This window comes from Ananas comosus, linkage group 5 (assembly GCF_001540865.1).
Source record: "Ananas comosus cultivar F153 linkage group 5, ASM154086v1, whole genome shotgun sequence".
Lineage (NCBI taxonomy): Eukaryota > Viridiplantae > Streptophyta > Magnoliopsida > Poales > Bromeliaceae > Ananas > Ananas comosus.
Genome location: NC_033625.1, coordinates 2,863,200 through 3,005,754, shown reverse-complemented (window position 1 = coordinate 3,005,754; position 142,555 = coordinate 2,863,200). Strand labels below are relative to the sequence as shown.

The 142,555-nt window shown below is 36.2% G+C and overlaps 15 protein-coding genes across 22 annotated transcripts; 7 read left to right on the top strand and 8 right to left on the bottom strand.

Annotated features, from left to right (window-relative positions):
* LOC109711085 lies at positions 295-1,358 on the top strand. The gene has a single exon (XM_020233984.1). The coding sequence runs from the start codon at positions 479-481 to the stop codon at positions 1,166-1,168; it is 690 nt and encodes a 229-aa protein (XP_020089573.1). The 5' UTR covers positions 295-478; the 3' UTR covers positions 1,169-1,358.
* Positions 6,224-8,802, top strand: LOC109711079 (ABC transporter G family member 4-like). The gene has a single exon (XM_020233977.1). It carries the CDS (start codon positions 6,381-6,383, stop codon positions 8,196-8,198), a length of 1,818 nt encoding a protein of 605 aa, XP_020089566.1. The 5' UTR covers positions 6,224-6,380; the 3' UTR covers positions 8,199-8,802.
* LOC109710278 (anthocyanidin 5,3-O-glucosyltransferase-like) lies at positions 11,512-12,815 on the bottom strand. Its single transcript, XM_020232787.1, has 2 exons — positions 12,350-12,815; positions 11,512-12,248 (listed from the first exon to the last, which is right to left on the bottom strand). The coding sequence occupies exons 1-2, from the start codon at positions 12,792-12,794 to the stop codon at positions 11,512-11,514; spliced, it is 1,182 nt and encodes a 393-aa protein (XP_020088376.1). The 5' UTR covers positions 12,795-12,815.
* On the top strand, positions 16,643-20,952 carry LOC109711082 (serine/threonine-protein phosphatase PP1). Its single transcript, XM_020233981.1, has 4 exons — positions 16,643-17,014; positions 17,989-18,548; positions 18,782-18,994; positions 20,664-20,952. Exons 1-4 carry the CDS (start codon positions 16,831-16,833, stop codon positions 20,676-20,678), a joined length of 972 nt encoding a protein of 323 aa, XP_020089570.1. The 5' UTR covers positions 16,643-16,830; the 3' UTR covers positions 20,679-20,952.
* Positions 21,054-22,794, bottom strand: LOC109711086 (late embryogenesis abundant protein Lea14-A-like). Its single transcript, XM_020233985.1, is given in 3 exon segments — positions 21,054-21,912; positions 22,111-22,197; positions 22,199-22,794. Coding segments are annotated over 3 exon segments (432 nt in total). The 5' UTR covers positions 22,294-22,794; the 3' UTR covers positions 21,054-21,662.
* Positions 23,141-31,275, top strand: LOC109711075. Its single transcript, XM_020233973.1, has 9 exons — positions 23,141-25,913; positions 25,997-26,100; positions 26,286-26,355; positions 26,872-27,678; positions 28,216-28,418; positions 28,560-28,683; positions 29,233-29,442; positions 29,806-30,159; positions 30,589-31,275. The coding sequence occupies exons 1-8, from the start codon at positions 23,271-23,273 to the stop codon at positions 29,947-29,949; spliced, it is 4,305 nt and encodes a 1,434-aa protein (XP_020089562.1). The 5' UTR covers positions 23,141-23,270; the 3' UTR covers positions 29,950-30,159; positions 30,589-31,275.
* On the bottom strand, positions 39,980-40,913 carry LOC109710277 (WRKY transcription factor 22-like). Its single transcript, XM_020232786.1, has 2 exons — positions 40,528-40,913; positions 39,980-40,109 (listed from the first exon to the last, which is right to left on the bottom strand). Exons 1-2 carry the CDS (start codon positions 40,911-40,913, stop codon positions 39,980-39,982), a joined length of 516 nt encoding a protein of 171 aa, XP_020088375.1.
* LOC109710520 lies at positions 49,532-57,183 on the bottom strand. Its single transcript, XM_020233173.1, has 9 exons — positions 56,591-57,183; positions 54,318-54,412; positions 54,074-54,153; positions 53,628-53,669; positions 53,425-53,552; positions 52,540-52,720; positions 52,194-52,372; positions 50,879-51,139; positions 49,532-50,498 (listed from the first exon to the last, which is right to left on the bottom strand). Exons 1-9 carry the CDS (start codon positions 57,082-57,084, stop codon positions 50,252-50,254), a joined length of 1,707 nt encoding a protein of 568 aa, XP_020088762.1. The 5' UTR covers positions 57,085-57,183; the 3' UTR covers positions 49,532-50,251.
* On the top strand, positions 59,683-61,846 carry LOC109710631 (mitochondrial arginine transporter BAC2). Its single transcript, XM_020233352.1, has 2 exons — positions 59,683-60,232; positions 60,891-61,846. The coding sequence occupies exons 1-2, from the start codon at positions 59,978-59,980 to the stop codon at positions 61,521-61,523; spliced, it is 888 nt and encodes a 295-aa protein (XP_020088941.1). The 5' UTR covers positions 59,683-59,977; the 3' UTR covers positions 61,524-61,846.
* LOC109710629 (HEAT repeat-containing protein 5B) lies at positions 62,097-88,496 on the bottom strand. Of its 5 annotated transcripts, none has more exons than XM_020233348.1 (48): positions 88,241-88,496; positions 87,499-87,706; positions 86,150-86,256; positions 85,653-85,889; positions 85,120-85,209; positions 84,950-85,037; positions 84,613-84,677; positions 83,937-84,041; positions 83,155-83,244; positions 82,982-83,062; positions 82,144-82,212; positions 81,125-81,250; positions 79,866-79,969; positions 79,637-79,769; positions 79,450-79,556; positions 79,079-79,195; positions 78,800-78,967; positions 78,550-78,636; positions 78,287-78,380; positions 78,093-78,161; positions 77,866-77,988; positions 77,699-77,767; positions 77,481-77,585; positions 76,715-76,803; positions 75,956-76,112; positions 74,650-74,799; positions 74,412-74,461; positions 74,139-74,238; positions 74,001-74,057; positions 72,590-72,657; positions 71,714-71,807; positions 70,762-70,976; positions 69,452-69,599; positions 69,280-69,348; positions 68,389-68,445; positions 68,085-68,171; positions 67,865-67,993; positions 67,548-67,748; positions 67,001-67,447; positions 66,545-66,598; positions 65,858-65,955; positions 65,600-65,684; positions 65,290-65,428; positions 64,737-65,044; positions 64,505-64,648; positions 64,281-64,442; positions 64,068-64,193; positions 62,097-63,495 (listed from the first exon to the last, which is right to left on the bottom strand). In XM_020233348.1, the coding sequence occupies exons 1-48, from the start codon at positions 88,400-88,402 to the stop codon at positions 62,368-62,370; spliced, it is 6,966 nt and encodes a 2,321-aa protein (XP_020088937.1). In that variant the 5' UTR covers positions 88,403-88,496; the 3' UTR covers positions 62,097-62,367. The 5 variants fall into 5 exon arrangements, 4 of the variants coding, with proteins under 4 accessions (XP_020088937.1, XP_020088938.1, XP_020088939.1 ...); XM_020233349.1 differs by having other exon boundaries at positions 65,290-65,425; positions 88,241-88,402; XR_002216411.1 differs by lacking the exon at positions 62,097-63,495 and having other exon boundaries at positions 64,281-64,431; positions 88,241-88,402.
* Positions 89,611-95,244, bottom strand: LOC109710276 (indole-3-pyruvate monooxygenase YUCCA2-like). The gene is made up of 4 exons (XM_020232785.1): positions 94,582-95,244; positions 90,524-90,772; positions 90,039-90,161; positions 89,611-89,881 (listed from the first exon to the last, which is right to left on the bottom strand). Exons 1-4 carry the CDS (start codon positions 95,242-95,244, stop codon positions 89,705-89,707), a joined length of 1,212 nt encoding a protein of 403 aa, XP_020088374.1. The 3' UTR covers positions 89,611-89,704.
* Positions 110,258-111,966, top strand: LOC109710754 (arabinogalactan peptide 16-like). The gene is made up of 2 exons (XM_020233499.1): positions 110,258-110,609; positions 111,600-111,966. Exons 1-2 carry the CDS (start codon positions 110,492-110,494, stop codon positions 111,704-111,706), a joined length of 225 nt encoding a protein of 74 aa, XP_020089088.1. The 5' UTR covers positions 110,258-110,491; the 3' UTR covers positions 111,707-111,966.
* Positions 112,350-114,891, bottom strand: LOC109710753. Of its 4 annotated transcripts, none has more exons than XM_020233498.1 (2): positions 114,475-114,807; positions 112,350-112,682 (listed from the first exon to the last, which is right to left on the bottom strand). In XM_020233498.1, exons 1-2 carry the CDS (start codon positions 114,610-114,612, stop codon positions 112,611-112,613), a joined length of 210 nt encoding a protein of 69 aa, XP_020089087.1. In that variant the 5' UTR covers positions 114,613-114,807; the 3' UTR covers positions 112,350-112,610. The 4 variants fall into 4 exon arrangements, 2 of the variants coding, with proteins under 2 accessions (XP_020089087.1, XP_020089086.1); XR_002216419.1 differs by lacking the exon at positions 112,350-112,682 and adding an exon at positions 113,156-113,763 and having other exon boundaries at positions 114,475-114,891; XR_002216418.1 differs by lacking the exon at positions 112,350-112,682 and adding an exon at positions 113,156-113,793 and having other exon boundaries at positions 114,475-114,889.
* Positions 116,623-119,069, top strand: LOC109709920 (plastid division protein PDV1). The gene is made up of 2 exons (XM_020232298.1): positions 116,623-117,141; positions 118,085-119,069. Exons 1-2 carry the CDS (start codon positions 116,782-116,784, stop codon positions 118,601-118,603), a joined length of 879 nt encoding a protein of 292 aa, XP_020087887.1. The 5' UTR covers positions 116,623-116,781; the 3' UTR covers positions 118,604-119,069.
* Positions 119,564-124,022, bottom strand: LOC109709776 (BTB/POZ domain-containing protein POB1-like). The gene is made up of 6 exons (XM_020232094.1): positions 123,592-124,022; positions 123,047-123,154; positions 122,565-122,668; positions 122,401-122,464; positions 121,394-121,673; positions 119,564-120,669 (listed from the first exon to the last, which is right to left on the bottom strand). Exons 1-6 carry the CDS (start codon positions 123,854-123,856, stop codon positions 119,853-119,855), a joined length of 1,638 nt encoding a protein of 545 aa, XP_020087683.1. The 5' UTR covers positions 123,857-124,022; the 3' UTR covers positions 119,564-119,852.

The window sequence follows — 142,555 nt, the reverse complement described above, 5'->3', positions numbered from 1 at the left end:
ACAAAAAACTCTAACAATTTCGACCAACCAAATAAAACCCCAAAAAACGCCCAACCACATAAACCACCAATCCAATAGTGTGTGTGTATATATATATTCGAATAAAAGGATGTGCGGTAAGAATAATAGTGGTCCTCTAAGATTGAGTGGGTAGTTGATTGAATAATATAATCTAACGGATGAAAATAATCCATTATGTGTACAAAAGGACATATACTCATCTCTCTCTCTCTCTCTCTCTCTCTCTCTATATATATATATATATATATATAAACACCAAAAACAAATAAGAATTCCTGTTCGAACTAAACTACTGCTAATAAGTAATTAATAACACCACATTACCACCACCAACACCTTACCCTTCCACCACCACCACCCTCTCATTTACAAGTTTCAAGTTACAACCCCAACCCCCCGAATCCCGTACTCTCGTCCCCCTTCTTAACAGTTAAACACCCACCACCACACAACCACCATGTCTTTTTCCCCCGACGCCGCCCCTTTAGCCATGGCAGCTGCCGCCGCCGCCAACGGCGTCGACAAAGAATTCTCCTCCGAATTCCAAGCTTCTTCTCCGAACCGCCTTCGCCTTCGCCTTCGCCGCCGCTGCCTCGTCTGCTGCGGCGCATGCGCCGCCGTGGCAGCGGCGGCTGCGGTGGTGATTATCATCATCGCGCTCACCGTGTACAAGGTGCGGGAGCCCGTCATGACCATGAACTCCGTCGCCGTGCGGAACCTCGACCTGCAGGCGTCGTCCTCCGCCGGGATTCTGGCGGCCAACATAACGGTGGCGGCCGACGTGTCCGTCAAGAACCCGAACGCCGCCACGTTCGAGTTCGGGCCGAGCGCGACGGCGGTGTACTACCGCGGCCGGGCGGTCGGCGAGGCGCGGGGCCCGCCGGGCACGGCTCTGGCGCGGCGGACGGTGCGGATGAACGTGTCGGTGGACGTCATGGCCGGCCGGGTGGCGTCCGACCCGGCGTTCGTGGCCGACCTGGCGGCCGGGTCGGTCGGGGTGAGCACGTCGACCAGCGTCGGCGGCAGGGTGCGCGTCTTCGGGCTCCTGCGCCACTACGTCGACCTCGTCATGAACTGCTCCTTCGCCGTCGCCGTCCCCGCCATGGCCATCCTGAATCAGACCTGCCGGCAGCACGTCTCCCTCTAGATGATCTTTTCCGTTGTTACAAACTTACAATACACTGGGGTTCACCAAATACATATATAATTTTTCTTTGAAATAGTTTGTAGTTTGGTGTATACTACTCTCCCTACATAAGAATTTTTATCTTCTGCGTACATGGTTTATTTGAATTAGCGGCATCCTTCCATAACTATGAAAAGTTTCTCAGGCAGAAGAGTATTTGGATACAGCAGCAATTTATACCTTTGAGAAGTATGCATATACGTACATATGAAATATCTTGGAGGATGTGGAAATAAATAAATGTGTTTGTTGGGAATGCATACGCAAGATTCCTTTTAGAATATGAGCAATGTGAGTGGAGGGACGTTTACAGGCATATATTACCCGTATGCACAAACTCTTTCCTTTCTTTTAATTTAATGAAAATAAAAATAATACTCTTTATAAGATAGTGGTGACAGCTGTATACACAGTACTTTAGAAATTAATTATAAGAGGTTTTCACTGCGTCCACAACGCACATTAAAAAGCTTTAATGAAGGGGCCCAAAATTAAACAAATGTCTTTTTCTCGTGTAAAAGTCAAAATAAAGCCAATCACTCTGTACCACAAAATATCTTTGTACGGGATGTGGCCGGTGGCTTCCAAGAATTGCACCGAATGCTGTATCAATAGCATTAGGTTGCACAAATGTCAATTTCAAGTTTCATCCCCCCCTTGCTGAGCAGTTATTTTTGTACACAATATTAATAAATGTAAAGTAGTCTAAATAACACTTTTAGTCCACCGACCGTCCATAGAGCAAGTAGCAAAGGGCTTGGTGGTTGATATCCGAGACCCAAGTTCGAATCCTAGTTGATTCACATTTTCAGCTAAGTTTATTTCTAAATGAAATAGACGAAGTGGGTAGCGTGCTACCTATCTCTCTCAAAAAAAGAAAAAAAAAATCTGCCAAACAGATAATATTCTAACTCTCATATTTTAACAGTCTGGGTACTACGATATTTTAAAAACATCAAATACTTATACTTATAAATTTCACTATTAAATTTAGCTTTTTTGAATACTTTTATTCTTTAGATAATACTATTAAAGCAGCCATTCATTCAACTATAGAGAATCACTATCATCTTAACTACACATTTCTTAATTTAAGGGCCGAAAACCTAAAGTACAAATGATCTTGATACTTAATTTTAAAAGTATAGGAGTTCAATTTTATATTTTAGTCTATATTAACTCCCGACTGAATATTTTAGATTATTGTAATTAAGTATAATTTCATTGAAGTAAATAAGGATGTTCTAATGATATAGTCATCTTAATTATGATGGATGATGTGATAATAATCAGAATTCATATTATTATTATGTTAACGATCCATTATTCTATAGCCAGCAAAATTGGACAATAAAACTTAATTACAGTAATTTAGAAATTTTGAATTAGAAGTTGCTAAAATTAGAGTTTGAGGAATAAATTGTCAAAAACTAGTTAAACCAATAGAACATGTACTTGAATCATTGGTCTGTTCAGAGACACTGTTGAGCTTAATTCGATCAGGAGGAGGTGACTTGTGTGTTCATAATTACAGCCTCTTCCATGTGCAACTACATAAGGAATGCTTGGTCCAACTTGTCTAGTCCAATTAAATTCTCCAAACAATAGTTAGAAACATACAACTAAATAATACATGCTTTTCCACTCGGCATGTAATTAGAGAAGGTTAGAATAACATAATAAGGTGTAGGCTCATCAAGAGAAGTTAGAATACAGTGAAAAATAAATAAATAATTCATCTGGGTACGTGTAGTCATGTGAAAGGCATGACAAAGCAAGAATTGGTTTAATTAGTAAAAATAGGTTGAGGTGAGATGAAGAGTATTTTAGATTTCAGCATTTTTTTTATTATAAGAATTTTTCAGAAAATGAACTTGGCTATAAATGAAAAGTAATTAACACTACAATAAAAACGGTCTATAGCGACACTTTTAAATATAGGTACATGTCAAAAAAGTGCTGCTAGCTAAAATTACCGACACTTTTAAAAAGTGTTGTTATATGTGGGGTCGGTAGGTATATAGTGACAGTTAAAAAGTGTCGTTATAACCTAAAAGAGTGCTGCTAATTTACCAACACTTATTTAAGCATTTAGCAACCGCCGAAACTCTATCTCGTTGACTGCGGTGGCGGAGGAGGACGACAGGAAAGGCTCTTCGTCTACAATTTCAGTAGATTGAGTGAAGAGAAAAGAAAAGATGGTAATTGATTTTTCTTTTTTTTTCCTTTTCTGTTTATAATCGGGTCAAATGGACTGGGTGTGGTGGGTTGAGTAGAGTAATCTTTTATTTTTTGTTAGATTGGGCTTTATATTTAGGCATAAGTAGATGTTTTTTTAAGTTTTAGCATAAATGGGAGGATTAGCTATAACTACTCTTTTTTTGAGAGAGAGAGAGAGAAAGGTAGTATGCTATCAGCTTCGTTTATTTCATTTAGAAATAAACTCAGCTGGAAATGCGAATCAAGTAGGATTCGAACTTGGGTCTCGGGTACCAACCACCAAGCCCTTTTGCTACTTTATTTTTGATTACTTTAGTTACACTTTATTTATGATTACTATATCTAATCACCCAACTTCTTCTGGAAACCCGCGTCCGGCACTTGGTCCACACTTTTAGCTGCTAAGCCCGCGTCCTGCAGCCACAATTTTTGGGCCGAAACTTAGAGCCCAGAGGGTGATTGAGGCCTGTTATCAAAATTATTTTGGATAAACTGGAGTGTTGAATTTTCAACTGAAATCGACCTCAATATTTAACATTCTGAATTTTTTTAAATGTTTCACTTTACGTTTACCTTTGTTTTTTATTAAAGGAAAAAATGATTATCCACATCCAATGCCTCCCTATTTTTAGACATTATAGCATCTATTTCCCCATCATTTTTGATGTTTTAACTCTGATACCTGAGTTCCCAAGTTCGAAACTTAGTTACTTCATATTTTTAGTTAAATTTATTTCTAAAAAAAATAAACGAAAAGTATAATATGTTATTTTTCTATCAAAAAAAAAAAAAAACTCCATCATCCATGAAGTTCCAATACTTTTTTTATATATTTTAAAATTGGGTTGCAGTATGCGAAGTATCAGACAAAAGATGAGAAGCCCAATCATGCATTCATGCATGGTGCATAAAGCAGTAGATTAGTTTTACTAAATATGGCCAAATCTACCGACCGTCCCTAGAGTAAATGGTAAAGTGCTTGATGGTTGGTATTCGAGACCCAAGTTCGAATCTTAGTTGATTCACATTTCCAGCTAAGTTTATTTCTAAATGAAATAAACGAAACGGAAAGCGTGTTACCTATTTCTCAAAAGGAATATGGCCAAATCTAGTCAATTAATTAATTGCGATCGCATCTTATGTATCTATTTGTTAATTTCGACTTCAGCTTCACCTGTATCTATTTATTTATCTCATCAATTGTAATACCTCTTATACATTGAAACTTCCATTTACTCCGCACATTTTCAAAACACAAAAATAGTGGGCACATATGAAGGAAATAATAATCTTCTTTATAACAGTTATAACACAAAAAATGTTTCATACCAATCATAGAATGTCAAGAGAGATTGAGAAGGTCTAATTAGGGACATTATTATAATTTTAACATTAAAAATGATGTTTTACATTTTTATTTTATGTAATATGAAAGCATTAAATCAAATATTATTAATTTTATGCGAAATAACCATAGCGAAGTGCATACATCTAATGCATATATCTTAATATGCAAAATAAGGCTGAAATAAAATTGTTTTATTAAAAGTATATGACATATTTTTGGCCATAATTTACCTGCTTATAATACAATCGCCTTTCTATGCATTTCAACAGCTATTGTCCATATCAGTCAACAGCGGTACACCGAGACGTACCAAAGTGACTCCTCTGGGCCGTCAATATCCATCAACATCAATGGTGCCACGTGTCATCTCACAGTCACGTTTCCCCGAAACTCTTCTCCTCCGAAAGAATTTTCGTGCATTTCAGGGGGGGTACTAAAACGACCAACGGCTACAGTGGACTCGTGACTCCTCCCACTCCGCCGCGTACGTTGCTTCAGAAAAAGGCGAAGTCTACGTATATAACACTTAAACTATGTCATTTAGTTTTAATTAAATTATATACTTTGTAAAAATAAATATAATAATAATATTTTTAAAAAATTATGATAAAATTAGTGAATTTTAAATTTTTTTTGATTAATTAAAAATACTATATGAGTAATGTAACTGTTACATTCTGAAAAANGAGGTGGGATCCACCTCCTCCTCTCTTTCTCTCTCTCTCTCTCTCTCTCTCTCTCTCTCTCTCTCTCTCTCTCTCTCTTCATGGATGGACTCACGGGAGGCGATAATGTAGTGATCGGGGCTCACACTCACATGCCTCATACTCATGCATGGCTTTTGGTGGTGGCCACTAATAGGGAGAATGGACTCGGGTCTTTGTTTTAAGACAAGGAAGAGCACGTAGAGTGGTCCTCCACGACACGCCCATGGCCCCAACGTTAATCAATTACTTGTTCCCTTATTACGTTAGTTAATCACTGAGCTTTTACCAATTAATAGACACTCACTACATATTTTCTGGGTTAAAAAAAATGTCTGTAACAAAATAAAATCGTAATCTTTATAATTAAACCTTTAAACCTGCTTTCAAGTGGTCCAGTACTTACTAATCTTTTTTTACTTTTTTCTAAATGAAAATAATAAGGCCCGTTGGGATATATTAAAAGAGCTGTAGAATTACAAACTAAAATAGATTATAGACCTAGCGCGCGTTTATCGTGTACAAAATTTTCTCACTTTGTTTGAATATATAAATATTTTATTTAATATTTTATTACGGAAAATATTGTTACTTCTATATTCAAATGGAGGATGCAAATATTAGAACTATTCGTACAGGAATTTAATTTTTTTATTTAATATTAATAAAAAATTTGATAAAATTAGTCGTCTTTGTTCATCATTCGGCCCACATGTGTCGAATGGCGCATACCTACCATGCAATTATAAAAACCATGCAGTTATATGTTCTCTCCCTATATTATCCCTCCCTTCCATAATACCCTACCATTAATTCCACCATCCTCATCTTTCCAACCCACCGTTTCCTTCCCCCATTCCGAGACTACCGTCACCGCCACCACCATTCCACTCTCAAATTAATGGCCGCCGCCACCACCGCCGACGACGATCAAACCCCATCGCCGCAATCACCGCTGTCGCCGTCGCCGTCGTCACTGCCGCCGTCGCGTAAAACCTACGAGCTGACGGCGTGCTCCATCTACTACGCGAAGCCGGCCGCGCCGTCTCTGAGCGGGTTCCTCCTGACGAGGCCGTGCTGCCGGCCGGCCCCGCCCCCGGACTACATCCTCCGCGATGTGTCCCTGACGGCCCGGCCGGGGGAGCTGCTGGCCGTGGTGGGCCCCAGCGGCGCCGGCAAGTCCACCCTCCTCGACATCCTGTCGGCCCGCACCCTCCCCTCCCACGGCCTCCTCCTCCTCAACTCCCTCCCCCTCCACCCCGCCTCCTTCCGCAAGCTCTCCGCCCACGTCCCCCAGCTCGACTCCTCCCTCCCGCTCCTCACCGTCTCCGAGACCTTCGCCTTCGCCTCCTCCCTCCTCTCGCCCCGCAACAAATCCACCACCGCGGCTGACGCGGTCGCCTCCCTCCTCTGCGACCTCCGCCTCTCCCACGCCGCCCACACCCGCGTCTCCGGCGGGCTCTCGGGGGGGGAGCGGCGCCGCGTCTCCATCGGGCTCGCGCTGCTCCGCGACCCCGGGGTGCTCCTCCTCGACGAGCCCACCTCGGGGCTCGACTCCTCCTCCGCCCACCTCGTCCTCCAGACCCTCCGCGCCGCCGCCGCAGCGCGCGCCGCCGCCGTGGTGCTCTCCATCCACCAGCCCAGCTCCCGCCTCCTCTCCTCCGTCGACTCCCTCCTCCTCCTCTCCAAGGGCTCCGTCGTCCACTTCGGCTCCCTCGCCTCCCTCGACGCCCACCTCCTCTCCCTCGGCCTCTCCGTCCCCGCCCAGCTCAACCCCCTCGAGTACGCCATGGAGCTGCTCCACCAGCTCCCCCACCCCAAGCCCACTACCCCTTCCGTCTCCCTCCCCCGCAAGCAGGAGGAGACCAAACCGGCCTCGCCGTCGTCGACGTGGGAGACCCCGGCCTACTCGAGCTCCCGCGCCGGCGAGATCGGGGCCCTCTACGGCCGCTCGTGGAAGGTGGTGTACCGCACGAAGCAGCTCCTCCTCACCAACTTCCTGGAGGCGCTCCTCGTGGGCCTCCTCCTCGGCACCCTCTACATCAACGCGGGCTACGGCGAGGACGGCGCGCGCAAGCGCCTCGGCCTCTTCGCCTTCACCCTCACCTTCCTCCTCTCCGCCACCACGGAGACCCTCCCCATCTTCGTGTGCGAGCGCCCCATCCTCATCCGCGAGGCCTCCTCGACCCTCGTCTTCCTCCCCTACCTCCTCGCCGTCGCCCTCCTCTACTCCGCCACCGTCTACTTCCTCGCCGGCCTCTGCGCCGCCCCCGCCGCGTTCGCCACCTTCGTCCTCATCGTCTGGGCCGTCGTTCTCACCGCCAACTCCTTCGTCCTCTTCGTGAGCTCCTTCGCCCCCGACTACATAGCGGGCACCTCGCTGGTCACGGTGTCCCTCGCGGGGTTCTTCCTCTTCTCCGGGTACTTCCTCACGAAGGAGAGCATGCCCGCGTACTGGGTGTTCATGCACTACATGTCGCCGTACAAGTACGCCCTGGACGCCATGCTCGCGAACGAGTACGCTTGCGCGGGGGAGAGGTGCTTCGGGTGGGGGGACGACGGGGAGTGCGCGGTGAAGGGGAGGGACGTGCTGGAGCACAGGGGCCTCAGGGCGGAGGAGAGATGGACGGGGTTGCAGGTGCTCGTGGGCTTCTTCGTGCTTTATCGGGTGCTCTACTGGGCGGTGCTTAGCCGGAGAGCCTCCATGTCCAAGAAGTGAAACCATGCATGAATCTTTTCCCCTACGTACGAATACGTGAGCGCGTACGTACTCTCGCCTACGTACGTAGCTTGTAGGAGTGGACCTAGTCCACCACGTCATCCGTGGACTTCCAATCAAATGTCTTGACTGGAATGTGTGCGAGAGATTGCATGGGGAGTCCTCATCCTACTTGGTGAACGAGGTCCACACATTCCTATCAATTCCACCGTATGATCATGTATGGCTAATTGCATTGCGGATCACCTCTGCATGAATCATACGCCGTATATTGTGCATGCAGGGCTCTCTCCTTTCCCCTGCGTCTCTCGTTTTCAATCGCATTCCATGCTTGTGTTAATCCCTGTCGAGAATGTCGCCAACAATCACAAAACATAATAATTTGTATTATTAATTGCTGTTGCGTACGTACCAAAACAGGAAAAAAAAAATCGAAATTTGATCTCACGCTGAGATGCGAAATTTCGAGCTCTAAATGTAAACTAATATGAGATCTAAAACCTCTCAAACTCAGCATTTGGGAAGTGACAATCTGAGGTGTCATTTGTCGTCGCGGAGTGCATGAGGTCGTGGTAAGATAATAGAAAAGAATTAGCTAACTAAATCTTGTACTTCTCTTATAAATTTTCTTATGGATAATTGCATGTGGCTCTCTACAAAAGAGTCAAGTAGTAAATATGTTCATTCAAAATTTAAGTTATCAAATTTATCTTTTCAAAAGTACTCTCGTTTTCAAATATATTCTTCTTTTACTACAATTTATTTAAATAACCGTGAAATAAAAAATTTTACAACAGTTAGCTAATAAGTAAAATGATTCTTTTTATCTCTTATATATATAATTTTCATTTGAATATTGAGTTCCGTTATCTTTGTCACCCACTTATTTTTATTCATTGCGACAGCAAGACTTAGCAAAAATCAGGTACGCCGTACATGCCACGGAAAAGGCGAGGAGAGAGAAAAAAAAAAAAAGAGAGATGACAAACGGTAAGGATAATTTTGTAAGGATAAAATAGTTATTTTATACGTTCACCCAACGTTAAGAAAAAGTTGGTGGTAAGAATTCGGTGGTTGGTACCCGAGGTCCGATGTTCGAATCATAGTTAAATTCACATTTTCAACTAAATTTATTTCTAAAAAGAATAAACGAAGCGGGTATCTTTCTCTCTAAAAAAAAGTTAAAAAATGAATGATAGCAAACTAGACGAACAAAAAAGAATGTTAATGAATTTTAAAAAAATAAATTTAATAATCTAAATTTTATAAAAATATATTTGTTATTTGATATGTTCATGTGTTACTATATGAAATTAAATTTTTTTTAATTTTTATAGCATTGGAAGCATGCATGTTATACATATATATATACATATATATATATATATATATATAATTGAGCTAGTATATTTTTAAAAGTATCACTCCATTGGTGCTTTTAGGTTTCTAGCCCTTGGATCTACTCCTTGATTACTAATAGCCATTGGATCAAATACTATTCCACCTACCACCATCACAACTTTACATTTCTTCATCCAATAGTTAAAAACTCAAAAGCATTACCTTATTGGTGCTTTTGAGAGTATTCTAACTCAACTCTCTCTCTCTCTCTCTCTCTCTCTGTATATATATATATATATATATATCTTTTGACGTACGTACGTAATGTCGTCCTTAATTTAGTTGGGGGGTGCCCCATCTCCTTCACGGGTTTTTGGTCCTTATCTGTCTCACGTGAACTCTCCTTGTCTTTCTCCGTCAAAGAGAATGCTACATGGTTCATGTACAGGACTAAAAGCCAATAGAATAGCTTCCATCGTTCTCGGTGCGGAATTATCCGAAAAATTAAAAGTTAAAAAAAAGATAAAAACTTTGTGCCGCGTGGATGCGTCATGACATGCATGTGCAGATTCATGAGGTGAAAGGTGGCAAAAAGGCACGGGTCCCACCGCCAAATTAACTTGCTTCAATTCCAGAGAATTTTATCACGTTAATTATATGCTAATTATTATTATGAATCATTTTGTTTCTAAGAAGAAAAAAATTATAAATTGCACCGCTGAGAAATGATCGCCAAAAGTTCGTAAAAATGATGTGGTACTAATCTAACTATCAAATTATTATGAATCATTTTGTTATAATAACGATGTGGTTCTAATCTAACTATCAAATTTATTAGTAAAGATACTTTTTATATTATATTATATATAGATTGAGCGTTTATTTTATATTAAACATGTAATTATTACATTTTTATAGAGGAACAGCGAGTGAGCTATCACATTATAATTGTATTGAGATGATATATACCACGGCAATAATTCTTTATTAGAAAAATCAAAGAAAATTTGAGAATATATGCATCGTGATTGAAACAAAATTTGGATAAATAAGATTTACAAGTACATTAAATTAAGATTCACGAACCAAAATGAAACTTTATGAGTAGAACAGCCCTTTTTGGCGGAGCTCACCCCAGTCCAATTAATCAAGCTTTCTCCAAACAAAAGAACTCTCAATTTTACTAGTACCCTCCGTTCGGGATTGAAGAAAAAAGAAAAAAAAAAAATCTATTTGCTGCTACAAATGATGATGCGCTGTGTAGGTCGTAATTGTTCGATTAAGCTACGATTATTTATACAATTTCACCGAAAAGAAGAAAAATATATCTCTACGTACTACCAAATAGTCCAACTTCTTTTGGCCCAACATAATCCGTGAAAACAAATATTGAGAGAAGATAAAAAGGAATAGATCTTCTCACTTTATCTGGGCCATTAAAAAAAAAAAAAAAAACAAAAGTAGGGGAGGTAGGATAATACTGGGCCTCTGAGAAGCTTATATTAGCCCTCAATTGTGAGCACCGAGCAAGCACACGTTGAGCTAACATCCAAGTTTACGATTGCTGACCCAGTTCTGCTCAAGCCCACACAACCCACGTAGCCCACATATGGATCTATTAGTTTCAATCAGGCCGCCGCACGATGTGAAAATGCTATGGAACTACAGATGTTTCTATTTTTTCCTACTAAACAAAAACTTTCTAAGAATACTAAATCCGTACAGTTTTCAAACTGAAACTCCAAACAAAAGACGGGTTCTTATTAATTAATTTCAGTCATTATTTTAGCACATGGTTCACAATTCGCAAAATCTAATGATTGGGACGGTAACAGAAGTAAAGAGTCCCTGTAATTCAACAACTGTTAAGACAAAGTATACAACCATCGGTACAAAAAGAAAGAACAAATAATAGTAGTAATAAGAATTATTTTCTTATTATATTATTTAAACGGATGTGAGCAGCTGATCATCAGGGGGATACTTCTCCGGCGATCCACGTCCGGAGCAGCACCTTCCTCTCCACCTCCGCCGCCCCGACCACCCCCTCCTCCCTGTCGTAGCCCTCGATCCCCAGCCCCAGCCCCCACTCCTCAACCATCACCACCTTGTTCATGCGCTGCTCCGCGTACAGCGGCCACGCGATCATCGCCGCCCCCGCGCAGATCCCCTCCAGCACCGAGTTCCACCCGCAGTGCGTCACGAACCCGCCCGTCGCCGCGTGCCGCAGCACCTCCACCTGCGGGGCCCACGTCTTCACCACCAGGCCCCGCTCCTTGGTTCGCTCCACGAACCCCTCCGGGAGGACCCGGCCCAGGTCCGGCTCGGCCGGCCTCGTGAAAAGCCGGTGCGGGTCCTCGCTCGCCCGCACCACCCATAGGAACCGGTGCCCGCTCCGCTCCAGCCCCGTCGCGATCTCCCTGAGCTGCTCCGCGGTGAACACGCCGAGGCTCCCGAAGCAGAGGAACACGACGCTGCCGCGGGGCTGCGCGTCCAGCCACCGTAGGCACTCGTGCCCGGTGCTCTTACCGCCGCGCGTCAGCGGCCCGACGCAGTAGACCGGGGGCACGGGCCGGCCCGGGACGCAGAGCCCGGCCCGGAGGGGGCGTATGAAGCCCTTGTACGCGTCGTCCGCGCGGTCGAGCATGGGGAGGGGCATGTGCGAGGCGGGGATGTCGGGGTGGCCAGGAAAAGCGACAGGAGTGTCGCCTGTAAGAATATACCAACCAGCTCGACCGATTATATTATTATTCAAACGCAAAGTAAATAAAATCTTAATATTGATTGAATTAATGTTAGTATATAGTTACCCATGTCCTTGAAGCTGGAGGGGAGGTGGGAGTGGAGGAAGGGGAGGTGGAGGAACACGGCGAGGGCGGAGGCGCCGGAGGTGAAGAAGAAGTAGGCGGGGAGGGCGAGCTCGGCGGCGACGTCGAGGGCGTCCGTGCAGAAGAAGTCGAGGACGAGGGCGCGGGGCGAGGGGGAGAGAGAGCGGAGGAAGGAGAGGAGGGCGGGGTTGGAGCGGCGGAGGAGGTCGAAGGCGAGGACTTCGGGGTGGGGTGAAGGGCTCGGGGCGAGCTGGGCAGGGGGGAGGCGGTGGAAGGAGACGGAGGGGTCGGTGGAGGAGGAGGCGGAGGAGAGGAAGGGGGCGGTGGCGCCGGTGTTGTAGGGGGAGTCGACGATGACGACGGTGGCGGAGAGGCCGTGGCGGGCGAAGAGCTTGGCGAGCTCGATCATGGAGACGAGGTGGCCCATTCCCGGGGATGGGTAGAGCACCAAAGAACTCTTCTTCTCCGTCTCCTTCAAATCGCCATTAATGGCGGCCTCTTCCATGACCATGTGGGGNAGAGAGAGAGAGAGAGAGAGAGAGAGAGAGAGAGAGAGAGAGTTTGACTGGGCTACTATCGGTAGTAAATTGCTCGGTTTACTACCGATTTGTTTTTTATGATAGAGCTTCCAAATCGATGATCGGTATCGTTGAACATGATTTAGACCATTTAAATTATCTAGAAATCAAATTTCATGATTTTTTGGCATTACTAACTGAACGATTAAAGGGTCACAAAATCTATAATTTAAATGGCCGATATGATGCGTTTACTCGTTTAACGGTATAGAAGAGTTCAAATCAATTAAATTTTTGTTAAAAAATTCTTTAAACTATTTAAAATAAGATCTAGACTCTAAATCTCAAATATAAAAATTGTATCGTCACTTTTTGAAGGATATTTATTTTCAGCCATTCATTTTTCTGTTCACCTAATGGACAAAAGAACAATATCGAAAATGTGTGAAATTTGATTTTTAGATAGTTTAAATAGTTTAGATCATGTTTAATGGTGCCGATCATCAATTTGGAAGCTCTATCATCGAAAACAAATCGGTAGTAGACCGAGCCGTTTACTCCCGATAGTATTCTAGCAAAACTCTCTCTCTCTCTCTCTCTCTCTCTCTCTCTCTCTCTCTCTCTCTCTCTCTCTCTATATATATATATATATATATATATGAGTGAGGCTATTATGCTATCGGAGAGCGAAAAACCTCGTGCTTCGAGCGTGCTTGTTCGCGATGTTGCGACTTATGCGAATCGTCGATCGCTGCCGTTAAGCGTTGGTCTGACCGCGAGTAATTGTCAGTAGCAACTAGAAAATAAATTTTATTATTTTTCGATATCATTTGCCTAGTGATCGAATGGGCTCAAAATCAACAAATTTCAATGGCTGTAGTGAGCCGTTTGCTTGTTTAACGGTGTAGAAATATCAAAATCACGTGAAATTTTGATAGAAAATTTTTTATACTGTATAAAACAAGATCAATATCTTTGATTTAAAATTTTAATGTCATATTATTACATTTTGTAAGATTTTTATTTTCAGCCGTTGATTTTGAGCCCCTTCGATCACCAGGCAAATGATATCGTAAATCATAAAATTTATTTTCTAGGTACTTCAAATACTCTAGATCAAGTTTAACGGAACCGATCGATCGATGATTCGAAAGTCGCAACATCGAAAATGAGCTAGAAGTACGGAAGGCTTCGTGCTTTCAATAACATAGTAGTTTGAGTGAACGTGGACAATAAAGTTGGGAAAATAAGTTTGACAAAACAGCTCCAATTAGCTTTCTCTAATTGTGCTTGATTACGTTGCACATTGCCTGCTCGAACGAATGCAGTGACGTTTAACGTTGACAGATATTTGTACGGGTGATGAGGAACGGATCAGGAGTCAGAATTGCACTGCGCCCAAGTTATCTTTTGACAAGAATCTACGAAAATGTCAAACTTAGACCTTTTTTTTTTTTTCCAAAAAAACATACTGATATCACTTTATTTTACTTTTTTTTTTTAAAGAAAACCAGCAAACTATTTGCTTTATTTTTTAAAAAATAAATAAATTGATATAAAAAAACAAAATAATCAGGCTTTGAATTTATAATCTCGAGTACCGCTATTAAATTTTTAGTCAACTACATTAGATACGGATGGTAGTTATATTTTTGAGAAAGAAATAGCGAGTTATTTGTTTCATTTATTAAGCAAAATAAACTAAGCGTATAGGAGGAAGTAACTAGAGCCTCCGAAATAAAACAAAAACGAAACAAGAACAAAGCAGAAAAGAGGTGAAGGGAGAAAGGATAAAAGAGAGAAAATAGTGAAAAAAAGGAAAATAAATTAAAATCCGTTTACGGTGGACCTCCAATCAATGTAGCCTACTAGCCCTAGCACCGGCCTGGACTTGCTCAAATGACAGTGGACCTCCAATCATCTGTTTACGGTCAAATTCTTTTACAAGTTCATCTCTAACGCAGGACAAAGAGACCCGACGAACCTGCACATATGGAGATTAAAAATTTCAGTCAAAATCAAAATCTTCATTTGACTACTACGTCGTAAAAGACTACTCACTCCCGATATACTGTTCAACCGTGGGATGTTGGTAGATCAACATCGACTATTAAATTTTTAGCCAACTACGTTAGATACGGACCGTAGTTATCATAGTAAAAGTTTTAAAGTATTGTACGCGAGGTTGGAAGGTCAGAACTTGAGCTTCTTCATTGTGTGAGAAGGAAAATAAAATAAAAAAGAGAGTCCCTAAAACCACAGTGCATGTACAAATTGCAACGCTTTGGTTTTGCCTAATGGGCTTGCTATTTGGGCTTGGACTGGGTTCATACTGTAAATCGTGGGAAATCAGCAGGCCCAAAAAAGCCGCACCTGAATGTCATTATTTGGGGGTTTACTCTGTTTTCCAAGCAGCCCATATTCAACCTGCGCCCACTTCTAACTTATTATATCTTATTAAAAAATAAAATTTAACAATTGTCCCCAGAATAAGTGGCAAAGAAATTGATGATCGGTACCTGAAGTCCCAAGTTTAAATCCTAGTTGATTCACATTTTCAGCTAAGTTTATTTCTAAATGAAATAAACGAAACGGATAGTATATTATAATTAAAAAATAAAATTTAAAAACACCAGCAAAATGATATGTCCTGTCACTAGGTCTGTGTAGCAAAAAAAAAGAATAAAAGAATAAAAAAAGAAAAGGCTTTTTTATGGAATACCACGTACGTAATACCATTTGAAATTTTATTTAGTGAAATAATTGTATAATAAAGCAATAATCTGTTACCCTTTTTTATCCTTAGAAAAATAATTTACTGATTTGTAATTATATTCTCCTCAATTAAATAAAAATCCCAAGTACCCACATGCAATCCTAAATAATTCTGTAAAAATTATAATAAATCACATATATATCTCACAAATTGAAGTAATAAATTAAAATTTTTTAAAGATAGAGAATGATTTATTGTTTTTAAAGTCCACTTCTCTTTTGACCGTACTTCTAAGTTGAACAAAATGGAATTAGTTGCTAGTTAAAATTTTGATAGTAAATTATAAATTTTTAATGATCAGTTTTAAAGAAAAGTCAATATTAGAAGCACACATGTATATGGGTGAATAATTCGAGAGAGAATTACATGATAATGAAACAAAGAGATAAAATCGTATATGATTTTGATTTGAGCCAGTAAAAAACATTTTAACATCAAAACTTGCAAGTTTTATTAATATATATTTTATATAATTTTCACAACTCTTTATTAAAATAAATAAATAATTTAAATTTTAAAGTTAAAATATCATGGATCAATTCAAATCAAATAATTTGAATGATTGAGTAACATAATCAATATTTTTTAAAAATTAAATAATCAATTCTAGATGGTCCATATTTTAGTAGATTCAATACATTTTTATCTAAAATAAAGTGATTTTATTATGCTTGTTCTATCTTCGCTGGCTTTGGATTGGTCTTTGATTTCTTGTTATCTATTTGTAGAGAATAGAAGAAAATTCTAAATTTTAGTACAAAAGTATATATTAGCATTAAAACTTAGAAATTCATATGAAAAATTGATTCTATAATCTTCTTGATCAATCAAATGTAAGATAAGAGATTACCAATATCCAATCGAATTGTTTGTTTTCGACGACGACTCGCGAGTCAATAACTCACTACACCCGCACGTGCGCCGCTCCCGCTTCGCTCATCTCCTCTCCTCTCCTCTCCTCTCCTCTCCCTCTTTGTTGACCCACCGCCCCCGACCCATAATCCTCCCCAATAGGCCAAACCACAAAACCAAAAAAACGCAATAACAAATATCTCAGTGCGCCTCCCTTTCCCCGCTCTCCCCTCTCCTCGAGCCTCCTTTTTGTTCTCTTCTAGCGAAACCTAGGGTTAGGGTTAGGGTTTTGGGGCGGCAGCGGCGAGGCGGCGACGATGCCGATGGACGAGGTGCTGTTGGACGACATCATACGGCGGCTCCTCGACGCGCGCAGCGGGAGGACGGTGCGGCAGGTGCAGCTCGCCGACGCGGAGATACGGCAACTGTGCCTCGCGTCGAAGGAGATCTTCGTCGCGCAACCCAATCTCCTCGAGCTCGAGGCCCCAATTAAGATTTGCGGTAAAAAAAATTCGGTCTTGGATTCGATATTTTGCCCTAGTTTTGCTTGATCTGTTTGTTGATCACAAGGATCGTCGTTGATCGAGGGTTTGGTGAGAGTTTGATTCGGTTGTTTGGTTCCGAGGAGCGTTCTTGATCGAGAGATTCGGATTTGTGGACGTGCTTTGGCTCCTAGTGGGGATCGATTAGGTTAGATTGGAGAAATTTGTCCTGATTGCTATTTTTATGTCGTTTTCTTATGATTGGGCGTGTTTGCTGTGATGAAGCTAAATCTAAACTTATAATTGATGTCTATATATTTGCAAAGACAAGGGATAAGAAGATCAGAGACATGTATTCTTGTAAGCTGTCTCAACGACGGTCTTGAAATGGCATTAGTTGTATTAGTCAGAAGTTTTCTTGCAGGGAGCTCAAGAAAACTTACTATTTTTGTTGTATAATTGAAGTTTTTATAGGTGAATTAGGAGTGGCACGGTAAAGTTGGTTCTAAGGAAGATTGAATAAGATTAGTCACTTCCCTTTTGAGTTATGGAAATGCTTTGGGGTTCAATCTCTTACTTAGCATCAAGGTTGCATCATTCTCCTCTTGTTTGCAGTCTTTGTTCATGGTTAAAAGGATTTTCCTAGTAGATGAAAAGATACCAAAAGATATAACTGTATTAGCTCTATTGTCATGTACACTGAACACGTCATAAAAGGCAAGTGAAAGTAGAAACTAGTTTTTCCCCGGCTATGAAACAGCAATTTTGGCATTAACATTTTTAAAAAGTGGAAGAAGGCTTAGATATTCTTCCATCTAGTTTTGGCAGGTGTTCCTTTACGTTTTTCTTTGTCAGATATGTTGGAGTGCTGTACTAATTAAACATTTTGGATGGAACGTGTGTTATTGGCTGACATAAGATTGTCGTACCTGTCTTTTAGTGCTTCATATATTTATAATATTAAGATTATCTGGCATTTATTTCAACAAACAGGAGATATTCACGGCCAGTATTCAGATCTGCTTCGACTGTTCGAATATGGTGGGTTCCCACCAGAAGCTAACTATTTGTTCCTTGGTGATTATGTTGATCGTGGAAAGCAAAGCATTGAAACGATATGCCTTCTGCTTGCTTATAAGATTAAGTATCCTGAAAACTTCTTTCTTTTGAGAGGGAACCACGAATGTGCTTCTATCAACCGTATCTATGGGTTCTATGATGAATGCAAGAGGAGGTTTAATGTTCGCCTATGGAAGGTTTTCACTGATTGTTTCAACTGCCTTCCTGTGGCCGCTTTTATTGATGAGAAGATCCTTTGCATGCACGGGGGTCTATCTCCAGATTTGAAGAACTTGGATCAGATAAGGAATATTGCTCGTCCTGTTGATGTTCCTGACCAAGGTCTACTCTGCGATCTGCTGTGGTCTGACCCTGATAAAGATATCGAAGGGTGGGGAGAAAATGATAGAGGTGTTTCCTATACCTTTGGGCCTGATAAAGTTGCTGAGTTCCTTCAGAAGCATGACATTGACCTCATCTGCAGAGCTCATCAGGTAGCAGCTGGTTCGTTAAAACCTCTGTTTTGAACGAAATAATATGGTTATAATTCTGCTTTAATTGTGATGACTCTGCAAGCAATAGGAGATGTCATGCTATATTAACATTCTGCCAAGTAATAAGTATGACTTGCTGATGGAATTGTGTTTTCTCATACTCTCCAGTGGTACTGCTAATTTTCTAGCAAGGTGCTTTCCAGTGATTTTCATTGAATTTTATATTTGGACAGGTTGTCGAAGATGGTTATGAATTTTTTGCTAAACGGCAACTGGTGACAATATTTTCTGCCCCTAACTACTGCGGCGAGTTTGATAATGCTGGTGCTATGATGAGTGTGGATGATACTCTAACATGTTCATTTCAAATCCTTAAACCAGCGGATAAGAAAGGGAAGATGGGCTTTGGGAATAGTATGTTGAAACCAGGAACACCTCCCAGAAAGGTAAGAAGTTAATCAAATCTTTTCATAAATGGTTGTATAAGGTGTAAGAACATTCACTCATTTTACTTTATTGAAATTGCACATATGGTTCTTAGTTTGTGTAGCCTTTGAAAACTATTTAATCCCTATTCATTGTCTATGGATTATTGCCCTCCTATAGTGCTGCCTTCCACAGCCAGTTTAATGGAGTTTCTTATGTTTTCCAACTTGCAAAAATGAAAATGCATCTCGCTATATCTATGGTCCATAATCCATATTATTTCTTCAAACTATAGATGGAGATGCCGACTCTGATTCTAGCAGCCTATAGTGCGTAGTGTTTCTTATGTGTACTAACTAATTAGTAGTCTAAACTAATCCCTTATGCAGTGTTTAAATCAATAGTTAAGAAAGCAATTGCTGGGATTAAGCCAACGGATCGTACTTGCATAAGTTATGCTCCCCCCTTGATCCAAGTTGTGCACAACCCAAGTTTAGCTGTGTTTTATGTGCGACTTTCTTGTTTTTACGAGCCCAAATTTGTCTTCCTATTTGTTAACGGCTGCTCTTACCGGTTCTGTTTATTTCAGCTTATGTTTAATGTGGGACTAGCATTCTTTTCCATGTCACAATTGTCATGGTCATCTTTTCTACTTTGCGCTTTCTGTTTTCATTTTCTTTCTTTGCTTTTTTTTTCTTCTTCTTCTTTTTCCTGCTATTTGAGGGAGACAGAAAAACCCTTTATTAGTATGAGGGATCAAACCCATATTCACTTTCGTGATGACCAAGCAATTTAGCATTCTTTGAGGCTTTGATCACAATGTTATTACTGCTTGTTTTATCTCCAACCACAATTTTATGTAAATTTACTGCTTGATGTTTATGCTCGTCTTTCTCTCCTTACAGTAAGCCGTTGAAGGTCTTTAGAATTATGCAAGTGCCATATTCTGTTTAGACAACAGAATTTGGAATGCCATTTATTATGGCGAACATCAACCAGAATTATTATGTCCCCCCAACATGAATCACCTCTATTCAGTTTCATTTGTTCTTTGAGTGATTGCTCTCAAAGATGAGTTCTACTCTACTCTTTATTCTAGCAACTATCAAAGGTTCTACAGCAATCTAGTTATCGATGATCATTCCATCCACTCGTGTCCCATCACTTCAATGGTACCAAAATTTATTCAGATAAGAGTGACATTGTTTTAGAAGATTCGGAGTTTTTGGACTATTTGGTCGAGACTTCTTTTTTTCCATTCACCTTTACGTGGGTTCAACGATATCTTAGCTGCTTCATTAGCAATTTTGTTATGCAGGATTCACACATTCCTTTAACATCCACCTTGTCATATCTTTTAACATGCTTTATTTATTTTCACCCTTATCTGTTCGTCCTGTAGATCAGCTTCCTATTGGACATTATTTTGGACTTACTATTTAAATCACGGCAATAAAAATTTAACCACTCCGACCACTCTAAAACAGCCATAAAAGGACGTATAGTCACATAACTGCATCTTCTTTCTAATTTTCTACGCTTTTTTCCTTTTAAACCATTGTTCTATGCGTAATCTTTTTCTGTGTTTTCATGTTATTAGAATCCATTTGAAAGTGTATTTGTGCTACATATTATGTATATTTATACGCTAGACTATGTTGATGTTGGGTAAATTGTTGGCTTTATCAGGGTGGGAAGGGCTAACAAGAAGGATGAACTACATCGATATTTTCATTCTCTCTTGGAGCTCACCTTCAGAAGGTGGTGGAGGTGAGGTTCCAACTCTTCTAACTACATTAGCTGGAGTCCAGGCCATGGGATTAAGGAGGAAGTTGCAGGGTCTTGTGTATCTTTTCTATATTTTGTCAACAAACTTAAACTACGGCCTGAGTATTTGTAAAGTTATTTCCAAATGGTAACTTTTTCATGGTCATATTTTGGTTGTATTGGTGCTTATAAAATTCGTTCGATCTTGGTATTGAGCACGACTAAGTAAATGGTTGTTACAAAATTTGGTAAATTACACCACTGCGTGAATTGCACTAGTGGCCAAACTTTTCACTGCGTTTCACTTTATCGGTCAAATTTTTAGGACCCAATAAGCCTCAAAAATATTTTGATACTTATGCTTGGAAAGAAAATTGTTCTCTGGATGGCTATCGACCTCGCATCTTGTGGCCATTAATTTCATCTTGAAAATAGAAAGATTTTTTAAACGTTTTAGGATTCCTTAGGTTGAATTTGAAAATTTGATAACCAGAAAGGGTGAAACTTCGAGTGGAACGTTCAGGTTCTTGTAGTACAATTTACACGCACCTATTATTGGGCACAATGCACGACTTACCAATTGTTTCTTAGGAAATTTGTATGTTTGAGGGAGCATCGCGTTGACAATGCTCTTTCACATAGTTCTCAGCTTGTTGTAAAGAGAGAGCATCGTTGAGTTATCGAGTTGTTGTCTCTGCTGTATAGTAAGTGATGGTTCATCTGCAGTCCCCCGGAGGATTCAATTGGATCGTACGCTACTTCCACGTATTTTTAGTTTTCAAGCGTGACCCATAATAATAATAATAATTAACTTTTATTTCTTTCTTATTATTGTTTACACGGCACTTATTATCCTACACGTGTGACAAACACACACGCCACATCGGGAGCAACACAGAACTAGCTAGCTAGTAGATTCAGTTAGAAGACGTCGGAGAGAGTGGGAAGCTTGAGCTCGCCCTTCTTGGAGACGGGGATGGTGAAGTTGCCGATGATGGGGAGGTCGACGGTGAGGCCGACGCGGAGCTCATAGTCGATGTCCCAATCCCTCCTCGCGTCCTTCATGATGCTGATCAGGAAGTCGTACGGCACCTTCAGCGGTATCTCCATCCTCGTCGTCTCCTTCCCCTTCAGCGACCCCGGATCCGGCATCGTCCCCGACACGATCTCCCTGCAAATTATCGCGCAGGTGCGCGTTACGTACGATGAATGTCTTCTGACTGGTTCTGATATTATCTATATATATATATATATATATATATATATACATATATCTATTATTTTGAGATTATGTACGTCGTTCACCGTAGAAATGAAACAGTTCAGAAAAAGTTTTAACTGCAGTACGTGTATATTAATTATATATTACCTGCCGGCGCTCCTGAAGGAATATGAGATCTCGCAGATGGGAATGCCGTGGCTGTAGGGGTTGTAGACGTTGAGTTGGCCGGAGAAGCTTCACCGACAGGTCGGTGAGATCCGCCTCCGGCTTCTGCACGTTGGCCACCTTGTCGGCCACGAAATCCTTCGCCTTGTTCACCAGCTGAGCCATGGTCGATATGTAGTGCTACGAACCTGTGTATATATATATATATTCCTTCGCTATCGATCGCTCTGTTCCGGTGCTGATTTGGGAACTCGATCGATCTATGTAGGAACACCGGTGCCTGGTGATGCGCCATAATTTATAGTGTGGATCGATGCTCGATTTTTTCGTTCATTAATTTGCGCGAGGAGCGGCATCACACTTCTCTCCAGTAAAAGAAAATAAATTTACGAGCGACACGCACCAGGAGAGAGGAGTGGACATCTGTAGCCGTGGGGGGCCGAAGCCCATGGACACGTGCCGCGGCTGCCGTGCTGCAGTTCGGGTGCGTTGCTAGATGAGAGCCGCGGGGGCCACGCCAGTGACCGTGCGCACGCGATTGATCCAGCGAGACCTCATGCATTACCAACCTACCTGTGTGGTGGCGCTGTGTATATATATATATATCTATAGTCCAGAGGTAAAATAATCAAAATTTCAACCCTTTTCGAAATTTACGCTTTTTTGAAACGGTCAATAACTGCATTGTATGAGACAGAATATGGTGCACCACCTGCAAGAACTTTTGGGTAAAATGATACCTACTGTAGTTTGTAATAATAGCTAAAATAAAATATAAGTTTTTAAATAATATTCTTTGTTTGCTAAAATCCGACTCTTAATTAGAGGGAATGACCCTCCGATCGGGCACTTGAATCCAATTCGGACACGAACAGCAATCGCCTTTACCGGACCCGAATCCGAAACGTTGGCTCGGCGATACGCGCGATTGCGGGGTGAATCGCTCGTCGCCGGCGCCTTCGAATTCGACCCATACCCCACCAGCGTAGCCCATCTCACCCATCATCGATCGTACTCGTCTCCTAAAACTCTCATTCTTCTTCGTCCACTTCCCCACCCCATCGCCCCTCACTCCCTCTCGCGATCATCCTAAACCCTTCTTCGCCGGAGCTCGCGGCGGCGTGGGTGGCGGCGAGGGGCGAATGAAGTGCCCCTCCGTCGCGTGCCTCTGGCCCTCCGCCCCTCCGCCGCACCGCGTCACCGCCGCCGCCTCCGCCTCCGCCTCCGCCTCCGCCTCCGCCGCCGCGGCGCTCTACACCGGTGGATCGGACGGATCCCTCGTGTGGTGGGACCTTTCCGATCCGGAGATCCGGCCCATCGGGCTCCTCTGCGGCCACGCCGCCCCCATCGCCGACCTCGCCCCCTGCTCCCCCTCCGCCGCCGCGCCCTCCATCCTCAGCGCCTGCTCCGACGGCGTCCTCTGCGTCTGGAGCGGCGGAGGGCGTTGTCGGCGGCGGCGAAAGCTCCCGCCGTGGGCCGGGGCGCCCTCCCTCCTCGCGCCGCTCCCCCTCACGCCGCGCCGCGTCTGCGTCGTCTGCAGCTCCGCTGACGCGGCCGCTCCCCACCCCAACGAGGACGGCGAGGAGGCTTCTACGAAGAGATCGACCAAGTGTAACGTTCTGATCGTTGACTCGTGCACCCTCAACGTAGTCCAAACAGTGTTCCACTCGTACCTGTCGATCGGGTCGCCTACGGCAGTGGCGGTGGTCCCGGCGGTGGAGGGCAATGTGAACAAGAAGCATGATGTAGTGTTGGTCGATGGGCAAGGGCGTATCCAGCTCTTGGCGATATCAGAATCCGACCATGATGGCCAAAGTGAGATTTTTTCCTATTGTAGCTCTTCTTCCGATCTCGGTTCATCTCTTTTGGGGGAGAATTCGTTCGATGGGGCTCAGGCAGTGGCGCTCGCTGGCGATGGAAAGCTCGTGGCGTTGGTTTTCGGATCTCGGTGTTTGTTTAAGTCCGTAGCGGATGGAGCCATCATTGGGGAGATCTCTTTGGTTGGTACTTCCCTTTACAATGAGGACTCTTCATCAAAGGTTCGGCTCATCGGCGGCATTTTTCTTCAGGACGATGATTCAGAAACTGGGAATTCATCTAATGGCGTCATAAAAACCGTTGCTTTATGGAATACTAATGGTGCAGCAGTGGTGTTTAGAATTTCCTTTTCTGGTGTTGCATTTGACTTCAAGCCTCTGTGTGAGATTCCATCAATTCCTTCTAGTTCCGAAGGGAAATCGTCGATTCATTTTTGTCAGTTAAAAGGTGATCTTATCCAGATCGTATCGAACTGTGTCACGGTCGGCAAATCTTCCGTGTGGGAACCACATGTCTCGAGATGGTCAATTCAACAATTAGAATCTACTGCTTTTAGCAAGCTGCTTGCGGAAGGGAGCTTTTCAGGTGAATGGCCAATAAAAGGAAGAAAAAACACAGATTTATGTAAAAGGACTGTATCTTCTTCAATGGTGCTCTCCGAAGATTTCTATGCTCCTTATTCTGTAGTTTATGGCTTCTATAGCGGTGAAATAGAAGTTATTCGGTTCATAAATCTGTTTCCGGAGGTAAAATCTGGTATTGGAGGCATCTATCCTCACATCTCCGAGCAGTTCTTTTCAGGACACTCGGGTGCAATTCTATGTTTGGCGACACATCGAATGCATGCACAATCCAACGAACAGAACTTCAGTCGAGTTCTAATATCAGGTAGCCTCGACTGTACAATCCGTGTATGGGATTTTGACACGGGTAATCCCCTTTCATCGTTCCACCATCACGTGGCTCCTGTTAGGCAAATTATACTGCCGCCACCTTGGACTAATAAACCCTGGAATGACTGTTTCCTCTCCGTTGGAGATGATGGCTGTGTGGCTCTTGTTTCTCTTGAAACTATGAGGGTGGAGAGAATGTTTCCTGGTCATCCTAGTTACCCATCCATGGTAGCATGGGATAGCAAAAAAGGCTACATAGCTTGTTTGTGTAGAAATCTTCTGTCTTCGCATAATGCCGTTAGTGTTCTATATCTGTGGGATGTGAAATCTGGTGCTAGAGAACGGATTATTCGAGGGGCAGCTTCCCATTTGGTTTTCGACCATTTCTGTAGGGGAATAAATAAGAACTCTATTACGGGTGGTATTTTGGGAGGCACGACCTCGGCTTCATCACTGCTTCTTCCTGTTTTCAAAGATAAGAACAATTCACAGTTGAAAAATAGTTCAGTAAGGAATGAGAAGGGTACAACTGGCAATTTTCACAGGGGTAAAATGGATACTATTGAGTTCACTTCTCTTGCTCAGAGCAGTAAGGAGAAGGAACCAGCTCGTGATGATTTCTTTCGGAATAGTTCTACGAAGATTCCTTCTCACAAAATTCTTCAAAAGAAAAAGCTACCCATAAAATGTTCTTGCCCTTTTCCTGGCGTTGCAAGTATTAAGTTCGATCTTTCGGCTCTTATGTCCCCCCTCATTGCCATGCCAAACTGTGATGTTAAGCAGCTAAAAGCCCATCATTCTGACCATGAATCGCAAGAAATACCTTTTGAAGCTGGAACTTCTAATGATAATTCAAATGTAATCGACAGTCCTTCAAAAGAAACACTAGAAGGACGTCTACTTCGGTTCAGCTTATGCTTTTTACACTTATGGGGTGTTGATGGTGAGCTAGATAAATTGCTTGTTGATGAGATGAATATATGCAAGCCAGAAGGCTTCCATATAGCTCCTGGTGTGGTGGGGGATAGAGGTTCTATTACGTTAATGTTTCCTGGCATGTGGGCTACTCTTGAGGTGAGTTTATATCAACTATATCTCCTTTTTGAGTTTATTGTTTAAGGCTCAATATAAATTCCAATATTCACTTTATGGTACAGCTTTGGAAGTCTTCATCTGAATTCTGTGCAATGAGATCCCTCACCATTGTTTCTCTCGCTCAACATATCATCACTTTGTCCCATTCCTGTACAACTGCTAGCAGGTACATTTTCTTCAATTGTCAATCAGCTGTTCTATTTACATTGTTCCATAATTGTTAATAAGAATTTTTGTAATAATTGGGGAACTAGTTTTTGATGCCAAAAAGACTCTGGCATGAGGTTTTTTTTCCGACTATATTTCTCATTTTTGCTTTTTTTTTATTTTTATTTTTTATTTTAATTGCAGTGCCTTGGCAGCATTTTATACGCGGAATTTTGCCGAGAAAGTTCCACACATAAAGCCTCCTTTGCTCCAGGTTGTCCAACTGCTTATTCTCTGTTTGTGTTTTCTATATTATTGTTGATAATATGTATCATAAATTATATGAGTTTATTCGGTGTGCAGATAATTGTCTCACTTGGCAAATACTTTAGCTTTTATTTAAAAAGAAGCATCATGCAGCATTGTCTAAATATATTGTCATCAATGTTATTTGCATTTTCAACTGCAATTAGTTGTACTTTTTACTGTTAGAAAGAATTTAAGGTTATGGTTGACTAGAGTATTTGTTAGAAAAGAAAAAAAAAAAACTATTTTATGAATACTGGCTCGCCAATAGTGCAACTTGGGTAAATTTCTTCACATATTTAAGTATGTTAGTGCCTTCATATATTTGATCAATGGTCTTCAATCGTCTCCTGTGTTGTACATCCATCAACGATGTCCGTCTCTACTCAAGAACTAAACTATGAGTTTGTTTAGAAACTGAAATATAATATACTCTTTCCTTTGTTGGGGTTTTGGAACTAATACACGCATACCATGTGTTCAGCTCTTGGTGAGTTTTTGGCAGCATCCTTGTGAGCATGTCCGCATGGCTGCACGCTCTTTATTCCATTGTGCAGCTCCACGTGCTGTTCCATGTCCCCTGTATAAACAAAAGATCAAATCTTCTGAATTCCCTTCAAGCCCGTTGAACCATGTGGAGAATCTCCTTCCAGATATGAAGAATGCATCTTTAACTGACTATTTAGAATCCGAGAGAAATACGGAAAATCTCAATCGGCATGAATCTGAATCATCTCCCATACTTTCATGGCTGGACTCATTTGAGAATCAAGAATGGGTTTCTTGGATTGGTGCAACAAGTCAGGATGCAAAAGCCTCTAATATCATCGTTGCAGCTGCTTTAGCTGCTTGGTACCCTAGCATTGTGAAGGATGAACTTCCAAATTTAGTTGTTAATCAGCTAATCAAGTTACTTATGTCCATGAATGATCGATACAGCTCGACAGCAGCTGAGCTCTTAGCTGAGGGAATGGAAAGTACGTGGAAAGACTGTTTAGGTGCTGATATTCCTAAACTTACTGGAGATATATTTTTCCAAATCGAATGCCTTAGTGGTTCCCCTGCTAGCTGTGTGATATGGAATCCAGTAGTTGCTGTTACTATTCGGGAAGCTTTGGTTGATATTCTTCTACCGACCTTAGCTATGGCTGATATAGTAGGATTTTTTGGTGTTATTGAAGGTCAAATTTGGGCAACTTCATCTGATTCACCTGTTCATTTGGTATCAGTGAAAACTCTTATCAGAGTAGTCCGCGGTTCTCCCAAGACCTTGGCACCATATCTTGACAAGGTATGTGTTGCTATTTACTTCATGCTATGCGGATAGTAATTTTCTTGACATAACATCTTAATTGTGTTCAGTTCCGGATGATTGGTAGTTTCTATTTCTTTTCTTTTTGTTTGCTTTTAGGTAATTGTCTGTCCAACATTATGAAGTCCTATAAGCCATCCATTTTCAGTGTTTTATTTGTGCATCATATGTCTTAATTCATCCATATATGTGATGCAGCTGGGAAATATAAATATAAATAACAGGGGTGATAGCACATGAATGTTGTTATCTTAGTCACAATGTCACAATTCAACATCATATCGTAATTTCCTACAAGATGGCATTTAAACAAGAAACTTTCTTAGAATTGCATGCATCTAATGTCCAAGTTTTCTGTCTCTATGTAGAAATGAATCACCAACTCGGTCCCCCACGATACCCCTCCACCCCCACCCCCCACCCCCCTCTTTCAAGTGTATCCAATTCTTTGGGAAACAAATTCTCTGGCATCTCCCCCTCGTTGCTTATAGCTCTGATGAAAGGTGAATTTTGCAGGTAATAAACTATGTTTTACAGACGATGGACCCTAGCAATTTGGTCATGCGTAAGGCTTGCCTTAGTGGCTCTATGGTTGCATTAAGAGAAATTGCACGTGTATTTCCAATGGTTGCTCTTAATGAATCTTTAACACGGTTGGCTGTTGGAGATGCTATTGGAGATATTCATACTGCTACAATACGCGTCTATGACATAGAAAGGTATGTAGTTTAATATTTAACATGGTTGCAAACTCATGCGGTTTACTAGGTGCAAATTTGAACTTGAACTGTAATCTGTACTCTTTCATTCCTTTTGTTGATTAAACAGTTATTTTAATATATTTTCTTTCTTTTTCGTAGTGTGACCAAAATAAAGATATTGGATGCAAGTGGACCACTGGGTCTTCCAAGTTTACTTGAAGGAGCATCGAGTACAAAGATTGCTATAGCAATATCAGCTTTGAGCTTTTCTCCAGATGGAGAGGTGAGCTAAATCTGGTATTTTCCAATAAAGAAATGCAAGAAGCAAATCAGCATTGTGCAATGGTCCGACGAACCAAATTCTAGATTTGACATGCATTGGCATTACACCTCAAGGCCAACTTTGCAGTAATTATTGCAAGCAAATTGTTTTTTTTTTCGAATTTGGGTTTATTCTTTTGCAGAGTTTGATTTTGAATATTTTTGCCTATTGAGTATGAAGACCAGATACATTATATAGTTCTTAAATATATTCTGACTACTTTGATCAAATTCCTCAATTATAATTTGGTGTCATTTTGGTAATTGCATGTATCTTCTTATTTGTTGAGTATAAACATGAAAAAGCATAAAGCGAGTTACCAATTATTAAAATATCATATAAATCCTTGCTATTTTTCCTTTTTAATTTTTAGATGATCTTTTTCTCTTTGTGGTTTCATGCATGAATGATTTCCTTTACTGTCTATGGTGCATCTGTGAAACTTTGATCAGTGTAGCTGGAATGTCTATATTCTCTGGTGCTCATTTCGTCGTGTATTTACTGTATCAGGGGCTCGTTGCTTTCTCTGAGAATGGGTTGATGATCAGATGGTGGTCATTGGGAACTGCATGGTGGGAGAGGATCAGCAGAAATAGTCTTGTTCCTGTCCAATGCACCAAGCTCATTTTTGTTCCTCCATGGGAGGGCTTTTCACCTAACTCTTCTCGTCTGAGTATAATGGCAAGCATTATAGGGAATGGAAAACAAGCAAATTCTCCGGTAGTACATTTGTCTACTTTTCTCTTTTTTCCCTCAAAATGTCCTCTTACATATTATTTAGCCACTCTTAACATGTTAATTAGCAAGGGCTTAATCAACATTAATCTATTAGTAACTTGCGTTGCTATCATTTCTCTTCTATTAACTTGTTTTCTTCTGAAAGAGATTAAACATTTTAGCATTTCTGTAATCTCATTTCTTGTATAATCTACAATTTTGAGTATGCTGATTTCCCGAAGAGCTGATTCTTGTCTCCTATATTGTTATTGGTCATCCTCAAACTTATTCTTATTCTTTGTACAAAGCGGATAATTAAGATCAGGGGCTTTATTTTCCAGTCTCAAGAGCTTTCTGTCTGTACAGGATAAGCTGAGGGAACTCAATGATGCTGATAATCTGAAACTGTTAATTCACAATCTTGATCTTTCTTATCGGCTTCAATGGATTGGAGGAAGGACTATTAAACTCACAAGGCATGGCCAGGAGTTGGGCACATTTCAGTTGTGATCTCATCAATGCTAGCTGAATTGGTGACTTATCTTGAGGAGATTGTGCAATTAGTTCACTCGTTTACGCACCAGGTGTAAGTGCACGTTTCAGTTGTGATCTCATCAATGCTAGCTGAATTGGTCAGTTTTCATAAAGAGGTTGTGCAATGAGTTCACTCGTTTACGCACCAGGTGTATGCGCAGTTGATGATTCTGGTCGCTATATAAGGTATGAACTCCTCTTATATGTCTAATTCTAACACTATGCTAATATGTGAAGAAAACTAATCTTGTGAATGTTTTTAAATTACATAATTAGACCTCTACCTTCACTGTTTCAATGAAGGTTTTACTTACCCCTCATTTTCTTGCTTTAGAAGCCCTTTCTATGAGCTTGTAAATATAACATAAGCAACCAGCTGCAGTGCTTCTAATTCGCTTATGGTTAATGCTGCTGAACTGGTCTTATGTTTGTACTAACCTCCATGTGTCAATCATATTGCATGGCTCAAGCTGCCTCTCATGCTTTTCAAATTTAACTATGTGAACTTTGAAGTCAACCAACCTAGCAAAAAATGTTCACTGCAGCTAAACTAATTCTAATCATTAATACCTTATAAAGCACTGCAAACTCACTTATTACGATTTTGCTTTTCAGCTTTTTTCTACTTGGAAGACGATGATTTCTGAAGAAGAATCAATCTTTCTGTTTATTCCTGGTTTACTGTGTGCACTGAACTGAGCAAGGAATTCATTTGATTGAGGAGAGAGAGATTCATCTCTCTGATCATTCCTCGTTAACTGATGGTGTGATCTGAACTGAGAGGAATTCATTTTATTGAGGTAGAGCTCGTAAGTTGTCTGGGTTGTGGTGCAATGATGGATGACTCCCTCATCCAGTGCCTATGACGACAGAAAGGCGTGAAACAAATGCAGGAAAAGGGATGAAATAATAAACGAGCAAAAGCAAATACATCATGCATTTTGTACAAAGTTTTCTCCAGCATTGCACATGGATCTCTCTGCTTCGACAACTCTGGCTCCAGTGTGTTTTAAGCCAACAACTATCTATATAAGTACGTACATAAGAGGGACAAATATCAATGCCCCCTGATAATTAAGTTATGTCGCATGTATATAAAGGTTGGCATCAGTATTCTTTTGGTTGTAGATAAGCAGTTTGAGGGGGTCTGACCGTATTTATGTACAATTGTAGTGGCAGGAGTTATGTTAGTTTGATTGATGAAAGGATGTTCTTTTTGCTTATTTATTCATTTTCATGAAAGTTTCTGTATCTAACATTTCTCAATCCCCTTAAAATTGTGGATTCAACACTTGTGATGTTTCTTTTTGTTATTTATGGATAGGCCACATTCCAGTGAAATGTACAGCCCAGAAGTCTGGGTAAATGGTGAGGATCTGTTTGACCTTAATGGAGTTTTCATGGAACTCCCATTTGATTAGAGTTGTTTGAAGAAACACAGGTAGATATTTTTGTATAATATCATTTGCAACTTATTGTTGCAACAAATTTAGATTGTTTAAATTGTAGTTCCTGCTTTTGTGCTTCAAAAGCTTAGTTTGGTTTATTCACAGCAAAGGCTTAAACACGTTGTTTGCTAATTAATTGGCTGTCACTTCTCTGCATAGAAAAGTTGTTTCAAAAGCCATTCCATGTAGGAATATTGCAGTAGATTTTCCACTACTGCTCCAGCTTCTTTTGTTGACTACGTATGAATGGGATCGTTTGACTTCTCCGTGTAAGGATGGAGTACTATCATAAGTTGGAAAATTAAGCCCACGAATTCCAAATGCATTGAACATGGAGCTGTGTTCAACTCATATGATCTTCATTTAATTAGATATTAAAAATAGATTTTTTTTCAGTAATTTTATATTAATGGTCTAATATGTACGGCAACATTATTAACAAAGACTGACTAAGAGTGCCCAGTACTGGTGATGTCAACGGTTCTGACTTTTGCAGCCGTTGGATCGGAAAACAAACAACTGTAGTAAAAGCACTAATCCGGACTGCGCAACTTGTCGTCCTCTTCTCAAAATTTGGGCAGGTGTAGAATCAACGGGTGCCGCAATTTATCTATCTATTACTTGTTCAAAATGCAATAAGTGTTATGAATGAAAACTATTCCTATACAGTTTTTAGTTCCATGGATCCTTCCGATAATACGGTGTTGAAGGTAAGGGTGTGTTTAGTTTCCTCAAAAACTACTTCGAAAATTAATTTTCAGTTGAAAGACAATTATTTGATGTTTGGTTGTCTGTAAAAAAAAATTCGGAAAATTTTTTCTACAAATACACTGAAAATTTTGGATTTTTAGAGCAGAAAACGAAAATCTACGGTAAAAAACACAGGGCGGCTACTTGACTTTTTGCACGCGGTCCACGAGGACCGCGGTGGGCTTCACCTCTTGGACTGCCAGAGAGAGAGAGAGAGAGAGAGAAGGGCTTCGATTATATATAGAGAGAGAGAGAGCAGGGCTATTGTGATACTAGGAGCTTATGGTCTTAACTTTCTAACCATATCATTAATTTCTTTTCAATTTCTCTTTTTTCTTTTATTCTAACTATCCATCAAAATTGATGAATATTTAGAAAGTTAAGAAAATAAGAACTGCTTTACTTTTAATAGTACAATAGCATATATATATATAGAGAGAGAGAGAGAGAGAGAGAGAGAGAGAGAGAGAGAGAGAGAGAGTAGGGTTATTATACTTTTTGGTATCGTTTGGTTCGGGGATAAGCAAAAAGTGGGTATTCCAGGGATAGGTATAAATTGAGGTATAAGCGGGGATTAGATCAATTTTATGTTTGGATAAAAATTGGATTATTCCTATGAATAAGAAAAATAACGTTTGGTTAGATAAGATGGAGTAAGATTTAAAGTGGATAATTATAAATAAAAATTAATAATATTATCACTTTTTTATTTATATTAGAATTTAAATTTTTATATTTTATATTTATATTTTAAAATTTAAAATTTTAACTTTTAAATTTCAAATTTTGAAATTAAAATTTAAAATTTAAAATCTCAAATTTTAAATTCAAAATTTAAATTTTAAATTTCTAACTTTAAATTTAAGATCAAATTTAAATTTGAAAAAAAATAAAATTCAAATTTAAAATTTCAAAAATTTAAAATTTCAAAATTTAAATTTAAAATTTAAAATGTGGAATTTAAAATTATAAACTTTAATTTTGAGATTACAAATTTTAAATTTTAAATATAATTTATTATAATATTTTAAATTTTAAATTTATTTAAATTTTAAATTTTAATTTATTTTAATATTTAAATATAATTTATTATAAAATTTATTATAATATTTAAATATAAATAATATGTATTAATATAGCACAATTAATAATTTTATAATAAAAATAATGTATTATAATATATAATATATTATATTTATATAATTTAGTTTTAATTTATTTTATAATTTTAATTAAGTTTGAAATTAAGCATGGGAATAGCACTATTCCGCCAAAATGGTGGAATAGTAAAAAGCTTGCTATTCCGGAATAACCGGGAATAGCAAGCTTTGACCGGAATAAAATATCCCGGTAAAAAATGACTCCGTTTGGCGGAATAGCGGGGATAACTTTCGTTATCCCCGCTTATCCCCCGAACCAAACGGGGCCTTTGAGTATTGGGCCCTTCGTAATAATAAGTTGTTTTTTATGATGGGATTTCCGAATCGACGATTCACTCCGTTAAATATTGATCTAGAGTATTTGAAACTTCTAGAAAATAAATTTCGTAATTTTTCGAAATCATAATAAAGTCCATCAAGGCATAAAATGAATGATCGAAATTGAACGACATCCTAAAAATGGATGATTGGATCCTTCAATTTAAGATCGGAGTTATTGATCTTTATCTAGGTAGTGAATAAAATTTTCTATCAAAAATTCAACTGATTCCGATTCTTTTACACCGTTAAACTAGCAAATATCTCATACTGGCTGTTAAAAATTATCAGTTTTGTGACCTTTTGATCGTAAGATAAATGATGTTCAAAAATTATAAATTTGATTTCTAAAAGTTTTAAATGCTCTAGATAACGTTTAACGATATGAATTGTCGATTCGGAAGCTCTATTATCGAAAACGACTTATGAGTACGAAGGCGATCGTACTCACTCATAAGAGTATAGTAGCTGGATATATATATATATATATATATATATATATATATATATATATATATAGTATATATATATATATATAATATAGTCAGCGCTATATTATCGTAGCCGGGGCCTCCCGTCTACCAAGTTGTTTTTGATGATGCGGCTTCCAAATCGCACGATCGGCTCCGTTAGACTTGATCTACACTATTAAAAATATTTGAAAATTAAATTCATAATTGTTCGACATCATTTTGACTAGTGATCAAAAGCTCAAAAATTGACCATTTAATGGCCGATGTGGCGTGTTTGTGAGTTTAAGCGTGTAAAACAATCCAAATCCGATGAAAATTTTTATAGAAAATTCTTTTCACTATTTAGAATAAGATCAGTATATCTGATCTTGAATTTAAATCTTTTATCATCATTTTTTATGAGATTTTATTTTGAGCGTTCAATTTTAGACTATTTGTTTTAATAGATAAATGATATCGAAAAATTATGAAATTTAGTTTCCAAAGTACTTTTAATAGTGTAGATTCAAGTCTACGGAGCCGATCGTCGATTTGGAAGCCGCATCATCGAAAACAATTTGGTAGCACGGAGGCTCCGTGCTACGATAGTACGTAGCCGGACTCTCTCTCTCTCCTGCTCTCTCTCTCTCTCTCTCTCTCTCTCTCTCTCTCTCTCTCTCTTATATATATATATTATATATATATATATATATATGTATATGCAGATTTCGTTACCATCGATTTGCTTTCAATAATGAAATCTCTAAATTACCACTTAAAATGTCTCGAAATCAAAATTGCTATTTTTGTTAGAGAAATCAAATTTCATGATCTAGACGCGCCAAGTTGGACGGATGGTGTACAACAAATATATTAATTGAAGAATAGCATAAAGGTATCTCTGGATGTGTTTGTATGTATAGCAATTCTCACCTAACCCATCCGTTCATCTTTTAAATTACGCAACCAAATTATATCATTAGGGAACAATATGTGCATCGTGTGTACTTATGATCACGCTTTACATTTTCAATGAAAGTCTATGAACAAATTTTGAAAAATTAAAAGATGTGATTTCATCGTGGGCTTGATAAATTTAGATATATCTCGAGTAAAAATATTTGCACGAAACTTCCAATTATTGTTATAATCCACAATTGAATCTCAAAAAATCATATACTCTGAAGCACATGAGAAAAAGATCTCTATAGTATGATTTATATTATTAAAAAAGAAGTTATACAAATTAATAGGATATATAATGGATTTCTTATACAATTCGAATTAAAGAAAAGAGCCGCAATCGCTTCAACACACATTCTTTTTCCATCTAAAAAGCAAGCATTATATTATATGTTCATCAAATTTATACCTTAACTTATAATAGGATTTTTCACTAAATATTTTCTGCAAATGCTTTTTTGAAAGAAAGGTAACATACTATCCGTTTCGTTTATTTTTTTAAAAAATAAACTTAGTTGAAAATATGAATCAATTAGAATTCAAACTTGAAATCTCGAATATTAACTATTAAATTTTTTACTACTTGCGCGAAGAACGATTAGTTACATTTTCTGCAAATGCTACCTACATATGTTACTGTGTTAGGTCCAATCGGTCATGCACGTAAGCACGGATATATAGTACAATGATTTGAGTGGACCTATCAATTATTATATTTGCCCATTGGTGCTCAAATAGCCTAACAAAAAACAATCAATGGAGCTACAAACAAATTTCTATTGCAGTAAAATTTTAAGACCTTCTTTTTCTTAAATATTCTACTAAAATAGCTAGCTGTAAAAGAATAAAAAAGTGTAAATTGAGCCCAAACAGGCTCTAATACTTTTGCTTGCTTGAATCAATTTTTCATTGTGTAGCTAGAGTTGTTTGGACCTGCCCGATCCAACTGCTGATGATGCATGAAAAGGCACAGATAATGCATATAAGGGGTCGTTTGGTTGGATGTAATTATAAATACACAGTGTAGTTAAAAATGTATGCAGTTGAAAATGTAACAGTTGTATATAATTACATATAGTTTGTTTAATTTTGTGTAGATGCAACTGTTGCAGCTGTATTTCTTCTGTTTGATAATTTGAAATTGATAGTTACATTTGTGAATCTTATCACCTCTTTAGATAGAGTGGTGAGATTACCTTCACTATACATAAAATAATTATATAATTTTATGAATCATTCAAATTTACTATTTATAAATAAATAAGTGGATATATNATAAAATAATTATATAATTTTATGAATCATTCAAATTTACTATTTATAAATAAATAAGTGGATATATATAATTTTTTTTATATTTTTTAATAATTCTTTGACTTATCAATCGAAACATTTAAAATTTTTAATTATTTAATTTTAATATGTAAATCAAATTTTAAAAATTTAAACAATTCTCTCATTTTTTTTAATCAAATTTAAAATTATAATTAATTAAAACTTATTAAGTTGACATACACAATCATATTCTATGAAAATTTAGAAAACAAAAATATTTTTTATATTTTGAATAAAATAAATTTAAAAATATTTAATTTTTTGCTCAAAACTTGTGTCGCCTAAAAGATTTTATTAGTATGAGTTTATTTACAAATATTTTTATTTATCTATATATATTATTTATTTATTTATTTATTATTGTTAATTTGTGGGTGATCCTATTCCTCGTCAATTGCTGCAGTTGGAACTGCAGCCAATTTGGATGTAGTTCTAACTACAACATATGGACCTTCTTGTGCAGTTGTAACTATAGCAGTTGTATTCAACTGCATTAAACCAAACACAGAAATTGAGATTGCATGCATTTGTAACTGCAGCGCAATTGTAAATGCGTTCAACCAAACATCCCCTAAAAGCCAAACTCGAATCATAAATAAAATTCTATTCAGGCTCAGAGCTCCGTTTACAACCGTAATAAAAGAGATTGTATTATATGCTATGCGAAACTACAAGAAAAAAATAATTTATTTACTTACATAAGGAATATTACATTATGCATAATAATATAGTAATGATGCCGTTAATGGAAGTATATTTTTATATTAATTAAAATTGCTACTACTAAAAGCAGAAGCAAAATTCCCAAAACCTTAGGCTAACAAATAAAAAGGTCCTAACAACACTCTATAATATATTATTTATGTACAGTGCGCTGTCAAAATGGAGAGGGGTGAGAGCGTGTCTTCGCGCTTTTGCGCATCCGCTCCGTCCTTGTCCATTCGCTTGCTGTGTCGTCGACGCATACGTTGAGGCTGGGCCACGCGCGGTCCCCCTCGCGTAAAACTGCCGAGACCTACTACGTCCATGCCGACAACAACTGTCACCCCCACCCTTCCAGTAATTACACACCATTTTATTTTTATTTTAGTTAGAGCTTCAAATAGTAAATAAATTTTTTTTTTCTGATATTTATTTTTATTTTTCTGATTTGTTACCGTTAGAGTGCTATTTATTTTTTAACAGAAGATAACTAAAATAATATTTTTATCATCACAAATATTATATTTTTTTAAAAAATCCTGCAGCTGTTAGAATTATACAGAAATGTTCTCTAAAAATCTCCAATTGTGATACTCTTTTTTTCTACCCTAAATAATAATATAAGAGAACAAAAAAGTCAATTTATTTCTTTCACTAACCGAGGTTAAGTGTTTTACTTATGGTTCGTTATATTTTTCTAACAGATCCTATAGTGGTACATTTAAAAAAGTTAGGACGGGTGAGGGAATCTTCATATATTTTTACCCTAATATGTGATTTGTAAATTGTAATATCAGTAAATTAAAATAATCGTTCAAGGATTAAAAAAAAAAAAAAGTCACGAGGATGGGGAGCTCACTTAACTCGCAAACAAACAAACGAGGAGTCTTATAAACGGTTTTAATTAATTAATTAATTAATTAATTAATCTCCTCTCCACCAAACCGCGTTGACTCTCCCTCTCTACACAACCACCCATGCGGTCCACAACCAAAGCGCGTTGACTTTCTCTCTCTACATTGTTCTCTCTCTAGACCCTCTCATGGGATCCATGCAGAGCATCCCAAAAAGAAGTGAGAAGGGATTGAACCGGTGAAATATTATTATTTAATATTTAAATTAAAGTTGGACATATTTATCAAATATTATTATTATTAAATATTTAATAAAGCCGAACATTGGTTAAGAATTTGATGATTTGAACCTTATTGCTTTATATTTTTAAGTAAACTTAATTTTGAAAAAATAAGCGAAGTAAATAGTTTAGTAAAATTGAATGTAAAATATAAAAAAAAATTTACATATTTTTAAATTTGTAAATAGAAATAAATAATTATTTTATATTAACTTACACGTAAGATGTATTTGAGCTGGAAAGCTAACGGACTACGACGGTCAATCTTGTATCATTACAAGGCCACATTTGTATGATCTTAATAATTTTATTATTCTTCTAAAGAATAAAAAAATAATTAAGGAAACTTGATAAGGAAAGCACTAGAAAAAATAAATAAATAAACGGAATCACCGCAATACAGAGAAATCATTCACATTGCAACTCTCAACATTAGCATACAAGAAAAGATAAAAGGAAAAACCTCGAAAGGTCAAGAAAATTACATCAGTATCTTTCCTTTTTCTTTTCCTTTTTCTTTTATAGAACAGTAGTACATCACCATCCCTTAATTTTAGTTTTTAAGGAGGAAAAGAAAAAAAAAAAGAAGCATCCAAATCATGCAGTTCAAATTTCGGCTTAAATACCTTTTCTTCTAATTACTTTTTTTTTTCTTTTTCTTTTTTTGCCATTTCTGTACACACGGCATTTCGATTCTATACCAAAACCGAAGACAAAAGTTAGGTGAGGAGCGAAGGGTGGAGATTCTTTTTTCAAATAAAATAAACGGACGGATCAGATGCTCTCTTCCACTTCCGCTTCCACTCTCTCTTCTCTAATCCAATCCCCTCCTCTTCTCTTTCTCTCTCTCTCTCTCTCTCTCTCTCTCTCGTTCGCTTTCTCTGGTGTGTGTGTGTGTGTGTATGTGTTGTTGATTCNAATAAAATAAACGGACGGATCAGATGCTCTCTTCCACTTCCGCTTCCACTCTCTGTTCTCTAATCCAATCCCCTCCTCTTCTCTCTCTCTCTCTCTCTCTCTCTCTCTCGTTCGCTTTCTCTGGTGTGTGTGTGTGTATGTGTTGTTGCTTCATGTCGGAAACGGAAGGAACAGAGGAGCGCGCGCGCGAGGGGGGGGATGGTCAACTCCCGCCCGCTGCGGTGGTCGTGTTGTTGACGGCCCACGTCGGGTTAAAGAACGGCGGCCCCAACCCGCCCTCGCCGTCGTCGTCGTCGAAGAACGCCGCGAGGGAGGCGGCGGAGGGGCCGCCATTGTTGTTGGAGGAGGGGCTCACGAAGAGGAGCTCGTCCTCGCCCACCACCTCCATGTCCTCCACAAGCAGCATCCCCTCCTCGCCGTCGTCTTCCTCCTCCTCCTCCTCTTCCTCCTCCTCCGCGTCCTCCTCCTCCTCGTCCTCCGCCTTGCGCCGCCGCGCGCGGCGGCGGAGGCGGCGGGGGACGAGCTCGTCCTCCATGGAGGCGGTGAGCGGGGTGGTGGGGGAGAGCCCCGCGGCGGCGGCGGCGGCGGAGGAGGGAGGAGTTGGCGGCGGAGGAGGGCCGCNAAAGAAAAAAGAAAAATCCGAAAGCAGTTCGATGTTTTTGCTTGCGCCTCTGCAGCACTACAAAGTAATTGAATTTTTTTTTTCAAATTTTTTTTTTTTTCCCCTACAATACAATAGATATACAACAGTTGAAATGCGTACTTTGGATATTAAAATTGAAAACAGGAGAGTTCTTTTTTTTTTTTTTGATAAATGAATAACAATTAATTAATAACATACCGAGGGTAGGGAGAGCCCTTGATGGGTTTCTGGCCGTACTTGCGCCAAGCCCACATGTCGGACGAAACCCCGTCCGCCGGGACGTGGCACACCACCCGCTTCTGCTGGTTCTTCCTGCAGCCACCCAAGCCAACCAATCAACCAATTAATCCAAAACCCTTATTTACTTAACATGGCCGCTGGCCCTAAATAGTGATTCCTAATTTCCTAAAACAAGGTTAAAAAAAAAAAGTAAAANCACCCCTAATTAAAACCCCCAAAAACTATCAACTATGCCCTAAATTGAACAAAAGAGGAAATTTCTAGTAGAAACCCTAGTAAAGGCAACATCAACTTTCTCTTTTGCCACGTTTTAACTTTTTCTTTTGCTGCTGCTTCTTCCTTTACATATGGTACACCTGTGCCAGCCATCAACAATTACTCAACCTACCTCTACCTATCCACTACTGCTTACTGCTGCTGCTGCCGCTGCTGCTGCTGCTGCTGCTGCTGCTGCAGGGGGTGGTGGGCCCCACCCGATGCCACAGCTGACACGCCCACGGCGGCGCCAGATGAGGAGGAGGGGGACGAGGGGAGAGGCGGAGGGTGAGGTTGGTGAAGGGTCCCACCGCCACCACCGCCCTTCTGCTGCTGCTGCTGCTGTTGTTGGGATTGTTTGGGGAAGAAGGCCATATAGAGCTCCTGGAGCTCCTCGAGCCCACTCCGACTCCTCCCCGCCAACAACAGATCCGGAGAAAGAAACCCATCTCCTCCTCCTCCTCCTCCCCCGACCATCGCCTCCTCCCCCAACTTCACCTCCGCCGCCGCCGGCGCAGGGAACGACGAGAACGGATCCGCCGCCGCAGCAGCAGCCCCGCCGGAGAACCTGCACCCTCTCACCACCGCTTGTAGATCCCAGTTGTTCCCGTCCTCCTCCATGTCCATGAAAAACGCCAGGTTTTTTGAAGTCGCCAGAGGCTCGCCGCGGTGGGGCTTACCTACGCATGATCTCTTCTCCCTTCTTCTTCTACTACTACTACTACTACGACGGAGAAGGTGAGAGAGGAGGAGGAGGAGGAGGAGGGAGAGAAAAGGGAGCGGCGCTGACTTTTTTTAAGAGGGAGACAGAGAGAGAGAGAGAGAGAGGAAAAGGAAAAGGAGGATGAGAGAGAGAGAGAGAGGGGGGAGGAGAGAGAGGGTCTGGTGGGTAATGGTGGTGGGGGTGGGCATTGGATCCTCCTCTAAAAAAAAGGCTATAAAAAGAGTTGGAGCGAGGAGAGAGAGATTTAAAAAACCGCCCGGTTTTGGGTATCCCACTTGACTTTGGAGAAATGTCAAAGGGGCGAGAAGAGATAGAGGAAGAAGCAGGCCAATTGCGTGCGTTACTCTCGGCGCGTTCTCTCGCTTTACGCCGTGATAAGCGGTCAAAACTGCGGATAAATTATATATTATTATTATTAATTTTTATTTATTTATTAGGAATTATTAATTAATAATTAGTAAAAAGTAAAAAGAGGAAAGTTGAGGGGGTGTGAGCAAGAGAGCGAGAGCGAGAGCAAGAGCAAGAGATATTCAGCAGACCGGATGGTGGTCACAAAAGAGAGAATCGAATTGAATAAGGTGGAGACACGGCGCAGCGGCATCTGCTGCAGACACTGACAGATGGTGGGCGCGAGCTCGGACGGTGGGGACTCGGGACTCGGGACTCGGGACTCGGGACTCGGGGTGGGGGCAGCCCTCCCTCGCTGTGGGGCCCGGAGAAGCGGAACACGTGCACTCCACGTGGGATGCGGTGGGGCACGGTGGGATCGTGGGGCCCACCTCACTGACTAAGCATTTTTAATTTTTTTATTTTTTGAGGTTTGGTTTTTTATTTTTTTATTTTTTATTTTTCAAAAAAACCGAGATGAACCTGGCGGTGAGACAAGAATCACTGCCATGGATTGTTCTCCTCTGTTGGAATCTTATTAGAGTTCATTTCGTTCGGGTCTATTTAAGATTCAACAGAAGCCAAAAATATTAAATCGTTCTCTATTACCCCTTTTTTTTTTCCGAAAAATATAGTATACTATCAACTTTGTTTATTTATTTATTTAAGAAGTTATTATAATTCCATAGATTGATTTCAACTATTGAAAATATAAATCATATTTATCTCACCGTAATTTATATTTTTCGACCAACTAAATATCCCCGTCTGTGCTAATTTATAATTAATATAGTTTTGCTAGGCTATAAAATATAGCAGTTAGAAACAAATAATTCTATCTTACAGTGAAATTATCTATCCTCTTATCTTTTGAACAAAAAATAAAAATTTATCTTCTTTGAGAGTCATCTCACTTACTGTATATAAAATAACAAAATATATAACAGAGTCTTTAGTAGCAAGTAATTATTAACCAGGCAAAAATTTACGATTATAGTGTTGCCAGCTCCATGCAGTCAAACGAGCTTTATGCAAACACAGCTGCCACGTTTTCAACCATATAATTAATAATGTTTTTAATTGGATTGTATTTATAGTTACAGTATCAGAGATGATAAGATTATGTCTCACACTTGTAAGAAGGCGTTTGGGTCCTAAAGCACAGACCTTATCTGAATTTGTAGCACTTTTACCTTCAAAAGATAATGATCTTCTAATAAAATCACAACTTTAATTGTAAATCTCTGCTTATCAGAGCCAAAACAAGTACTGTTCTTGTTGTGGGAGATGCATTAGAATCACAAGTTGTAATTTTTAAATGTCCACTTACCAGAGCCAAAGTAATTAAGTACTGTTCTTGTTGTGGGAGATGCTCACAAGCAGGACATGCACATGACACAATTCTATGGACCTGTCAAGTGGTGATGTCATCTATTTTGAATGATTAAATTTTAAATACAGAGAGAATCTTTTCAAATTAAATAAGAATTTAAAGTTTATAATAACATAATAGATCTCCAAATTCGTTAGAATGATGAGTTGGATATAAACGTGGTGATTAATTAAGTACTCGATCCAAAGACATCTTGATGGATCCAATCTGTCCATTTTTCGCTTTTTTAAGTCGTGGTCTTTCCTTCTTTGGCTTAGATAATATTCCATTTTTGACAATTTGTATTTAGGATGAAGGTTTATAAAATAAAAATTATAATTTGGAGATAGAAACGGAGCATGTAAAACCTCTCTTTTCATTATAATAAAAACACGGATGATGAATATTAAGCAGATGCGGATGTTTACAACCGCATTTGCTTGCCTAAGAACAAAGTGAAGCATGTATTTATTATTCGCTGTACCTCTATAAATCACATGCTTTAGTCCAGCGTAAAGTATGGCATATAACACATACTGCAACTTAGATATAAAAAAAAAAGGCTCTTGTACCCTAACTTTTGATAGTTTAATGGACAATTTATTTATAGAATTTTCGTTGAATATGGTCATTGCTATTCACTAACTCGATCAGTTTTATAAAATTTTACGTCTGAATTCAATCATCATTCCAAATTTTCAAACAAAATTTGAGATATTGCACTACAACAAAAACGGTCTATAGCGACACTTTTAAATATAGGTACATGTCAAAAAAGTGCTGCTAGCTAAAATTACCGACACTTTTAAAAAGTATTGCTATATGTGGGGTCGCTAGGTATATAGTGACAGTTAAAGAGTGTCGCTATAACCTAAAAGAGTGCTACTAATTTACCAACACTTATTTAAGCATTTAGCAACCGCCAAAACTCTATCTCGTTGGCTGCGGTGGCGGAGGAGGACGACAGGAAAGGCTCTTCGTCTAGAATTTCAGTGGATTGAGTGAAGAGAGAAGAAAAGATGGTAATTGATTTTTTTTTTTTTTTTTTCTTTTCTGTTTGTAATCGGGCCAAATGGACTGGGTGTGGTGGGTTGAGTAGAGTAATCTTTTATTTTTGGTTGGATTGGGCTTTATATTTAGGCATTAGTAGATGTTTTTTTAAGTTTTAGGATAAATGGGACACTTACTCAAAAGTGTCCCAAACATATGTCTCTATAACCTAATTCTGTTGTAGTGTTGCTAGCGTGTAGAATAATAAGTAAACTAACAATGCTTTTGATAACCACACACAATATATAAACTCGAAGACAACGATTCACCGAATATTCCATAAATAAGCATATCTTAATTAACTATTAATCTCTTTTGAATTATGCTGATATACTATCGACAGTGCCAAGTGCTTGGTGCTATCGAGTTTTCAGTCGTTGAATGAAAAGATATGTAATTAGGATGATATTAGTCTCTAGGGTTCAGTAGGTGGTTGGTTGAATAGTATAATCTAACGGGTGAAAATGATTAAAGAATAGATCCAACGATAGAAAATTCGATAGTATCAAGAGCCTTGTACTATTGATAAGCCGGACTCTCTTCTTTTTGTCTATATTACATCAATGTAATATTATTACCAATATGATTTTAGGCTAAAGTATGACCATTCTATACAACCCCCTAGGCGGCTAACCATCCCTCTCATTCTCTCCCCATTCTCATTCTCATTCTCTTTATGATGAGTAGTTATCTATCAAATTTGGAGATTTTGTTGGTATTATTATTATTAATATTATTATTTTAAAGAAGGAAATTGTCCCTCCTTATTTGGAGATGTGGGTAGCCATCAAGAATTTGATTGATAAACTAGAGTCTACACTCAGTCCGCTTCATAGCCTACCCCCTATTAGATATATTAGGAAATTGGATTTTTTTTTTCTGTTTTTATTTTACAAGTAAAAAGCAAAAAACACAAGCTCTAATTTAAATTTATATAAGAACATACTCGAACTCCTAGCCTCATGGTCGGCATCAGAACACCGAATCGACTGGCAGATAACTGGTGATCTGGCAATTTAGTTTTTTTAGTATTCGTTCTTAGAAACTTTGGACTCTACTTAAGCAAATGTAAGCATGCAGTTGAATACAAACACGCTGAATCAAGCTCAAACTCTTGATCATTAGAAACTATTTGAGAAGATTTTAATCAAACATTTATATTAGATTATAACTTAATGGTTTATATTTAGATTTTAGCTCGTAGTCATTGGAGAGTTTGGTCTATCGAATGTGGTCCATGAAATAAATCTTTTTGAGTGCTGAGAAAGTGAGATGAATGGGACCCGCCCATAGATGTATTTGGTTGTAACTAAAGCAGGGGCCAAGATGGTCTTTATCCACACCCATCTTGTGGGCCCCTCAAAATCTCTCCTCATCCTCCTCTGCAAAGGATCAAATAACAAGATTATCTAATACTTAACACTCCAACTAACTAGTAGGTTATAGTGGGGAAGGGACTTCCACATATAGGTTCTCATTAACCCACCAACTTAAATCCGTATTAGGTTTAATTAATCAAATCATAATCCTAACATTTTGGATCGCCTCGATTTGGCTTCAAATCGTAATTTTAGTTAGATTCACTGTAGTACGTATCCCTAAAATCGGACCTTATATCTCGTATTTGATTTTGAATAACATTTTGGACGGACGTATTGCACCAGAATTAGAAATGTTCAATTCAAACTTCTTTACTTAGATATCAAAATTATTATTATTATCTTTTCTCTTACCACAGCGTAAAGTTTAAAATAATACAGGCGAAAATAGGATCAAACACATTAGTTTTGAACAGTTCAAACCAATAATAACAGTGCCTTGGAAACCATTCCACTTATCTCCATCTCTTTCTTAATTAATAAATCATCACGCCACACTTATGTTTGGGAGAACACATCAAACATTTATTTATTTATTTATTTATTTTTCTTATATTGTTTGAGATAAGATTCAATTTGAATTTAGTACACGTAGATATGTCACCACGTCTTTCATTTTGAAAACTATTTCATCATCTACAGTTGCGTCTTAGCCAAACCCTCTTGAAAGCTTCCAACAAGCAAGCTGTCAAAAATATCCCCACAAAATAATTAACAAACGAAATGCATTAAAAAAAAAAAGATAAATATCATGTATGAAGAGAAAGTGTGCATTAGTAAATTAATAAAAGGTGTCACACATGAATTAGAGATGATTTAATTATGCAAATGTACAATGGAGCAGTTGTATAAAATATATGGAACTCAATCCGAATGGGACGGGTCACCACTTACCTAAATATCTTTATATCAACATGGGCTCAAGTTAATGCCATTTTAGCAATTTTATATTTTTAATTTAGGAATAAAAAAAACATACACGCGTGCATTTGCCGTACTTTTGGCACGTCTCCACGGGAATTGAGTTCTCTGCAGATACTGTACAAAATACTTAAATACAGGTGTATTTTTTTACTTATTTATTTAAATAAATATATGGGTGTGATACAACGTAACTTACTATCTTTCTCTTTCTAAAAAAAATAAAATAATATAAACCTACCACGATTTGAGATTTTTATGTGCGCTCAGAAGCATAGCTTTGATTTAAGTAAATAATATTAAGCGAGCTCGAACTATAATATTAATTATCATATTTTATATTTGAAAGCAAGTTTATTTAATTCGTGTAGTATCATTGTTTTAACAATGAAAACTCATTGAAATTTCTGGCCCACTATTTTGACATAATTACTATTACATGCTAGTGATTTATTTAAGTTTGTACATTTTTGACATGATATGTGTTAGAATATTAACCCCTCGAAATTGATAATCGACTTCAATTTTTGGACTTCAACTCGTCGATAGTAATTTTGCGGTGTGACTAATTTGGAAAATAAATTGTGAAGAAAAAATGAATGTCTGTGGTTGGTAGCGGAGGATTCAGACCGATAGATCCGAGCTCGTAGCCCATCATTGATATTCGCCGAGGGGTGTGGGGGGCTCCGTCGTATGGATCGGATCGGATTCGAAATACGTTAAAGATTTTTTTTTTTTTTTTCATTTTGCTCTAGAGGCGACAGATTGATTGTACTTTGAACTTTGTATTCTCTCTTTCGTTCGGATTGATTGTACTTTGAACTTTGTATTCTCTTTTTCGTTCGGATTGATTGTATTTTGAACTTTGTATTATCTTTTTTGTTCGATAGTGAAGCTCTCTTTTCTCACCGATAGTCTTTTTTTCTGCAAAGAATTTTTACTTAAATTTGTGTGTTGTTTTTGCATTTGACGTACCATTACTAATTATCTTACGGTATTGACTTTCTGATAATTTTTTAAATTTTTTTTATGGTACATTTATTAATACTATCCATTGAATTTGGTCCCTAATTAGATAAGACAAAAGAGCAATATTACGAGATGTTGACATTATTAACTCAAATCAGATAGTTTTATCGGGGTAGGATCATAAAATCCGACCATAGAGGTTAGGTTTAACATTACTAGATTTGAAGATTTCGATTATGCTCAACCAAAAATCTACTCCCAATCCATCTTAACGTTCATGAGGTTTTTACATTCGTCTTTTGCATGGACTTAATTAATTAGCTGGAACCAATGAACCAAAAGAGGCCTACAAAATTGCTTTGATATTCGGATTATTCTCCTACTACGGAATATCCCCTGAGCAAAAAAAATCGCACAATTCCAATGTCGTATTTCCCCTTTTTAGGCAGAAAACGAGGGTGGCGCATATGTAGTACCTTTTCTGAGAGAGAGAGAGAGAGAGAGAGAGAGATACTCTTTCAATGTTACACTGACATGTGGGGCCTACAAGAATCTGGGCCCACATGCATCTACACTGCATGTTTATTGGGTACATGCATCTACAGATGTAGTCTCGCTGAAATGTTGTGTACGTGTTTGCGTGTTGGGGTGAAGCTAAGATCACAATAGGCAGATGCTGTACACAGAAACCATCTTTATTAGGAACTAGGAAGCAGAAGATAGGGAAGTACTTGGAATTCAACTAGTATTTTTAATTCCAGTTGATAGATTAATTTTGTTTAAAGCTAAAAGAATCGTTTTAGGTCTCTCTTTTCTCAACTAGATGAAGAGTCTCTGATCATCACTTTTGTACCTTCAATATTGGGATGGTTTCAGGTAGAATTTTGTTTCCCATGGATGTTAATATTAGCGCGTTTCAGTTTACTTCTATGAAATTATTTTTTAATGTAAATTTGTTCTGTTCCTAACAAAATAAGACGGTCACTTCGGCTCACATTTTCTTGCGTGGCGCGTCTGAGACGGACAGCTCTTATCTAATCAACTCCCACGGGGTTGTCTCCACACTGTTACTGGGTATGGAGAAGCACAGAGCACTCTAGTCCTAGTCTAGTGGCTTAGCTAGGACAGCAACTTGGTTGGCTTGGAGTTGGTGTGGATAGTGAGTGATTTGTTGATCTTTGGCTTGTGCTTGGAATGATTATGTTATGATTTAGAATAGAGCAATGCGCAGGAATATATTATAAAGAGTGATAATACATATACACTACTACAAGGTTACTTTCAAATACTGTTAATGAAGCAAAGATTTTATAGGTCAACAAATCAGTAATTTTATCTTTTAGTTTGGCAACTAAGACCGGTAACTTGTCAGTAATATCGGACTGGAACTTCTACCGTGTCCAAGACATTACTCGTATGTAAAAGAGCAAAGTTTTGTGTAATTGAGAAGTATTGAAAATGCAGTTAATAAGTCAGATTTATATTTGGTAGATAGCAAGTAGTTTAGCCTTTGGAGGTTGAGATATCAATTTGGCACATGATCTGATCAACTTGTAACGTGTACCTTATATTGGACAGGTTTGAGTAGAATGTTTTATGTTGTCACTGTTGGTGAATACAACTATAGCACAAGATATGCAGTGCGAGGATGCCAATTAAGCTACTAAGAATATATTACTTCTTCACATGAACTTATTTGATGTTCTTTAGATCTCGAAATTTCTAGGTCGACGGCCTTTAACAATAGTACTTCTCCAGTTTCATAGTACCAGTTTATTCTCTACGATTAGCTTTCATAGTTGCAATGTTGCACCTAGATCTGGGTTAAACTCGATCATCTATCAACATTCTTTTACTTATTCAAAATCGATAGCGAGTTCAATTTTAGGGAACAACAAAAGATATATTATCTCATTCAATTGGAGTTGGGAATTAATCATGCAACAGAGATAAAGGGCAGCGAGAAAACTACTGCACAGAACAATAGCAATGGAAAGAGATGGTCCTCTACTCATTCATGGAGTGAGTGTGCACAATAAAGAGGCTCTCCTCTTCCTCTCAATGTGATGCATGTACAACCAACCCAATCACAATTCCAATCCATTCCCCCACCAAAGGTGCTGCTACACCACACCACTTTCTAGTGGGATTCTGGTGGGCTAAAAGGAGAGAGGGAGAGGGGATCCACTCCAGCAGTAATAGGATCAGAAACATGTGTAGGTGAACCCCACACTCGATGAATTGCCCCCAACTAGGTTTTGATGATCTCTTCACCCCCCAGAACCCCTTTTTGTGGAGGGCCAATGAAACCATAGATCTCCTAAGAATCCAACTATTATTACCTGCAAACAAATCCATGCTGTCTCGATAGCAGCTTAACAACAACATAAAGAGCAGAATTGGAATAATTGTGTTACAAGATAAAGAGATATAAATGAAAAATAACAAAAAGGCATGGCATACGACGTTAGTGCAACAAACTGTTAAAGCGCTCTCGAACGATCATCAAAAGTCCCAGACATACTCATATGACACCTCTATAATTTACAGAAAAGAGAGCAAAAGGCAGATTCCACACATAATGTCTTCTAGAAGAATGAAAACCCTATGATCATGGAAGGGCCAAGTAACCATTACGATGTTTTAAGAGTTAATAAATACATTCTATTCCTGGAAGCAAAGCATCTGAAATATTTATAATTTATGCGATGGCCCGGAATCGATCTGAGCTCAAACACCACCCACTTGCAGCATTGATTCCACCATGTATGCGCTGACTAGTGTCTCCAAGCACAGAAAACGACATGCCCGCTGTTTGCAGTATCAAATTACATCAGTTGATAACACCAGAAACCCTTTAACATGTTCTGGCTGCCTTGGTGATTCCATTTAGATAAAAAAAAAAGGATAAAATATACGATCTCTATGATTTTGATAGATCGACATGTTCGGGCAGTATCAGCCACTGTACATAATACAACATTTGGGCAACTTCCAAGTCATTGAATTGGAGGGCTCATCTAACTGTTGTCGAAGATTAGGTTCAGGTCATCGCACAACAAGGGCATCTAGATAAAGCATCCTGTGAAGAATACTACCTCTCTATTGGATGAGGATCATATGGTGACATCTTAGTTTAGTGATATGATTCTGGTTGTCATGAAGAGCTAATCCTTGTTATACTGGAGTAATCACCCACATTGGCAACAAAAAGAGGGTCCTTGTCTTCATTAAGTTTTGTTGAACTATGACCTGATTGCTCCAATTCCTTTGTCAGGTCCTCCATTGTCTTCTTCAAGCTGGCTTTGTTCACCTGTCCCCCTTCACCCATTGCCATGCCAACCATTGTAATCTTGGGGAGCAGAGGATTCAGCGGTATCCCATTAATGGCATGTTTATTCACTCTGGGCATGAAATAAAAACAAATAAATAATGCATCAATCAGACACGAGTTAATTACAAGTTCAGTCCTCAAGTTCACTATTTAGTGCCTTAAGTTTATTCTGCAAAAAAAACTTGGTCCTATTATTGTACGGACCGGAATCATTAGACAGAGAATACAAGCTGGGAATGAAATTAAAAGTTGCAGTCAATCTTCAGAGATTAAATTGGAGCTGAAATGGGATCCAACCTTCAGGGCTGTTACGGTTGAAACTTTGAGAGTGAAATCAAAATTCTGGTGAAACTTTAGAGAGTAAATTTCTAATTAACCGATAAAACAAAAAAGCAAACAAAGAAGAGAAGAAAAAAGTTTCAAATCAAGAACAAGATAAGAGATACAAACCGTGTACTTGACTTGCATTGGGTTTCTTGGTTTCGGAACTTCCCATGCCTGGGCCACAAATTTGGAAGCCAATTACTAAAAGGAAACGGGAAATTATTGTAACGTGCTAACTGGTCATTATCTCTGCGAGCATTGTCTTTAATCTTTGTATCTGAAGCACCAGAAGCACCAAATTGAAGACTCTGCTCGCTGAAACTGGTGCCATCCAAATTAGAAGCAATGCTTGTTAACGCTTCTAGCTTTGAAAATGAAGCAGCGGTCCTGAAACCATCATCATATACTATAAAATTGTAATTAAGAAAGATTCCAACCATATTGAACTACAATAGCAGGGTATATAATTTTGATCATCACATCAAACGAAGATCATTTTTGGAGAGAGATGATATTTGGGTAGCAAAGTAGGCATATTCTAGGGATACCAGAGTTTGGAGCTAATATTTCAGAGTGTAAGAACTAAAAATTTCACCTAGTCAATAAGATAAAAACCCTTGGATCAAAAAGGAATTATAAGGTCATGGTCCGACTCATAGGGGTAGCACCTAAGTCCAGCTTATTCCTCGCATTCTTCACAACTTGAAGATTTGAACAATGACCAGAAAAGCTAAATCCATTTGACCAATATTTGCTATCAAACTGCTAAAGAGAAGCGTTTAAAAACCAGCATCATTTCTGAATTCTGACTTCTGAACCGTTTCTGAACAGATTTGAACAACACATTTTTAAGCTAAAAGTGTAAGCCATGGAATTTTTTGATTTTCGAGTAGGGAAAAGAAACATTTCCTACTATAGACGATAAGTATTAAAAGAAAGGCTAAAATGAATCTCATGTTAATCGAGGTGATTCACACACTTGTTCATGAGATTTTCGACAGTAACACTAGTCAATACACCAGGTACTCCTGGTGTACTTTAGTCAAATGACTCAAATCATAAAACCTTCCCACAACAGTTAGTTAGAGGTTAGGCCTTGGAAAAAATTATATAATTATGAGTTTTGATCCATTTTGATCTTGCGCCAAATTATTCAACTCAACTAGGTTTCTCCCTTAATTTTCCTATTTCTCTTTTTTTATGGAAAGAAATCCTATTTAAGGTCCAACTAAGCACAGATCTGATAAATCTTAATTAATCAAGGTCAGGATAATTCCAGAAGAATCTAGCTTGGTAAATTACACAACTTTGAAATGATAAAGATGAGGATAGATCTTTCCTCAATTAATTATATAAATGCAGTCATATATTCAGCAAGATTTCACATTCATTCAACAAAAAATTGAGATGATGCTAACAAGGCATGGCATAGTAGTTGTACCTCTCTTCAAATGAGTCAACCAAGTAGGGAAACTTTGGTTGTATACCAGTAGCTTTTCTCAACCACTTGTTTCCTAGAAGCACCTTATCAACAACATCAAGGAACTGAATCTCAGCAGCTTTTGATAAGACATTAAGAGGAATGCCTGTATGGCCCATCTCATCCAGTACTTCTTGAACCTGGATAGGTGTATGTATAAGATAGGTAAAGTGTAGAAAGAAGCATACCTATATGATATATGTTAAATAGAGATAAGAAAAAAATTGTTACGCACTATAAAAATTGATGTTTGAGCAGAGGCACAAAGTACACCTAAATTCTTTCTGAAAAAGATAAGATGAGATACCTCTGGAGGCTCAAATAAGCTGTCTCCACTTTCCTCTACAATTTCTGCTGTTAGACTATCATCAATCACATCCCTCCTTCGTTGCATATGCCGATTTTGGATCATTGTGCGAAAATGCTGATCAATTGAAGCTTCAAGAATATTGTCCAACAAGTTTTTATCAAAGAAGTAAGGTGTATACCTGAATTGAGACACAAATAAGCCACCAAAAGTTTACATGACTTTTCAGGGATGTAAATTTGAGGGAAAAGACTAACTGTTGTCTCTCACTAAAGTTCAGATAATGTTTGCAAGTGTTCAGAAGGAAGCGCAGACAGCAATTCCGCACGGTAGCAGAAAATGAGGAAAATACATAGGCACAAGAAGGATGAATGAGTAAAATCATAGTAGGTCTAAATTATCTAGCTTACAGGTACTTGTCAAATCCCTAACAACTAACTACAAACAAATACATAATTTCCAATATCTTAAACTTTTCAAGAAAATTGAAAAGATTGTTAAGATATAGAGGGGCCAACTAAACATCTTGGCTCACTTAGTCACTTAAATTGGCTGTTCAAGATTCAGAAAGTTGGAATACCTCATACCCACATCCCAAGAAAAGATGGTTGGCCTGAGAATTTGCACAGCTGATGAAATTTAAAAGTTGAGACACAATAATGACAATAAGCAACAATAAGAGAGCGTACTTACATATGTTAAGGTTCTTGTTATTTGTTGGCCAAATAGAAGATAATGGAATGAGGCATAAGCAACAATAATGAGATAAGATGATGAAGAAAGATGGACTTGACAGCAAAGACAAATAAAGAATATTACTTCATCCATAAGATGACACGTTCAATAGAAAGAAACAATAGATAGGAAGATAACATAGGCACCGACCATTTTATTCCGTCATTTGTAGCTATCGCAATATTCAAATTTTGAGCAGTAAATACAGGAACACCATCGATCTTTCTTTTCCCACCCTTACGTGAGATCACCTTCAGGAGCTTATTGGCCGCCTTGACCTGCATAAGTCTCGTATTATTGCAATTATAATTTTATGTTATGGAAAAATGGGAAAAAAATTCTTTTATGCATACCTGTTTCTCATTTGGAACGAATTGGAACATGTGCGGCTTCTCCTGCAAAATAAATTGCACAGTTCATAGAATCCAGTGTAAAGGACTACTAATTGACGATTTAATCATGTAAACAGGCTAAACAATGGGTCCAGCAGCAACTTATGAGCTACTTTCAAGTTTGATGAGTTCAAGAACATAGGGGGAGATGTGTTCGAGACGTGTTGATGAGTTCAAGAACATAGGGGGAGATGTGTTCGAGACGTGTTGATGAGTTCAAGAACATAGGGGGAGATGTGTTCGAGACGTGTTGATGAGTTCAAGAACATATGAGATTAACCTCTTTCTACACTTTTCCTTTTGCAAGAGCTACTGGATTTTTAAAGAGAATTAACAGCATATTGCAAACTTCCAGGGAAATACACCAATATACAAGCTCTTGACATGTAGTTGCAGTATAATTTTACCTTGAAATGTTCATATGCTACATCGAGACGGCAAGCCCCCACCATACCAGTTGGAACATTTAACCTTTTCACATAGGAAACTGAGGGAGTAAAGATGAGCTAAGTTATAATTCTCCACCAATACACAGGGAAACACAAGCAAGCCACTTCGACAGTGCAGATAGATATATGACTTAGGAGGTATTTAAGCATGCAGTTCCTCAACAAAAAAAGGAAAGAAATTGCCCAAGATCAAAAGGCAAACCTGCATCACTCAAATCCATGAAAAAGCGAAACACAGGGCCATTTTGTTCGCCCTTTGTAACCAATGCGAACATCTTTTTTAACCATGCAGGAGTCCTAAAAATAGAATAAAATATTATTATTGAAAAAAAACTCTGATAAACAAACAATTATTGTACAACACAAATGTTGCATGCAGGTATGACAACTTTCTGCAGATCAATTTATCACTAACAAAATTTGAAGTCAAGTCATCAGAACTCATTCACATCCAGAGTGTGTTTGGTTCGCCCCCTTTTCACCTTAGAATCTGAATTGGAATGGAGAATCCCTTTATCCGTGTTTGGTATGCAGGATTCTCATTCCGATTCCGATTTCTGGATGAATGGGGATCCCCCCAATTACCCCTTTTACCAATCCGGCCTAGGAGGCCGGATTGAAAATTAAATATGGGCGGAACAGATTTATTCGGATTAAATTTAACTTTTTTAAACTTATTTTTTAATTAAAATATAAGTTTAAGTTTAAAAATTATATTAATAAATTTTAATTTTAGGGCGTGTTTGGTTTGCTTCTTTTTCACCCTGGAATCGAAATCGGAATGAATAAATCCGTTTGTGGGTGTTTGGTACGCGGGAGTTTCATTCCGATTCCGATTTCCGAGTGGAATGGGAATCCCCCAATCACCTCTTTTTTCAATCCGGCCTAGGAGGCCGGATTGAAAGTTGAATCCGGACGGAATGGATATTTATTCGGATTAAATTTATTTTTTCAACTTTTTTAATTAAAATATGAGTTAAAATTTAAAAATTAAATATATAATTTTTAATTTTAATTTAAACTTAAATTAAAAATTAAAATTTAATCAACTATTTCGAATCTAACTTATGAATTTGAATTTAAATTAAATTTTAATTTATATAAAATGTTATTCAAATTTTATTTCAAACTTAAATTAAATTTATGGATTCAAATTAAAATTTAAATTGTAATTTTAAATTTGAATTTGAATAAATCAAAATTTAGTTTCATATTTTGAATTATCCACTCAATTTCAAAGTTTAATTTTTTTAAAAAAAAATAGATTTAAAATTTTGACATTATTTCAAAATTTTGATGTAAATTTTTAATATTTAATTTTTAATTTGAATTTAAATTAATATATTATAAAGATAATGTTAGTATATTAATTTGATTACATTTTTTATATCCACCTGAACCAAACACCGACAATGAAAATGATTTATTCCGATTCCGATTCAGGTGATGACCAAACAGAATTAGGTAATAAGTCATTCCGATTACGATTCCAGCTTATTTTGATTCCGATTCCGATTTCGATTCCGACTTCGAACCAAACACGCCTTAATTTCAACTTAAATTAAAAATTAAATTTCAATCAAGCATTTCGAATCATATTTATAAATTTGAATTTAAATTTAAATTTAATTTAAAATCTAAAGTTTTATTCAAATTTTATTTAACATTTAAATAAAATTTATGGATTCAAATTAAAATTTATATTATAATTTTAAGTTTGAATTTGAATAAATAAAAATTTAGTTTTATATTTTGAATTATGGTGGCGAACCAAATAGAATGAGCTAATGAATTATTTTGATTCTGTTTCCAGTTTATTCTCATTCCGATTTGATTCCGACTTCGATCCAAACACACCCTCAACTCCTTAAAACTGTGGAATAATAGAGATAGTGTCTATTTTTGTACTCTAGCAAACCACATTCATATAAAAGTGCATCTAGAAAAATTACCATGAAGCTTGAAGTCAAACTAGAACTCCTCTTATTTGCTTAGATACAAACTAGAAGCCCACAATCAAGAACTAAATGTGGCATAAAAAATCAAGATGTAGCATCAGTATCAATAGTGTTAGGAAAAGATAATAAAATATTGCAATAACAAAGTGAATATTCATGCTCTAACTACTATGACTGAAATTCAAATGATAGAACTTAACAAACAGAAGAATTAGCATTCAGCATAACAACCTATTGTTTTGATCCCGTCGACTATTAACAGACCAGATCTTCAAACAATATATTGATCACTTGAATCAATTTTTAACATTCATCACCAGCGCAACTTCTGAAAGATACCAAAAATTTTCTCCATTTACACATAGAATCAAAAGGAGCACCATAAGATATAATTCAAAGCAAAACTGAATCTTCCAATAATAGCATTAAAAACTTAAATTTCACCAGTAACACAAATGTATTCAAGCATAGATTGAGGAATTAAGAGAGATGGGAGAAAGGGGAAACAGCAAAATACCTTTTTGAGAGGAAGGGGATGTCGAAGTGAGTGGTGACGGCCATGAGGCCATTGCCGGAGGGGTCGAGCATGCTGAATACTTGCCCGACGAAGGCGGGGCCCCTTGCGCCCTTAGAGCTTGAGTTGAGCGCCTCTATCCTCACCCCCGGCGACACGCTCCCCACCGCCGACCCCGCCCCCACCCCCGAGGTCGCGTTAGGGTTCCGGTGATCGGAGTAGTAGGAGGACGACGAGGAGAAGGGGAGGAGGAGCGGCATCGTCATGGCGGAGGACCTCGCCGCCGCCGCCGCCGCTGCCGAAGGCGGAGGATCTTTGCGGTTGGTGGTGGTGCGATGTGGTGGCGCGAAGGGGGAGAAGGGGAGGCGCGAGAGGACACCGGAGGTGAGGGAGTGGATGGGTTGAGCGGCAGTGAGGAGGAAGGTGAGAGGCTTCTCCCATGGCGGAGGAAGGGAGGAGGAGGACGACGACGACGACGGAGGAGACGGGGAGGACATCGTAGCCGCAGGCGAGGCAATCAACGGTGGGGATTGATCCGTTCGCCGATGGATTTTGTGCCCGAAACCGGGGGTAGGAAGAACAGATTTTTATCGGGTTTTTGTGAGGATTATATATTGTTATTTTTGAGCGACGAGGGAGCAAAGAATACGGGTGATTACGGGTCGAGTACTGGATCTGATCCGATAACTCACTGGATTCAATGATCCATGGAGTCAACTCAACGGGCTTAGTGATCCACTTACCGGAGTCCAATTACACCATGGACTCTTAAAGTAAATGTAGCCCAATAAATGCCCAGTCTCAACAAGGCCCAAAAAACCAAGGCCGAAGCGTGGGCCCAAGCCTATACTAAACTGGCCTATGGCGTAATATATTTTTTAAAGCGCCAATTCTTTTTTTTTCTTATTTTTTGTTCGGTCTCTTTGCTGGGTTTGGATCAGCTAGGAATGGAAACGTAGCACATCCGGCGGCGGGAAGGGTCTCCTACTTTCTGCCTCATTCCTTTGGTGGATCGAAATAGTTTCAAATTATATTAAACAATTTCTTATCCCTATTTACTGTTCTATTTAGGACAGATCAGAATAAGAGTAAGTTTTTGACAAATTTTTAGAAGATCGGAATGGATCAGAAAAAGCAAAACTTGCCCTATATGGCGCTCTATTTTTTTAGATTATTGGAACGGATTCAGAATGAATTATTTTTATTACTTTTTTTATTTTTAGCCTCCACTTAATTCCACATTGGAATGGACTGTGGAGGAAGTTCCATCAATCTAGATCTCTAGATAAGTAGAACCATCAAATTAATGTGATTTAAAAAATAATCAATTTCTGTGTACAAATTTGTAAAATAATATGCTTTCCAGCATTATAAATTTGCATGCAGGTGCATCTTTCGCTCGAAGTGGCCATTCAACAAAAGCCTCTATTTTTTCTTTTTTTTTCTTTCTTTTTTTTTTATTTTTTTAACATTGGTGAAGCATCAAATACCCTTGCAACATTATCAACAATCGTATATGATAACACTGACACATTAATTAGTTCGAATTTTACTTATCGAAACAATAATTATATAATAGAACTAATAATAATTAGTCCCATTGCGTGAAGCTCGAGATTGCCAATGTAATAGGACTCTACGGGAGATCATACAATGCACGTAATTGCAACACCTCCTAGTCAATTTTTTGGACTCGTCCATGCGAACATCTTTTGAGAATGAACATTACTTATCAACAACAACAACCAAAAAATACCCTCGTCATAAAATTTTTTGCTTTGCGGATTTTTGAAATCAGTGGTAGACCTAAATTTTATTACGCGATATCAAAGCAAGAACCTACTGAATTAATTTTGTTTGGCAATGTTTACTTACTTGAATTTGATGTTTCATTGATCCAAACGCGACACACTAAATTTGATCAGATTTATTGAATCTAATATTATTCTATTAAAGATGGTTCTTTTTATATCATTTTTCTTATATAAGAAACGCATAATTGGAACATAGTTTTCAACATAAATTCATTACATCGCTAAATTTCTATTATATAAATACTAATTCCTTACTAGATTCAATACATACACAGTGAAAACAAAACAGTGCAATCAATGCCATACAACCAATGGAGATCACTACACGAACAAATTGATTGAGCTCTATCAGATGGAGGTTTCGGTACCGAAAAATTTATATTTTCGGTACTGCATGAAATTTGTTCTAGATCAATCTTATCATGTTGTAGACCATAGCCAAGAGTCTCATAAAAAAAATGATTTACTAATTTTATATAAAAAAATATAATTTTAAAAATTACTATTATTATTATTATAATTTAGAGACAATTGCTTTTATATTTTTGAAAATTTTTTGACTTTTTTATTTATTCTTCTTAAAAGTTTAATATTAAAAATATCTTTTTAAAATTTTAAAATATTTCAAATATATTTCTAAAGTTAAATTTCGTAGTGCACAGTTAGATGCAGTTATTATTTTAATAAAATTGTTATTTTTTTTCAAATATATTATTTTACTGTCATTAATTTTTTTATTTTAAAAAATATTTTAATATTTTATCTTTTTAAATATAATTTAAAGAATCTGAGTGACGTGGCATGCAGGGAGTGGTCAACCGACGCGAGCAGGGCCAGGGCCAAGACCATCACTACCACCACCTCGCCCGCCGCCCTCGGGAAACGCAAGTTTGGCCGTTTCTGTTCCCGCCCTCTGCGGGTCCCACTCCCACCCGCAACTCCCCACCACTTCGCAACAAATTTGCATCTGTGGCCCCAACCTTTCCTCTCTTTTTTTTATTCTATTTTTTATTTTTCGTTTTTTTTTATCCTCCCAAAAATGCAAAAACTTTTTTTTTTTTTCTTTTTAGTGATTTTGTAATTTTAGAGTAAATTCTTTCCTTCCAAAATTAAACTTAGCCACTACATTTCGAAACAAAAATTACCACTCTCTAGTCTCTTCCCACCACGCATTCCTGCCCACGTTCATAGCCAGGAACCGTCTACTCTCTGTTTTGGTGTTGTTTTTTTTTTACTTCTTTTTCTGTTACTGCTGCTCTTTTACTTCCTTGCCCGTACCTACCGAGCTACAACTGTTCTACAACACTTTCCAATTTGTTTCTAAAAAATTTACTCAACATACGTGTCTGAACCGGTGTCGTGCTAGATTAATTGTCTTTCATCTGGTCATCAGGCTCGGTCGACATTTTTGGTAACAGATAAACCAACCCTTCCTGCGTATCCCCTTTCGTTCCGTATTATTAGATCGACGAACAAGAAGAAGAACCCTCCACGACAACATAAGAAGCTGGATTACGCATTTGGAGAGAGAGAGAGAGGGATTTGAGTTTTGTTGGCGGCGAATGGTGGTGGGGGGATGGAGTTCTGGCCGGAGTTCTTGGCGAGCAGCTGGGGGAGGGAGTTCGTGGCGGGAGGGGTCGGGGGGATGGCGGGAGTCATCTCCGGCCACCCCCTCGACACCCTCCGAATCCGCCTGCAGCAGCCCCCCCCCAGCACCGGCGGCATCGGCCGTGCCTCTGCGGTCCGGCTGCTCCGTAGCATCGTCGCGGCGGAGGGCCCTTCCGCCCTCTACCGCGGCATGGGGGCGCCGCTCGCATCCGTCACCTTCCAGGTGCACTGTAATTATTATTATTATTATTATTATTAAGACTATTTCTCACTCGTTTCCTATCTAATACAAGTTTTGACTAACACGGTGTCCAAATTTACGAGTTTACTCGTGATCTGTGAACGACGGTGTTAAGCAAACGCATGAAAGCAGGAAATAAAGCAAAACAATGGTGAAAGGATCGGTCCAGATGATCAGTAAATTGGTATAGGTTGAGGTATATTTGATGCCGATTATGACTTACGAGGAAGGAGATTCTAACTTAATTAAATAAGGTTTTTTTTTCCCACCCTTCTCTCAAAAGAAAAAGAGGGGGAGAGGACTCGAATTCTGTACATGTGGGTCTGATGTCATGTGAGATAATGTTATAGATTCGTTTAGTTTTAAAAATTCGAGTTATTAGTATTTTCGATATTTGTATTCAGCCATCGTATCCCTCAAATCTTCCGAGGACTTCAAGTTCATGCTTAGGGAACAAACCAACACAGGATAGAAACTCAATAATTTTTCTCTATCTATAGAATAAATGTAGTTTAGATCTTGTTTGTTTGTTTGTTTTTTTTTTTTTTTCAAGTAAATACTCTGCATTGGTGATCTACGCATCAATTTACTCTCTCGCCTTTTGCTAAACAATTCACCTACCGGCTATGTTTCAATGCAGAACGCAATGGCGTTCCAGGTGTATGCAATCCTCTCCCGATCATTCGACTCGTCTGACGATCCGACAGAACCGCCTTCTTACAAGAGCGTGGCGCTGGGCGGGGTCGGGACAGGTGCACTTCAAAGTCTAATGCTAAGCCCCGTTGAGCTCGTCAAGATCCGCCTCCAGCTCGGCGGCGACCGCTTGGGTCCGCTGGGCACGGCCAAGCACATTCTAAAACACGAAGGGCTGCGGGGCATATACCGCGGGCTCTCCATTACGATCCTCCGTGATGCTCCGTCCCACGGTGTCTACTTCTGGACTTACGAATTTTCTCGCGAAAAGCTTCATCCAGGGTGTAGGAAAACCGGGCAGGAGAGTCTCGGGACGATGCTCGTGGCCGGGGGGTTGGCCGGAGTGGCGAGCTGGGTGTGTTGCTACCCGTTGGACGTGGTGAAATCGAGGATTCAGGCGCAGGTGGGGTTCAAGAGGTATAATGGCATTGTGGATTGCTTTCAGAGGAGTGTGAGAGAAGAGGGGGTGTCGGTGCTGTGGCGCGGCCTGGGAACGGCAGTTGCGCGCGCATTCGTCGTGAATGGGGCTATCTTCTCGGCGTATGAATTGGCTTTGAGATTTTTGGCTAATGGCAATTGACGGATTGTGATCGAGGAGAATTGACGCTTGTGGATCAGAAGTATCAAGAATCCCAATATGATGACTTTATTATACATGAAAGCTCATTCGTAACAACTTGTTCATTTTTTAGTGAGGCGCATTATACTGTAGTTGGGCGATCTTATTGTAAATATGAAACAGAATAGACCATTCTTTGAAGCTCCTGCAAATATAGTAAATTGAGGAACGATACGGTGAAAATAGTTGATTAATGGAATACATATAGTGGTGCGAATTGAAAATGTGTGAACCTTTTCTCAACTATAAAGGAATGATGAATCTGTCCATGGGATCGATCTTTAGCAACAGTGTTTTCGTGTTTTGATAGTTATGTTGCTGTCTCTAACGATATTTAACTGCTGCAATCCACATTTGGATGATGATCACTTAATACCAAAACCCTGAATTATCTAGTGAGTTTTCTCTTCTCATTTGAAACAAGAATTTAGAGGGAAATAAGGCCTCCTGTATCCAATAATCCCATTCGGTAACGAAATGCAGCATGGTGCAGTCTCTGACATTGATATGTTCACCATCGAGCACAAAAACAGCTTGGCAAAGTATCAATGCATTTCTCATTGACGAGCTTTAATCTTCCCCTGACTTGATGTTCAGGTTCCGAAATTTCCTGAGCTTTAATATACACAAGTGCAATGCCAAAATTGTGGAGCAGCAAAGTGGGAGCCTGCTCAGTGTACGTTAGTTTCTATTACACAAACTTACCCACTTGGAAAAAACGTATTCACAAAGAGAGTCACTAGGTTCAGTAGTAACAAAAAGATATTTAGTTACAAATCTTAATCTATCATAAGCAAAACGCCGGCTATTGAGATTCGTGTTCATATTTTGATTCTTTATTTTCTACTAGCTGAGCACCACCGGCGTCTACAACTTCCGTAGGAGATCTCGGTGAATTGCTAGGTCCTTTTGAGATGTCATTAGGAGAGCTTGGTGAATTACTAGAAGGTCCTGAGATATCACCTTCACATTTGCTTTCTGGTTCATCGCCATTCCCTTGGTTGAGAAAATGATCATTTGTACAATCCTCCTGATCCTTAGAAGACACAATTTCATTAGAAAATTGCCCACCAAATTCACCTTCATCACATTTTCTTTCTAATTCACCTCCAATAAGGTCATCAGTTTCTTCATTAAGCTTGACATTCGGATCTAAGACCGATTCCTCACTACCCATATTAGATGGGAGAGGGTCATTACTCTCCTCCTCATTATCCTTAGCAGATGCTAGTATATCATTAGATTGGCTCTCAGCACCGTCTCCACCACACTTGCTTATTAGTGAAACATCATCATGAGTTTCTTGTTCTTCCTCGAGCGGCTCTTCATCATCTGGTTTTAAAGCAGCATCATCATGAATTTCTTGTTTAACCTCGAACTGCTGTTCATCATCCTGTAATAACTGATCGAATGACTCTGTAGCATCATCCACATGATGACTAGCCGTTGTTCTATCTTTACTTTCAGAACACACATTTACATTAGATATCTCTTGAATGTTGCCACCACTTTCCAAAATTTCATTACTATCAGAATACTTGGGCGGTGAGGGTTCCTTGAGGTCAGTTTTATCAACACTTGTCGCTATAGCAGCCTTTTCATCTACACCTGTAGCTGTTTCCTTTGCATCAGCAACCTCTTCATAGTCACCAAAATATGACATATTACTGTGATAAGGACTACTACTAGAGTTATCATCCACAGGTGAAGAATCAGCAATTGTAGCAGAATCAGCTGTAGGTGTATTATCAGCAGGCAAAGATTGAAAAGCATCCCAATCATCATCCTCATCATTATCATCATTCTCGTCCTTTTCTTCCTTCCTTCCTTGGATCTCTTGTGGTTTTTCACCAACAGCTTTTGTTTCTGATTGCACACCAAAATTTGCCTGCATTGTCGTCTGACCCTGAGTTACTGAAGCTCGAATCATATCCTGAGAGTGCAGGAAAAAGCATCAGGTTAGCCTCAATACGAGAAGGGGCTTTACAGATATACCCCTGCACATTAACTATTCATAAATATTGCCCTTGTAAGACCTGAAATTTAGCATGTACACCCATCAAAAGTGAACTTTATCTGATCTTGAGTTACAAAGTTGAGCAATTTGTAGAGGGAAGTCGGTTTTGCATCAGGACTAACTGTAATGAGGGACACTTTTCTAAGTGTTAGGACAAATATGTAAAAAAGTAAGTTTGTAGCTCCTGTACGAAAAATCGTATTTTGCAGGATTATATATGTAAATCAAAGATGAAGATTTTTAGGGGAGACTATATGTAATTATACACAATTTGTTTGCAAGTTGTAAAATGTTATTTGGTTCTGCAACCGGAAATGATCGATTTATACTGGTTGTAGCATTTTTTGCGAGGCCAAAGACCAAAAAGATAATTAAAAGTTCTCTATGATATTTAGCCTTAAAAAAGGAAATATTCTGAGAAGTATTAAGTATTTTTAAGACAAGGCAAATTTTGATCTAGGAAAATATGGCTTATTACGAATTCACACCTGAAGTTGCTGCCTTCTTGTAACTGGAACAGATAACATCACATCTTTGATTTGTGTTGCTGCTGAAGGAATCTGAACAAGGTGAGAGACTAGTCTCCTAGTGATGGTGTTAACCTCAATTAGATCCTAAAAAGCCGAACAAGGAGAGAGACAGGATCAGAAAACAGAGTCTATTTCAAAGGGAAATAATCTTATAAGTGAACCTTAAGCTACCTTTGAATTACTCTCCCTGGAAAGAGAGAAAGCCATAAGCAAAGCATCTAAAAGAAGCATGGCAACAGCTTGTTGGCATTTGGTCTCTTGGCCGAGTGTGTGAATAAGGAAAAGCAGTCTCAAGCATTCATCGATAATTGTGATGGATTCCCTGCTTGTACTCTGTATAGAATTAAAATGAGTTTGTCTATTGACTGGTGCAAGAATCTAAAATAGAAGAGTACCTTCAATGTGTTCTGGGTTAACAAAAAGACATCTTCCAGTATTTCACCAGCGAAAAAGAGAAAAGAACTATTCTTTTTATGTGAGCCTTCAGCTAGTTCTTTCTGAGCAACAGTTTTCAGCACATGAAGCCCAATTTTCTGCACCTGCTTATGAACAAATTCAGTCAGTTGATTACATCGTAAACTAAATATAACTGTAGAGCAATATAGAGAACGATAAACCTGTTTCCACCTCTATGTTTGTCTCGTGAATAGTATTATGAACACACTCTGTGCATTGATTGAATATGGCGAACATGAACGAGTTCCCAGTTGTTTCCTTCCGTCTAAGATTCTCAGCTTCATGAATTAGTTTGGAAAGGGAAATGGCTTCTTCAAGACAAAAAACAAGGATCTTTGCCAAAAGCTTGTAGGAGCTGCTCATCTTATTCTCCAGGCTGCAGAGCTTTCTAATGCAGTCTTTGGAAACAAATGCGAGCATGCTAGTCCAAGCTTCTAGGACTGCTTTCTGATGAGTATGCTCGTCATTAAGCTCAGATTCTGGAAATCCCAAAAGAAAAAAAAAAAAAGGGCTTTCATTTAAAACTTGCTGCTAGATACTATATTTATCCTATTATCTAACTCAAACCACAACTACTTGTCTCTTTATGAGAAAACTTGAAAACCAAATTTGGTACCTATGCGAAGGAACTTTTCTTTTCTTCTTTATTAGCAAAAGCAAATGAATAACTGGAAAAAACAAATAGCCCATTTCCACAATGAAAACAATGGTGCAGTATAATTACCTTTGAAACATTTCCTTAGAAAAGGCGCTATATTCTGGAGGAAAGAGATCAATTTCAACAAGCACAAATCAGTTGAAGCTTCTTTGAATGTATGGTAAGAGATTGATATGAATGATGCTGCCAATTTCCATTGGTACTGCTGTAGAGGAGGACCATTAAGTTTGTTAAAACAGGAAGATAAGTTCCAGAATGACTAACATCTGAAAATATGATCCTTGAATTAAAACATAAGAACATCAGGATTTCAAATTTGGCACAAAATTCTAGGCCAGAAGCATTTAGGAAAAATCTGATATCTTCCGATATGCACCTTATATTTTGTTCGATACGCCATCTTCTCAGCTGCCATAGATAATTCAGAAAGCAAAGATCCATTCGAAATATCTTGAGAGTTTCTGCAGAGATAGTCATAACAAGCAGCTGAGGATACACTTAAGAAGGCATAAACAATAAACAATAGCCTTGCTACAGGATTGATCACTATATAGTGTGGCAAGGCCGTTCTTACAATATTGTAAAGTTGCAAAATCTGGAGGTTTTAACACACACAGAATGCAGAGGAACCGACCTTAGAAATGTGATGATAAGGTAATGGGAAAGCAGTTCCATTGCTGCAAGCACGAACGCTTCTACCTCAAAAAAGTCATCAGGGCATGACTGTATAATCTGTAAAAGAAAGCAGAAATTAGCCACAAAAATCTTGTAATAGGCAATCAAGGTTACAAGATTTTAGTAGAATTGGGAGTCGAGTATGAAAAAACTACTACATAAATTGCATAATCATGTACTTAAGTCTTGTGGTGCTTTCAACATATGACATCTGTTTGAGTATAACTAGCAGTTTCAGTAGTTATTTGCGAAAACATTAGAATAAAATGATAAAAACAAAAAAACAAAAGATTGAGAGAAAAACGATCTTCTTTCATTCATGTTTTTGCTAACTGCCACTTGTAAGGTTGAAAATAAAATGCTTCTCCAACTCAGATTCTGGGGGTTCTTTTGCGCCTAAAACAGCACATGGTTGGCAAGAATATTAACTGATCTTATGATATACTTAAAAGTCTCCCGGATTACGTGAATGGAGTAGAATTTTTTGCATTATCCTGGTTAACGCTAACATCATCTAAAGACTAAAAGGCATTTTGTAGGTAAAAAACTCCCCAACTTTAACTGCTAGAAATGCTACTAGCTTAAACATTAATTAAAACATTCTTCCAAAATCTTAAACCTTTTTAGAGCATCAATATAAACTTACTTGCACTAGTAAACTTATCCCTATGCTGCTTGAGCAATCTGCATAAATAAGAACCTGCATTCAGGGGAATATTTCAAATTAGGACGTGAAACTGGAAAAGATAGAAAATGCCCTCCAAATGTGGATGGTACAAGATATTTGCTTTTACATATTCTTTGAGGACGTAAGAGAAATGATAAGAATCTCAACATCTATGCTTCACATCATGTTGCATATGTTTAAAGAATAAACTCATTTGCAATGCAATTTGTGAAGAATATCAAGTTTGAAATACACATGATGTCCAAAACTTTATAATTTTTTTAGAAACTAAAACAACTAAACACTCATGTTGATTTTGATGAAGCCCTGGACATGAATATTTTTAATATCTTCCCCTATTCCTGAAGTAGCCAAATAGAACTGGACTTTCTTGACAATTAGGAGAAGAAAAAGTGACGCTTAATCTGATCTTACCTCAAGGAGTTCTCTGCAGATTTCAGGTGAAAGAAATTCCTGGCTGAAAAATACTTCTTTTGTGAGAGAGAGAAAAACCGGTAACACAATTTCACATGGTTTTAGATCATTGTTTCCAGCGATTAATATATCTCGACATTGTTGGAACTTGTTGTGAGCAAGAAGCATATTTACTGGCTTATTCACTGTTGTTTCCTGTTCTTGAAATAGAACGAGCAGTGATAACCCCCAAAGAAGCTGAAATTCACTGCGTTCCAATTTGACCATGCTACGACCAGATAAAAACAAAGTCTCAGCATCATATACCACAGAGTTGTCCATCTCAAATTCCACGGGAACTGCATCCAGAGCAGTTGCTTGAAGGATTAGTGGCCATGATTCATCTAGACATTTCTGCACCTTGGAAGAAACTAACAGGGATTGAATCCCATCAAGAAATGGTTTGTACTGCAAAATAAGAGGGGACGTGAGCCATAAGAAAGTGTTATAAATTTCATAATGGACTCTTCCTGGGGAATGGAACTTAAAATTTTGCAGCTCTTCTTACATTATATTTTGAATTCAAGCCAAAGCATATGTAGCTATAGTCTTTGAGGATGCCAATCCAGAATTTGCCCAAGGTGGTTGAACTATTCGCAAGTAGAGGCGTTAGCTGTAGATACTCATCTGGAACATTGTTCTGTTTCCTCAATAATTGAAACACATAGCATTTTATCGAGGCATGGGCAGTCATAAGCCTTATTTTGATCTATAATAGCATTCACATGTCAATATCTAAATATAACTAAACATAAACTTAGAAATATGGATCTGTCTATATATAAAAATTCAAGAAACTTTTGCAAAGAAAGTAAAAAATATTACCTTGCATGCTACCCACTCAGCGAAAGAAGGATAATACAAGTCTTTAATGTCACTTAGTGGACGTGAAATTAATGTGAATAGGCGATTAAGAGCAACCCGATCCCCTCCAACTATGCTGCTCGTCAGAATCTAAATTTTCCAGCAAAGGGGTTCAGAGATTAGCCATCCAGCAAACTGCAAAATATGCCTTATGAGAAGTACGAAGAGATGCATTTTGAACCTTTGTAGCCAGCTCAAGACCAGCATCCAGGAGAAGAGGGCCAGATGCGGTGCTTATAGCAGATCGAACAGCAGAAACAAGCTGAGCCTGCATTTTCAAAGAAACTAAAAATAAATGTATAAAGTACAGCCAAGAAAAATATCCTGTTTTTAAATTGAGTTCATACTTCATATTAATTCATAAGCACTTATTTCATAAAAGCATGAAACATATGGAACTTGATCAGACATGCAAAAATGTATAATCTGCAAATCTTCAGTTTCTAACTTTGACTCATATAAAGATGAAGAAAAAATGGACTGACCTGATACTGTTCCAACAAGATATGCCCAGGAAATTCTGGATCTGGGGTTTTACCAAACTGAAATATGCAAGTAATTAGAGTAAAAATAAATTAAATATATAAATTATCCACAAGTAGATATTGACATCAAATTCCAACATGTAACTATAACAATAGAAAGATGGCACTTCCTATTGTGACTGGATACATTAGCTTCTACTAGAAAGCATAACATAGTTTGATATGCTTAAAAAGCTGTCTTGTATAAACAAATACCTGATCCAAGACCAAAAATTAATAAGCTACAAACAGTGAGATGCAACTTGCGATTATAAATATTATGCTATACTGCATTCGTATAATCAAATAAGCCATCAACGGCTAGAATTTCTATTCTCCTTTGCTAACTTATAAATGGGTACATCAGAAATAAGAAACGAAGAAACCATATTGCAACACAAACATGCTAAAGTGCTTCCTGTTGACAAATTTAAATCATACATTCAAAATTATACACCCAGAGCTGTATCTAATTACAAAGACTACTTGTTAACAGAGTAGTTTTGTACGACTTCTACAGGGAGACTTTGATGGGAGGAATATTGATGAAATATTTGACAAATACATCTGTTAATAGGGAGACCTGGTTGGCAGGAGAAAATCTCTATTAGAGCCAATTCATCTGTAACAAGGTATTACTTATTTAAAATGTATGGAACTAGGATACTTCTTTTGACGCTTACTCTAAAAGAATTCATTTCTTATTCAAATTTAAACATCATAGGTATGCCTATTTCACCACATTTTATGTGATGATGCTTCCATGAATACATGAGCCATATTTACAAACTTAGAAAAGTGTACAAACAAGATGCTAGAGCATGAAAAATGTTAGATTTCTTTTTGCAATACCTTGTCCATTATAATACTAAGAAGCTTTACACCAATTGGCTGCATGCCTTCAAATTGTCCAGTGCTTATCTGTTTCAAAGAAACACTCGTAAACTATCTATTACACAATAAATAAACATTTTTTTTTAACTATGAACTGTTGATTGTTAAAATACCAATTTAAGACCAGGACCTGATAAGAAAGTGATACTAGCTCTTGTAGGTTAAGAACAAGCCAATCATTAGATGTATTATGCCCCTTCACTATCCGGCTCCTTGCCAAGGAGAGATCAAAATGTGCAGGATCTGTTCCAACAGCAGTTGGTAGATGGCTCAAACACCTATGCTTCACATAAATTTCGTCATGATAGCCAGACAACAGACCGAAGAAACCAGCAAAATTAACTTAACGTAAGATTAGCACAAGTAGGAATTAAGGACAAGTCTTAGAATCTCATACTAAAATAAAAGAAGGTATAAGCAAACAACATGCAGGTCATTAAGATACAGAATATATTATCTGAATTGTGAAAAGTAAACTACTTTGTTAAGCGAGATCTCTAAGATTGAAGTTGCAATATAGGAGAAACAAATAAGTGAAAATCATACAAACAGAAAAAAAAAAAACATCATAATAGCAAATGTACCAGGTTTGACCATAGTGAATGAATTGTTGTACAAGACAATCAACGACTGATTCTAGAATGGTTCTCAACAGGCCATCTTTACTTTGTTATTTAACCATCAAGAGATATCATCTGGCTACATGAATGGTGCCTATTATCTGAAGTTGTTGAACTCAAATATGCGAGTGTAATTTAAAGGCATGTGAACCCACCCTAGATCAGCTAGCCACCACAAATTATAGACAACTCTGCCCCCTCTAATTCTTTGTAGTTAATTTTTTAAACTAACAATTTATCATAGATCAGAAACTCCATTTGCCAGAGTTGCAATTCACTAACACTACTACATTTTTCAGCTGCTTATATAGTTCGTTATAAACATTTCGAATACTTAGCTGACTGATGCAAGATCTGATGCACAGATCAAAAACAGAAGACAGACTCTCTATCAAGGACTTTTAAAATGATTTTCCATTTGTATAATTTTGATTATGGAAATTTGCAGAAAATTCTGGCACATGGTTGTTACAACTCAGGTACTGTCATTTCCGTAACACAATTCACCATGTTTATCTCGAAGGGAAGAGAGAAGAAAGAACAAACAAAAAAGAAAATACAGATATAGTCAAGCAGGAACTCTTTTCCATCTAATATGCTGAATTAAAGATGTTCGAACAGATGACATCTCTTTTTTTTTACAGTACAGAGGAGCGCAAGTATTGAATTTTATAAAATGGTCTTAGGCGACCTTTTATAGCAATCAATAAATTGTTGATATTAATTCCTAGTAATATCTCTCCGATCAAACATGGATAAAAAGGAATAAGCTTGTAAAAGAAATATATGAAAGAACTTGAGAAAAGCTAAAATGACATACTCTGCAGCAAAAACCCTGGTACGATATCTGAGATGTTTGCTTCTTCTAAGAAAATCACTGATTTTAAAAGCTGGCCCCTGTTTTTGCTCTCCGCTCGAGCTAGCAATCATGTTTTCATCATCTTCTCCATAATATAATGTCGTATCATTTTCAGAGCCAGCATTGAGGTGTTCATTCCCTGAACTTGAAAGACTTCTAACTGAAGTTGCAATAACCTGGATAGCAACATCTGGGATAACTGTACCCGCTAATAATTTAATTCTTCGATCAAAAGCCAGCCAGGCTTATAAAATGTGTGGATTTTGTAAGAACATAAGTTGTTGTCAGGCAAAAAAGTTGAGTACAAGCTAAAGAATATGTTCAAAGAAGATAAGACATCAGCAAGAGAATCAACTACCAGATGGCAGCAGCAGGGGAGAATGATCAGAGTAAACACTAGCAACCCTGGTGCTGCTTTTGCAGTGAAGCACTTAGCAACCGAGTGTCATGCAGCTCGTGTTGAGCATCAGGGCAGTTTCTTTAATCATAAATGAAAGAATTGAAATGCACTACTAGATTCAAGCCATCGACATTGCCTCCTTCGTCACACCAATTACTCATTGCGTTTTTGCACGTGCATATGTTTCCTCATGGGTGGGCGGATTGTCAAATTAGCCGTAGAGGATTAAAGACTATTGGCACACAACTCAACAAACAAATGCCATAAGTTTTAAAAAATAATAAAAAAAAAATCATTGTTTGGTATGCAAAACATAAATGCCATTAGCTAGTCTTATTTCATAGAGCAAAATAAGAAGGCAGCTGGCATCAAACAAAAGAAGCTACAACTATAGCGTAATTCTAGATAATACTTCCCCATCCTAAGTTCTTAAGATTGACTTCTACGTGCAATCAAAAGAACTACTAGAGAGAGAATTTTTGGGATTTAAAATAAAGAAAAATATGAACGTACCATGTTTCGCAATGTTGCTAACCATCGTGATGGACATAAAGGAGATGATGCATATAGCAAACGATCAATGGTTGTACGAACCAAACTTGCAATCCTAACAACAACAAAAAAAAAAAACCCATGTATGAGATACAAGTAATTGATATCATAAAATTATCCATGGCAAATCATGTAGTACTCTCGGTACTATCCAAGCTCGATACTATCAACTCATTTTCAATTATAAGGCATCCAAATAGATGATCCACTTTGTCAAAGATGATAAGATGTTTGAAGTTTCTAGGAACTGAATGTCATTACTTTTCAACATCATCTATCTCATGATCTAAATATCTAATAGTCCAAAAATTGACAATTTTCAACCGCCAGGATAAGGTACTTATTCATTTAACAGTTTAAAAAGATCCCATATATTTTGAGAATTACAAAATAATCTTTTTGCGGTTTGAGGAATTACAAACAGTTTAAAAAGATCCAAACAGATGATCCACTTGGAAAGATTCATGCACGACACAGTACCATAGAGAGGTTTGAGCAGCACAACATCATTTTTATATACTTTCTAAGAGTACAATCCTAAAATAAAAATGACACCTAATTTTACAGGAGATTTTGGATAATCTCAAAACTTTCAATAGCAGGAATGAAAACACATTAATCACAATAAGTGTTCTGAAGACCTCTATGCAGGAAATAAGGAAACAATGATAATCAGCTGATAATTCTTAAAATTCAATTCCAGATTAATTTTACGGATTTTTTAATTCTCTAGACCTGATTGGTGATACACTGAAATGGAAGAGTGCACAGGTAACATTAAAACCAAGTACACATACGAAAAGTATGTCCATGTTGAGAATTACAAAAGTAACATACTCTGAGTCAGTTTCTTCGTCAAGCATGGCAAACAAGTTCTCTTCAATCTTCTCATCAATCAGAGCAACCTGTAAAAGCAATATGAAGCCTTGTGAGCAAATGGAGAAAATTAGGTGCCGTTAGTTTTGATGTACGATGTCTAACAGAAAGCTGAAAAAGTTTTGATGTCCTCAAAGATAAAAAGCTTTAGAGTTTACATTTAACTTCTGCCGGAATCTTTATTAACAAAGCAAGATTACCACAATGATATTGATTTATTTCAAGAGAAACCTTTAGTCAATATAATCTATTTTTTCTTCCAGTATGCATGTACCATCTAGCAGAGAGGATAGAATGATGAGTTATTAAGTGGTTCAGCTTATTCATAACAATAAATTTTAACCTAGTCTTTTTAAATGCTTAATGAGTGCATAGAATAATATTTCATCGAGAGGGAACAGCAGACCTGCCCATTTATGAGAAAAATCTGGAAATGAAAACTTTTCAATAACAAAAAGGGAAATAAACAGTCCAAAGAACAAGATGAAGTAACCTTAATAGTAAAATCCTTTGAGAGAGTGAAGCACCAGATGAAAATATCCGACACAAAGAAATAGCAGGCACAACAGAAACTTGAAGGGGAGCCGGTTAAAACATATGAGTAGATCTTAGTAGAATGCCATGCATAGCAAAATCTCTCGTCATTGTCATTGTCATCTGAATATTCTTGATTGATGTTTATGATAGAGAACAATTCAAGATCAGAAGGTTGTAGAAAACAATGGAAAAGCTCCTACAAACATCTGTCACCTTGACATCAACCTTCTACAAATTAGTGGCTAGCACACAAAGATAAAAAGGTAAGCCAAGTTCATCTGAAGCCAGCCAGATAAGATTGTTCATTGCTGGAAGGATCTTCGAATAACACAGAGAACCTTAAATAGGGCAGTTGTAAGCCAAGGGCCAAAAGCAACAAACTCAGTACTATGCCCATAATTCAAGGTTGTACTAAGTACATTACAATAATCACTACAGATAAATTACTACCTCATAACATCAACCTTTTAGAGACTAATTGCCCATTCCGCTAACAGAAGTTGCGGCACATTTCGTTGTTTGACACTTCAAACAGTCCTATAGGAATGCTTGTAGCAGAAAAAGATAGGCGTATTCAGTTGGTTGACAAGACTCGTTAATCAGAATATTCCCAAGTCCAAGCATCGTTTGCATAGCAGTGACTGTAAATTAGTAGAATATTGAATCTTTCCGGGCAGGCTACAACCAAGTGAGACAAGATAGAACCCAACTGACTAGGGAATATACACAGATAAGACATGATTTTGCAAGGGCACATGTACAATATTTCTAGAAAGAGAAGGTTTATAATAAAAGTTGATAGCATATTATTTAAAGATCATCAAGCATTTCTTACCGGATCCTTTTCAATCAGATGACGCAGCGTTGATACAGCAAGATGCCTCAGGCTTGGCTGTTTCAGATAAATAATAGAATGAAATGAAAATAGTATCACATCACTAGCAAATAATTTCCTGTGGACTTAAAACATCACCTGTCTTGAGCTCAGTGTTGGAAGAAGACTTTCAACGTGAGAATGCACAGGGACAGCTTGGGGAGCAAAAAGAACAAGTTGCTGGGTGAACCGAACAGATCTGCAAGAATAACAATAAACGTTACTGTTTACTGTATAGTTATTGACCTATTCTCCAAAATATAAACATCCTACAACAGCTAAATGAAATTATATTGAAAACTGGAAAATTTTAGACTCCATATCCAACTGATTATTTAAAATAAAAAAGACACAATTTAGGTAGTGACATACTCAACAAGTGTTGCTGTCTCCTTGCAAGAGCTTATTTCTGCAATAGCGGACTAAATAAAACAAAAAGAACTGAGTTAATATAACCAAAATTTTTTCTAGAAATTTCTGTAGTCAAAAACTTAGTAGCCAAGTAGCTCTTTTTTATACAGAGAATAAAGTATAAACATAAAAAAATAGTCAAGGCACCAAAGGGATAAAAAAGATTTAGGATAAAATTACTACTAGCACATAAACAAACCTTGCAACGTGAAAAGAATGTACTTCCAGGAGAAAGCTCAGGGCCAAGGACAGCAACTATTGCATTTATAAGATGTCCTATCTCCTGTCTAAGATCCAAATATCCATTTTCATCTGATAAAAGAATTTCCATTGCAAGGAAGAGTGTTGCCTATGTACCACAAAAGGAAGCAAAGAATATAGTCAGATTAAACTCTATGCATAGAATACATATACCATAATTTTTATGTGCAAAGACCCTTCAAAATCACTGCATGTAAAGCAAAAGAAGTGATAACCGATACTGTTGCAAAAAGACTTAACTGGTTGAAAATAAATGTTTAATTCTATAACTTGTGATGTCAAATTTTGGCCTCTGAGATTGGTATAGAAAATTACCAGTTCAGCCTCTGAAAATGGGAAGATGTATTGGGAAATTTCACTCTTACCAACAAAAATCTGGTCATGTGACTCTCACTCATTTCAGTTATGGAAAACAGGAAAGCAAGTTTCAGTTATATGGTTAAAAATGGTACGGATATGTGCACTGTACAGGATTAGTAAAAAAATATAGCAAAAAAGAAGTTAATCTAGAAGACTAGCTTAGCTAGGTATTGAAGGCAAGTATAACTTAGGGCCTACGAGGGCTATCCAATGCTCGTAGGCCAAAAGGATTTGGGGAAAAAGCATATAGAGATATGCTTCTCTGTTTGACCATGGAACCGCAAAAATTATATGGTAACTGAATCATTGGGGTCTTATACCAATGTGATATCTTTTACGAGAACAAACAGGATACTTTTCCATCGCTCTTTCTCACTATGCGTAATGCATTCTCTCCACAATTCTAAATGGAGCCTAAATCTAACAGAAATGGGCCAATAGGATGAATTTCCATAGACTGAATATCGGTTTGATCAACTGCTACTTCTGTTCGTTAACAGAATGGTTTCAGTCCGAGCAGAGCAGCACCCATGGCACATGTCAAACTAAAGAAAGACCAACCCAATTTCTCCCTCTTTCTCACAGGCAGGCACTAAGTCTAAAGACTCTAAACATTTTAGGAGCATAGAGATCAATAAAATATGCACTTTTGCTTGCTACTAGTGCTGCTACAATATTCCCCACCCTCCTCCCCTCTCTCTGTAGGATGTGATGCTCACTGTAGAATCGCTTAAATTATTAGAAGAAAATTTCATAATTTGAAATATAATATCTGAAACAAGGCCCAATTAGCACAAGCAACATAAAAAAATCCTAATAACAAACATAAGATCCATCACTGATGGAAAGAATTTACACAAGTAACATAAACAAACATGAAGTACCTGAACTTGGGAGACAAATGATAAGCCAGCAGCTTCAATGGTCAAAAGAAGAGCATGCAATGACCACAACTGTATCCCAGAATTTGTACTCTTACACAACTGAGAAACGGAGTTCACGGTTGCAGGAACGAGAGTAGACAATGCCATTCCCCCTGCGCTGCATACCAAAAGCCACAAATAAGACTTCTAGGGTTGGAACAAAAAGGAAAGCTAAAATAATCTACAAATGAATACCAGGGTAGTTCAGTCAACAATATTGATGGAGGCATAATACTGTTATCAGGCCACTGTTCCAAAAAGAGCATGATACCAAGATTGATTGATAGCAACTAAGATGATTCATGATGACCAGTGATAGATGGCACTTTCAAGCCAATGATGGTCTTCAAACATTTGGTACTAGCCTATGTCTCTGATTATCTAATAATTTCTACAATTCAATCTTTTAAAATGCAACCAATTATATCTCATTTGAAGTTCATTTAAGGAATGAAGGAATAGAGCCTAGGATCTAGAAACTGTACAAGTCAATAGTTAAAGCACATGCAAATGAAGTATAAAAGATAGGATTTAAGTTTGACCTATCCTGAATATACAATTAATATCACCCAAAATTTGGTGATCATTGCCAATATTTAATGGCATTGGAAGAACCATATAAATTATAATCCAGCCAGATGAGAAATCGAAACCAACCATGAATACCCAAAACCAAACTAGAAAGCTCTAATATAAAGTACTAATACATGAAGGCCATACCTCCGATGGATGCAACCCAATGTCAGTGCAATGCCTCCAATATAGTTTGGATCTATTGCTGCTACTAGCTCCCCAAGAAGAGACCGTGTCTACAGAAACAAAAAGGAGAACAATCTAAGTCCAGATAATAATAGCAAAACAGAGAACAAATATGGTAGGAATATTGAACGTATTTAGTATAAAAGTACCAATAATATGAAATAAATGAGGGGTTCATAAAGGTATCTCATTATGTTTACCTTCTCTTCTTCTTTTCTTTTTTTTTTCTCTTTTTTTTTATTTTGGGGTGAGAGGGGAGGGAATCATTGGTTATCAAACTTTACGTAAAGTGCAAAAGACATGATTGATATACACATAGTTCTCTGTTAATCTTAACATAAAATTGTTCAATCTAGTGAATGTGAAACCGTAGGGAAATAGTTGACGATTAAAAGCAATACATGAAAGACGACGAAAAACATAGCTAATGGTACATACGATGTCCCAAGAAGAAGATACAGGCAAATAAGGCAGCCAATAGAGTATATAAATGACATGGGTAGTAGCAGAACCAATGGAATATCGTATGAAAATTTTAATGTTGTGGAAGAATCTATAATTGAACCTGACTTGCTTAAAGAAGATGTTCTTCATGTCTAGAAAACATGCTATTCAAGAAAATGCTCCAAAGGTGAGTACAGGAGAAAGAGTGTGAGAGAGAACTAATAATATCTGTTATATCACAAAATGGCAAATAAAACTGAAGAGAGTTATTTGCACAACAAACCATCCTTGCAGTGAAAACATCATTCCCAACCCTAGCTAATAAACCAAGACCTTCAGATGCTGCTCTTCGTTGTGCTCCCGAAATATCAGTCTCCGCCAATACACACTTTAATATGGAAAAGATGATAAAATAGATATAATAACGATATCAGTTTCCAATCAAATGATTAAACAATCTTAAAGAAACTAGGCAACAACTTTGAGGTAATAAAGAGTCACCTGAAACATAGACTGAATAGAACTTAATATCTCGGTCGACAACGATTGGGGACGTAATGAAAGAACAGCCTAAGCATGAAAATACAACAGAATCGAATTACACCTTCACGAAAAATCTAATTGTGCGTTGCTGAATTTCAGGTAAGGCCAGAAGATGTAAAAAGTACCTTTAAACCTGACAAGAGTCCCACACATGCATTTGTAATACAATTCCTATACCAAGACTGCTTCTTCACAGCCTTGAGACACTGATCAATCTGCTTGAGAAGTAACAACTTCCCATCATTATCCTGCAGATAAACAATTTCCAGACAAAAGATGACACATATAATAATTAATAAGTAAAAAATAATTATTACATAAGGTAAAGAAATCCTTCCAATCGAGCCCACACCTGACAGGCAAAAATGGTACCAAAGGACAGGAGCATCTGGTTGACCAACATTTTGCTGATGGACTCCGGCTGCATTATAGAAGTAAGGTTCATAAGTCCAATACATAACCAATTATTATAGATGCATAATAGGTAAAAGTTTCTTATCGAGAAGTCGTGCAGGAATTTGTGTAAATAATTGAAAATCTAATTACCTGAGGAAAGCTGCAAACTTCTTTATCCCAAACACATGGTAGAATCCCATCTTTACTGCCATCAAAAGCTCGGAGCTCATCTTCAAACCAATCCCTGAGCATTTGCAACAAAAAAAGAGATCAAAACAGTTGACCTAAGAGTAAAATCAGTAGACATACGTCACTCAGTGAATTAATGTAACTATCCTGCAAGCTATCAGCACCAGAGTATTGATAAACTATACTTGAGCAATCAAAGAAGTATATCAGCAAAACATTGGTACCTTCCAGGTTTCCAAGGGCCCAAGCATGCATCCCTCTTATCTAACAAGAACCTAAGACATGAGCTTTCTTCAAATCCAGAAGGATCACTTCTCATGTGCAAACCACCATTAGGAAAAAGACAAAGCAAAATGAAGATACAGATGAGACAAACTATACCTCCAAAAAGCAAAACTAATATTCTGATGTGCAATTCCGGACTTTCAAAGTCCAAATACAAGAATAAGCATAGCTAATGAATGTGGAAGATACCTGAATGGGCTGCTGCATATCTGGAGAATTTGCGCATGTTCTGATATATATGCCATTGGATCAAAAATGGATTGGTATGCCATTAATATTCTGGTGGTGAAGAGGTCTAATGCAGGCTTTATATTTGGAAGTTGCTTGGAAGACAAGGAAGATCTAATGGACAAAGCTCTGCAAAATATAATCAAGTTTCATCGCCATAAGACAAATTTATAGGTAAAAAATTGCAAAGACTGAAACTGACTCCAGAACTAGCAATTAAAGTTCGAATGTTGTACTGACCCACTAAGGTAAGCCAGCACAGGGTGGAGCAAGATACCACCATTCACAGAGGGTACTGTTGACGATATAAAACTTCTTATGAAGGCAGTAAGCGCCTCAAGTGCAACAGACAGAACACTAGAAGAAATAGCAAAGAGATTAAAGCAATCAACAAGACATACTGAAACAAAACCACAAGTTGTTTAGAAGAACAAACAAATCAAAAGAAATTAACATACAAATACATGCAGGCTAAAGTTATTAATATTAAAATGAGAGCTGTGGATGGATTATTAAGAGCATCTGTTATATTTAAGTGATTCTTGACTTCTAATAATAAAGAGAAAGAAACAGCAACCTTATCCAGTAAGAGCATTATCAATCAGACCCACCGTAATTCTGATATCCAATCCTGTATATGACGGAGGTATGACTCAACAGTTCCGGCAAAAGGACCAGCCCAAAGTAAAAGAACATCAAAAACCTGGTCTTCAAGCTCCTGCAAGTATCATAAAGGAAGGTATGAGAAAGAAAGAAAGAAAGGAAAAAGGGAATTGTTTAAAAAGATAATTCAAGTACCTCTTTTGGCATGGATGCTATAAGAGAAGCTAAAAGTAACCAACTAGCTTCCCTCTCTACAATAGCAGCCACTGGATTCCGACTGAATACACTCAACATTTTCTTCGAAACTTCAAAAACAGATTTGGGCAGCCTGCACAAATTATTTGATCGTTAACATTTTCAGACTATATAGGAGTACCAAAGTTTCCGGAACGGACAAGATAACTTTGAAGGTGTCTAGCATAACCTTGAAGGATAACCAAGAAGCAGCTTTGGTGAGATTGCAACTAGGGCTGCTAGAATTGTAGCTTGCCCATGAAGGGAGTTGAGCTCAAGCTGCAAATTGTTTCCCTGTTTCCAATAATGATGCTAATATCAGTGAACATGATGCTCACTTATAAACTCCCCAGAGAAAAGTTACTAACAATTTATGTCAAGTTCAATAAACCACAAGACAAAAAGATGTAACAATTTACATATGAGGTTAACTGCACATATCCTGATTCCTGACATCACTATTATCTATGACTTCTACACAAAGAGGCAAAGGGGAAGATTATGTCTGTCAAACCTGACAACACACAACTAGTAATTATAGTTCCATATGAGAGATTGCAAGTTGCTAACAAAAACTATCAAGAAAAATAAAGAAAACATGATTAACTCAGAAGACTAGCAGGTAGTTTACAAAAACTACCTTACCTCCTTGAACATGAACATGACCCCCAAATTTTTCTGTTTTACATAATCAAAGTTAAGAAGAAAAATGAAAACTTCAGACGAGCTAAAAAGATAAAAATCTTTTGAGTACTTCCTTTCATAAGACTGACTAAGGTTAGCACTCTGTTAATTACACTAATCAGATGCTGCAAGAAGCTAATTAAAGTATGGGATGATCAAGACAACTAAAGACAGAAAAGCTCATTCAAAGCAGTACAAACTTGTGTCACCTAGCTGAAATGAAGAGCTACTTCATGCTATTCAAGAGATAAGAGGTTTCTGAAGAAGAAAGCAGAAACCGGTAGGNAATACAGCTGTTGTGCACAGCATATTCATGCATCCAAGTGGGCTTTTGTGATTACAACCTAGGAGTTTGATTTTTAGCTATGGTAATTTCAATTTCACAATGGCAGATTCCACCAAACAGTGATTTGCCAGACTCCTAGAAAAATTACTTGTGCAGTACTCCCTATCAACCAACTACCATGTGCCACTGAGTAAACAAGAAAGATGATACAGAACAGAATATTCATGCATCCAAAGAGCCCCTGGAATAAATGAGCCATCACATCTGTTATCATCTTGAGCACCCCTAAATATACCAAATATATAAAGTGCAGTAGATCAGCTCAATATGGGCAACTGACTAAACCATGACAGTACAAATGAACTAAATTTAGTCCCAGGAGATCAATGGGTACATCCAAACATTCATATGAAACCTAAGAAAGCCAACAAGATAACGTGAATTCACAATTTTTTTTTCATTTTAGTGTATGTCAGTACCTTATCAAAAGATACACTTTCTCTTAGAGCTTGTAATGTTGCCACACCATATGATATTAAGCCACCAACACAAGTTGGATCAACCTCAGCCAGCGCACGCAGTGTCAGAGCAGCTTCGACACGTACCTATAACATGGAGATTTTATATGCAATATATACAGCAAAAGAAAATACTGATTATTGAACTCGGTAAAGAAGTGGGAGGTTGAAGCATAACTCAATAGATATCCAACTCAGATATATTAACGTGCATAGCATAAGTGCTATTTTGGTCGCACACAATCAAGTAAAGGCACATTTCTTCTTCCAAATTCCATAAAATCAATTTAAAAGTTGCAGGAACAATGCACTTTCCTTCAATAGATACAACTCCGTGCAAAGAGCTTAATATTCTCCAAACAAGAAAAGGGGCTTCCCCAAAATGGAATACTATCAGTCATGTTTACATTATTACATTGAATGGAAAAATGAGGATAAGAACACCATATTATTGCTTCAGATCTAGTTAAGTCCAAAAGGTACTGCAGGTGTTAAATGCATGGGCAGAGCCAAATAGAACTGTTTTCGAGGGGTAGGGAAGTGGGGTCATGGCTGCTCCCAGAGTCCAGAAATTTCCTATTACCCATGCATCACCACATTGTACCATACCAAGGAAAATATAATGCATTCCCCCCTCAAATGCATGAAACTGTCTCAACAGACAATATAGAATAAAAGATTCATGCGTCTGCATTTTGATTAATTTACAATCAATCATATGAGGGTGCTATGAAGAGCCTTCATGTGGCTGCTTGTTTAAGATCCTTCTCTTAGCTGCTAATCTAATATATCAGTCAGGGTTTGCTGAAACATATGAGGTACATGCTGCAATATGAACCACGGCATGCCCCGGCATAGTATCGGCTTTCACAGAATACTAGTCATAGCACAAACTTGATTATTAATACAGCCAACCAACTAAAAACGTTACAATTACAATATTAAAAAGAAAAATACTGAGTGAGTTTAGCATAGCATACGTGCAATGAAGAATGGGATAACGATGAGACAATTGTGTCATCAAGAATAACCTTGAATTCAGCAGGCACCTGGAAGATGAAAAATCATAAGTTGCATGGCACACACTTCACAGGTACAAAAAGAATAGTTCAATAGGGAATATCAAAATCAAGTCATACATTAAAAGGTAACATTTACATTCAACTACAAATACTTATATTTTATATTTATAGGGGATATAGAAATTGAGAAGTGCAACCAGGCAAATCTGCATTAGGCACCATTAACACATCACGAGATGCACTGACTTTGTTTCTCTCAATAACTTATACTTTCCCAACCAGAAGCTAGTCGCTAAATTTCATCAGAATAAGAAAATGAGAAACATGATGCCAAACTAATGAAATTTGACCCTCATCTTTACTTTAGCTAAACAATGACAAAAAGCGAATAAACATACGAAACACTGTATCATAAATAAGAAGAAGAATAAAGCCATATGTTGCTTAGCATCAGCAAATGAACCTTCTCCACCATAAGCAGCTCTTACTTCTCTACCACAACCTAAGGGCCTCTTTTGTTCTAAATGCAATAGATCAATTAAAATGCAATAAATAAGATTTTCATACTAACAGTGCAATACCTATTACAAAACACATGAACTCCAACTTTTAAAAATAATATTTTCATATTACCTTAGTGAATAGGTACCTGGACAAGACAATCCAGAAAGCATGCTCTTTTAGTAAAATACATGCTCAAGGCATGATAGCAAAAAATTCAAAGAACTAGACAGACAGAAAAATCTTCAGGGAAATAAAACAAAATGCACAAGGAAAACAAATATAATGCCAATACCTCTCCCAAGCTTGTTAAAAGGTATGAGAGGACACGTAGAATTGCCACCATCATAGGAGGACTACAATCAGAAGATTCAAGCTGCACAAAAAAAAAAGGAAGAAAAGATTAAAACATCAAAACATTGAAAAGAAAAACTTCAATAGCTTTTAGCCTAGCAGAACGTAGTAAACCTTTTGTCCAAGAAGAACTAAAAAGTTACGCTTTGTTGGCTCAATCATCTGGTCAGCAACTCCAACCCGAAGAATGTACAGAACACAAGCCTTCAGATGAAAAAAGAATAGTGCATTCAGACGAAAAAAGAATAGTGCATAAGGTTCTTCAAAAGGTTAGGAGAAAATGTTAATTCTACTGAACAGTCAGTTTTCCACACTGGTATCTAACATTGAAAGAAATAAGAAGAGCTAATTAATGTGGAACACTAATGAAGATGTTTACCCATTATTGCTAATCAAGTCCTGTTATTCTTCAACTCTCTCTTGATGTGCCTTCCGCCTTAACCAATCATTTGTCCGTAGGTGCATAAAGCATAATATGGTTTCGATTAGACATGTCCATAAACATGTCTTGGGTTCATAGCCTGCTATGATGCTTAATTCTACCATTCACCTTGAATCCTTAAACCTGCCTTGGGTTCATAGGAACTGTAATTATGCCTAAATCTACCATTTATGTTGACTAATAGTAGGGGTATACCTACTGTCTGCTTTTTGAGGCATTAATCGAATAGCAATGTTTACTTCCTCGGGCTCGATTGACAAAACATTAAGCAATAAGGTATAACAAAATCATCTTTTTAAGTAAGCAATCAGATTATCTTAATACAGCATAACACTTGCCACTAAGCAAGTCCATGAATGTGAACATAAATATGCTGAACAGCTATAATAAATGAATTATACCAAAGTTCAAGTAAAAATACAAAATTCAAGCACAAACAAACAGAAAGCAGTACCAATGTGTGGGGATCAGGAGAACCATTCCCTTGAAGGATCTCCATGGCTTGTAAGGCATAGTTTTGAAGTTCACCATCTGGAAAATGATACTTCAGATGAATCACCTGTAACACATAACTATATAAAATTGAAGATACAAATGATACAAATAACACTAAGCATCCAAAAGGTCAATTATTAAGCAAGATTTTCCAAAACAAACACTTGCAGTACTTATTCAAACAAGTTGTGATTGAAAAAGTGGAACCTTAAACAAGCAAAATGGTGCAAAATGTAGATTATGAAAATGCAACACAGATGATATTTGCCAATGATAAATTGTTTGGATTGCAAGATATTTGAAGACAAGAAAAGACGAAGAGCTGAAATAGTTATTTACAATGGCCGGGGAGAAGGAAGCTTGTGTATTGTTTTAACCAAAGGAGATCACACGAAGGCTGAACATTCTATTGAAATATGTAGGAAGATAAGAAGATACAGGTGATTTCACTAGGAAGTGAAAATGCAGGAGATTGCATACCAGTACTTTAAGATGATTCTGTGCTTATTAATTGTAAATAACTAGTTTAGCTGGTACAAGTACAGCAGATGATTGAAGCTGTATAACCAGCCATACAGAAAAAAAATGGATGATAAACAATGTAAAACGTAAGTTTTCAACTATGATTTTCATACCTGTAGAAAAAATACCCATGATAAAGCTAATCCAACACGCAGGTTCTTTGCATTAGCTCCACTTGCTGCAATAACAATTATTGCAAAGATAAAGGTTAATGCAGCAAAAAATAAGATATTTTACAGCAATTATCCATTACCCTATAGCAGGCCAACAATACAGTGGATAAAGAGTACATAGTTGTAATATTGCAAAACAACTCTAAGCTTTAAATACTTAAGTTTGTAAGTTTAAAATTTAGTTCCTGTGGTGAAAGTATAATTCTAAGACACATGATGTGAGACATCACAATGACAGCTAAATGTGTTTGTTCTCCTTTCAGACTTGTTGCTTTACCTTTTATAAATGGTAAGATCAAATGTTTCTGTAAACCATCCTCCATTTTCTTTGCAGGAATCTGTTGACCTTTCCCTCTCCTTTTCACCTTAAAGTAGAATAAGCCATTCAAAGTAACTCTGAAAATATGTAAAATGGAAAAATTAAAGCAGTCATATGAAGCTGAATACCTGTGCATCAGGGTTCATTGCAAGAGCAAGTAAGGCACCAAGGGCTTCAGCAAAGGCATCCCTAACAGATGAAACATTATCTTCCAGCCCCTGAATATCGCTAAGAATGAGAGAAGAATAATATATTTCCACATATACGGTCACAAAATTATCTACTTACAGATACACCCTGTAAAACCAGAATTTCCATTTGTGCCATTTGAAGACTTACTTTCTTACTTATTTACCCTTTTACTAAACAAATGCCTCTCTTGCGAAGTCTCTTTAGTATTAAACCCATGAATTGAATAACTTCCAAAGTTAAGGGTATTTTTACAAGAAACTGCACTTTTGAGAGGAATATCTCGAAAAACAGATTCTACACAGGTATCTGTGTAAGTAGATGACTTCATATGGATGTAAGTGTGTGCTTGCATGTGTAAAAGCCCTACAAGCCCAATAGAAGAGCTGCACAGCAATTGAGTCGAAAGACAAGAAAACAAAATAAAAGAAAAAAAAAAAATGCTATAATGACGAGAGAAAGACAGGCTTACCTTGACACAGCAATAGATCGAATTTTCAAGTTCAGTAATTCCTAATCCAGGTCCACCAATGCTAGCGAAGGTCTTCAAACATCTAGCTGCTGCTAATCTAACGATGAACGACTTATCACTTACACCTACTCGCACGATAATGCGAAAAGCTTCTGAATAAGCTGCAAAAGCACCACTACCACCAGATCCTTCCAGTGCATTCACAAGTAATAACAATGCTTCTTGTCTGACAAACTCCTAAACATTTGGTTTGCAAAAATCAAGAGTATCAGGACTCCATGTGGAGAAAGCGCAAGTATTGCAAGAAGGAGAAGAGCAAGGAGGTAAAAAATAGGCATTACCCACCCACCACCACACCCCCCCCCCCGAAATNAGTTACAAGTGTTAATGAAAACAGGACAATCCTGTAGGGATGATATATATGATAGAGTATGTAGGGAAAAGTAGTAATAGTAAGAAAAGAGAAGGAAACAGTTCAAAAAGAACGTCTATATCACCTCATGAAACTTCATAAGTTTTGCTGCAATGTTTGTTGTCTCTATTAATCCAGAAGTAATCCTATGCCCAAATAAGCGATATAGCTCTCCCAAACATTGCGCTGCACCTATTTTACAATTTGAACGAGAACAAAGTAACATAAGAGTATGAAGTATTAAAATATACATTATATTCCATAAAACTGAACTACACAACAGTGACTACAACAATAACAGAAATCTTTTCCTATTAAATTCAGGTAGGAAGAAAAGCTAAATTGAAGCAAGCACCACTAATCAGGACAAAATAGTTTTATGCATTATAGACAGGAGGATCTGGTCTTTCTATGGTTATTAAGTTGACTAACAAAACTTCTCCGCCTACTCTGAATTGACAAGCAAACTAACAAAGACTCCTCTAGTAGCAAGTTCTTTTCTTTTTTCAACACAAGTCTACTCAAACACTCCATTTCCACTTTTGATGCACTCTCTCTAATTAATCCAGGTCATGCAAGGGTTTCAACTGACACAGTTATATATGAAAAAACAATTGCTTTCTGAAAATAAAAGAATAATGAAAACAAACAAATTTATATAAATATATAATGTTCAATCTTTCAAAAAGAATTATAGGGAAGAAATCAAATAGTTGAATTTTGACAAAACACAGTGCTTTGAACACATAAGAGAATGGAAAATCATATATCATTCCTCATCTCTCCATAATATTATCCTGATTCTCTCAGAGTTATAAAGTCCTCATGTCAGGAGGTATACGGCATCCTAATATTTTGTGTCCTGCAATATAGACAATCTATCAGCTGCTACAACCGTTGTATTCATGAATGAGTGAAATCAATACAGCAAATTCTTACAATGGATTCTCTAATTATTGAATAGAGAATTATAAGTAGGTCAAAAGTCCTACCAGGACAGATTTTTTGTTCTTAAGAAACTCTTTTACCCAAGAGCAAGCTAAATCTGAAACCATATTACATCAGAGCAACTTATAGACACAGCAGCCCCACATGGCACCTATGCCAAGCACAGTGACTATTCCTTGTCTAGCATTTTAGTCTTAATAAGCAAATAAATGTGTCATTTCATGCAATTAGGCAGTCTAACGTACTAGACTTTGCAAACAGTGATCCAGGCCCCTATTTATCTTAATTAGATGGGCTGAACAGAAAACAAGTAACTAGAATTTATGCCGAATTATCAAAGCTGTCTTTTATCTTCTTTTTGTGACAGGAGCTAGGCCTACTAGTAATTACCACCCTCTCTGTTGAGGTTGCAGGTACCACCCAATAGTGAGACATAAGATCCAAGTCGGAGGAATGAAAGAGCAAAAGCAAGACTTTCGTTCTAACCTGCGCATGAGAGCGGCTCACTTCTTTTGCTATCAGCCAGCCACCCCTGCAGGCTGCTCGCTCTCGAGTATATGGATATTCCATCCCCTTTCGCAATAATCATACCCATTGCTAAAGATGCTAGGCGCCGCACAGGGCGGCGTGCCCCAAGAATTAGCAAGGAGTACAAAGCATCCTCGCACTTCCTTTGCGACAATTGTATTGATTCCTGCAGCAGAAGAAAAACAAATGGATCTAATTAACAATCTTACCGTTATAGAACAGATCAGAATCCCAATCAAGTTCATGTCAGTCGAGTCGAAAGAGTTCCAGAATATGCAATCAGTATCAAATTAAAGCGTCCGGAGGCATCTAAAATTCCTTCAGCACGTTCTCTCTAAAGCAGAAGTAAAAGCGCCAAATCTGCTTCTGGACGACATAACTTCTGATTCCCGCTGCAGCAGGAGCACCACAGTTTTCGGTTTGTCAAACTCTCTGTTGGAGTTAATTGTTGCTGAAAGCACAAGCGAGAGATCTAATTTTTCTACTCCCAGCATTCCTATCAAATTGCAACTTTGGAGTGAGCTCCTCGCTATAGAGCAAATAGCAACTCTGCACATCAAGTTGCCCAGAAAAAGAGATCCCATGAACTCTTTTCTCCCAATTTATTTAAGCAGTGATTCAGCATCCAAAGATCTCAAACCGAAGCTCAGAAGATCCTAGGTTAAGAAACCGATCAAAAGGTAGGGGGGAATAGAGAGACCTTGGGCTCCTCGTCAATGGCGGCGACGAGCGCGGAGAGGAGATCGAAGCAGAGGAGGGGGTCGGGGGGCTGCTGCGCCGCGGAGGCGACGATGGACTCGAGCTGGGCGACCAGGACGCCGAAGCGGGAGAGCGGGATCGCGTCGGCGCCGCGCTTCGCCATGGGAGCAGACGAGCGAGGCGGAAATGTATCGCCTCCGATCTACGAGAGCGGCGTTTGGATCGCGAGCGGAGTAGCGGCGTTTCCGAGCTCGAATGTTTTTTGTGGCATTTTTGTTTTTTATTTTTATTTATTTAGTTTGGTAAAGCTCGGATCTGGAATGTGGGCCGCGCTTCACAAAATCACGTGACCCGCGCGACCAAAACGGTCCACTGAAGTGAATTGCTCTTTCGCCCTTCTGAATTTTTACACTGGGCCTCTTATACTACAATGGCCTCGCCCATCAGTGAGTCATGGCCTTTCGGCTTCATTTTACGGGCCGTTTGGTTGCATATAGTTATAACTATACTGCAGTTGTAATTATATATAAATACAAATTTAATATTTTGTTTAATATATTTAATTCCAACTGCTGTAATAGGAACTGCAGCAGTTCAAACTACGCCCAAATTGGCCGTAGTTCCAACTGCAGCAGTTGGAGAGAGTAATTTGAAACAAAAAGTATACTTATCTCCTCAATATTTTTTTAAACAAAAATTATTTTTCTTCTTTACATTGGAGGTAATCTCACCATCATATATATAAAATAATAAAATTTTAAAAATTATCTCTCAACTATATATAACCAAACAAATTATTTATACTCGCAGCGCTTTCTACTACATTCAATCAAACAGGATTCATGTAATTATAACTGCTATATTTCTAACTGCATGCATTTTTAATTATACTGTATTTATAATTACATCTAACCAAATGGCTTACTGTTTTTACTTTACAACTGCTTTGGTGTTATTAGTTATTAAGCACTGCAGCCACAAAAGGCCAAACATCTTTGTTCTATACACGCGGTGATTTAAAACCATAACACGAGGCCGAACTATCCCATAAGAGCCTTTTGGATCGCATGTAAAAAGCTGAGTATCTAGGCCATACTATTTTCTGATACTTTTAAAATGACCGTGGAAATTATCACCGGAGTATAATCATGCTTTATGGTAACTCCCAAATCTTCTTGAGCAATTTTCTAGCCTTATATTTTTGTTATCTTTATAATATAATATTTTTATTTTTATACATTAATTATCAAGCCAACATAGTTAAAAAGGTCACGGCTGAATAGAAAAAGCTTCGCTTCCCTTCCGCATCTATGTTAATAAGTACATTGATTACCAAATATTGACAAAATCATAACAAACATGAGTCAAATCGTAAATTCCTACCAAAACTATATAGAACACTCTACATCTAATTAACTAAGTCCAAAATTTGTCACGTCGAGGACCAAGAGAGCACCATGCATGTTTAATGTTGAGTTTTCCAAATTCTTTCGATATCGTTAGCAATCCTTGTAGCATCAATCGACGCACCCAACAAGCCGCGTTTAGTGAACCCGACCGCATAGAGTCCGTTTTCTCCTTTCCAACCGTTGGGAAAGGGTCTCTTCGGTAGCCCATCATTCTCTGAGAACAACCCTTGCTCCTGCCAAACCGTTGGAAAATTAACGATCGAATTATTAATGAAAATAACTAACTAACCAAATCGAATAATATGACTCAGCTTGATTCAATGATTATACTCGGACCAAAAATCGCACACCCCTAAATCAAATAATTATCGCGATAATTCTATGCTGTACCTTTAACCAAGCAGGCACATTGCTCTTGTAGCCTGTGGCGAGAACGACTGCGTCAAAATCCTCCAACCTTCCGTCGACAAACTCAGCTCCATTCTTCGTAAACCGTCTTATTGCAGGGAACACCTTTAACACACGAGTTAATACTGCATCAATAGAATTGTCGCATGCACCAAAATAGTTTCGTTAATATCAATAATTTGGAGTTTAGCATTATATATAGCAACTTAAGACATGTTTCGTCCAGTTGCAAATGGATTCCTTGCACGTGATAATTGTCCTAATTTTGACATGACAATGATTCGCGGAATGCGTCCCGAGTATAACTTTTTGTCCGATAATGGCGGCAGAAACCACAGTAAGATCCTATTTTTCTATGCTTGTAGGAATATATGAATCGAATGCGTTGAATCATCTGAAGAGAAGATTCGATAGAAAAATAAATCAATCGTTGAAAAGTTCGATCAATTATATATGTTGGTGCAAACCTTAATGTGGCCGGATCTGATCTTGGCAAGGGTCCCGATATCGAGGACCGGGGTCTTCCCAGTGAGGGACTTGAGCTCCAACGGGCCGAGCCAGGGTCGGTTGAGGCCGAGCCGTGCGGTGTCGCCGAGCGCGAGTCGAGCGAGTAGGAGGAGGAGGCGGTCCACCGCCCGAATGGGGAACCACTTGAGCAACCACATCGACAGCCCGAAAGTGGAGATCCCAAGCATCTCCCGGGGTAGGACATGCACCTATCAATAATGCAAGATTATTATATATAACTAAAAATAACATAAAAAAAATTGTAACTAGTACAACTATGAGATGGAATGGAAGAGATGCATTGGAATTTAAATTAAAGCATATATATATAGAGAGAGAGAGAGAGTAAGGCTACTGTGCTATTTGGAGCACAGCAGTCTTTGCGCTCCTAATTTTCTAATCACCCATCAAATTTGATGGATGGTTAGAATAAGAGAGGGAGGAAATATTAAAGTGAAATTCAAGAATAAGAGAAATTGAAACCTTAACTTTTTCCCCAATATCTCCTCCCTCTCTCATTCTAACCATTCATCAAATTTGATGGATGATTAGAAAGTTAGGAATACAAGGACTGCTGTGCTCCTAATAATACAGTAGTCCTACTCGCTCTCTCTCTCTCTCTCTATATATATATAGCACCACAATATATTGCAGGATGGTTCGGTCACTGTTTTTTTTTTTTTATTTGTAGTAATCTAATAGGAATAAAAAAAATATGACAATATTTAGCTAAACGCACTAAGTAATTTAATTGGTAATATTGAATTTACTTGGGAATGAGATTCATCTCAAAATACTAATGTCATTTTTTTTAGAGAGAATAGGTATTTTTATATTAATGGATTAGGGTAATCATAATATTTATAATCTCCTTCTTTCTCCCCACCTGCCGGTTAGTTGGTATAGTTTTTCTTTACATTCTAATTTCATATCTCTCTTTAAACTTATCTTTTTCTTTCTAAACTTCAACTCTTTTTCTCTTTCTAAACTAAGCTCCCGCCCCTTCTCTTTTTCTAAAATCTCAACTCTCTCACTCCTAACCTCGAATCTATTTCTCTTTTTTTTTTTTTAATTATGCCCTCTCTCTTTAACCTATGATCACTTTTATTTTTTTCAAAAAAGATATTGAAAATTTTGATAGTATTATCTAAAATTAATTAACGAAACAAATAAATTAATTGTATACTTTCCGTAATCTTAAATAACATAGCTAAATAATATGACCATACAAACAAACAGCGGAATGCCACGTTCTTAGTAATAGAATGAATAAAAATAAGATTCTCGGACATATTTTTATTCCTAATAATCTTGCACAGTGCGAATGCGTTTGGTTCGAACTATGTAATATTATAAAATATTTCGATATATTGAGGTATTTTAGATTTCTAAATAAGATTACTACTAATGTTGCATTAGCGCATTTGATTTAATGCAGTAATGTAATTTTAAATTACAGTGTTTATAGTATTCATATATTTGGTTCAGTCTATAAAATTCAGTAATTTTGACAACAAAATATAATCTATTCTAAAATTGCCCTTAGACATATTTGGCAAACTTTTTTTTTATTATTTACAAATAATATTTGTTTACTAAATTGTATTTTAAGTAATTTAAATTTTAAAAAATTTAAATTTGAACAAAAAAATAAATTTTAATATTTTAATTTAAAATTTAAATATGAAATTTAAAAATTTAAAATTTAAATATAAATATAAATTTACAATTTAGTATTTAAAATAGAATTTTGATTTTTAAAATTTAAAATTTAAAATTTAAAATTTAAAATTTAAATTTGAAATTTAAAATTTGAAATTAAAATTAAAAATCAAAATTTAAAATTTAAAATTAANATTAAAATTTTAAAAATAATATATTGAAAGGGTTTTGAGAGTTGGAAGGATAAACTTGTAATTTTATATAATAATATGCAAGATTGGCCGTCTTAAGTAATCCAAGATACACACTTCTCTCACGTAATATTTTTGGTATAATCTTACACTTTTTATAATACTGTAATACCGAACAAATTATATATCATATGAACCAAATGCAATAATTTTAACAGTATTATCTGTCAGCAGGATAACCGGAACCGAATGCACCTAATTCATGCGTTGAGAAATATATATCACGAGATATTGCGTAGCTTAATTTTAAAGCGAAAGATAAAGAACCTATTTGTAGGAAAAAAGAGTGATGTGATAAAATATCATAAAATATTAATTGTGAGATCACTGGGATTCTGGGAAAGGCAAGGTCGTATATATACTCCCCGAGTGCGGATGAAACCCGAGAAATCAGAGAGAATATCCGTAGGACTTAATTAGTGACGTGTACACCTAGCACCGAATCCATCTTTGATCGAAAAAGAAAGAAAAAAAAATCTAATAATTAAATCAAATTAATGATGGGAGGGAAGAGGATCTAGTAAATTTGTCTTTGTAATTATTTTGTTGTGTAATTGCTTATGGCCATAATATTACGCACTATCAAGAAAAAAGAAAAAGAAAAACTAAGTTCAAAACTCCTGTTACACGGAAGAGGGTTACTTTGATTTCAGGCACATGCATTTATTTGTGAGATAATATATAATATATATTATTATTAAGGAAATCAATTTTATTATCCACAAATTATATTTATTGAATTCGGCTAATATAAATCCGACCATTAATTAAATAGTAATCAAACTTTATAAATTTACATACTAACAGTAAAGTCAACTTTATATAGGAGCATGGTTAGTTGCCCAAAATTAGCAGAAGTGAGAACAGTCACTTTTATACAGTTCAATTGTTTGATTAATTATAAGGTGAAATATAAAAACTATAGTTTTATAATTTTGATTCTTTAATTATGTTTAAAGAGATGCAAATATAAACAGATAACTTATACTCGCAATTTAAATTAAGAATTTAAATATAAATTTAAATTTAGAATTCAAAATTATATTTTTAAAACTTAATTTAAACTTAAACTGAGTTGAATTTATAAGTAAAATTTAAGGCATAAATTAAATTTGTAATTTGAATTCAAAGTTTAAGTTATAACTCATAGCTGAAATTGAAATTTAAAATAAAAGTTCAACATAGAAATTAGAATATTTATTTAAATTTGAATTCGTACTTTGAATTTTTAATTTGAATCATATTTTAATTTAGTTTTTGATCTAAAAATTCTAAATTCAAATATAAATTCACAATTTAAATTAATTTTTAAATTTAAATTTGAGTTTAAATTACAATTTGAACTGAAAATTTGAATTCATATTTTGAATTCAAGGTTCAAATTGAAACTCATTATTAAAATTAAATATAAATAGTAAATTTGAATTTGAACTTGAATTTCAACTTAGAAATATATTTTTCAATTTTAAATTTCAGCCAATAATTTGAGTTTATAGTTAGAACAATTTGAATTCAAAGTTCAAATTGAGATTCGTAGCTAAAAATAATATGATTAAAATTTAAATTTTAAATTAAATTTAAATTTTAGAATTCAAATTTAAATATAAAGTCATAAATTTGAATTTAAAAATTTTTTGTTAAATAAAATTCAGAACATGATCATGATTTTTTTTTCAAATTTAAAGTGAAATTCAAATTTAAAATAAAATTCAAAAAGTAAATTTAAGACGAAATATAGTCTATTAGCTAAGCTATCTACTTTCGGTGACTTTCTAATTTTTTGAGCCAAAGTCAAAAAAGTAAAATTTAGTTATAATTCATTTTATCAATCACTTTTGTAAATGACTTTCGTATTTATTTTTACAAATCAAACAACCGATGAGACGTCGCTTTTCAAAAATGTCGCTTCGATGCTTCATTTTCGGCTAACCAAATATGCCCTAACGAAAAACTTCATCATATATATTTATATGAAATCTCAATATATATTTTGAGATCATTAATTTGTCTTATAGATAACTTAAAAAAAAAAAAAAAAACAACAACAACAACAACAACAACAACAACAACAACAACATGCAACAACACCGAAAAACACAACTCACCGTGTCTCTCACTACGATGGAGGGGCGAGCATTGTGGTCGAAGAGATCCAAACACACTTCCATACCCGAATTACCGCATCCGACAACGAGGATCCTCTTCCCACGGTACACATCCCCACTTTTATACATGCTGGTGTGCACCACGGACCCCTTAAACTCCCCCATCCCCTCTATCCGCGGCGCCACCGCCTCAGCATTCTCTCCGGTGGCCACGACCAGCCACCGGCTCACGTACTCCTTCCTCTCCCCCTCACTCCCCTCCGCAATCACCCGCCACACCCCGCGGTCGTACTCTGCGCTCCCCACCGTCGCGTCGAACTCCGGGCGGATGCCGAAAGCTTCCGCGTACGCTTCGAGGTAGGACACGAACTGCTTCTTCGTCGGGTACGTCGGGAGCCCGCGGGGGAACGGCATGAACGGGAGCTCGCAGAACTTCCTCGGCAGGTGGAGGCGGAGGCGGTCGTAGGTTTTCAGCTGCCAGAGCGACGCGACGCAACGGGCGCGCTCGAGGACGAGGCACGGCACGCCCTTCGCTTTGAGGCAGGCTGCCACCGCGAGCCCCGACGGCCCGGCCCCCACGATGATCGCCCCATCGGCGACAACGCAACAGCGGTGATCGCGAAGGCTCTCGCCGTTGGACTCCTGATCATCGTTACAGTCCATGAGCGAAGAGTGGTATACACTAGTGTATGTGTGTTAGTATGTGGTGAGCTCCAAAGAAGGATTCGGTTATGGTAGTTATAAACGAGATCTGAGGGTATTTGGGGTGGTTTTTTTTTTTTTTTTTTGGTTCTTTGGATCTTATCCAAAAGAAGTACGTGGGTTAGTATGAGAGAGAGAACGAATTAAAGGTTCCCCGAAGTTTCCGGGGAGAGAGAGTTTAGAAGTTTGGGGTCGATTTATGATCTCCGGTGGAGAAGGGAACGGAGAGAGGGAAATGGAACGAGTGTGTGTTTTAGGGTTCGGATGAGTATATGATACATATATCATGGGTTAAAAAAATATGGGTAATCCCTCTACTATCCCTAAATTGTTGCTTAGCCCTGCAAACTTTTCACTGTAATCATTTCTGACTTTTCCTACTAGAAAAATCAAACCTTCCTTTTAAATAAAATAAAAATTTTAGTCCTATTTTAAGCATCGAAACCCTATATTATACAATTATTGCTCCTAAGCTTCGAATGTAGATTGTACTTAGTCTATGAACTTTATCATTTCAGTCGACACATTCATATGCTGAATTTAAGTCCTTAAACTTTTTATATATGTATAATTCTTGGATATTTGTATGTACTGCACATTAGATTTGAGTAATTTATAAGTCATTAGTAAAATAGTGAATGAAATAAATTATTTCTCCATGAATTCGTTTTTAAGCGTTGATTCTCCGTACATAACTATATCCTGTATGCTTCAAAATCTTTTAAACGCCCTTAAAATTAGGTACGTACTCGCTTAACTTACATATTTAAATTCACCGTATTTTATAACAAGAGCAAGAAATGATGAAAGGGCCGGTATAGACAGAGGAAAACAGTGGAAAACTAGACATGAATGATACCTAAATTTTAAGTTAAGAGGGAAAGCTACAATTTGCTTGCATAAAATATTCAACCAATTAATTTCGTTGTTACATAAACAATAAAAGATGAACATTAGTGGAATTATTGGTGTATGTTTCAAATTAAACTTCCAACTAATTATTTTCCTCCATCTAAAAGTGAAATGTCCTTACTTTTGGAGGTCCCATTTTGCAACAACGTATAGAGAGAGCTTGCTTAATCTATATTTTGAAACTTTGAAGGTGATTTGGGTCCAGTGTAATTAATATATTCTTTTCATTAGTGAGCTCTTCCTTTTCAATGTGAGCAAGCCTTTCCAAGGAATTATCAAAACTCCCTCCTAAAAACTAACTTATCAAATTTGACTTGATGACTTAATGCTAACATATATGCACGATCATTTATTTTTTGATTCAACTATTCGATAGAATATTGTTTCGACCAACTCTTGTAATTAATCCACATGCATGGCCTATATTTTGTTATCAAATTAAAAAGCTCTTTAATGGGTGCCCGTAGGGCACTCACTAGAAAATCAGTTTTCTTTTTTCTTTTCTTTTTCCCTCGTCTTTAGGTTAATTTTGAAGAGGTTGTCTTCTAGGAATTCGACGATTCATTTCGAATAGCGAAGATCGGTGTCAATCTATGTGCTAATTGAGCTAATTAACAACTTAGTATTATATCTATGCTCTCGACTAACAATTGAAAAGTGAACTCTTTTCATCTGTTTTTGCTATATATTTTTTATCAGGGAAATGATATTCTAGCTAGGGTGAAAAAAAAAACCAAAAAAGCAAAAAAACAAACGAACTAGTCCCCTTTGCAATAGCTAGCATAACCCAAATAGTGAAAATGCCCTAGGTTCCCTAATGCAAGGGTAAATTTGGCTCATTGGAGTTTATGTGTTAAAAATCAAATATCTTATATATATCCTCTAAGAAAAAACAAAAATACTTTTACATCGTTTTTGTTAATCTGCTAACAAAATATAGCTACAATATTTTGAGGGACATTTCAGTACTATACTCCTCGAATATATATATTGATTGAGAGAAAACCACTCAGTTAGATGTTTTTTTTTTTTTGAGAGAAAGTAGTATGTTACCCGCTTCATTCATAAGGAGTATGAACTAGGCTACAGGAGTGAGGCAGCTAGGGCCTTGGGAGGAAAAAAGAAAAGAAAAAGGGTTCGGTATGTTACAAGAATAGGGATAAGAGGATTAAGGGGTCTGCCTTGCTGGAATAAGATAGTCCCACTCCTTCAACAGTTGCTTAAACTTGTATGTTACAAGCATAGGGTTCGGTTGAATACTTCCAAAGATTAAGTCATTTCTAGCCTTCCAAATGGACCACCAACATCCTACTAATTCAGATAGACTGTTTCTCGTCTTATGCCATCATTTCCTGACCATCCAAGAGGCTCAGACTAGAATAGCATCGTTTCTCAGGTCTCTAGCCTGTACGCCGTCCGCACCCATCATGATAATGAACTTAGTAAAGACACACCTAGTGAATAGATGATCCACTGATTCCTCTTTCGAGCCGCACAGCACACAATCAACATTTCCCACCCATCCACGCTTCGCAAATGTTGGTATGTACGGATGTATGCTTTATTGGTACTTCTAATTAGTTTTAATGCCATTGAGATTGATGTAGTGCTTCCTCTGATTATTAGTTAATTATGAGAAGTGGATTCTTTGTGGGGCTACTAAGCAATAATTCTCACAACTAAGTTTATGGAATTTGCTTAGGTCAATAAATAACCTTATAATAATTTTATTAAAGTGGAAAGCTATAGTGTTTCCATTATATAAATTTTTCAGTGCTATGAGATCCACTTGCACAATAATAAGCTTCAACTACGGCGTATCATCAAATGAGATAGTAAAGAGAGTAATAAAGATCACATCCTTTCTCTCAAAGGAGATATAGATAACAAATAGTTTCTTAATTAAGTTGAATTACACATGTCCTAATTCCATATTTTCTTGAGTAAATTTTGTTTGCGAGCGAAAAGCAATGTAATCTCCGAACTTCGATGATTGCATGCTACAGCTTCTAACAAAATAAAACCCTCTTTTAAGATGGCAGATTATTTTTAGAACTATTTGCGCTTTGTGATCACCTCCGCAAAAAAATGTGCAAATACCAAAAGGCTAAATGTGTTACCCTTCTAGTGTGGATCGTAAGCGCTAATCAACTTTCCAAAAAATATGTATTGATAGAAAGAGCGCATCCATCGCATTTAAAGGCTCAACTATAGCGCTTGTGGACTTCAATCTGACTCAACCGCTTAGAATCCTGTCGTTAGGTCTCTTGTGAATCCCAGCTCCACTCAACTTATTAGGCTCACCCAACTCAACTTATTAGTCTCGCGGGCCTATTATCACGGGGCATGAAGTTGAACCTATTTTAGCCCAATAAAAAATAGCCAATACATGGTTTCTTTTAATTTTTAATTAATAATTAAATTATTATATGCAAAAGTTATTCTATTAAACCTAGCTACAATACGTTTATGGCGCGTTTGGTTCGAGTTATATAATATTAGAGAGTATCTCGACATATCCAGATATTTTAGATCGATTTCGGCATGAGATTACTACTAATACTGTATTAGCACGTTTGGTTTAATGTAGTAATATAATACTGGATTGCAGTATTTATAGCATTACTACGTTTGGTTCAGTCTATAAAATTTAGTAATCATGACATAAAAATATAGTTTTTTTCAAAATTGTCCTTATTGTGGTCATTTGAATATTATTTTTTACTAAAATATAATTTGCACTAGTAAATTAATTATATTAATAAGTAATAAAATAAAAAGACCAAACATGAAAAAAAAAATTAACGATGCAAAAATTTAATTTCAACCCATAAAAGAATAAATAGAAAAAAGATCATTATACTTATGAAAAATCATATAATAAAAGAAGATGATAGGTGTTCGTCCGCGCGCGCGCGCGCGAGAGAGAGAGACAGAGAGACAGAGAGAGAGAGAGAGAGAGAGAGAGAGAGAGAGAGAGAGAGAGGAGGGCGTGTGACTGAGAGATGAAAACTATACTGTTAATTAGGTTTGGGGGCGTTGGAGGGTAAAATTATCATTTTACATACTATGTAGTATTACCAGTTTTCAGTAATGTAAGATACACAACCTTCATCTCGTTAATATTTTCGGTGTAATTCTGCTCGATTTGTAATGCTACGTAAATTAACGACTATATTATATAGCGGATGAACCAAACATAGTAATCCTGACATGATTACCTGTAATTCTGTCAGAATAACTCGAACCAAACACACCCTTATATATATTGTGATAAAAGCTAGCGCTTACCTGCTTATGTGGGGTCATTAAGTTTGGCCCATCGTTCTTAATAGATGTTTATATATATATATATATATATATATATGTATATATATGCACTTTTGTAGCTTTTAAACCCATTGTAATTAACTTATTAATAATAAAAATATAAACATTAATGTTTAAATTTGGTAAAACACCTACCGTAGATTTTCCTCTACATATGCAATGTTATAGTTTATACGTTTTTCAATTGTTATTAATTATTTGCACATCTAAGCCTCTACAAAAAGTGATGTTTAAATAGAACTTTGAGGGGATGATGTCTTCATGAAATAAGAAAATATAGCATTTGAATAATGCTGTTTAAAATATTTGCTAATCCATTACCTCAGGATTTAATATGAATAGATAGCTAAGAGCCAACTATAGGATGGTTCAGTTAGGTACGTATCATGTTAAACCACCATTCGGTCAGAATCAAAAGCACCATTCTCCACTGTGTGTTCCTTCACTATATATCCAAGTACGTACTGATATTGAAACTTGGATTATTTGCAAATGAATCCCGAGATTTTCTAGCAGTTTCAATAGATGTACAATCATTTTAGTTCCTACATTTTCTTTGTTTTGTTTTCGCTTGTATACAAAATGTTCTGTTCTATTCTTTACTTATGGAAAGACCACTTTATCCTCTTTATTTATATTTATATATATATATATATAAAGTCCAACTATGGTGCNTATTTGGCATGTGTTGATATCATAATTAAGCATCACTAATAAATATACTCGACGCATGTCGATATATTTATTTCAACATATTTACTTAAACGATTCTTTACTCGACGTTTTTATAAACATTAGGCTTATTTTTGCCGATGCTTTAGAACATTGCCAATTTTTATTTAAAGTGCCCTTAAATATAAGATTTGTTATACGGATACGTTGATGCCAGTTGTTAGGATAAAAATAGAGCCAACGTGAAAGCAAGGGTGTAGGTTAATTGGGCTATAAAGAGAGAGAGAGAGAGAGGGAAAATGATTTGACCATGATTTGACTGAGGGGGGGATAGCCATTGATTTGGCGGCTGAGATTTGAGGTGGGAGGGTGTGGACGGGAGCGGATCACGTTACACGTGACGATGCGTGACAAGTCTCTAAATCCGGGGTTAAATTTGACCCCCCAATTACGTACGTTCACATTCCCCACCTCTTTGGGGTTACATCAACCCCTTGCAAAAGTTTCACGCATATCTCAATTTTATTGTGTTGAATGCTTTTGATCAGGGTAATTATGTTTAGGTAAAGCGAGATAGACGCGGACATGCCATGATTGTTACTGTTAATTACCTAACATGTGTGATACGACTGGTTAGGAAGTAACTCGAACGTAATAAAAAAAATATATATTATCATTAACAAAAACTTTTTTACTATATATATATATATATATATATATATATAGAATTATGCTACTATACTACCAATAGTACCAACCCCTTGGTACTATTGAGTTTTTAGCCGTTGGATGAAAGGATGTGCGGTTAGGATGATAGTGGTCCCCTAGGGTTGAGTGGGTGGTTGGTTTACTAGTATAATCTAACAGGTGGAAGTGATCAATAGGTAGATCTAACGGTAGAAAATTCAATAGTACCAAGGGCTTGGTACAATCGATAGTATAGTAGCCGGACTCTCTCTCTCTCTCTCTCTCTCTATATATATATATATATATATATATATATTAAGAAAAATAGTTGTAGGTAAAATTTACTGGACTTGACACACAATCGTGTTACAACAATATCCTCAAAAGTGGAGAGATATATTGGGAAAATAATAGAAAAGACTCCTGAGATCCGGACCGAAGGTCAACAATATATGTGTTTGCCATTTCTTTAATTTTTTTCCTTCGAATATTTCGCAACTTTGAACTGCCATTTATAGGTTTCAACTTCACCAAAAAAAAATAAACATAAAAATCGTAGTGAGAACTCTAATGCATATGTAGGATCCCAATATTGGAGTTTTTGACCTCATTAAGTGCCCTATCAAATAATAGAACTCATCCTGCAATGAGCAGCTCCAACCATGCTGGAATATTGTACTCCTTCATAGCATGGTGGTAAAACGTAAAATCATGCTCCAAAGTCCCACGCAGGAATGAAGCCAGATTCAATCACGAGGGGGGCCAAAATATACACAAATAAAATTTTAGTAGATAAATAAAATTTTAATTACTTAAATTTTTAATAAAAAAATTTAGTGATTAGATAATTAATGTTAAAAAATATTAAATTTATTTCTTTAATTTACACTCGCTTAACTTCTAATTATTTTATTTGCATTATTCCATTCAAATAACATAAGAATTTTACTAAATCTAATAATGATTTAGTCAGAATTTAATTTTTTTAATTTTTATTAATAAAATAATACAACCAATGACTAATATCTACCAGAGGTATTAAATTTAACGTACTAGTTTATTTAATTAAATAAATTAGCTCATAAAAAATAATTAGAAAGTTAAGAATGCATAAATAAAATATTTGAAGTTGAAAAGATTTATTTCAAAATGCACTATAATTATGAGTTTTTTAGTATATTTTTACCTATAAAATATATAAGAAGAGAGAGAGAGTTCTATACTAGCACTAAATTTTTTTTATAAAATAGGCCCATATATTTTAAAATTTAATTAAAAAATTTATAAACTATCAAAGAACTATAAAGTAAATATTGAAAATTTGAGAGAGGCATGGCCCCTTTGGGTCTACACATGGCTTCGTCCCTAACTACCACGTACAGCATTAACGAAAACAAAGCACTGAAGCTTGATCATAAGATCTCCCTCAGTATAAAATAGATACAAAAGGACATAAAATATCTTCAAAGAACAACTCACTTGGGTGGCCAATGTCATTCCAAAAGGGATTTTGGAATCAAATTTAAACTCTACCTGGTACCATGCATATATAATAATTAATTATCGGGTAAACTTCAGATACCACTCCTGTGGTTTCGTACTTTCTCACTTTAGTACCATATGATTTAAAATATATCAAGTTAGTGTCACATAGCTTTATTTTTATATTTTCGTCAGCTTCTCCGTTAATATTTTGTTAAATTATGTACAAAAAACTTCAAATACTTTATATAGGTTTATCGAATATTCACTTTAGTATCTTTTAGTTTTAACTTTATCACTGATTAATAAAAAAAAATTAGTGGAATCGATCATAAAAAAATAAAAATAAAACTACATGATACTAAATTGATACACTTTAAATTATAGAGTATTAAAATAAAAAAAATGTGAAACTTCAGGGATGATATTTGAAATTTCTCTTAATTATTTGCTGCATGCCTTTGGAATATTTACCAGTACTGCTACTTAGTACATCCTTTGTTTTAGGAATATTTGAAAGAAAGGGAATCAAATGAAACAGTGAAAACCTGTGCGTCTTTATGAAGTGTTCACACCCAATTACGAGCCTTCTTTTTCTTAAAAAGAAAAAGAAAAAAGAAAAAGTTGGGTTGAAATGACAAGTGCTATGTCAAGTTATACACAAGCTTTTTCCCGAGGTGCAATATAAGACAAGGGAGCTAAGCATGTTAGATCTTTTTATGGAACTAAAGTGCCTACGTACTTCCCTAGCTGCAGCAGTTCTAAATTCACAATTTGTATTATTTGGTTTCATGAAAGTGGGAGAAATTAAATACCAAAATTAGACTTATTTTCAACCGTTAATGAAGTTGCTTTGTATAAGTGATTTTCTCCTAAATAAAATGAACAACAGTGACAATCAAGCAAACTAATTAACACGGAGATAAAATGCTATAGTTCGTAACTTATTTTGTAATAACTTACTCCACTTACATAGAAACAAACTATTTACCAAACAAGCACTACTTTTAGGCTCGTAGAAGTTGTTGGGCTCGAACCAACGTTAGCACTCCGAACAGACAGAGACTTTAACAATAATTTTTTCCATATAACAAGTGATAACATCATTTATTTTTGTTACTTGATGCCTAGATAATAGATTTCATGCCCAGCTGGTATTGAGATCCTATATAACGCAAATAGGCGGAGATATGCTTTATATTTTTCTATAGAACCGTAAAAAATATATCGTAATCAATTTTTTGCAATATACCAGACACGATATAACGTAATTGTCGTCATTTCTCACTGTTAGTAAATCAATCTATCTATAATTCCAATGGAGCTTCTGCGCTTTTAGATTTTGAGGCCCACAGTAGAATTGAGAACAATGAGCCGGCTTTTGGTTGATGTGGTGGTCGAGGTCTATCCAGTAAAATTCAATCCTAACAGTATTCATGCAGCTTGGGCCGGGCCGGGCCGGACCGGGCCGGGCCGAGCTGTACTGGGCCTCAGCTAACTTTACGTGTCAAGATTTGGCTGGGCCATACAAGTGGACCGGCCCAAAGTCTACATATGTGAGCCGTCAAATCACCAACGGCCGCGAAGGTCAACAGTTTATTTGATTGCATTGTATTGACCGCATCCAACGGTTCATAAAACTTTGGGGCTAAAGCCCTACGCTTTCGATCTCACATATATAGACTCCGACTCAACATGTACACTTAGGCTGTATTTGTATAGCGAAATAAAATATTTAATTATAAATAATTTATTGTTATTATTTTTTTTTTGTGAGAGTGAAAACTAGAAAAAAGCTACTTTTCTTTAGAAACAAACGGACGGAAAACTATAAAAAAAAAAATTCCATAGAATATATTTTCTTATAATTTATTTTTCATACATATTTTGAAAAAACCAAATAATCCCTAATAATTTAAATTGTTTTCCTACTCGAAAAGTCTTAGCATTCATAATTTGTTATGATGACATATTTTATCTGCAGGTTGATATTTATTTTAGACATTTAACCGCACTCTTTATCTTCTCAATCTTGCACATTCATTGAGTAAATTGAATAAATATGCGGAAATAGATGTTTATGCATCAAACTAAAATAGCCAAAGCCAATTATAATAAATTTAAATTGTGTACGAGATCACTCTTTGCTAAGAGAAATTGAGCAACGCTACATGTGCGCTAAAAAAAGAGCTGCAAATCTAATACTCTTTTCATATAATGACAATTTTTCTTTTATACTAGTTTTAAAAGTCTAAAAATTTGTCTACAATCTCGAATAAATGGGTATAAAATGTACGCATCACTTTGGATCTACAAATAGCATTTCTCAAAGAATATTTTGTTTCAATTTCTCTAAATTTTGTTAAGCAGCACTACGAAACAAATCAATAAGAAAGATATAAATAAACAAACAAAGAGTAGGTTTTTTTTTTTTTTTTTTTTTTTCTCCTGAGAAATATAATCTTGAGGTGGCCATATTAATTACTGAACAGTTGATTAATGCTGAACAGAGCAGATTCCTCTAACTACTCTCCTCTGATTGTGCAGTGATCAGAACCCAACAGAATCCATAAATAGTTATATACTGGCATGGCTTTTAGTGGCCAAAGTATCCTCCACAACCCCATCTCTACAGGGCAACGCAAAGCTACTTTGGAGGGTGCTTTATTAAAAGAGTTAATCTAGGATAAATCCATAAACTACATTGCATATTTATTAGAAAATATTTTAAATACCACTTCTGTGATTTCGCACTTTCTCACTTTAGTACCATGTGGTTTAAAGTGTATCAATTTAGTGACATGTGGTTTCCTTTTTTTTCTTTTTATTATTAATTTCAAATTTTTTTTCTTAAATCAGCGGCAAAGTTAAACTAAAGAATACTAAAGTGAATATTCAATAAAGTTAGGTGGGTATTTGAAATTTTTTGTATATAATTTAACAAAATATTAACAAAAAGACTGACAAAAAGAAAAAAATAAAACTAAATAATACTAAATTAATACATTTCAAATTATAAGATACTAAAGTGAGAAGGGACGAAACAACAGATATGGTATTTTGAAGTTTGCCCTATTTATTATTTACCGACATATCTACGAATTGATTAATGCACCAAATTCAAAGTGGGGCATAGTACTGCAATACATATAATAATTTTAAACTGTACGGATGATAAATTAATGAGAGAACTCCATATGTATCATAATTGCAATATATCAACAATGTATAAGATAATATTAAGGTCATATCTGAAAGTCGAAAAATAACAATCAAAGAATAATTTGTTCAATATAAAACTTATTCAGTATAATTGTAAAAAAAAAGTATATTTTTTTGATAAATTTTGATATTTATAATTTAGTATAATAACATAATTCACCCTCGAAGTACTTTATTTTATTTTTTAAAAAATAACTTGAAAGAAGAATATAGTGTTCAATTCTATACATTTGATCACCGTGCATTTCATTTACTAAATGTACAAACTTTCTAATAAATCATAAAAATATATAAATAAGATGTTCATATATTCAAACAGGCACAAATTTAATTGAAGTGTATATTTAACAAAAAGATATTAAAAATCGTTTCCACCTGCCTCCCATGTGAAGGTAGTTTAGTATGAGATGCTTGAACAGGAGAGTGGGATCCATTCTGTTGTTTTTTCTTTCAGAGAGATCGATAGTATGTTATCTGTTTTATTTTTTTTATTTTAGAAATAAATTTAACTGAAAATATGAATCAATTAGGATTCGAATTTGGGACCTCAGGTATCAACTATCAAATCTTTTGCTACTTGCGCTATGGACGGTTGGTCATTCTGTTGTTTAATTAGTGTAAAGAAGGAATCTTTTCATATAATTACATCTACATATATTTTTTCTAGAAAGTATTAGCAAAGGACTTGGTGGTTGGTATTCGAGACCCAAGTTCAAATCCTAATTGATTCACATTTCCAGCTAAGTTTATTTTTAAATGAAATAAACGAAACGAGTAGCATACTATCTTTCTCTCAAAAAAAAAAAAAAAATTATTCACTTATTTATCTAAGAAAAGCAAGTGCGCTCCATAGTCCATACAAAACATGTAGAAACTAATGATAACATATAAAAATCAGTCCATTGTAACTACTACATTAATGGTAGAGTTTAAGAAATTGTCGCTAGGTGACTTGTACGGCAGATTTAAATTTTCTTTCCAAATTTGACGGCACATCCAGGTTGCTCGTTGAATCGTTGCTGCATGCACCATCTGTGTGCAAGAATTAGAAAATAACCCACCGTCTCTAGAGCAAATGGCAAAGAACTTGATGGTTGGTACCCGAGACCCAAATTTGAATTCTAGTTGATTCACATTTCTGACAAAATTTATTTATAAATAAAATAAACGAAGCGGGTCGCGTGCTACAAAAAAAAAAAAAGAAAAGAAAATACACATAGGTCTATGGTCTCGATAATATTTTCGAAAAATATGGAGTTATCAATTAAGGCTGAGTTCATATAACCTGTTGTTGCGTCATGCGTGCGCTAATATGTGCTTTGAATCAATGGATCCGCACCAAATTAATTCTGATGATTTACAAAGTACTAACTTTATTGAGTTGGAGCACATGTTCAGTATTCCAAATTTAGAAGAAAACAGGTTTTTTATTTTATTTTATTTTTGGAAACCTTGCTATTAACAAGCTAGCTGGGCTGACAATTCCATCCGTACTGTTTGCGAGCCAACTCGTATTTGATTTAAAATGGGTTTCAGAACGAATTGTTTATTTAATAAATGAGTTGAATACAAGTTAAATTTTTTAGCTTGATATCTTAACGAGTCAGACGCGAGTTGAGATTAGTTCGTTTGCATTCGGTTTGATATAGCTCGAATATATATATATATATATATATATATATATATATATATATATCTCTAATTTGTTACCGTCAAAAAACCGTTAGAGAACCATTTATATTTTTAATTTTGCCCTCACAAATATATTTCTCTAAAAGTCATAACAGTATAATATAAGAATGATAAAAATATCAAAAACTAATCAAGATTAAATATTTAGCCTATGACTAATTAAATTTTTCTAACGGATTCTAATGATAGAGATATATTTGAAAATATCAAGACTTTTATAGAGACAACATATTAAATTAAGTTGAACTTTATAGAAACATATTTATCATTCACTATATTTGCAGGAACCTATATATGCAAAAGATAAATTTTTACTATAAAAATTTTGGTCCAATATAAACATAAAAGAAACTTATTTATTTATAAAATTTCAATAATTAAATTAAAATATAATAAATATAATTTGAGAATTAAATTTTATTCCAAGGACTCATATTCGGCTCGATCTCAGGATGAGCTTCAAAAATCCAGCTAGAGATCCACTCGCAAGTTGTTCGAGCTAGTTTGTGTTCTACTCGTTAAAAGCGGTATGATGAGCAATCGCACATGTGTATGACTATTTTGACAGCTACATTTCTCTACCAACGGGGCTTCTGCAGGGGAACGTTAACTCAAATGGATCATCCTGACCCTACAATTTGAATTTTGAAAAGAAGATCAGAGGGAGAGGATTTGAAGGGTTTGTTTGCATGCATGTGGTAGGTTTACGGAAATTGAGAAATAGCCGTTGATTCGTACGTTGAACCGTTGGTGGGTTCCAACGTACATATTTCTCTTGAAGAGTTTCCGTTATAAGTTATGGTCCCCCACGACTCCCTCATCTCTTTATAAAAAAAGAGTTAAAGAAAAAAAGAAAAAGAAAAAGAAAACTCCCGTATGGCCATATGTCTTTGTCTCCTTTCGATCATATGTAGTAGTGGCTCGCACAGTCGCACATGCTGGGGCTAGAGGATTTGTATTTTATGGATGATTTTTATTGAAAAACTGATTTTAATATTAATATGAAAAGATATATTAAATGTATTTATTATTTATTTAGTTACAGAAATAGATCAGATCCATTGAATTCAGTTCCATTGATAAGTAAATATTACTCAGATTTTTGAATCTAATGCAGAAAAAAATTTTGAATTTTTTTTGAGGTACTAGAGCAAAAACTGCTGATATAAAATATCTATCGTTAGAAAAAAAAAAAAAAAAACAAGCTATTGCAAGAACTTCAATGTAATACATCTAGTAGTAGAACTACCAAAATAAAACTATTAAGACCTATTTATCCTAATTGTATAGTGTACTGTTATTCAATATAGTATTATTTGAACAGGGCTATTATATTAAAAAAAACACTAACACTTATTTTACTAAAGTAGTAAAAAATAAAAATAGTAAAGTCTTTCTTTTGACGGCATACAGACTTTATTTAAAATTTTTACAGTAATAAAATTCCGTACTTCGTTTATCAAACGCCCTCTAGTAGTAAAATTCCATACTTCTTCGTTTATCAAACAAACTTTTTCTTCGCAGCTGCTCATCTTGTAAAGAAATTTGGGATGCGAGCTATAGTAAATATGAAATATAGGAGGATAGAGAGTTAACAGCTATTGCCGCTACATGGTGGGTACTATAGTTAGAATGTAATAGAAAAATATTTAAGAGAACTAAACATCTATTAGGTTTTCTGCTAGCCGAGACCCGATCGATCAGGAATTTATAGAATTTTTTTTTTTTTTTTTTTTTTTTGAGAGATAGGTAGCGTGAGATAGGTAGCACGCTACCCGCTTCGTTTATTTCATTTAGAAATAAACTTAGCTAAATATGTGAATCAACTAGGATTCGAACTTGGGTCTCGGATACCAACCACTAAGCCTTTATAGAATTAGTTCTCTCCTCTTAATAGTTTCTATTATTATTATTATTATTTTTTTCCTCTAAGGCCCAGCTTCCTATTTACTTGTAGCTAAGTTCATTTCGTAAATGAATAAAGTGATAACATGTTACTTTTCCTTAAAAAAATTTATTAGTTTTGATCTGCAACAAATATAGTAGATTGAAATAGTAATCAATTTATTTTGGGCGGATTACAAACTTATTTAAAATTTTCCCCGGCAAAAAGAAAAAATTCTGTACTTCCCCATTAAGCAAAATGCTATCTAATAAAAGTAACTTAACAATTTTTTTTAGAAAAAAAAAAAAAACAAACTGACTAATGTTTTGGTTGTATTATACAAGGGTCAAAAATCTCCTCTGAGCTGTAAGTCTATAACAAGAGAAAGGCATAAAATATAGAAAAAACTTCAAATACTCCTCTTATAGTTTTTTTTTTTTTCATTTTAATACCTTATGGTTTAAAGTATATCAAGTTAGTACTCTGTAGTTTTACACTTTTTCACTTTAGTACTTTATATTTTAAAGCGTATCAAGTTAATACATGTGGTTTCGCACTTTATCACTTTAGTACCCTGATTTAAAAACCACAGGGTACTAACTTGATACAAAAATAAAACCACATGGTACTAACTTGATATAAAAATAAAATTATAGAGTACTAATTGATACACTTTAAACCACAGGGTACTAAAGTGATAAACTGAGAAACCATAAGATACTAACTTTAAACACTTTAAACTATAGGGTACTAAAGTGACAAAAATGAAACCACACCAAAGTTTTTAAAGTTTTTTCTAAAATATATAAATATAAATATATTTTTTGTATATATATTTATTATGTATATATTTAAGAAAAAGGATTTGCAGCCACGTGGGCAGGCAGTGGGCCCCAGGAGCCAGGATGACAGAACTGCCGGGAATCCAGGCTGGCCGGGGGAAGGGAGAGAAGGCCGGAAGCTCTGCTGGTCGTCCACGTGGGTGGGCCCCGCTCGATTTGCCAGTCCACGCACAGCGATGCCCCCCGTTTCTCTCGCCCCTCCGTTTGCCTCCCCGTCGTATATAACCTCCTCACCTCTCCAAACCCTAACGCATCCAAAGAGAGAGAGCAAAAAAAAAAAAAAAAAGGGGAAAAAAAAGGGCGCTTAAAAAGCTTCGGGGAGAGAGGGGGCGAGGAGGACACAGGGCTATCATTTCCCACACCGCCTCCTCTCTCTTCTTTTTTCCCCTTCCTTTCTCTCCGTGTAGTGTGTGAGAGAGAGAGGGGAAGGGAGAAGGAGAGAGAACGAGAGAGAGAATTTTTGTGTCTGGTTTTCTGATCTGAAATGGCGGCGATTCCGAGAGTTCCTTTCGGGTTGATGGCAGTCGCGGTGCTCTTCTTCGCCATCGTCCTGCCGGCCGTCAGCGCCGCCCACGCTCCGGCCCCCGCGCCCACCAGCGATGGTCAGCTTCTCTCCATTTCTCCCCCCCTTTTTTTTTTTTCTCTCTCTCACTCTAAAATTTCTAAATGTGAGAAAGTTTATGATAGTTCACGTGGTACAGCGCGTATATTCAATACTCTGCTTATGTATGAGACTATTGAGTTTTTTTCTCTGATATCACTCAAGTTCTTGGTAAATAGTATTTTAGTATTTTAAATTCAACGTTACTTGCGCGCTCTTCCATTGCTGTTGTTATTTTTATTAAAGCTCTAGAGAGCTTGAATATTATCGGTAGCAAACGAATTTTGTTGTCATCTATTTATTTTTTGTGATAGAGCTTCAAATCGACTATCGACATCGTTGAATATGATTTATACCATTTGATGTACCAAGGAATTAAATTTTAAATTTTTCGACATCATTGACCTAATGATTAAAGGTTTTTAAAATTTATAATTTTAATGGTTGATTTGAGATATTTTTTCGTTAAATATGTGAAGATATCCAAATTAATTAAATTTTGGTTAAAATTTTTTTTGAACTATTTAGCACAAGATTTATGCTTTTGATCTTGATTACAAAATTCCTATCATTAATTTTTAGAGGATATTCATTTTCAGTCGTTCATTTTTTTGTCAACTTAGATGGATAAGAGAATAATATCGAAAAAACATGAAATTTGATTTTTAGATACTTTAAATGATATAGATCATGTTCAATGACGCCGATCGTCAATTTTGAGGCTCTATGATCGAAAAAAAATGGATGACAACAAATTCCGTTTGCTAACGACAGCATTGCAACGCAACTCTGAAGATCTATATCTTAATTAAGTCTTAAAGTTTTATTCTCTTCATTTAGATCCTACTTTTATGTGGGGTAGTAGGGTTGATCTGGAATGATATAGCCATGTAATACCCATTCTCAGTTTAGCTTTTCCTTCTTTTTCTTTTTTTTTTTCGGCTTTTAACTAATTAAACCTTTTTTAAAAAAAAATTTCCTCTCTCTGCAGGAACATCAATTGACCAATGCATTGCGTATGTGCTGATGCTTGTGGCCCTCGTCCTCACCTACCTCATCCACCCGTTGGATGCCTCCTCTCCCTACAAGCTCTTCTAAAACCCTCTCATATGGATCTGAATAGAGATATTAGTTGTGAACCAAGTTAGAGAGGATGGGGTTGGATTGTTTGAATCTTATTGTTGATTTTTGGGACATGGACTTTGTGATTGGATTGCTCTTTTGTGGTGCTCTTTTGGTTTTGTTGGCTTCTTCTCCTATGTTGCAGTAATTCGTGTAATGTTCAAAGAACCTGAAAAAACCAATGTACATGCAAAATATGAACCATTGCTTATGGGCACCATGTTTCTTCTATTTGATTTCTCTTGTTACTTGCTATGTAGTTGTTCGAAACTGCTGAGCATGTTCGCTTCAAGCTCATTTCGCTCTTTATTCTCATCCTAAAATTTCTCAAAATTACTTGATTTCATTCATTAGGAAAACCAATGCATAACATCACCCATATTATATGCTGCGATTTGTAACTTTGAATGATTCAAAACGTTGTTCAAAGGAGTATTCTAGCATGTCACTGATTACAATATGCTAGATGTTGTCGAGAACTATTCGCCAATCAATTGGGTTCAATTGCAACAAACAGGTAGAATAGAATAGACACCTTTTCAACATTCCCATTTCCTAGTACAACACTAATTGGATTTGCATCAAAATTTCTTTCGGATATGAGAAAAAAGAAAGACAATTCACCAAAGGATTTTGCAGCTAACGCTCTCCATTAGATTGAAAGATACAAAGAAATGAGGGCAAGTGAATTGTCAGAAAACGAACTCATGAAGAATATGTCAAAAGGCATGAGTAAGAAGCAAAAATTATCATAAGGCATCAAAATTTTCTCCTTTTTGTGTTTTGCCGCACATAACTAGGCTAAACATATATAGGAGAACTACAGAATTAGTCATTTTGAAAAAATGCCGCAAAAATTCCCGAGCTAGTGCCCAGGTAATCAAGCCTTGTCCTTGCTTTCTGGAACTTCAGCTGCAGAACTCTTTTGCGCCAGCGAGAATTTCTTCACTTTCTAGAGAAAGAAAAGAGACATTTAAGGTATAACACGTCCAATTCAAATACGAGGATATATACTGTAAATTCAAATTAGTTCTGATACGATGATATATACTTAATTTCCGGTATAACATTCGTAGTGTGAGAAAGAATTTGTACTGAAGCAGCATTTTTATTGGACCAGGCATCCGAAACACACACTTTCGGAAAAACAAACCATTCAAGCTACCAGACATTTTAAATGTACCAGGGCATGCAATCATGATGAAATCTTCATGAAGGTTCCACATCTCAGAAAAACAAAACGGCTGCACCTACAGGGGTCCGAAAGAGGTCCTTACCCTGCAGCGCTCATACTACAAGACGGTTACATAAACATCCTTCCGACATTTCATATCAGTGCTTCCCCACCTAGTATTTGCAAACAAACCTTCGTTTTTTCAACAATTCCTCAAATTCATATATCTTAGCATCATTAGAGGCACCTCATTTCTCCACGCATAGCTTATTTTCATAGTAAGTAATAACAGAACAACATTACAAACAAATGCTCTAGAAGAGTCGACATTGGCCAGAAAATTAGTGGTTCGACCACAGTCAAGGTACTTGTTTAGCATCCCGACAACAAGAAGCATCAAATTAAAGAACATAAGAGTACACAAAGGATACAACAGTCGAAAACTGGGGCTTTACAATATTCGATTGAGCACAATTCAGTATATTCCACTTACTAAAGAGGTTCCTAGCGAATTCATTGGTGGAATGTTCAATAAAACTGGAATCAAAGGTGTCGTCCTGAGCCATCAATATCAACCATCAGAATCAAAGGTGTAGTCATCAACAACCAATAGATTATGAGGGAATCTCCTTTTCTTGGCTTGTTCTGTACTTTCCATTCATCTCAAAAGAAAAAGGGGGGGAAAAAAGGCAGCATAAACTAAACCATCTTACCTGCACAAACATCATGATACATACCGCACTAACTTATCATCTATGTTATTGCAGGCTCTCTTTGCTGAAGATAACATATAACCAGCCATCATTTTTCTTTATGCTATTACAGCCTTCATCTCTTCAATACTCCAGTCAACCAAGCACTGTTGGACCAGCATATAGGGTTTCATTCACTGTACATTAAACTCATCTACGTTACAACCCTACTTGCAATTTAGATCTAGCCCATATAGTTTAGCAACAAATCAGGAGGAATTTAAAAAAGTCTTTCTTCTCTTCGACTTTTTTTTTTTTTTTCTCCTTTCCTCACTCTTAATTACCAATTCTGAACTCCAGCAATCACTTAAAGCAAACCCCAACTAGATTAGGATTTAGTATTAGCAACCCTGAAACCACCATCCAACAATTCGCCCGTTAGATCCAACAAATCGAACAAATTTTCACAACCTTAGCTTCAAAAATCTCAAACCCTTGCGAACATCACATCGCCCTAGATGATGTTAGAATTCCGCTCCACATCGGGCTACAAGCTCATAATTTACAGATAACCGGGAGAGCTTGAGAGACGGGTCTATTCTTAATTCTAGCGTCCAAATGTATAACATTCAAATGAGAGGGTAAACATTAGGGTAAGTATCTCTCATGATCATGGACTCAGATATATTACGAAAACTGCACTACGATTTTGCAAAATTCATTTGATATTTCGCACATTAGGATTAGGTTTAAGCTTAGTGATCTTTTCGCCCCTAAAGTCTCTAATCCCTAGTTGAATCTTGATTCTACGAAAGCTATGCAAAAGAACAATCAAAAGCACAATCACGATCATCATTAAATTTTGTTTATGATGGAACCTTGTGGAGGACGCAGGTGCGGAGGGCATCGACGAGGCGGAGGCAGGTGTCGCGGTCGAAGGGCGAGGCGGCGACGCAGTTGAGGAGGTCGAGAGCCTCCTTCGCGCAAACGGGCTCCGGCGTCGTCGCCTCCTCCATCGCCGATTCACAGACGTGCAGGCCTGCAGGGCGGGGGAGAGAGAGAGAGAGAGAGAGAGAGAGAAAATTAAACAAAAAGGAGGCGACGATTCCACAAAGAACTTGCGCGACAAGAAAAACCCAAAACCTTGCCCCTTTTTTCTCTTTTGTTTTTGTTTTTGTTTTTTTGTTTTTTTTCGGTGTGTGTGTGAAGCTTGGGCCGATTGACAATAGGCTATAGGCCGCTAGAAGTACTTTTGGGCTTAATTTCATCTTTTTCACGCGCCGTAAATTAACTTCGGCTGTATGTAACTCACGTTTCTCAGGAATATCATAATAAAAAGTTTGATTATTGAAAAAGTTTTTTTGTGTAAATTTTCGATGGAATAACTGAAAAATGGAAAATTTCTTAGTTTCGGAGCCATTGACTCGCTATCAAACAAACAACAGTGAACGAATAATTTTAACCTGAATTTTAATTCAAGTGAGAATTATTTTTAACCTTAAAAGTCGGTTACGAGTAAGCAAATAGGTTCGGAGTGCAAGCAGAGCTCCAGCCTCAACGATCATCGTGCCTTGGCCGGGACCATATGCAAGAAGATTATGTTATCTAAGGTTCTGCTTTAGGATTGTGAAAAAATTGCGTTACTTCTGGTCAAAACAATGATAAAATGATAGGTGGGACTTATACTAATCGGGCTTTTAGTTGGCCCAAAGAAGGCCCGGCCCAACTTGTACCATGCATGTTGCGCTTTGGCACACAAGTTGGGCCTTCAAATTTTGGCCCAATAGTAAGAGTAAAGTCCCCCCCCCTCCCCCCATTTTTTAAATGGACAAGCCTTTTGGTTCTATTCTAGAGATTTTATTATTTAATCAAAACTAATTTTGATCTCAAAATGTCCAGAGCATAGCTTAACAGAAGCGTTTTATGGACCAAAAGGTTTAATTTGTAGCCTTAACGACTTTGTCAGGACTCAGGAGACACAAAAAATAATGATTTGACGAATCATATCCTTTTCATGTTTCACAATTTCAACATTTTCCTCTTTTACTTCCAAATTCCACTCCACAACGTGACGAAGGTGACGGCTTGGATGCATGCACGTAGGGATCGAAATTTCTAATTAACAGGTCCATATGAGCAGGTGGAATTTAGCAGATTACTTTTCTTTTTTTCTTTTTTTTTTGAGAGAGAAAGGTAGCATGCTATCCGTTTCGTTTATTTTATTTATAAATAAACTTAGCTAGAAATGTAAATCAACTATGATTCGAATATGGGTTTCGAATACTAACCATCAAATCCTTTTGCCACTGGTGCTAGAAACGGTCAATTAGCAGATTACTGAGCTATTCAATTATGCCCCTAATTAATTTCGGTATTTCAAAATTTGAGGACGAATTGCATTTCAAGAATAATATATTATTGCATTTTAACTTGTTATTTCACACATAAACGATTAGTGTCCAGCGTTGATGTGTTGTAAATAGTAAATCTTTTAGTGGTTATGTGCAATAAAGTAGTGAATTATAACACTTGCCGGCTCTGTATTATTTTTTCTTCTAAATTCTCAATCTGCTTGAGTAATCAATAATCAAGTTAGGTAGAAGATGTCCTATGCACGTCACTCACCTCAGCAGGTCTACTAAATCATTTGAATTGGCTTCTATCAAATTGATCTATCAATAATATGGTATTACCGTCAATTCTAAACTCGCGCCATTTTATGAAGCGAAGGGATCTCCCTACATTATCATTTTTTTTTTTCCATCATTATTTTTTAATATATGTTTTGTTGGTACAAAATTTTGAGTGAACCACAACATGCAAGTTGTGAGGCTCACCAGCTCATCTGAGGTTGTCGGCTCGTCTCTCGTGTCCTTCACAAGTCACAACCCAAAAGCCGAAAAATAAAAAATAAAAAAGAAAATGAAAAAGGGCCCCCAATAAGTACGGGAGCCCACGAAGATCAACGGTCCAGATCCATTCTCTCAACCCTCAAAACCCTCTCCGCCTCTCTTATTTGCCCAGCATCGAACTTTTCTCCTTTCCCTCTCTTTTCGTGTGTGTGTGTGTGTGTGTGTCTCTCTCTCTCTCTCTCTCTCTCTCTCTCTCGAACCATCGTCGTCATCATCTCCTCGTATCGAGGACAGGTGTCAAAACCCTAACCCTAACCCTAGAAGGTGATATCGATGAGATGGGAGATGGAGGAGGTGGAGGCGGTGCTGGAGAGGATCTGGGATCTGCACGACAAGATCAGCGACGCAATCCACGCGATCTCCCGCGCCCACTTCCTCAAATCCATCAAGGCCCTCGGCAAATCCGGCGCCTGTGAGAAGGCCGGGATCCACCCGTCGTCGTCGGCGGCGGAGGGGATTGGGGACGACACCGGCCGCGGTGGCGGTGACGGGAAGAGTGGCTTCGTCTTCGTGAAGGATTTTGGGGCGGCGGCGGCGGAGATGGACGGGGACGCGGCCATGGCCGAGGCGCGGAGCCTCCACGCCATTCGCGCCGCGCTCGAGAACCTCGAGGACCAGCTCGAGTTCTTTCACGTAAGCTCCCGATGATCTCTTCGTGATACCGCATCTTTTGCTTTGTGATCCCTTGCGTAGGGGGGAAGGGACTCTTTAAATCTACTTGAACTGGTTTTGTTTGTTTGCTATTCCCCTCCCCCCCCTTTTCGTAGTATATACTTAGATGATAATTTAGTACCTCATGAGGAACGTTAGCTTGATTTATATGCAGTTCGGATCATTCGATTCATTTGGCCGATCTGTGTTTTTTATTTTATCCTTAGGTAGATAATTTACAGGATATAAAATTATGATAACATTCGTCTCGACAGTCTAGTGTGTGGATCTGTTGTTCGCCCTAATAGTATTCCCAATTAAATGCACATGTATATTGTTTACATGTTGATAATATATTGATTAATTCATATCTATGGCAGTTCAAACCACTGGTGGGAAATAATTTACATGGTGAATTAATGGTTGAGTGGAATTTTGTGTGAATTTTGTTGGAATACATAATCACGCACAAAGGCACTACTACATTAGAACCATGCCATTGCCTTCGTTTTGTCATTGCTAAGTTGGATGTTGTATGCGTAGGCTTAGATTTGGAAGTTGAATACTTGATATGCGTTTCCCTATTTAGAGATCCTTTACGGCGAAAGGCCTTTTCATCATAATTACGTTGGTTCTGCATAGTTTTTGGTGCTTAGGATGAACGACATTTCAATAATCTGTTATTAACTGTAATATTATTCTTCTGTTAGCTGTCAATGGATTGTTTAGTTTAGCCATTCATTACCTTTTGCAATTATCCTACTTTATATTAGTCTGGAATGTCAAAATTTGTGAAGGAGCTACTCCGGAGACAAGACTACAATATATTAGAGTAGTTGTGCTCATATTTATTTTTATTATTGCTCTGATAGTTATATATAGTCTTATTACATTGTTTGATTCTACCTCTTATCTTTCTCTGCAGACTGTTCAATCACAACAGCGAGCTGAAAGAGAAGCTGCAATAACAAGACTAGAGCAAAGCCGCATAATCCTTGCGATGAGGTTGGCCGACCATCAAGGGAAAAAATACAAAGTCATTGAAGAGGCTTTAGCTTTTGTCGGTAATGTGCGTAATGCTGGCAACTTTGTCTCTCCAGAAGATTTATACGAAATTCAAAGGACTCAACCAGGTGAGAATGAGGAAAATCATAAGGGACAAAATTTAAGTGTCTTAATGCGGATGCTGTTCTCCGGTTTGGCTTTAGCGAGAAGCTCTTTTAGAATAGAGAGGATTGGCGGTGTATTGGGGAACGCGGCTGTGTTTGCTGTAAGCATGCTTGCTTTGCTTCAGCTGCAACAAGTGGCTTTTAGAAGTGACCCTTCAACAGCGAAAGCCGAGAGCTTCTATAGGAAGAGAGATAACAAGAATAACACTCACCTGGCCAGTTCTCCACAGAGTAGTGAGGTAAAGCATCTTGATGTGTTGTTAGCTAGGGGTTAGAACTTGCAAAATTTTTATCTCTTTCAACCAATTCTTGTACATGTTCTTGTGCGGTTTTGTTAGGGCATTTTTCTTGTAGTAATTGTTCTTTTCTTTCCTTTTCTCTTTTTTTTTTTTTTTTTTTTTTTTTTTCTTTTTTTTTTTTTTTTTTTTTTTTTTTTTTTTTTTTTCCCCTTTTCTGTTTCTACTCTACTGCTTTATGACTATTGTACCACGAAATATGTAAATCGTATCTAGTTTAGAGTTGCGGCTTGATTTGTGCCCCAATTTGTTTACTCCATTTTATTTATACATAATTGTGTGGTTTAACATGGTGGTGATGAGGACTAATCGACGGGTTTCTTCTGAAAAGGGCTCTGAATTGGTTCAGTGACGATCAAGCTTGTAGAGGTTTCTTTATTCTCTCTTCTAAACTTTGTAAAGGAGAAAAAAGAAAGGAATCACTGCTAGAATCTCTTTTTGTTTCCATCTGTGTGAAGCTTTAATTGTGATAGTATTGTTAACTAGCACTTTATCTTTAATTTGGGATCTCATGAGGTTGCCTTCAGCCTTTAATTTGGTTCCCCTTTACTTTATTATGGATTTGTATTATGCTTCCTACTCAGCTGGCTTAGTTGGCCAGATAGGTGTTTTCATAGAAGTGCATTTTGAATGGAATTTCTAATGTGATATGGCTGGTTTGGGATTGCGTTATTAGATGGGCTCGCAAAGTTTGAGAGCTTGAAGGTTCGCATTCATTAGTGTGAATTTGATGGCTTCAATTTCGTACAGCAGCAGTAGATTAAGATGCAATGGCCCTGCAACAAACCGCGTAGAGGTCGCTATTGAAATTTGCAATATATCGTAAATTTTCCCCGATCCTTTACGTAGGAGGCAATTCTGTGCACTTCAAACAAGCCAGCGAGTGATTAAAAAAAAAGAAAAGAAAAAGAAATAAAAAAAGAAAGGTACAAAAAGAAATTAATAAAGATATTCGAGATCAGCATCTGAAGTAAGAAAAACACATCAAAGGCTGGAAGGTCAAAAGTGCATCTTAAGTCCCACAATAATCACATACCACCATCAACATTGTTCTCTTGTCGAGCTCCACAATCTTCCAATAAAATAAAAAGACCTGTATCACGATGCCTAGAGCTTTCTACTTCCGTCAATACTTTTCACTCGCGCGTCCGACCACTGAACCAGTGGAGAAAACAACATCCAGAGCACAACTGGAGCTCAAAATCGTGTCCACTGTACATGTACACACTTACATGACACATTGCTTTGCAGTTAATTCAGCTCTCAAATGCAACACATCATTAATGAAATACGGGCTATCTTTATGGATGAACGAACTCCACGGGAAGATGTTCCCACACCCAACCACCTTCTCCCCAGTAAAAGCGTATGTACCCCCATACTTATTCACAAACTCTCCCGACGGTCTCGCCCTCACAGCGAATTTGTACTCCACCGTAAAGCTTTTGGGGTCTTTCTCATTCTCTTGATTCCCCAAGAAAAGCCCAAAGCAGTGGCTGGCGCTTTCATGACCTGTGTCACAGTGGACCGCGAGGAAGAAGCCATGGCCGGCGAGATAGAATGGCTGGGAATATAACCGGCCCCCGGGAAACAATTTGGCACATTCCTCTCTCTTCAAATCGAGGAAAGCAACGGACTGTGGGAAGGGCTGGTCGAACTCGACCACCTTCACCGGATGGTAGTGGTAATCCCGCTCGGCGAACATCTGGGAAGTCGACTCGCCTTGGAGAAGTGCTTTCTGATGATGAGGTTTCTCAGCTTTAAAAAGAAGTGCTTCCAGCACGAATTTTCGAGCGAGTTTACTGTCGAACTCGCTGCATTCAAGGACCGTCCTGAGCTTGCTGCAGCTCATCCGAGAGAAGCGTATAAGAGGGAGCAGTCGAGAATTCAGAATCTCACGCCTTTCTTCCGGCTCAGGGTACCGAGCGCGTGCCCACTTTAGAGCAAAGTTGTAGACCTCATCCTCCGAGGTCTCTTTGAGATCGTTGCGGGAGAGGATAGCTTCAATCACAGAGAGAGGAAAGTCCATCACCACATTTTGGTGCCTAGAAGGGGCAGAAATGAGTTTCCATGATTCTCAAGACTGGTTATTTGTTGTCACATTTAGTCCCTAAATTTTTTTCAATACTGTGTGCCGAGTCCCTCAAATTCATTAGTTATAAGATAGTCCTTCAAATCATCTTTTGCTTTGCACGTCAGCCCCCTTAGAATAAGTTTAATAGCATATTTAAAGAATATTCTGTCAATAAGAGTTTCAACAATGTGGATGGTTGAGACTGAAGATGGCATAATTGAAGGAGATTTGGAAGAGGAAGAACTCTAGCGGCAAAATGGACATTGTGCCTCATTCTGTGAATTGGTTTTTAGAAAATTTTGATGGGACTAAAATGTGCAAAGAAGGATGATTAGAGGGACGTTCATGCAAATAATAAGTTTTGAGGGGCCTAATAGAATTAAAGATTTTAAGGAATAACGTGCCAAAAACCTACTTGTTGATGCTTCCTCCATTTCAAGAGGGCCTTTCAATACATCCAAATAGATAGCCCACCAATAAATATTCGCGGTGTGTATATCTAAGCAACATTAGTTATTCACATAGACCTATATAGCATCTGAAATTTCATGTAACCGACACTCGACTGAGTGTGAAAATTTGTGTTTTGAAGGACATTAATGAAATTTTCAACTTTATAGAGAGATATCTATTATGTATAGCACAGATCATTTAACAAAGTTATAAAAGTAAATGTCTCATAAATAGTTACTCACTTGGTCAGATCCTTAAATTCTGTTGCGAGGAAGTCCGTTGCCGCATTGGTTAATGGCAGGACCGCGTCAGGCATGGAAACACTACAAGGCAGATTGAGATAGAAAAATGCTAGGTCGGCAGTCATAGGCAAGTTAGCAAGTAACCAGCTGCAATGCCTCATGCAAGAAACAACCTGGAATTTATCAGCAGCCACCAACACATCCAGCAAGAGAGACGGTGAGGTTGTAGACAAATTCCCATTACACATAAATCTCAAGAGCTCCATAACAGCAGCTTCCTCTGTTCCAAGCAGGTTAAGAACGTCAGATAGTAAAGTACTGGTTAAAGGAAAACAGAAAAGCCCTGATGAACTGGTAATGTATTAAGTGCCTTCTTGGCTTAGCTTTTGTATCTGTGATCACATCCAGTAGACCATTTGGCAAATTACGATGTCCAGAATATCTACTATGGCACGAAGAAGGAATGAGATTCTGAGTCCCAGAATCAGAATATCCCAATTGGTGCTTTTACTTCTATTTTCAAGGAGTTTGTTTGGAGGATATGCATTAGTGCCTCTCCAGTAGCACTGTTTGAACGGCATCAGATATGATGAATACATCCTACAACAATGCCCAAATGGCACTAAGAGTCAAAAGCAGAAGCTCCAGTTTGAACCTTCAACTTCCGTTATAGCAAGATTAGAGAAAAAGATATTAGTGCTTCTCTGACCAACTCTACTCAGGCCTAGTTTGAGAGTATGCTCTCCGAAGCAACTAATTTGATCCTTTGTTGCGCCCCAAAAATCCGACAGTACTTTGGAGCTCTGCTCCTCCAATGAATAAAAGTAGTGGCGGAACCTCCACCGAAGAAGCATGTGCCGGATGCATTGTAGTTTTAATATTGAGAGCACATACTTCCAAGCATTAATATATAGTATATACAACTCAAAAAACACAGAGATCTTTAAAGGAAAATAAGCATCAAGTCAAGCTTGCACAACATATATTTGACAGACCTCTAAACTTACCAGAAGCATTGATTTTTAGGGTGACATGTTGCTGCTCAGATTCTTTCATGCCATTCGAGAAAAGCTAAGGACGGAAAAGAAATATTAAAGAAAAAAAAAATCTCAATTAGGTTTATTGAAATGATAAAACTCCGTAGGCTGCATGAGGCAAAACAATTTCCTACCTTGTCGAAAAAGGGGCTTTCGGCAGCAAATATAGCGGAGCAGATATATATAGACTTTACTCTCAAAACCTGAGAACATTCTGTTCTCCAAGATGAATCATCACCTACAAGAAATCATGCCCCATTAGTTAATGAGTACAAACAAAAAGCTAAAGAGGTGATTACCAACTAAAAGAAAAAACTCTTCAAAGTCAATAGAAAATGGGGACATTATTAAGATCTTTAAGGAAGCATCGCCTTTTCCCGTATGTAAAGATTCAAATAGTGGTTAAGCAAAACAAAGCTAAATAATTCTCTCTAAAAGGCTGATGCAAATTGCTTTAGGAAGCTTTGCAACTTAGAGCAAATAAAATTTATGCCAAAAATAGCAACTTCACCAATTGTTGTGAACTAGAAATTAATATCTGAAATCCTTTACAATCCTAGGAATCAGATAATAGCATAAACTTATGTGGGGTTATGCCATCCATCCTGACCAATACCTGGTGGTGATACTCCAATCAGAGCTACAGCCTCCTTGTCGTCATAGTTTTCTTCGTAAGCCTCGTATTCTTCCTCTGATTCAGGCTCGGAATTGTTCAAATCAAATTCTGCGGTTCATAATAATAAACCAGCAACAATTACAAAGTGTGCCATCAGTTGAGAACATCACATAATACATTTGCAAAGAATTTATCAATCATGGAAGTTAGCGAAACCAATTCCTCCGTAAAATGACAACAAAAAGTTCATCAAGTAACTTTCACTCAAATTCGTTACTTCATTCAAATTGATGCGCACACCAAGAAAAAAACCAAATTTTTAACTCTCTTACGGTCATTAGTGAGCACTCCACAGAGAGAAATAAAGAATAACCACTAAAGATGCACTTAGAATTACATAATACAAATATCACATGCTTCGGCAATGAAATGTTTAGAACAAACAAATGCCTCGAATTTGAAAAGTGAGGAACTTTAACCACTAAAAAAGAAGGAACTTTTTCGGAGATTAAACAGATGCTAAGTAAAATCCTTAAAGAGTCGACCTTCCTCGTCGCTCCGGCGCTTCCGGTGGCGGCGGAGCCCTCCGCCATTGCCGGGGCGGCTCTCGGCGGGAGGCTCCGCCACGATCTCGACCCGGATCACGCGATTGGCGGACTCGGCGGCGTCGAAGGCGCTCCCCAAATTGGATTCGCCGCTCGAGCGGCCGAATCCCCAGGAATCTACGGTCGAGAGAGAGTCGCCGCCGCCGCCGCCGCCGCCGCCCAAATTGGGGTACCTCCACGAACGTCGGAGCCCGGAGGAGTCCATGGAGGCCGCCGCCGCCGCCGCCGCCGCCGCCGCCGCGCCGGAGAAAATCCTCACTTACGTGGCTTTAAACCTTTCGTTCGAACACCGTCGACGAAACCGCGCGCGATGGTACGGAGAGATAGAGAGAGAGAGAGAGAGAGAGAGAGAGAGCGAGGCGAAGATTCCTAGTAGAAACGAAGTGTTAGTTGGTCAAAATGTATGGAGGCCCACCAACTATGTACAGTTACCAAATTGGTCTCTCAATGGCTTTTTCTAATTAACATTTTAATACGAGCATGAATAATACATACCTTTGATTAGATAATAATTTTATCTAATTTTTTTAAATTTATTTAATTTAAATAAGTCAACAGCTAAGACGATAAGCGCAAAAAAAATCTCCCTAACACATTTCCATACCCGCGTTGACTCTGCCTCATCTCTTAGTCGAATAAATAGATTCTGCGTAATTTTAAAAATAAATGCTAAAAAGCCTTTAACTCGTCCTCAAATTATACGAAGCAACGCCCTGGAAACACACAGTTTATTCGGCCAAGTTAAGTTCCATTCTAGGAGCAAAATCCCAGGGCCAAAACCGCACTTGATACAAGCCCAACTTATCTGAACAGATTTTAATTCTTTTACTTTCCTTTTTTCTAAAAAAATTATAATTCTGGTTCGAAACTCATTTCAACTTTTACTGCTTGTTTGGTCCCGCTTTTGTAGCATTCGATTCTGGTCTAAGTCTAATTAATGCTCAACGATGAGAAAAATATATTACTTAGCAAATGAGATTCTGAATCTCAAAAGTAAGAACGTCGACGTTATTTTATTGGATTAAATAAATATGACATGCGTCCTTGCTAGTTGGGCTTGTTGGGCCTCGCTTCCTATCAACAGTAGGTTTGGGCTTCCTCGTTATCAAACCAAACAGGTCGAGAGGTGCAGTTAACCCATCAAGTAAACCGACTAGTCATGCTGGTTCAAATGAGTTGGATGGTTGGATATATATATATATAGTAGAGGTAGAATACTTGTAAAAGTATCACCAAAGTGATACTTGTGTGTTTTTAGCCCTTGGATGGAGAGATGTGAGGTTGAGATGATGGTGGTAGGTGGTGGTAGGTGGAATAGTGTTTGATCTAAGAACTATTAATAATCAAAAAGTAGATCCAATGGCTAAAAACACACAAGTATCACTTGGGTGATACTTGTAAAAGTATTCTAGCCCTACTCTATATATATATATATATATATATATATATATATATATATATATAGAGAGAGAGAGAGAGAGAGAGAGAGAGAGAGAGAGAGAGAGAGAGAGAGAGAGTTGAGCTGGAATGCTATGGGTAGCAAACTGGCTCCGTTGCCACCCATTTGTTTTAAATGATGGAGCCTCCAAATCGACGATCGGCACCGTTGAAAATGATTTTTACCACTTGAAATATCTAGAAATCAAATTTCATGTTTTCCGATGTTGTTATCTTGTCCATCAAGTGGGAGTAAAAATGAACAGCTGAAAATGAATATCCTCTAAAAAATGATGATAGAAATTTTATAATCAAGATCGAGATCATAGATTTTTTTCTAAATAGTTTAAAAAATTTTCTAACAAAAATTCAATTGATTTGGATAGTTTTACACCGTTAAACGAGAAAATGTCTTATATCTATCATTAAAATTACAATTTTTGAAATCCTTTGATCATTGAGCTAATGATATCGAAAAGATTTGAAATTTGGTTTCTAGACACTTTAAGTGGTATAGATCATGTTCAACGGTACCGATCGTCGATTTGGAGGCTCCATCATCGAAAATAAATGGGTGGCAACGGTGCCCGTTTGCTATCGATAGTATTACAGCTCAACTCTATATATATATATATATATAGTTGAATCTCTCAAATGAAANTGTGGCATTATATCCCTCGACACTAAATTGTCTTAGAGCAGATGATGAGGGAAAGAAAATAGAAAATTAGAATTTTAGATCAAATTTGATATGTGCTTATCGTCAATTTATTTGTCCCATGGAGAACAAAATGGAATCATAGAGTGTTTTTTTTTTTTTTTTTTTTTTTTTTTCAATAGAGAGACGGCATGATAAATTTTTCGCTTATCTTTAAAAGCAAATTTTATTAAAAGTATCAAATGATTAAGTTTGGAATTTGAAATCTTAGATATAGTCATTAAGATATTGTTGCTCATGTGAAATGGAAACACTAGATGATGGGCTATATCAAATCTAATTGAGCTCTGATCTCTTACCAGCAAAGAGGGAGAGGATGCTTTTTTTTCGATAGTCCCGAGAGGAATTAATGGACATTCACAAATCCTCAATTAAAAAAAAAAAAANTAGCAACATTAAAGAATAAGAAAATAAAAGAAGAAATTTGAAGAAGAACCAGCAATAGCAACAACAACACAAATAAAGTCATTTGAAAAAACAAAGGGCAAAAGAGAATCAATAATAATACCAGCAAAAGAAGAATAAATATATTAATAGAGCAAAGGTATATTTGTTGTCTCATTTTACTCTCAGTTTGCCAATGCCATTTTCAGACAAGTGTCGAGAGAGAAATTAAGTGAGTTTTTATGAATATAAAGATTGATAGGCATGCAAGAGGAAAAAAAAAAAAAAAAACTACTAGAGAGAAAGAGAAAAACTCAAAATCATAATACAATGAGAGAGAAAGAGGCAACGGGATATGATGGTGATAGGCCAGAGTGGCAGGATAGGGTTTAGGGTTTAGGGTTTAGGGTTTCGTACTTTCTCATTTTAGTATTTTATAGTTTAAAAGTTATAGGATACTAACTTGATACAAAAATAAAACCACAGAGTATTAATTTAGTACAAACATAAAACTATAGAGTACTAATTTGATACATTTGAAACTACAGGGTATTAAAGTGAGAAAGTGCGAAACCACAGGGTACTAACTTGATGCACTTTAAACCACAAACTACTAAAATGAAAAAGTACGAAACCACATGAGGGGTTTTTAAAGTTTTTCTTAATTTTAAAAACTAAGTAGTGCATGCTATGCACCAAAAGACCGGGGCTTGGCAATAATTTGTTACAGTTGAGGGGAAAAAAAGTAAAGTTGTGGAGAAGAAATGTTCTGTACACGAGTGTAGAAGTAAATTTTATATATTGTATTTTTAAAATATAATTAAAAACAATTTTATAATTTTTTACATATAGTTTCTTCATATTATTTAGATTGCATATATTAAATTAAACTTTAATTTTATAATATTTATTATTTTTTTGAGAGAGAAAAGTAATATGCTATCTATATTTATTTCGTTTAGAAAATAAATTTAGCTGGGAACGTGAATCAATTAGGATTTGAACTCGAAACTTTGAATACCAACCATTAAGTCATTTATTATTTTTTATAATATTTATTATTTTTTTGAGAGAGAAAAGTAATATGCTATCTATATTTATTTCGTTTAGAAAATAAATTTAGCTGGGAACGTGAATCAATTAGGATTTGAACTCGAAACTTTGAATACCAACCATTAAGTCATTTATTATTTTTTATAATATTTATTATTTAAAAAATAAAATGTATAATAAAATATGAGAAAGAGATTAATGGAAACCGAGTGAGAGCAGGAGAGAGCAAAATTGGGCTAAAAAAAGAGTAAATTACATCAATAGTCCTGTACCTTTTTTTGATTTTTTAAAATTGGGTTCTCAATTTTTTTTTTTTTTTTTCAATTGAGTTCCCAACTTGTAGAAATTTTTTTTCAACTGAATCTCTCACTACAACAAAAACGGTCTATAGCGACACTTTTAAATATAGATACATGTCAAAAAAATGCTGCTAGCTAAAATTACCGATACTTTTAAAAAGTGTTGCTATATGTGGGGTCGCTAGGTATATAGTGACAGTTAAAGAGTGTCGCTATAACCTAAAAGAGTGCTGCTAATTTTCTAACACTTATTTAAGCATTTAGCAACCGCCGAAACTCTATCTCGTTGGCTGCGGTGGCGGAAGAGGACGACAGTAAAGGCTCTTCGTCTAGAATTTCAGTGGATTGAGTGAAGAATGAAGAAAAGATGGTAATTGATTTTATTTTTTTTTTCTTTTCTGTTTGTAATCGGGCCAAATGGATTTGGTGTGATGGGTTGAGTAGAATAATTTTTTATTTTTGATTGGATTGAGTTTTATATTTAGGCATTAGTAGATGTGTTTTTAAGTTTTAACATAAATGAGACACTTACTCAAAAATATTCCAAATATGTGTCTCTATAACCTAATGTTGTATTGTCCATTGTCAATCTTCTATTATAACCAGCAGAAATCGACATGTGGGTGCTGACCTGGCATAATTTTTTTGGATTAATTAATAGGCAATTGCTCTCTAACCTTTTTCCAAACTTTTTTTGAATGGTTGATCTTCAAATTTTTTTAAAATTTTCAATTAAGTGCTAAAACTTTTTATCGATTGATCCCTTCAATTTTAATATTTTTTTAGTTTGAAAAGTACTATGCTTTTACACTCAAAAAAAGATTCAAAATCTTAGCCAGTCATCTTTGGATTCAGAAATCTTTTAAATTTTTAATATTAATAAATTGACAAAATAAAGATCAAATATAGAGTCTTAGATAAGGAGAAATTCTACATTGTCACACTTGCACCACGTCATCAATAACAAGCCAATCACATTCCTTCTTTTCAAACAAAAATACAATAAAAATACTTTTTTACAATCATGATGGGATATATATTCTTAAAAGGATTAATTTGATTGGTTTGTTACGCCACGTCACTAATATACCCGTTGCATTCTAGAATTTTTCCTTAGATAAGACGGTGTAAAATTTATATTTCATTTTTGATGTACAATTAACGTTGTTTTTTTTTAATTGAGACATTTTTACCTTTTATATTTTTGGATTTAAAATGATAGAAATAAAAAAGAGATTTTAGCTAAAATTTGTGGATGATTTTATTAAATGTGAAAAATTTAATTATTTTTTACTAAATAAAATGAGATCAATTAAATGTTAAATTATAAATTAACAGAACCATTGAATTTGTTAATCATTTTTTAGGTATAAAAAATTATAATTTCTTAAATTGACAAAAAATTATAATTTCTTAAATTGTGCTATTAATTCAAAAAATTAATTATGTTATAATTAATTCAGTACCGCGTCAGCATTCCCCAGTCGACTTGTATTAATTATAACTGAAGAGTAAAAAAAAAATTACAGATTAAAGACTGAGTTGACAAAAAATATATATATATATATAGAATCAATTAAAAATTTTAAAAAGGTTGAGAGTTATTATTAGGGTAATTTATCCAAAAAAGAAAAAAAAAATCCCACAAATCTAAGTGTACGTGGTGGCTCCACGTCACTTCCAACTGCAGTTTTATTATATTTATTTATTTATTATAATTTAATATATTAATATATATATATAATAAACTAAAAAGCCATTTATATTACTATTATTATTATAATAAAACCACTCAATTTGCAATAAAACCAACACTACACGTGGGGAGCATGTCCAAAGAACCCTACGTTCGACCAACCAAGGGAACCAATCAACTCATTAGCCATCCTCTGTTTGAGCGCGTTGACACTAAACAAAGCCCTAAATCGAGCTCGGATTCACAAACCACGTGGAGGACACAGTACGTGGGAGCATAAAATGTTCTGCATAGACCATAGACCAGGGTCTGTAGACCGAAAAATTCTAGAATCCAACGAGTATATTAGTGACGTGGCGTAATAAACCAATCAAATTAATTTTTTTAAAAATATATGTCCCATCATGATTGTAAAAAAGTATTTTTATTGTATTTTTATTTGAAAAGAAGGAATGTGATTGGCTTGTTTTTGATGACGTGGTGCAAGTGTGACAGTATAGAATTCCTCCTGTAGACCGGGGCCTCCAAAATTTCTAATCTTATCAACTAGAGTAAAATATAATAACTATTATTAATTTTAACAGCTTAATTATAAATAGTTACAAAACTCATGCTTAATATGTTAATAACTAATAACCACTAGATAATTTACATATGATAGTCTTAGCTTTTTTAAAAAAATCTGTCGTCCATATATTTTCTTGTTGTAGAAATCAACACTATTAACCACATACAAAAAAATATTAAAAAATTATAATTTTCAATAGAAAAACATACGAGAACTAAGTTAATACATGAATCGATTACGCCGAGTCATCTATACACACTTTGAGACCTTTTTAATACTATAAATAATTATAATTTATGTTTAGTATATATACTCGTGTGTAAATTATTTTTGTGTATATATAAAAGAAACCACTTTTTTAATATCTAGTTTACTAAAAGGCAAAGCCATTTTATTTGCTGTTTTTAATGTAATTTTGACCATCAAATTTCTACATATTGTATTATAAATATGGTGAAACAACCGTTGCAAGGGCTCGAGATTTTTTGTAAAGTTTGTGACGTGGACTTGAATTAAATAGAAGAAAATTAATTATGTTGGTGCCTGACATGACTTGAACTCAGGACCCCCGCTCTAATACCAAGTGAAATAATAGTTATATTTTAAAAGCTTAAACTGTTATAAAATAGTATTTATATAATTTTATATTTAACAAATATGCGCATCTTTTACATTTATAAGGCTTTTATTAGTACGTAGACAAGTTGGTCTACAGACCAGGGTTCATGCCATGGATTAGGGCTTCTCCTATCTCTCGCCTTGCACTCATGGCGTGATGGATCATGACCCTTTCGTCCTCAAACACCAAACACAAAGCTGTTGTTGGCCCGGTTGGAAAAGTCCCATTCACTAGTTTTCTTTTCCTTTTCCCCTTAATTGATTGGACATGTAGAGAGAGAGAGAGAGAAGTAGCATTGCAATTGTTGTAAATAATGGTGGTGACAACTACTAAAGAGAAAGAAAAAGAGAGAGAGAGAGAGAGAGAGAGGCTTTAGGGTTTGAAAAGACGGCCTGCAGGTGGGTGAAGAGAATCTCAACAATAAAAAAATGATAATAATAATAAAAAAAAAGAAAAAAAAGATTTGATTTGATCTTGATTTGATGGCATAGCAGCGGCGATCGACAACACCCCCCTCGGCCCTCGTCCTTTCCCTATGGACGCGAGCAAACCATACGTACAATATTTTTGTTGATTCCACAAAAAAATTAAAAATTGCACAACCCCGTAGTAGGAAAAATTCAATGTAACGGATATATTGGTGACATCGCATAACAAATTAATTAAATATTTTTTTTAGAAATATATATTTTATTATAATTATAAAAAGATGTTTTTATTATACTTTTATTTGAAAAAAAAAAAGATTAGTTTATTATTAATAATGTGGTGCAAGTGTGCATAACAGTGTAGAATTTCTCCCGTAGTAGCGTTTGGCTTAGTAACAAAGAAAAGAATAAGTTTTTTTGTTTTTTTTTTTTCTCAAACGATATTTTTAATACACGACGATAGTAATTTTCCCATATTTAGAATAAATTGGTATAACTACTATAATAAGTTTTTTTATTTAAAGATATTTTGAATAATAATTAACGATGATTTAAAATATTAGTAAGAATAATTTTGACTCTTATAAAAATATCGGGTAAATAATCATTAAGTAAACATGCATGTCGGGATAAATATACCGACACTTTAGTAAAGCGTCGAAAAATTTTTATCTGATAAAAATATATTTATTGTCGACATTTAATTATAATGTAGACACGTACCAAATATTAGAGAAGCTAAAATAGAGAGTCATCTAAAACATATTTTATTGTAGTGAATCTGACACAACCCCCTGACTCTCCTCCTTCGAAACAAGCTTGTTGAGTTGTTCTACCCTACCCTCTGGCTCCTGGCTCCCTTCCTCTGAAACAAGCTTGTTTCAAAATAGGAACAAGATTAATTAAAATTTAACTTAATTTTAATTACAATATTAATTATTAATTAATTTAATTAATATATGTAAGTTATTATTTATTGCTTAAAAAGTAAAATAATTAATTATTTGTTATTTATCATTAATAAACTAATTATAGATTGATATTTTAATCAATTTATTCAATAACCAATGATTATATTGATTAACTATTAACATTTTAATTAATCTATTAAATTTTTAACTAATTATTTAAATAAAATAATTTACTAACTAATTAAAAAGTTAAGTTATTTTTATAATTAACTAATATTTATATTTATTAAATATTAAATTATTAATTATTATAATATTCATTCGTGGCTAACAAATTTATTAATTTATTAAATTATTTTTAATTAATATTGTTACATTAATTAATTAGATAATTTATTTTTAATTTAAATTTATAACTTTTAATCCTCTTATTTCAATCTAATCATTCAAATACTATTCATTTTATTTTTTAAATAATTTAATTTTTATTTAAATAAAAATTTAATTTAATTTATACTTATACTTCAACTTATATTTATTTTTAAAATAAATAATTTTTATTTACATTCGAATCGAATGCAGTTGCGTGGCTATTTTGCATGTAGGCTCGTTTGGCTACACACGAAAACAAGGCCCCGGTATACGCGTTCGTTTATTCGTATTTGTGTTACATGTTGGACTCTATATCTGATGATGATTTGATTGGACCCTTGGATGGGAACGTTTCGGACTAGTAACTTAATTTGCGTGTACTCCATCACGGGGAAATTTGGAGTGTGAATGAATCTACCTCTCTACGTGCAAAAAGTGAAAAAACAAAAATAAGAAAGAAAAAGAAATGATTTAAGAGTGCTGTTCACGCTATTTTTTTAAATTTTTTAATAATTTAATAAAAATAAAAAATATAATAATATTTGGCTAAACGTATTAAGTAATCTAATTAGTAATATTAAATTTATTTAGGAATGAGATTCATCCCAAAATACTAATCTCATTCTCTCGAAAGAGGGTGAGTATCCTCACATTAATAAATTCGGGTAATCATAATATGTCTAATTTTTTTTCGGAAAAACTTCAAAAACCCCCCTTGTGGTTTCAATTTTTTTCACTTTAATACCCTATGGTTTAAAATGTATCAAGTTAGTACCCCGTGGTTTCTCACTTTATCACTTAAGTACCCTATGGTTTAAAGTGTATCAAGTTAGTACCCTGTGGTTTTGCACTTTATCACTTTAGTACCCTGTGGTTTTAATTTTGTATCAAGTTAGTACCCTATAGTTTTTTAAATCACAAGGTACTAAAGTGATAAAGTGTGAAACCACAGGGTACTAAAGTGATAAAGTGCAAAACCACAGGGTACTAGCTTGATACATTTTAAACCACAGGGTACTAAAGTGATAAGTGAGAAACCACAGGGTACTAACTTGATACACTTCAAACCACAGGGTACTAAAATGAAAAAGTGTGAAACCACAGGGGGGGTTTTGAAGTTTTCCCTTTTTTTTTCCTTCTCTCTATCCGTCGGTTAATTGGTATTATTTTTCTTTACACTCTAATCTCATATCCTCTCTAAACTTATATTTCTCTCACTAAACCAAGCTCCCATTCTCTATTTTTTTCTAAAATCTCAATTTTCTCACTTCCTCGACTCTATTTCTCTTTCTATTTCTTTAATTATGCTCTTTCTCTCTAACCTATATTCTCTATCCCTTTTTCCTAAAAGAATGTTGAAATTTTTGGTACCATTATTTAAAATTAATTAAAAAAATAAATAAATTGATCGTATATTGTTTGTAATTTTAAATGATATGACTAAATAATATGATCGTGCGAACCAAACACAGAAATGTCACATTCTTAGTTATAGGATAGATAGAAATAAAATTCTCAGATATCTTTTTATTTATAGTAATTAATCTTTCATAATACGTATCAAATGCACCCTAAAGTGTGAATCTTATCTTTCCACACTTTTCAAATTTCATCTCCAAGACTTGGAAGGTCCTTCCAAATATTTAATATTATTAACTTATATCTTTTCAAATTTAAAAATATGCCATTTATATCACCCTCAATATACATATAATATATCTCAACTATCTCTCCAAAGTCCAAATTAACTTCAGATATAACGCATAAACTCTAGACGGCTTATATTTATAAGAATACAAATAATATTTTTATAATTTGAAAGAATATTTATAATGTTACGAATTTTCAGATGATTATTAAAGAAATTAATCCAAACTTTTAACTAGATCCGAATCAATTTTTAAATCGTTTAGCAATATATATAAGTAATATTTTTTTGCTAATTTTTTAATCTTATTATGATTATTATTTTACTCATTATTTTCATGTTATTTTTGCTTTTTTCTTTAATACATACTTCATATTTTTTTTTAGCAATACTATTTGTACATTTGGAAATTAAGTATAAAATTACATTCTAATATTTAGACGGTTAGAATCTACTCATTTATCTAAACTTTGTTTTTAATGGCAATACCATTTATATATTTAATATTGGGTCCGGCTGGAATATTATCGATAGTATGAAGTATTTGGTACTATAAAGTTTTCTGCCGTTAGATTTACTTTTTTTTATCATTTTCATCCGTTCGATTATACTATTCAACTAACTACTCACTCAATCCTAGAGGGCCCACATCATCCTAATCCCACATAATCTTTTAATCTAAGGACAGAAAACTTAATAGCACCAAGTAATTTGTGCTATTAATAGTATTCCAGCCTAGTTATTTAAAATTAAGTATAAAATCTTACATTCTAATGTTTGAAAGGCTAATATCTACTCACCTGTCTTATTTCTAATTTTTAATTTGATATTTAAAAGGAATTTTAATTTTTTGATTCACGTGTGTAGACTCAAACTCCATATTAATTAATAATATATATATAAAATAATCAAACTTTTAATCATACTATCCTCGTCAGTTCAGGGAGCCTAAATTTTATCTTTATAGTAAACAAAATGCTAAAAAAATTATATATATTTATAATATAATATAAATATAGTAACAAATAATAAATGTAAAAATGATCTGTTTAATTATTGTATATCAAACATTAATTTACCTTAGAATAGATGATTAAGGGATTCAATTCGATTCTTTATGTAGGCTTAGAATTGGAATATGTACCGCACAATCTTTTGATATAGATATTCTTTTATTAGATTCTTGATACGGAATTAAAAAAAGTCAATTATTAGTATGGTGAGTGTAAATAAAATAATTATTGACGAGTAAAATGTAAAATCTATATTATTTTTAGAAAACTATAATGCTATATATATTTATGTCATCTTTTGTATAATAATCTTATATAGAATATTTGTATAAAAGAGGGTAAGAGTGAATTATAAAATTTGCATAGTCTTCGAATATAACATATTTAATATATAAAAAAATTAGAAACAAAATTTTTTCTAACATTTTGTGATTTTCTAAGTAAATTGTTATTCCGTATCTGATCAAAATAAAATACAAGCTGAATAATGATCTATAATAAAATTTTAAAAAACTCACCAACCGATATATTAGTTATTATTCTAAATTAATTTGTATATAAAAAATATGTGAGTATACCAAAAATCGAAGTCCTCGCGTTTTAAGAATAATCAAAAGAAACTCATATAACACTTGCTGGGGACGTTTTAATTCTTTCTTTTCACACAATACACACGTCCAAAATCAAGAGAACCTTTGCACAAATGGGCGTTGCTTAAGTAACAAATAAGTTAACATATATAATTGCCTTCTCTTTGCTACTTAAGAAGACAAGTGAACATGTGAGAGAAAATGACATTTTCGATTTTTCCCTTTTCTCTTTTTCCAGCATGATGTGATGTCATCTATAGCCTGCTTCGCTATTTAACGTCCTTTTTCCATATCTATTTTAAAATCAACCCTGTTTGTAGTCGGTGGAGAGAGTGAGAGCGATTACGACGCAACACGACCAAATCCTTGATCTCTCCTCCTCTTTAATTCGCATGTTTCAAACATTGAGCTTCTCATTCTCACTTCCTTTTGTTTCTGATGAGGGTATTATATCACTTCCTCTCCTACACTAGCTGGATATATCTATGATCTATCTCGGTTTTTCTTTTTTCTCCTTTAATTTTCACATGGATTCTTTATTTATTTATGGGAAAGCATGGAGAGGGGGGTTACACGTGGCTTTTGATTGCTACATGTTGCATTTAGTGGTACTAAAACAATTCTTTATTTTGAGCTCCTCTCTCACCTGCTCATGGGTTTTACTGTAGGTTGTAAGAACGGGCTTCAATTAATTTACTTCTCTCAAACATCTCTCCCAACTATACACCCATCTCTTTGAGCACCAAAACATCCATTACCATGCTCTTATGTTGATCATTTTTTCTGGTTGGTGTTTGCAGCTATATGTTGTTGCCACAGTAGCAATTTATTGTTCTTTGTTTTAAGTATATATATATATATATAAGGGTGGGTTTGTTGTCGTCAAAACATGAAAAGAGAGCTTCCTTCAGCCCACTCAAGGGCGGTTGAGGGATTGAACTAGCTGCCGACTCATTCATCCACATACCAAGTGATCAAAAAAGATGTGCACTTTGCTTGGTAAATGAGTGAATGATGCGGGAGATGAGTTGGATCCTACGCCATCCTTGCTTGGACTGAAGGGAGCTCCCTTCTTCTTCACTGCATATAGCCCCATGTTCTACCAAACCCAAGTTCTCTCTCTATCTCTCTCTCTCTCTCTTTGAATTTTCTAGAAGCCTTGTTCCTCTAGGTCTTCTACTCTGAATTTATTGTTTAGTTACTATGAATCTCAAATGTTTTAGCTTTCTAAGTTTTGTATTTTGCGATCTTTAGGGTATTTTTTTTCAAAAAAAAATTCATATCCATGTATCTGTAGTATTATTCAGTGTCAGCGTAGTGCCTATTATAGTTGGGTTATTTTAGGCGTAAACATTTTGTAATTACTGCTATTTCCTTTTTAGCATATCTTTGAAAGCAATGAGCTAGAAAATTATTTGGCTGTTAAAAGTTTGTAGTTATTATTATTAATTTTTTTTCCCCCTCCCTTGCGTTTAACCTGCTTTTATATCTTGTAAGCTCCTCGAGTTCTTTCCGCGTATATATATTTTTTCTTTCTTTTATATGTATGGGGCATTTTATTATGAAATTACTCCCTTTTTATTATTAGATTTTGTTTTTTTTTTTTTTTAACTCTAAAAGAAGTATTTTCAGATATATGCCCAAGTATTTAAAGTTTATTACTTCCCATCTTTCTATATCTTAATAACAATAGAAATAGTTTTGAAGACCTAGTACGTTCCTTAATAGTTTTGTATATTAACTGTGGTTTTTTTTTTTTCCTGTTAAATATTTGCGTCTTCATTTTACTCTGAAACTTGCATGCATTTAACCTTCAACTCCTTAATTTTAGCATCAGATTTTTTTTTCCTTTATTTTTTTCGCCTTATTTTTTTTTTCCGTTTTATACATCAGACGCTCAGATAAATATAGATTAATATATGACCCTACCTCTCTTTCTCTTTAATTATTTTAATTAAGTGTTTTTTGCGGGTGGTGCTTGGAAGCCCTAATGTTTTATATATTAGTTCAGGGTATTTTGTTGCCAGTAGTTCGGGAAACCCTAATGCCTTGCTTTAGCGTTGTAGGAATTCAATGAGAATCAGTTTACACTTTAATTATTTAGTTCTCGAGTTTTGCTATTATAGTTCCAAGTTCCTAGATTTGAATGCTTTAAATCAGTCAAGGTTCTCGAATTATGCCATGTATCTAAAGTTAACTTAAAGTTTTCTTTGTCCTATTACTTCAGGTGACTTCTTATCTATTTAAAAAACTTATAACATGCTGTTATTTTATTCTTAACTTTTTTTTTTGGTTGTTGTTGGTAATCACTGTTCACTATTTTCTATTGTATCTTGCAACTGTTTTTTGTTAGTTCTTTCAATGTGAACTGCAACTTATTTGGTATGGTTGTTAACCTGACTAGATATAAGTGAGCCGCGTTATTTGACCATTTATATCTTGAAATTTTGCTATATTCATTTACTAAGTTGATTTTCTTACTGGTGATCATAATAATGTAATAACCAAACTGTAAGCTTGGCTCTTATTGCTGAATTTGGAGATGGATTTTTTATCTTCTTCTAGTGCATCCGCCTTTTTACTTGATCTTAATTTTTGCACATTTAGCAAAACATGCATTCCATCTTTTGCTGGCGGTAATGGGAATGTTGGATATCCTGTGAAATACTGATCATATTCTTTTGTCACCATTTTGTAAGTACTCTCTTTATAAGCTGCCTTAAAAAAAAAAAAATTCTGGGGAGTGCTTCTCTAAATGCTTTTTTCAATAAGCCTAATATTGACATTTTACTTCGATAATTATAATCCCCCCTTGTTTAGTAAACAGTAAAGGTAAGATTACATATATAAATTGTAAAAGTGTGATCAAGTCGCATTTTTCTTGGTAAAACAGTATATATGATCAAAATGTTAAATGAAGATTTTTCATCATTATCTCAGTCAATTAGGAATATATTCTTCTCATGAGAAATTATACCCTGCCTTGTTTATTTACACCTAGTTAATTCCTTTGCATTGTTCTTATTAATTTCATTGCCCTAACTAAGCAAGGTCATAAATGATGGCTTTGACTATGGAAATCAATCGATCATGTGGCAATGCATGTGGGCAGGTTGGTTTACCTCTCAACCTTTTTGATTTCCTTTATATTTTGTCGTCTCTTTATTGAATATGATCGATCGATGTATGTTCTTGTTTGGTAGCTGCCTGTCTTGTAACTCTTACAGGAACAATATTTTAGCACTATTTGGCTCTCTAATTATTCACCGGTCTTTACATGTTTGTGAAAACATATCTCTTGTAGTTGGTCTCTATATAACTGATAATTTTCCGTAGTTTACTTCTGCTTTTGTATGGGTTTGTTTGAATTTGCTCGAGAAGCACAGTATTTCGCAGAGTCGCTATACCTTTTTTCTTTCCTTCTTCTGTGACTAATCACCTCCTATGGCTAATTGAGATCGACATCAACGTGCGTGCTGATCGAGTCTAGTTATTAATTCCTTTTGGATAAAAACTTAGCATATTTGTTAATATTTGATAGTCGTGATAGAATACTGGATAAATAAGCTATGTTGCTCATATATTATGAGTTGTATCCTAGGTGTTGTTCCTGTAAAAGAATAGTTATGGGATCAACAACGATTATCTTTTCACACCATTAATTTCCTCTATAGTTTTTGCAGAAAATGGAGATTTGTGAATGATGATAATTATTGCAAATGCATATTGACTTCAAGAAAGTCAAATTCCATTAACTCGTAGATAGTCTCAATCAAATAATAGCTAGTAGGATATTAATTAATGCTATGATCTTGTTTGTTTGAATTGCTAATAATTATTGGTATGCTATGATTTTGTTTGTTTGAGTTGATAATAATTAAGTGGTATGTACAAATCGGCCAGCACTACAACAGAATTAGGTTATAGGGACACATGTTTGGGACACTTTTATGTAAGTGTCCTATTTATGCTAAAATTTAAAAAAACATCTACTAATGCCTAAATATAAAGTCCAATCCAACCAAAAATAAAAGATTACTCTACTCAACTCATCCCATCCAGCCCATTTGGGCCGATTACAAACAGAAAAAAAAAAGAAAAATCGATTACTATCTCCCCTTCTCTCTTCACTCAATCCACTGAAATTCTAGACAAAGAATCCTTCCCTGTCGTCCTCCTTCGTCACCACAATCAACAAGATAGAGTTTCGGCGGTTACTAAATACTTAAATAAGTGTTGGTAAATTAGCAGCATTCTTTTAGGTTATAGCGACACTCTTTAACTGTCACTATATACCTAGTGATCCTAAATATAGCAACACTTTTTAAAATTGTCGGTAATTTAGCTAGCAGCACTTTTTTTGACCTGTACGAACATTTAAAAGTGTCGCTATAGACCATTTTTGTTGTAGTGCAGATGTAGCGTCAAAAAGCACCCTTTTTCTTTCTCTATGTACCGTGGGAAGAAGAAACTCTTATCTGCAGAATAGATTTTGACTTGAGCTGTATATCATGTATAGATCATTGCCGTGTTACCAAAGTTTTTGAATGTGGATTTACATTATCTGGTTTGCATTTTGCTTCTTTAATTTGACACATTGGAACCAGAGTATTTAACATCCTCTTCTGTTATATCCAGCTAATATCATGGAAAATTTTTGGGTTGATGATTTTGTTCTTCTTCTGTAACTGGTCATTTGCTAGAAGTTGTTGTAATTGGCCATTTGCAAGAAGTTTGTCGTCTATTGTTGTTTTGCATGCGCAAATTGTGGTGGTCTTGTTGCAAATCTGCTAGGCTGTACTCTTCCCAAAAGTTTGTCCTTTTACTGGTGTAACTCCTCTTTTTCTTTTTTCTTTGTTTTTTTTTTTTTGTCGAAGCAAAATTTTTATTTGGTGTATTGTGTTGATACCTGCAATTAATTTGCATCTTTTTTCCCTGTTACCATTTAGCATTTTCTTTTAGTATGGTAGTTCTCTTTGTTTTGCTTCTAATTAAGTTTCTCTTTGGTTTTTTATGTTTATAGGCTTGGTTTACTTGTAATTATATACTAGCGAAGGATTACTAGCCATTTCGAAATGATAGGTTTTCCAATGCTGTATGGAAAAAAAAATAATGGGAATATTTTTAGGTTTTCACAAGATTCTATTTTATTTCTAGTCTCAGCTTATATCGTAGGCTGTTTAATTTTATGTTATATATTGTGATGTATAATAGGTTGAGATACTTGTATTTTGGTCTTTTATTTACTCTTTTTAACTGTGTATGTTGTAATGTGTATATAGCTTGTAATAAAATTAACTGGGGTTAATTTTTTTTTCCAGTTTTTATTAAAAAAAGAAGATATTAATGGAGGATTGATAGTGCAGGTGCAACGTAATGGAAGTATACCAGGGCTTATTAGCTGAAGCTGCTGTTACTTGGATTTGTATTTTTCATATTAAAGTTGGATAGTTAATTAAGATTAATCGTATTTATTAGGAAATAATGAGGCACATTAATTTGGACCGATTTAAATCTCTATCCTGTCTAATCAAACTGATGAATAAATCTTCGAAGTTATTTTTCTTCGGTATTATTAATTTCCCCACACTGCAATTTTTCTCAAATATTTGTGTTCGGATAAACAGTTTTGTTATTTGAGTATTATGAAACTCGAAAGCGATGCGAGTCTTTTGGTATGCTACGTAAAGTATTGTTTAATTTTCGAGAACATGACGTGTTAAGTAAGAAAACATAAGTGTTGAGCTTTTTTTTTTTTTTATTTTTTTTATTTTTATTTTTTATTCCCCTCGAAAGGTTAGGCTATCTCTTAAATATAATAATATTATATTTTACCGGTTTAACTTTTTAGTTTAAAATTTTAGTGTACAACTGTACTTATTTATTTATCATCGGATAAAGTTTAAAATGTTAAAAAAAATTATTTTTATATTTTTATATTTAATATTGTGCACACGATTATAAATTAAGGGATAGATATTTTCGACAATCGAAGACTCATTTTTATATGTTTGTTTTATTTGTTACTTTTAATACTAAAAATTGAAAATGGTTTCAAAATTTTTTTCATTACAAGGTGTTAAATGTATTTAGGTTTTGTTTGGAATTAAGAAAAAATTGTGTTACGTGCGGTATAAAAGTACGATAGAAAAATAATCTATTTGTTTTTGTATACCGCATATTGCAATGATTTGGTGATTCGGTTATGATATATTTTGTATGATTTTATGGACAAATATAGAAATATATTTCTATATGTTTTTTTTCTAACTTAATTTTATCTAATAGTGTCAAATATATCTTAATATTAAATTAAGCTTTAATATGATAAAGAGTCTGCTTTGTAAACTCTGAAAAAAAATTTCTTTTATTTTTGCAGTCAAACTCTATGTTCATTCTTTGCTTTATATATATATATATATATATATATATATATATATATATAGACACACACACACACACACGAGCAATGCTATCTACATCTGGAAACGCCTGGAAATTTTGTACTTTTTTATAGGATGGGTGCAAGATTTAAATTTTTTTATTTTGGTATACAAAGCTTGTATTTTCTTATACATATATTTGTAAAATGAAAAGATATAATCTATGATCAATAAAAAAAATTAACAATTAAAAGGGAAAAAGATTTTTAGCATGAGAATTAAGCATTCTTTTTAGTTGTAACCATAATTGGCCTTTTAATCGGAGCTAATATTAATTGTAGGGAGTGTACGGGAGTAGGGAAAAGCAACATCTCTGTGGCCTGGAAATCAGAGCCTTGTAAATTTTATATGCATGTTAAATCCCCATACAACTTTATTAATGACGCAGGATAGAGAGACTCGACATACGTACACGTTTGGAGTTTACTCGCTCCGGTCAAAATCAGAATCTTCATCTGGTTATTGCTTCGCAAAAGACTTCTCACTGTCGATAAACTGCTTCTTCGAGGCTGCCCCGTGAATCAGCATTGCGTTTTCTGTACTATTTCCTCAGAAAGTTGTGATCATCTCTTTTGCAACTGTGTTTTCGCCAGATATCTATTTTTCAACTCGGGATTCTCCGACACAACTGACTTTGGACCGGGAGACGTGCGACATCTTTGGGCAAATTATTCTAACATCCCGGACGTTACAAACAGAACGAAACGTCTAACCAACATGACGGC

Coding starts and splice junctions, on each gene's coding strand:
- LOC109710520 (XM_020233173.1), bottom strand. CDS start 57,084: ATGTCCTCCCCGTCTCCTCCGTCGTCGTCGTCGTCCTCCTCCTCCCTT. Junction 54,413..56,590: donor ATCCCCTTCCTCTCAAAAAG/GTATTTTGCTGT, acceptor TTCTATTTTTAG/GACTCCTGCATGGTTAAAAA. Junction 50,499..50,878: donor CAATGCAAGTCAAGTACACG/GTTTGTATCTCT, acceptor TTTCATGCCCAG/AGTGAATAAACATGCCATTA.
- LOC109711079 (XM_020233977.1), top strand. CDS start 6,381: ATGGCCGCCGCCACCACCGCCGACGACGATCAAACCCCATCGCCGCAA.
- LOC109711085 (XM_020233984.1), top strand. CDS start 479: ATGTCTTTTTCCCCCGACGCCGCCCCTTTAGCCATGGCAGCTGCCGCC.
- LOC109710754 (XM_020233499.1), top strand. CDS start 110,492: ATGGCGGCGATTCCGAGAGTTCCTTTCGGGTTGATGGCAGTCGCGGTG. Junction 110,610..111,599: donor CCCCGCGCCCACCAGCGATG/GTCAGCTTCTCT, acceptor CTCTCTCTGCAG/GAACATCAATTGACCAATGC.
- LOC109710277 (XM_020232786.1), bottom strand. CDS start 40,913: ATGGAGGAGGACGGGAACAACTGGGATCTACAAGCGGTGGTGAGAGGG. Junction 40,110..40,527: donor TCTGGCGCCGCCGTGGGCGT/GTCAGCTGTGGC, acceptor GGGTGGCTGCAG/GAAGAACCAGCAGAAGCGGG.
- LOC109710278 (XM_020232787.1), bottom strand. CDS start 12,794: ATGGGCCACCTCGTCTCCATGATCGAGCTCGCCAAGCTCTTCGCCCGC. Junction 12,249..12,349: donor CTCCAGCTTCAAGGACATGG/GTAACTATATAC, acceptor ATATTCTTACAG/GCGACACTCCTGTCGCTTTT.
- LOC109710276 (XM_020232785.1), bottom strand. CDS start 95,244: ATGGACTGTAACGATGATCAGGAGTCCAACGGCGAGAGCCTTCGCGAT. Junction 90,162..90,523: donor TCAGATCCGGCCACATTAAG/GTTTGCACCAAC, acceptor CGTGTGTTAAAG/GTGTTCCCTGCAATAAGACG. Junction 89,882..90,038: donor ATGTGCCTGCTTGGTTAAAG/GTACAGCATAGA, acceptor ACGGTTTGGCAG/GAGCAAGGGTTGTTCTCAGA.
- LOC109711082 (XM_020233981.1), top strand. CDS start 16,831: ATGCCGATGGACGAGGTGCTGTTGGACGACATCATACGGCGGCTCCTC. Junction 17,015..17,988: donor GGCCCCAATTAAGATTTGCG/GTAAAAAAAATT, acceptor TTCAACAAACAG/GAGATATTCACGGCCAGTAT. Junction 18,549..18,781: donor TCATCTGCAGAGCTCATCAG/GTAGCAGCTGGT, acceptor ATATTTGGACAG/GTTGTCGAAGATGGTTATGA.
- LOC109710631 (XM_020233352.1), top strand. CDS start 59,978: ATGGAGTTCTGGCCGGAGTTCTTGGCGAGCAGCTGGGGGAGGGAGTTC. Junction 60,233..60,890: donor TCGCATCCGTCACCTTCCAG/GTGCACTGTAAT, acceptor GTTTCAATGCAG/AACGCAATGGCGTTCCAGGT.
- LOC109710629 (XM_020233348.1), bottom strand. CDS start 88,402: ATGGCGAAGCGCGGCGCCGACGCGATCCCGCTCTCCCGCTTCGGCGTC. Junction 78,162..78,286: donor AAGTTTGCAGCTTTCCTCAG/GTAATTAGATTT, acceptor TCTATAATGCAG/CCGGAGTCCATCAGCAAAAT. Junction 65,685..65,857: donor CTTATCATCACATTTCTAAG/GTCGGTTCCTCT, acceptor CTATCTCTGCAG/AAACTCTCAAGATATTTCGA.
- LOC109710753 (XM_020233497.1), bottom strand. CDS start 114,612: ATGGAGGAGGCGACGACGCCGGAGCCCGTTTGCGCGAAGGAGGCTCTC. Junction 113,618..114,474: donor GCACCTGCGTCCTCCACAAG/GTTCCATCATAA, acceptor ATGTTTGTGCAG/GTAAGATGGTTTAGTTTATG.
- LOC109709920 (XM_020232298.1), top strand. CDS start 116,782: ATGAGATGGGAGATGGAGGAGGTGGAGGCGGTGCTGGAGAGGATCTGG. Junction 117,142..118,084: donor ACCAGCTCGAGTTCTTTCAC/GTAAGCTCCCGA, acceptor CTTTCTCTGCAG/ACTGTTCAATCACAACAGCG.
- LOC109709776 (XM_020232094.1), bottom strand. CDS start 123,856: ATGGACTCCTCCGGGCTCCGACGTTCGTGGAGGTACCCCAATTTGGGC. Junction 123,155..123,591: donor GCGCCGGAGCGACGAGGAAG/GTCGACTCTTTA, acceptor TATGAACCGCAG/AATTTGATTTGAACAATTCC. Junction 120,670..121,393: donor GAATTTAAGGATCTGACCAA/GTGAGTAACTAT, acceptor TGCCCCTTCTAG/GCACCAAAATGTGGTGATGG.
- LOC109711075 (XM_020233973.1), top strand. CDS start 23,271: ATGAAGTGCCCCTCCGTCGCGTGCCTCTGGCCCTCCGCCCCTCCGCCG. Junction 26,356..26,871: donor TAAAGCCTCCTTTGCTCCAG/GTTGTCCAACTG, acceptor CCATGTGTTCAG/CTCTTGGTGAGTTTTTGGCA. Junction 27,679..28,215: donor TGGCACCATATCTTGACAAG/GTATGTGTTGCT, acceptor TGAATTTTGCAG/GTAATAAACTATGTTTTACA.